Here is a 143,018-nt window from a genome sequence, read left to right on the forward strand (position 1 = left end):
GACCTCATCCTGTAAAAGTCTTTAAAACAAACCAACGTTCACATCAAACTTGACTAATCCAATAAAATGGAGCCAAGTGTTTCCAGAGACTTTCTCTGCAGCGTGTGGTTTCTGCACTCAAAAAAATCAACTAGGGGATGTGTTTGGTTAGCAAAAAAATAATATGTTTACATTACATGAATAAATCATGATTATATTCATTAAATGGTTCATTATTGTTCGTTGAACATGACTCAAAGAAAATTCTGATGAGTTAAATTCATTCATGGCAATCCAATGAGAATGAGGTCCATCAAACCAATGATTCTGATATCGTCAGCTATTGCGCATGCTCCACGCCCACCGGATGCGGAAAAGTCCGTTGAGACGTTAACGAGCGCGCGCGGAGTGAATCCTCAGGCAAACTTGACAGTGAGGTAAGTAATTCACATATCTTTTGATAAATGTATTTAGGTCAGTAGTTTGAGTGATAAATAATAGTGTGTGAAAAATATCTGAGTCGTTTTAGTGAGTTTTATTTTGTTGCTGTCGACTTTGAGTGAGGTGTGAATTAGAGTTTTCTTCCAACTTAGCCAGAGCTGCTAATTGTTGCAACAGTGCAAACACTAACGTGGCTGTTTTGTTAAGTTATATTTAGTTTCTGTCGAGTTTGAATGAGTTGTGTTTCGTGATTATCTGCGTGGTTAGAACTGTAGAGCCATAATGTTTTCACATATAACTCCCTGAATTAAGGGTTTCTTACTACTTAACCGGAGTTGGTGATTGGAAAGACTAACAGACGATTTTGGTGAGGTTGAAGTGTTTTAAGATACTCTGCTTAGTAAAATTGCTGTTTTTGTAAGTGGAGTTTGGTGGCTTTGAGGAGTGCAGTAGTGTACTGGGGGACAGCATCATGTATTTTTTTGTATTTCACATTTAACTCGGTCAATGAAGGGTTTAATTCAACTTATCACAGTCATTTTCTTTTTCTGTAATATCACCATTTCATTTTTGAATTCACAATTATTTAAGTGGAATATTGTTCGTACCATTGTTTTCTGCTCTCTGGTACTTTGCATTAAGGCTGACTAACAGTCATCATATTTCAATGTATGTAGATAAAATATACATAGTAAAAACTTTAAAATGTCTTTTCTTTTTATCAGTAATACATCACAAAATAAAGCCACATCCCCATGCTCTGAGAGGTCCGTGCACCTCCCTAACAATACATGGTACATACATTACATATACATTCATATTTTTGTGCTATTATTGTTTATCTGTTATCTCTCGCATTATACACAAGTTTAATCCACCTGACCCAATACATTAATGTTAAGCTTTATGTCCCAAAAATGTGTTATATAGTGATGACTAGTTGTTTCTCTCTTCACTAATAATGATATGATACAGTGATAAATAGCCAATAATTCCTGGAACGTCCATACATTTAATATCATGTAGGTTTAAAAGTACTGTATTTTAAAGGACTTTAAAGGCTAAAAAGCTACAAGTACGGGATTATGTATTTGTAGTAGGTTAAAGCTGCTAGAGTTTAAGTTAAAATCCTTTGAACAGTGCTTTAAAAAGTGTCTTCAATTTATTCGGGTGCTTTAAATATGGGGTTCTTTCCTACTTGCGTTCAAGATTAATTTCTAGTAGTTTAAAATTACAGTTTTTCTCGATTGTTTACACACAAAAACTGGTACTTGAAACACAATGACCACAACATGTAACTCGTGCACCAACCCCCTGAGCCAATTCTGCTAAACTACAAGCACAATTCCTGCTTTACACTCAAATTGCAATTCTAAAACACACTTTTTTCACAACACTACACACAATTCTCTGCATTTGGCACAATTTTCATGACGAAAATCTCTTGTTTTCACAAGGAACACACTACCATTCAAATTCTAAAGTTAAGTTGTCCTACTATGCACACTGACTCATCACATGGGTAAACACCTATCACACAGGTTTACAATTAGCAGTCAGAGCTTTAGCATAAAAAGGGCAACAGGTGAGCTCTGTTTTGGAGCAATGGATGACAACACTGGTTCGTAACTGGTTCATTGCCCACCCAAGTTTTTTAGTTGTTTATCTCTCTCCATATTCCCCATTCCTAAATCCTATTTTATAATTTTTTTTTCTGCCTGGAGACGGAAAGTGTTTGACCGAAATCCACAAACGCGTATACCCCTTCTCCAAGCTATGGAAGACGCATGTAGAGATACAGCAGTTGATGCTTTTCATGGCTGGATTCGCCATGCTAGGCGATATTTCCCCCGCTGCTTAGCCAGGGAAAACATTGCTTGTGATGTGGATGAGGTGCTGTGGCCAGACCGAAACAGAAGACAGGATGCAGCATAGTTTTTTGTTAGTTTTTTTTTTTTTTTTACAGTAACTGTATACAGTAAATTCTTCTGTTTTGTATGTAGACCACTGTACAGTATGTGGAACTTTGTGTTGGTTGGGATGTACACTGTGTACATTGTTTTTGTGGGAAAAATAAAATATATTTATTACCGTGTATTTGTGTGTTCTGAGTATAAAAACAATATTCTCAAATATTTTACATTACAACACACTTATGTAAATACTGTCTGTAGTAAGTGTAACACTGAACAAAAAAGGCCTAAGTCATTACAATGAATGGAGAAGTGTGTTTTACATTGAGCACGTCAGTGTTCAACTGGTTCTACGGAAGAGCATTGCATTCACTGAATAAAAAAAAATTAGACACCTTATCTCGTAATTACGAGATCCTGATCTCGTAATTACGAGAAAAGATCACAATCTCGTAATTACGAGATAAGATAAAGAAAAAGGAAACGTCTGTAAATCCTCTCTCAGTGGCAATGATGGCGCTATCGCAGCTAATCTGCTATAAGCCTACTTCCTCCTCGATTTGAGACACTGGGAAATATTAATGTTTCTTAAAAATGAGGAAGCTATTAATATTAGTATGTCAAGTACTGCGCAGCGGCGGAATGCCCAGTCTGACGTGCTGGATGTCGCTCTCTTCCTGCGGGAGCAGTTGAACCAACACGGGATACTTCATGGATACAAATTCAAACAATTTCCTTGAAGGATTAATAAAGTATTTTGATTCTGATTCTGATTTGAAATGCATCCAATCTGGTTTCGTAGTGACTCAGAGAACTGTATGGCACCTGTTAAAAATCAGAGACGCCCAAGAAGTAGCTAGCCTACAGCTAAGGCAACGGAACCGTCTAAAGCCCTATTCGCACGGGACTAGTTTTACCCGGGGACCTCCGGTAATTTGTAATAATACCGGAGGTCGTCTGTGATCTTAATCCCGTGCGAATCGACCATGTCCGTAATTTGTAAAGTAAAAATTATACCGCAAGCCCTGCGATGGACTGGCGACCTGTGTTAGGGAAAAAAACAGTCCATAAGCAGTTCTTTCGTTTTGTTGTTTTATTGCCTATTTCTTTACAAACTAAACTTGTGGGGAAACAAAAGAATCGTATCAATCTATGGAGCGCGCTTCGCGCGTTTCCATGGCTCAACACCCCCTCACCGGAGTGCGACTTCCATATAAGGAAAAATACGTCACACAACAGGTGAAGGTGACTCCCCTCATCATAGTTATCAATAGACTCAACAACCTGTCCAGGGTGTACCCCTGCCTCTTGCCAGATGACAGCTGGGATAGGCTCCAGCAGACCCCCGCGACCCTTAACAGGAATAACCGGCATTTCAAATCAGAATCAGAATCAAAATACTTTATTAATCCTTCAAGGAAATTGTTTGAATTTGTATCCATGAAGTATCCCGTGTTGGTTCAACTGCTCCCGCAGGAAGAGATCGACATCCAGCACGTCAGACTGGGCATTCTGCGCAGTGTTGACATACTAATATTAATAGCTTCCTCATTTTTAAGAAACATTAATATTTCCCAGTGTCTCAAATCGAGGAGGAAGTAGGCTAATAGCAGATTAGCTGCGATAGCGCCATCATTGCCACTGAGAGAGGATTCACAGACGTTTCCTTTTTCTTTATCGTGATCTCGAAATTACGAGATAAGGTGTCTAATTTTTTTTTATTCAGTGAATGCAATGCTCTTCCGTAGGTTCTCATAAATGTCTATTGATATGATTTGTTTGTGTGTGTCATTTGAAAACAAAATACCATTTTGAGAAGAAATAACATTGTTTTGAATGAGAAGTTTAATTTTGCAGGAGAATTGAGAGGTTTTGCCCATTGTGTGTGTGTTTTTGGATTTGTGTGTAGAGTTCTGAGAATATGAGGCATGCTTTCAGAAAATGTGTGTAAACAATCGAGAAAAACTGTAAGTCTTTGATCTTGGATTATGTTGGTTTATTATGGTTTCTTGGGGTACATTTTCTTGACCTATTTGTATTTGTGTTTGGGTTTAAGGTTTTTCACCTGCTTTTGGCCACGACAAAAATAAAAGAAAGAAATGAAAGACTTGATTCCTGGTCATTGAGTGAATTCCAGTCCCAAGTCTTCAGTTACAAGCTGCCCTTTCAAGTGGGGGAAACTGCGGGGTTGAACCTCACTAGAGTGAGGACCACTTGACACATATACTGTGTAAAGGCAATCGAACCTCCAAAAAACTTGCCAGTGAAGGATGTGGCAGTGAAGCTCTTTCCATACGCGTGGTGTAGTAGAGTTAAAAGCAAACAGGTCCTTGAGTACGTTTTAAAATGTTTATTTTACTTTGCAGGGTGCCTAACAAAGGCCAGGTAATTAGCTGTTACTCAAAATACTAAAGTGGCTGAAAATAAACAATAAATAACGCAAATAACTGTGCTCAAACAAAAACCACCTCACGGTTGAAAAACTGTGTGGCTTCCCTGGTGATTGCCAACACTCGACACCTGTGCCCCCAGTCACCCTGAAGTAACCTGTGATTTCCTGACTGAACCCCGCCTACACCTTGGTAGTCATAGCAACCTCACAAAAAACATTCAAATTGGCTACAACACTCCGGCCCCTAATTGTTACTGTATAAAAACATAACAATTCAAACAACATTCAATACTGTAGCTAAATAAGTGCATTGTCCGTAGCAGTTTCTCATACCGCAATGTTCATAGGTCATGTAGGTATCCAATAGGGTTGGGTAACCCCAATAATAGAAGTTGGGTTCAGTCTTTAGTCAGCTTCCAATAGAAGACAAATCTTGGTGATAGGTCGCTCCAGGACGTTGTACTTGGTCCGGACTTTAACAGAGCGCACAAGGCCCTGCCTGTCAGGAAAGGTCTGCAGTACCCTGCCCAACAGCCACGATCCTCGAGGGGCATTAAAGTCCGCTACAATGACGACGTCTCCTGCGACAAAGTTCCTCTTGTCCTGTGGCCACCGCTGTCTTTCCTGCAGCAGTGGTACATACTCCCTCAGCCATCTATGCCAGAAGAGATTGGCGAGGAATTGAACTTGTTTCCATCGTCGTTTGGAATAAGAGTCAGTTTTGTTGAAAAGGCCAGGTGGTAGTGAAGGTTTGCTTTTCAACAGGAGAATGTGATTTGGAGTCAGTGGTTCGAGATCATTTGGATCCTCTGAAGCTTTTGTAATGGGTCGGTCATTCAATATGGCCTCCACTTCGCACAGGAGTGTTTGTAACCCTTCATCATCCAGATGTTGCTGATGAAGAACAGAAGTCAATACTTTCCTGATCATGCGAATGACTCTCTCCCATACTCCTCCGTGATGTGATGCGGCTGGAGTGTTAAAGGTCCATGTCACTCCAGAATGAAGTAGAGCATTTTGGATTTTCTCATGGTTCAGTTCAGAGAGAGCTTCTCTTAGCTCACGTTCTGCTCCAATAAAGTTCGTTCCATTGTCAGATTTGATGTGGGATACTTGGCCTCGTCTTGAAATAAACCTCCGTATTGCATTTATGCATGAACTGGTGTCCAATGAATAGGCCATTTCCAGGTGAACTGCTCGACTGGCCATGCAGGTGAAAATAACTCCATAGCGTTTAATGAGGCTGCGGCCTCTTTTCACCTCGAATGGTCCAAAATAGTCAATGCCCACATTTGTGAATGGTGGGAGATCTGCTTGCAGTCTTTCTTTAGGCAAATCTGCCATTTTTTGTTCACCCAGCTTTCCTCTGTATCGTCGGCAGGCAACACAGGATGACAGGATGTTTCTGGCAGCAGCATTTGCTTTGGTGATCCAATATTGTCGACGAAGTATGGAAAGTAGGTGATTTCTTCCACAGTGTCCGTTCTGTTCGTGTATGTGGCGTAAGATGAGAGTGGAGATATGTTGGTCCTTTGCAAGAATGACAGGGTGTTTTGTGTCATCAGGCATCGCTCCTTTGCTGAGCCTACCACCCACTCTCAAGAGTCCTTCCTTCAGCACTGGATCAAGCTTGTAAATGTGACTGCTTTTCGTCACTCCAGCTGTTCCTTTTTTCAAAGCAGCAATTTCATCACTGAACTTGTCCATTTGACTGTACTGAATGATGACTCTTTCAGCCATGTTGAGATCTTCAGGACATAGTATGTGACCACTCAACGTGGCTCTGAATCTATTCATGTCCTCTTCCACCTTTTTCTTTTGTTGAGTTGGGTCTAGGCCGCTGCTGGGCAGAGAAGCTTGAATTTCTTTTCTCTTTAGACTCAGCAACTTCAACATCTTTCTTAGCTGAAGAAACCATGCCACAGAGGTCTTCAGCCTTTTCCAGGAGGAGAAGTAGGTTATCAGTTTGTTTACTGCATTTGGTTGGTCTGTGATGATGACAGCATTCACTGACACCTCTCCTTTGACCTCTGGGTCATCACTGCTGATGGAGGTTGAATCCAGCATATTAGGAGGCCACTCCTCTTCACTCTTGGACAGAAAGTCTGGGCCATGGATCCATCTGCTGCTAGTGAGAAGGTAGTCAACTTTCACCCCACGAGAGGCCTCGTCAGCTGGGTTCCGTTTTGTGTCAACATACCTCCACTGTGAGACACTTGTGGCTTCTCTTATAGCAGAGACCCTGTTGGCAACAAAGGTGTGGAAACGCTTTGTTTCGTTCTTGATGTACCTTAACACTGTTGTGCTGTCTGTCCAGAAGAGTGAGTTTTCCAGCTCTAGTTTTAACTCTGCTTTCAGGAGTCTGTCAACTCTCACCGCCAGCACAGCAGCTGTTAGTTCCATTCTTGGGATTGTGACATTCTTTAAAGGAGCAACTCGTGCTTTTCCTAGCACAAAAGCTAGATGGATTTTCTCATCCTCACTCTGCAGCCTCAAATAAGAAACTGTGCCATAGCCGTTCTCGCTGGCATCAGAGAAGTGGTGGAGTTGTGCACTTACGAGCTGTCCAAAGCCTTTGGGTTTAAAGCATCTTGGCACACTGAAAGTGCAGAGTCTTTTTAAGTCTTCTAGCCACCCCACCCACTGCAGCTGGTAGTTTGGGGGAATGTCCTCATCCCAACTGTAGCTCATCTTGCAAAGGTTTTGCAGCAGTGTTTTAACAGGTAAGGTAAAGGGTGCTAAAAATCCAATCGGGTCATAGACCGAGCTCACTACAGACAAAATGCCTCGTCTTGTGAATGGTCTTTCTTGGACTGACATCCTGAACCTGAAAGTGTCAGTTTCTGCACACCACTGCAGGCCCAGGGTTCTTTCGACAGGAAGGCTGTCTCTTTCGAAGTCCAGCTCTTTCACTTCTTTGGCTCTTTTCTCCACATCAATGGCTTCCAACACCGACCTGCTGTTGCTCATCCATTTAAGCAACTGGAATCCTCCTAATTGACACAGAGCAGTCAGGTCTGTTACCAAAGACATGGCTTCCTCCTCTGAAGACACAGACTTCAAGCAGTCATCCACATAAAAGTTGTGCATGATGGTATCAGTGACATGGACTGGGAAGTCTGCTCTGTGGTCTTCAGCTGTCTTCCTAAGGGCAAAACTGGCACAGCTGGGCGATGATATTGCACCAAACAGATGAACAGTCATCCTGTACTCAGTGAGTGGCTGTGTCAGGTCTCCTCCTGGCCACCATAAGAAGCGCAGAAAGTCCACATCCTGCTTTGCCACTCTGACCTGATGGTACATAGCTTTTATGTCAGCCATAACTGCAACAGAATTCATACGAAACCTTATGAGAACTCCGAGCAAGGAATTTGTCAAGTCAGGTCCCTGGAGTAACTTGGTGTTGAGTGACACGCCTTTGTAGCTTGCTGCACAGTCAAAAACGACTCTCAGGGTTCTCTTTTTAGGATGGTGCACCCCATGATGTGGGATGTACCACCTTTTTCCTTCTTTTCCTTCCAATTGATGCTTTGGCACACACTCTGCATAGCCATTGTTTATGACATCACTGAGGAAGTTTGAATATTCCTCCTTGAACGTAGGATTTCTCTCCAATTTCCTTTTCAGGCAGAGGGCCCTTTGCTCAGCAAGATGTCGGTTATTGGGCATGACAACATTGTCCTCTCTGAAAGGTAACTTCAAGCAGTAGTGTCCATCTTGTATTTCAGCTGATGTGTTGACAATGTTCATGAATTTCAGATCCTCTATAGACATCTCTGGCTTGTCCTCTGTTGATTTCTCAGTGAAGTCATGGTTGTACTGCTTCACCAGCAGTTCCTCTATGTGAGCAATGGAGATGCGGTTGGCTGTCATTGTGGGGCAGCTGCCCCCACTGTCATTGCCTCCTCTCAATGGTCCATTGACAACCCAGCCCAATAGTGTTTTAACAGCATAAGGTCCTTTTCCTCTGCTGTGTATCACTTCCCATGGCTCCATTACTTCTGGGGCGTTAGTTCCTATTAACAGCTCCACGTCTGCATCAATAACAGGGATTTCAACAGAGTTTAAGTATGGCCAAGCATGCAGGTCTTCCTGTCGTGGGATGTTATCACGTGTCACAGGCATCTTGAATTGGGTGTACACATCAGGCAGCTCAACATAGTTGTTGTCATTGAATGCGGCTACCTCAAGTCCTGAGATGACGTGACTGTTTACAAAGCTTTCTTTATTCATTGTTTTCATTAGGAATTTAGTGTTCCTTCCTGTCACTTTCAGCTTCCTCATTAGTTGCTCAGAGCAGAAAGTGGATGAGCTGCCGGGGTCTAGAAAAGCATAGGTTGTCAGAATAGTGCTGCCTTTCTTTGCTTTGACCTTTACAGGCACAATTGACAAAACGCAGTCCTGCGCTCCGGCCCCTATATGGCCACAAGTCTTGGAAGTGGTGGCTTCACTCACCCCTGTTGTTTCTTGCTGTGAGCCTTTTGATTTAATTTCTTTCCATTCTTTGTCATTAATGTGGAGGATACTAGGATGTTTCAGGTTACACACCTTGCAGGACAGCCGACTGTGACACTCTTTACTCATATGTCCTACAGATAAACATCCAAAACAAGCACCTTTCTTTTTTAGAAAGTCAATTTTGTCTCTGTGGTGCTTCTTCTCCATCTTAGGGCACACTTCCAGTTTGTGGCCCTCTTCACACAGCAGACAAGATGCCCTGGTAAGTTTGCCAGGTGAGTATTTATCTTTTTCATTTTCAGAATTAACAGGTGCAACAGATGTAGCGAAGCTGCTTCCCTTTTCCTTTGTGCGTCCCTGTGACAGTTTATTTCCAACCTTTAACTTGGAAAATGAGACAGCTGTATCTTGAATGTCTCCATACAGTGGATCAGAGGCAATAGACACTTGTCTCTCAATGAAATTGACCACATCACCGAAAACTGGTTGATGATGACGTCTCTCCTGATGCTCAAAAGCAACATTTCTCCATTTCTCCCTCAGTTTGTATGGCAACTTCATGATTATTGCACGGATATTTGAGGGCATATTCATCTCTGACATGTAACTTATATTCTCCATAGCATTACAGCATATGCGCAGGAATAATGAGAATGCTTGTAAAGCTTTGATATCCTCAGATTTCAGTGTTGCCCATCCAAGGGCTTTCTCCATGTACGCAGTGGCCATTTTTTGCTCATTGCCAAAGCGTTCCTGCAAAAGCATCCTTGCTCTTTGGTACCCCCTGTCAGGTGGCATGTGTTGACAGCTCTTGACCAGTTCTTGAGGTTGCCCTTTGGTGTACTGCTCCAGGTAGTATAAGCAATCAACAGCACTGTCAGCCTTAGCTTCAACTCCGTGTTCAAAAGCTCTGATAAAGGTGACATATTCGAGAGGGTTTCCATCAAAAGTTGGTATGTTTCTTGGGGGTAGTGAAAGTGACGACTGCTGTTGCACCAATAATGCTGTGATGTCGTTTTGCTTTTGCATGATGGTGAAAATATTACCTGGGCCATATTGATTGGATTGTTGTGCTGGTTGTGCAGTGGGGTATGAGTGATGAGACTGTTGTGACATGCTGCCTTGGCCCTCCTCATTCACTTGCTGCCATTGCTGTGGCCTATATGCAATGGGATATGACTGCACAGTTCTTTGGGGCATGCTTGGGTTAGGATTTGAAGCACAAAGTTTTGGTCTGGTTCCTTGTGAATTGATTTCCTTAGCCCTTGTTCCTGTTCTGTCCGACATAGTTGCTGTAGGTCTGAATTGGTTGTCTTGTTCCTTTAACTGCTGAGGCTGTGATGGCATTGCAAATCTGACAGGTCCTGTTGGTGGGTTGATGCCTCCTGCTGGTGGATGAGTGACATGACAACTTGATGTTTGTGGAACAAATGGCACAGCAGAGGGTTTGAGAGCAGACCTTTGTCTTGACACATATGAGTTCATTGCATTTGAGACTGTGCTTCCTATGTCAGACCCTCTGTTTCTGAGCACTGAAACCTTAGCTGTCTGAGCAGCAATCCGACTCTGTAGTTCAAGCAGTTCCTTTCTTTTCCTTATTCGTTCTTGTTGAGCCTTTGCTTGTTCCTCTTCAGCCTCTAGCTCATGTTTTTCCTTGAGAGCAGCCTCCATGGCTAGAAGTGCAGCTCTTTCGGCCTCAGCCTGAATCCGGGCAGAAGCTGTAGTGGACCTTGAAGCCCTTGAGCTCCCACGTGACACATTTGTTCTGCCACCAGTATTAGAAACACTGTCATTTGGGCCAATGTTATCCACATCCTCATTTCCATTTGTCATGTCATTTGAACCATTATTTTTCAGAACCTCATTTGCATCATTTGAAACATCAACACCGGTTTCATCATCATGCTCTTTTGTTTTGTCTTGCTCCTTGCTTGCAAGCATCCATTTTTCCATTTTGCTTATCACTCCATTCACTTTGTACATTTGATTTTTAAACCATTCATTTTGATTTAACATTTCATCCTCAGGCACCAATAATTTTATTGACTCTTGCAACTTTACAGTTTCCCCATACATTTTCCACATCACTTCATGTTTGATTTGCACATCAGAAACACTTTCATTTGAAATCATCATTTGTTCAATTTCCTTTGCCATTTTCAGTAGTTGCCTTACTCCAGAATTCCTCTCCTTTTGCATTAACAGTATTTTGGCTTCCATTGCTTTAAACGTGAGTTTAGACGGCCGTTTACCAGGCTCATTGTCCATTTCATTTAGCGTTTCAAGGAGGCTATATTGATGTGTGGGATTTCCCTGTATCCCGTTGCGTGAAGGCTACTCTCTTCTGCAACTTTCATTCGTTCACAATATAGTCCTACCGTGACCGTGACTTTGATGTTGCTTGGTCTGCGTCCCACTGCGGGCTGGGCCGTGACGTGACGAGGCAGTCAGGAGTCCAGGACCAGGTCTTGAACGATGCGTTGTCCTGTGTCCACATCGATCCTTGGAAGCGTAGTTTTTCAACTTGGTGTAAAGGCAATCGAACCTCCAAAAAACTTGCCAGTGAAGGATGTGGCAGTGAAGCTCTTTCCATACGCGTGGTGTAGTAGAGTTAAAAGCAAACAGGTCCTTGAGTACGTTTTAAAATGTTTATTTTACTTTGCAGGGTGCCTAACAAAGGCCAGGTAATTAGCTGTTACTCAAAATACTAAAGTGGCTGAAAATAAACAATAAATAACGCAAATAACTGTGCTCAAACAAAAACCACCTCACGGTTGAAAAACTGTGTGGCTTCCCTGGTGATTGCCAACACTCGACACCTGTGCCCCCAGTCACCCTGAAGTAACCTGTGATTTCCTGACTGAACCCCGCCTACACCTTGGTAGTCATAGCAACCTCACAAAAAACATTCAAATTGGCTACAACATACTGTTTGAACCTACGCTACCCACCGGAGCTCAAATGCACTTTTCAAGTCCTGCAAAAGTTTCTCATGAATTGGGATGGGGATAGGTTATCATCCAAGGCACAGTTCCTAAAGACCTAGCTCATGGGATGAATGAGCTGAAAACAGACTCATGGAAGCCAGGTATTTTTTTACATGTCAGTAATGCAGTTATTTTTTTTGTGTTTGACTTTGAAAGTTCTAAATTAGAAGTTGTTCAGAAGGACTATTAGTTTGAAATTGTTGGTTAAAGTCTTTTGTTGCATTTTTACAAATATGTCTTTAAGTTGAATTGTTGAATGTAGAATTTTAAAACTTGAAATGAAAAAAAAGTTGTGCACAAATCCAAAAAGATTGCTTTAGAGCTATTATTTTTTAGTTGTCAAAATATTCTACATTTGTTGAATGTTACAGTTTTTTCCAGTTGCTAACACACTAAAATGACATGGATAGCACAAATATTTAAACTGACACACAGGGACCAAAACCTCGTCTCAAATCTCCAAAACTTTACACACATTTTGCAATTCAAAATATCACTTTTTAAGTGTACTGAACGCGGTTCTCTGCATAAGACACAACAATCTGACATAAAGTCACATGTTTGCGATTTCAAAACACTGCCATTTAAAATGACGCACTACATGAACTCATTGGCCACTATATGTGCTACCTGGCCAAATAGGTGTTATGTAATTGTTAACACTTCAATCAGGAAGTAAGCAATAAAAGACCACAGGTGAGCATCTTTTTTTCTTTTACAACAACAATGGAAGACATTGCTGAGAGAGGAAGAGGGAGGGTGAGAATGTGACGTGGACGAGGTGTTGTGGCCAGACCCAGCTGTCCGGCAAGATGCTGTCTACTTATTTTGCTTTCCTCTTTATTTATTTATTTAATTTATTTTTTTCTGCAAATGTATTTTTTAGCTTACTGTTTTGTGAGCATATTTTAGTTCACTCCAATGTAAATATATCTGCTGTGCATATGTTTCACTGACTTGTTTGGTGAAAAATAAAAAAATAAATATTTCAATAGCATGTGTGTGTATCTGCAAATATTTCTGTGCATGTGAACAATCTGAAGAATTCTCTACATTTTGAACTATGTTAGTATTGTGGCAAAGCATACTAAAGATGAGAGTGCTTTTCATTATGCCCAACAGTGTGTAGTTGGGTCGACAAAAATCTGTAATACAAATGAAGTGTGTGCAAACTGGTGCAAAAGTTTGATTTTGGCTGCAGTGCTTCATTTTGCTAGCCTGATGAGCCAGACCCACATTACAGTTTTTCTCAATTGTTTACACACATTTTCTGAAAGCATGCCTCATATTCTCAGAACTCTACACACAAATCCAAAAACACACACACAATGGGCAAAACCTCTCAATTCTCCTGCAAAATTAAACTTCACATTCAAAACAATGTTATTTCTTCTCAAAATGGTATTTTGTTTTCAAATGACACACACAAACCATCATATCAATAGACATTCATGAGAACCAGTTGAACACTGACGTGCTCAATGTAAAACACACTTCTCCATTCATTGTAATGACTTAGGCCTTTTTTGTTCAGTGTTACACTTACTACAGACAGTATATACATAAGTGTGTTGTAATGTAAAATATTTGAGAATATTGTTTTTATTCTCAGAACACACAAATACACGGTAATAAATATATTTTATTTTTCCCACAAAAACAATGTACACAGTGTACATCCCAACCAACACAAAGTTCCACATATTGTACAGTGGTCTACATACAAAACAGAAGAATTTACTGTATACAGTTACTGTAAAAAAAAAAACAAAAAAAAAAACTATGCTGCATCCTGTCTTCTGTTTCGGTCTGGCCACAGCACCTCATCCACATCACAAGCAATGTTTTCCCTGGCTAAGCAGCGGGGGAAATATCGCCTAGCATGGCGAATCCAGCCATGAAAAGCATCAACTGCTGTATCTCTACATGCGTCTTCCATAGCTTGGAGAAGGGGTATACGCGTTTGTGGATTTCGGTCATACACTTTCCGTCTCCAGGCAGAAAAAAAAATTATAAAATAGGATTTAGGAATGGGGAATATGGAGAGAGATAAACAACCAAAAAACTTGGGTGGGCAATGAACCAGTTACGAACCAGTGTTGTCATCCATTGCTCCAAAACAGAGCTCACCTGTTGCCCTTTTTATGCTAAAGCTCTGACTGCTAATTGTAAACCTGTGTGATAGGTGTTTACCCATGTGATGAGTCAGTGTGCATAGTAGGACAACTTAACTTTAGAATTTGAATGGTAGTGTGTTCCTTGTGATTTTCGCCATGAAAATTGTGCCAAATGCAGAGAATTGTGTGTAGTGTTGTGAAAAAAGTGTGTTTTAGAATTGCAATTTGAGTGTAAAGCAGGAATTGTGCTTGTAGTTTAGCAGAATTGGTTCAGGGGGTTGGTGCACGAGTTACATGTTGTGGTCATTGTGTCTCAAGTACCAGTTTTTGTGTGTAAACAATCGAGAAAAACTGTAAATGTAGGGTCTGAGCACTCTCCATAGACAGGGCTCAACCGGAGGGGTGGGATAAACGTTTGTCTTTCAAACTCCCTCTCCACGCAATAGGATGGCGCTACAACCATTCAGAGCAACGAAGAAGGTGACGTAGAGCGACGGAAAAGAGAGTTCCTTTCTCAGAGAAAAGCCAGAGCCCGTCTACGGATTCCTATTATTATTATTCCTATTAGGCTTCCTATTAGACATTCTTTGGAAAAGCTTAACTTCAAGTCTTTCAGAGTGGCGGCCAAAGCCGATTTGAAAGAAAGTTGTTCTCAAGTCAACGGAGAGTAACTAGACTGCCCCTGGAAGCAAATGAAATTTGCTGCCGCTAGGCTATCATTTTGCAGGATATATGAGGTATTTTGCAGTTTGGGTGTGTGGTTTGGTGAATTGTGTTAGTATTTTAGTAAAACCAGCCTAGTTTGCAAAATTGTGTTTAAGCAATTGGAAAAAACTGTAAACCTTATTTGAGGCATGCTGCTAATGATAAATTCTAAATGTATCTGTTTTTTTACTCTGCTCATATCAGCTCAGCTTGATCTCATAGCTTTGACCCATCCTTCAGAAGAGTGTGGTTGCAGTATGGACTGTTGATTTGAATTTTTGGGTGGCATGAAGGAAGTTATTGAAGAGTGGGTTGGTGCTAGTAAGTTTAGCATGGGATGGTTAAAGGGGAGAAAGCTGGGCTGAACAGGAATGCTGGCAATTGTTTCAAGAATGTTCGAGCAAAATGAAAAGATGGTTCTGCAAGCTGTCCTTTATGTATGTTTTAGTAATTAAATTAATGCTTAAATTAGCAATGAAAACACCAGCTAAAACAAGATTGACTTGAGTATTACAAAGTTTACATTAGTTCATTCAACAAGATTAACATTGATATAACAGACAAAACATATAGTAGTTCATATAACAAGAATGACTTTTGTTGTACGAAAGTGTTAGGGTTAGAAAGATGAGTTAAAAGATGTAAACTTGTGTGAACTTAAATGAATTTATTAAGACTAACTTAGTACAGACATTTTAAGTTGATAAAAGCCAAATGAGTTGAATGGAAATGTTAACATTATGTTACACTTGCATAGATATGAGGTGTTGAAACAACACAGTCAAGATACATTGATTTAACATGGTTTATTTAGATGGAATATAGGTGGCAAGATAAAATTACGTTCATCCAATAACATATATGTTTCAGAATATTTACTGAAAAACTGTTAAAAAAGATACCAACACCATCAGAGCTGTTCTCCCAAATGGAGATTTCGGACTGTCCTTCTAACCACAGACGATGAACATCTTCAGAGTCTTTGTGGGTTTTGAGATGCAGCTCTTGTAAACACAATATATCAAAGTCCGGGTTCATGAGGAAGTCCACTGTCTTTTGTCTCAGCCTGCTAGATTGTAAAACTCTCACATTCCATGAGGCCATATTTAGGAGACACATAGTTGTTTAGAATTTAAAGCTTAATTAATGAGGACTAGGCTTGTCGTCCCTTCTCTTCTCTCTACTGTGGTCAGCCATTGAAGCTGAACACTTTCCTTTAATGAAGAACTGCGGAGAACCACGTGAGAGCTCCTCAGGGACAGATGGGGGGAGACTGGAGGAGGACAAGAGACTCACTACTTCACCACTGGGGGGAAGAGGAGAGCTGGTGGTGGAGCCTCAGCAAGGACTGTCGCTGTCGCTCTTGTACTGCTCTGATGCTTCACTGCCGCTGTTACTTTCTTGTCTCCGGTTGTTATCATCACCATCATCCTGGCAGATCTCCGCTGGTGTCTGCGCCACCTCAGCAGATTGATACTCCACTCCGCTGGGAGGAGCATCAGCTGAGGTCTGAGCAGAAGGATTCGCAGCATAATCCTCCACAACCTCTGTTCCTAGCTCCTTCACTTCCATCTCGTCTTTCATTCCCTGTTCCTCTTCTTTGTTGATCTGCTTCATTAACTGGTAGAAAGAAGAGATGAAGAGAGATTTCATTTCTGATGAATTCTGTTTAGTGTTTCTCTGAGATGTGATCAAGTCTGGTTCATGATGTTTCCTCTGAGTGGATTTGAATGTTTTCTTTCTGAAGTATTTGTTGAAGTGAATCAACATTTATTCATTTATTCTGATTTATATGAACTAAATAGTTTTTAGTGAATATTTTATTTGTAATAATACATAAAGCAGTCAGAGGTTAAAGAAGAAAATCCTCTGTGGGATACGTACGTCTGACCAGGATACTTAAACTCCTTCTCTTGGAGGTAGTGATGGGAAGTTTGTCTCTTTTCTGAGAGCCAGCTCTTTATTTAGTATCATTTATAACCTAATATTTTAGCCCAACACAGCAAATAATAACTAGACAATTCCCCTGCGGGAAATCGCGAGAGTGATGCAGTGGCCGCAGCAGTCTGCGATACCATGCTATATTGCTGTGATAGTACGATGCTACGATGCTATGATGATGCTACTATGCCAAGATGCTACTACAATGCTATGATGCTAAGATACTAATATGCTATGATACTAAGATGCTACAAAGCTAAGATACTATGTTGCTACGATGCTAAGATGCTACAATGCAATTATACTAAGATGCTATGATGCTTTAATGATCACCTGTTCATATAGTCATAATATAATCCTGGTGAAAATATTTGCGACTTACGTTGCAAATAATTTCATGTTTGACTACAAAAACTAATGGTCAGGTCAAGACAGGTATGAAAGTATTCGCGACTTACGTCGCGAATGTCTTTACTACCATGAGCAGCAGCTATAACAAAAAGCACAACTCAAATAGTCATTTAAGGCCTGGTTCCTTCTGACTGGATGGGTGTGAGTTTGATGTCATGCAGGGTACAACAAACCAAACAGGATGAGGAGGATGCAGTAGGCCTGGCTGAGAGAGAGAGACACTGAGAAGGGTCGTCCTTTACGCCCTTCTACAAACTGAAGGGCAGGTACAGGCAGCAGAGCCCTCCCAGCTCCACCTGAAAGCCAGCATCAAATAAGGAAGAGAGTGGGAGGGATCTCACTAGGATCCCCAGACAAAGAACGAGCAAATCATAACAATTGATCGTTAATCATAATAATTTTAACAATAAAACTCATTACTCCTACCTGAGCAATAGTTTAACAGTTTACGGCACAGTCTTACAGTTAGATAAACAATAATATTAAACTTAACACATCCAGGCTGTAACAAGGAATCAGCGATGAAGTGAAGACCTTCAAATTGTCCTGCGAGTCCAGCTCTTTGTCTCATGTTGGACGTCACTGCAGTCTGTCTGGATCAGCTGGAAGAAAAATATAGGCAGACAAATAGACATGTCAAATAATGTTATGTAACATACTTAATATAACTCTTATGAGTGTTCAACAGCTCATTATTTATTTAATTAAAAACATCATATTATATTAAATTATATATATATATATACTGTCATTAATGTTGTTGCAAGCCATAAATGTTTCCTACTTTATGTGGTGGAATAATATATTTTTCAGTTTGACACAGTTTCATTTAAAAATATCTTCCCTTTAAATTGTAAAACTTCAACATTATTACTGTGATAAGCACCCACTGCAACGCGGCGAATTAGCCGGCGGCTAACCCCACTAGCCTCCGCGTTAGCTCACGGCTAACTGCCGCGGCTAATTCGTGTTTAACTCCCGCGGGTCCGCGGTTAAATCCCGGTTAGCTAGCGGTTAGCTAGCGGTTAGCTCGAGGCTAACTCCGCGGTTGAGTCCGCGGCGTTAAGGTAGCGGCTAGCTAGCTCCGTTAGCTCCGCTAGCTTGCTAACATACATGCGCTATGCTGGAAGGCTAGTCGTCGGCTAAATCACTGGGCGGCTAGTCGTTAGCGTCTGTTAGCAGTTAAGCTATTCACTGACCTTATAAGATGAAGGAAACGGGTCAGGGATGTTGTGTCAGGAGTTTCAGCAAAGCAGCCAGATATAATTTGTGTTTAAAATAAAGGAAAAGGTCAAACATGACTGAGAAATTGTCAGTCAGTCAATGAGAAGAGCTATAGCTAAGAGGCCCAGCAGCTGTGTGAAAGCACCAAGGGAGACAGGGGTGGTTTGGGGGGTTTTAATGTTTTGGCAGATCATGTTTTCCACTGAGAGCTCTTTTCCCGCCTCTCGTCCCCTCCTGCTGCGTGTGTAAGCTGGTTGGGGTCTGGTTGTCATGGCTACCAGGGTCAACTGACGCTGAAGTCTCCTTCTCTCTCTCACCTCTGCCTGAGTCAGAGGGAAAGTGCAAACTAGGATTTGCCCTCCGAACAAATGCTCATAAATCAAAAACTACAAGTCCTATCGGGAAAACGAACACATCGTGAGCGTCAGCCGAGGGTTTTCTACAATTTAGTGTTGTTCCCACGCGCCTACTGCGAAAATTGTGGCCGTAGTCGTTTTAGAAAAAAAGTATGCGACGTGAAAAATCGTCGAAAAATCGCTCTCGCTTTCCACATACACACACATGGGGAAAAATTCGAAAACTGGTCGGCGCACTCCTCGCTCGGAGGAGCCTGCAGCCCAAACCGTACGTCTCACACAAATAAAACCCACACCATCTGAAAGCCAACAAAAATCCCTACGTTTTTACGTATTTTTTATCTCTGTACCTCAAAATCTGTGGCCACCACGTGAGATTGAACCTTTTTTTTTCAGAATATCACCGAAACTCTGAAGTTAGAGTGTCGGTCAGAGTGGGCCCATAGAGCCCCATTATAAACGCTGATTTTTAATTTTTTTCCCCAAATTTCACCAAAACGTAAACTGCAACCCTGACCAAACCGTAAAAGGTATCGAAACGCCGTTTTCAGGAAGAGAAAGATACACTTCCCGTGCCTCGTACAAACTTCCAAGCAAGTTTCTACTACAAAGCATGGCCGAGTAATCACTCGACAAAGCCAAGCTGTAAATTTTGGAATGTTGCCGCTTTTTTCGGGCTTCTCCATTCATTTCAATGGGAAATTTATCGCGTCGCGAAAAAATCTTGTTTGAAAGAACTGTATAGAAGCACACCGAGTCCGATCGAGACGCACGTTTTGATGTATTTTGTGTCTGTCTGCGACGAACGGTATTTGAGTTGAAAAGTTTCGAAAAATCGGGTGTGGAAAAAGTTTAATAATAAGAAGAAAAAACGTAGTGAAGAACAATAGTTTGCAGTGCTTCGCACTTTTTGTTTTGGATTTGTTTTAAATCCCGGTTAGCTAGCGGTTAGCTCGAGGCTAACTCCGCGGTTGAGTCCGCGGCGTTAAGGTAGCGGCTAGCTAGCTCCGTTAGCTCCGCTAGCTCGCTAACATACATGAGCTATGGTGGACGGCTAGTCGTTAGCGTCTGTTAGCAGTTTAGCTATTCACTGACCTAATAAGATGAAGGAAACGGGTCAGGGATGTTGTGTCAGGAGTTTCAGCAAAGCAGCCAGATATAATTTGTGTTTAAAATAAAGAAAAAAGGTCAAACATGACTGAGAAGTTGTCATTCAGTCAATGAGAAGAGCAATAGCTAAGAGGCCCAGCAGCTGTGTGAAAGCACCAAGGGAGACAGGGATGGTTTGGGGGGTTTTAATGTTTTGGCAGATCCTGTTTTCCACTGGGAGCTTAAATAGTGGCTAGCGCTGACGCGCTAGCTGCTCTGCTTTCTCTGTCTGTCATTTTACACACGCAGATTCAAATTAAGTGCTAAGAACTACTAAAATGGCTGCCTAATGTTAGCATTAGGTTAATGCATGTCTTTAATTTTTAGTGGCAAGAAATTAGTGGCTAGCTATTCGCTAACATGCTAATGGTGCCACTAATGCTACCACCAATTTCTACCACTAAAAATTAGCATTAGCCGCTAATGGTAACAATTAACATGACGCGCTAGCCACTAATTTTAACATTGGTTTAGTGTTAGCATGTCTTTTAAGCCACTAAAAATTAAATACATGCTAATTGCTAACATGCTAATTGCTAATATGCTATTTGCTAACATGCTAATGCTGCCACTAATGCTACCACCAATTTCTTGCCACTAAAAAGTAGCATTAGCCGCTAATGGTAACAATTAACATGACGCGCTAGCCACTAATTTTAACATTGGTTTAGTGTTAGCATGTCTTTTAAGCCACTAAAAATTAAATACATGCTAATTGCTAACATGCTAATTGCTAATATGCTATTCGCTAACATGCTAATGCTGCCACTAATGCTACCACCAATTTCTTGCCACTAAAAAGTAGCATTAGCCGCTAATGTTAGCAATTAACATGACGCGCTAGCCAATGACAGACAGACACCTGTCATTGTTCAACTTAGGTGCCAAAAGCCAAAATGGCTGCCCCACATACCAGTTACTTATGTCAGTTGGAAGTTTCCCGCCTCTTTCTGTGGAGACCCTCCTCTTCTGCTGCGTGTGAGCGTGTGTATGCCCGTTGGGGCCTTGTTGTCACGGTTACCAGTTTGAATTTCAGTTAGAAGATGGCTAGAGGGAGAGAAAATGCTGAAACAAACCTCCTCGAACAGGAAGGCCTTGTGGCCAAACCGTGTTTCCAATCATTGAACCGACTTCACTTTGGGCATCTTGAGTCTTTCCTGAACGTCTAGATATGCAGTTTGTGGGTAAAATGAAGAAATGTGAGCTATAAAGAGCGATTCAAAGAAAGGATTGCTTCTGCTTTGCTCCAGAAATTTAACATGGCAGTCTATGAAGCTGTGGATGGGTGTTGCTGGCGCATCTTTGCGTCTCACGCCAAAACTGTAAGACTTTACAGCTTTAGCAGACGAATTTGAGCGAGAAGACAAATTTTCCTACGTTTCTATGTATAAATTATGTCTGAGGTGTGAAATTTGTGGCCACGGGAGCAGTTTCTGTTTTATTTTTTGCCTATTTTCTTCTCTCCTCCTCACTCTACCTGCCACTCTAGCACCAACATTCCGCGCAATACACACCCATTATAAACCCTGAAATTTGAGTAAAAACCTACACAACTCTGAGGCTTCATAGTTTAAAAACGGTAAAAGTTGTCGATAAGTGAAGTGAATCGCTGAAGAGAAGGCAAGAGTACCTACGTTTTAAAATTTAAATGGAGTCTCTCGGTGAAAGTATGCCAGAGCAGTTCATTGTTGAAAATGTCTGTTGATTTTTTTTTTTTTTCGGGCTTCTCCATTCATTTCAATGGGAAATTTCTCGCGGTTTTTCGCGAATAAATTCGCGAAAAACTCGTCAATCCCTTATAAAAGTAATAGCACGGGATTCGGGATCAAAACACACGTTTTGATATATCATGTGTTGGGGTCCTCTCGCCGGTTCGGGCCGCATTAATCGGCGAAAAAGGGCGGAAAATGAATAAGTAAAAATAAAACTGCAAAGAAACACGCAGAAGATCAATAGTGGCCTCGTGCCTATGGCACGAGGCCACTCCTCCCATAGCTTGGGAGGAGTGGCCTCGTGTCATAGGCACTCGGCACTAATAAGAAAAAACGTAGTGAAGAACAATAGTTTTGCTAGCTTTGCTCCACTGAGAGAGGATTTACAGACGTTTCCTTTTTCTTTATCTTATCTCGTAATTACGAGATTGTGATCTTTTCTCGTAATTACGAGATCGTGATCTCGTAATTACGAGATCCTGATCTCGTAATTACGAGATAAGGTGTCTAATTTTTTTTTATTCAGTGAATGCAATGCTCTTCCGTAGAACCAGTTGAACACTGACGTGCTCAATGTAAAACACACTTCTCCATTCATTGTAATGACTTAGGCCTTTTTTGTTCAGTGTTACACTTACTACAGACAGTATATACATAAGTGTGTTGTAATGTAAAATATTTGAGAATATTGTTTTTATTCTCAGAACACACAAATACACGGTAATAAATATATTTTATTTTTCCCACAAAAACAATGTACACAGTGTACATCCCAACCAACACAAAGTTCCACATATTGTACAGTGGTCTACATACAAAACAGAAGAATTTACTGTATACAGTTACTGTAAAAAAAAAAAAAAAAAAAAAAACTATGCTGCATCCTGTCTTCTGTTTCGGTCTGGCCACAGCACCTCATCCACATCACAAGCAATGTTTTCCCTGGCTAAGCAGCGGGGGAAATATCGCCTAGCATGGCGAATCCAGCCATGAAAAGCATCAACTGCTGTATCTCTACATGCGTCTTCCATAGCTTGGAGAAGGGGTATACGCGTTTGTGGATTTCGGTCATACACTTTCCGTCTCCAGGCAGAAAAAAAAATTATAAAATAGGATTTAGGAATGGGGAATATGGAGAGAGATAAACAACCAAAAAACTTGGGTGGGCAATGAACCAGTTACGAACCAGTGTTGTCATCCATTGCTCCAAAACAGAGCTCACCTGTCACGAGGCCACTCCTCCCATAGCTTGCTATGGGAGGAGTGGCCTCGTGTCATAGGCACTCGGCACTAATAAGAAAAAACGTAGTGAAGAACAATAGTTTTGCTAGCTTTGCTATGAGGGTCAATAGTTTGCATTGCGTAGCACTGCATCACTAACTAGAAAATTCCCGCAGGAAATTTTGAGAGTGACTCGAGGGCTGCTGCCGGGGTTATTAAAAAAAGAAAAGGAAAAAGATGTTAGCATTACCAATACTAATGTTGGCATTACCATTTGCCACGCTAACGCGCGGCGCTGACGCACTAGATTAGCACAGTCACGCACACACACAATAGAAAACATTCAGCTCAGATGTACACACAGAGCAAGCAGAGTGACAGTCACCTCAAAAAATGTCTTGCTTTACCTCTCTGTTACTGCCTGTCTGTCTTTTACCCTCTCTCTGTCTCTTTCTTTGTTATTTACTTAAATAAACTGAAATTAACTGCCAAGGACTACAAAAATGGCTGCAGCTGTGGCCCTGGCCTGAGGCTGCCATGGTGACTCTGCTGGTTGCCATGACTACTCACAGACACAGGAGAGGAGAAGGAAGAAATTTTGATTTTTTGCCCTCTGACAGTCCTCGCATTTGAGCTCACTGAGGCAAAACCAAAGCTCACATCAGAAAAAAAAACAGACAGTGATTGGCAGGAGAAGTTCCCGAACACACTGATGTAATTTTGGTGTCTCTGGAGTAAATATTGTGGAAACTGTGGCGAGTATAAGAAGAGGGTGGATTCAGCTTTCCTCGAAAATCAGCTTCATATTTTGAATGGGAGTTTATTGGCAGTTGGAGCGGGACACTCCTCACTCTGGGGCACGCCATTCAAATTCAGAAAATGTCTCGTCTTAAGCTTGATTTAGGGTTCTGCGCCGATTTGTCTGCGAAGCTTCGGCGAACATGATCGCCGTCACTTGGCATTTATGCTTGTGCGTCGGTTTCTTTGCAGTGCGTGGTAATTTACAGCCACAACGCTAGGGGGCGCTGAGTCGCGAAATCTCCTGAATTCGTGCGTGGAGTGTTTCATTTCCGGTTCCGGCTTTTTTCTATGGTTGCGGCAGAGTGAACAGCACAGTGAACAATGGCGACTGAGCGAGAGAGGACACTTTTGGAGCTGGAGCTGATCGATATTGAAGAACAAATGCTTCTCGTGGAAATGCTTAAAACTAAACGAAAGAGAAGACGTGTGAGGAGGTGGTCTGTACGCCCTTTGAACGAGTCAAGGCAAAGGACAGGAGAATTTGCCACACTTGTTCGACCACTGAAGGACCTGGACGATGAGATGCACTTCAGGTATTTCAGGATGTCTACAAGTCGATTTGATGATCTTGTTCGTCGTCTGCAACCTCTCATCCACCATCAGACGACACACAGTATGCCTGTTGATGTAGCACAAAGACTTTCAGTGACGCTTCGAGTTTTAGCTTCAGGTTCAAGCCAACAGGCTGTAGCCGCAAGCTACAAGCTAGCTTCCAGCACTGTGTCGTCCATTGTGTCGGAGGTGTGCAAAGCGTTGTGGACAGTTCTGCAGCCAGAATTTCTGCCCTGCCCTTCAACAAACCAGTGGGAAAACATAGCAGGTGATTTCTGGAGACTCTGGAACTTCCCGAACTGTGTTGGGTGTGTAGATGGAAAACATGTAAACATCAAGGCACCGCCACGGGCAGGCAGCGACTACTTCAATTACAAGGGTGCTCACTCCATTGTTTTGATGGCACTGTGCGATGCCAGGTACCGCTTCACAATGGTGGACGTGGGAGCCTATGGACGTGAAAGCGATGGTGGCGTTTTTAAGGAAAGCAGATTTGGGTCGATGCTGCTTGACCACAAGCTGAATCTGCCCCCACCAGCTGGCCTTCCTGGGACCACGGTCACGATTCCACACGTCGTTGTTGGCGACGCTGCCTTCCCTCTACACTGCAACCTGATGCGCCCCTTCCCAGGTATTGTGCAGATACAGTTGTAGTATTTAATTAAAAATTAAATAGTCGTATTTAATTTGTACTAGATATTTAGTTAAACCGTGATTGAAGAGTAACAATTTTTAATATTGTTTTCTATGTAGGAGTGAATCTGACAAGAGACAAGCAGATCTACAATTACCGCCACTCCAGGGCCAGGCGGGTCATTGAGAACTCCTTTGGCATCCTAGCAGCACGCTGGCGGATTCTTGGAAGACCAATTGAGTTTCGGCCTGACAAAGTTGTGGATGTGGTGAAGGCTTGTGTGGTGCTGCACAACTACCTTGCCTACACAGATGAGGTGGCCAGCCCACAGTGCCGCTACATACCACCCAGTTTTGCAGACACGGAAAGTGCTGGGTCTTTCAGGCCTGGTGAGTGGCGAAGAGAAGTGACCGGGGACAACCTTTTGGACCCTATCCCTCCATCTCAGATGAGCAGAGCCCGATCCACCAGAGCTGCCATGGCTGTTAGAAATGACCTCAAGTCTTTCTTTCAGTCAGCACATGGTTCTGTGCCATGGCAGAATGACATTGTTTCTCGTGGCACACTTGAACAGTGATGCGATGTAAACTTGTAATGCACAAGTGACTTATTTTGCCAATAAACTTCTCATTCATTACATATCTTGTTTCTGACTACTGCATGTACATCTTTCATGTCATGCCATGCCATTTCTTTATGAAGCTCATAATTCAAACCAAGTTAATTGAGGGATTTATGGAGTCCTGAATGGATATATCAATTAATTGCAAAGATATTGAAGATTTAAAATCATGCAGGTCACTTGTGACGCATGTTGTGCATTAAAGGGGTAAGAGAAATGAAAATTCAACTGTTTCCAGACAAACTGAGTTTTTATTATTCAAAAAATAAGGTGCAGTAACTGGTTAACAATCTTAAGCGCAGCAACAATGTTAAATAAATATTAACTGTAATATACAATTTAAACTAGAATAGACAAGTAAAAAAATGGAACTATTTACAACAAGTACAACAGCAAACCAGCAAATCGGCAAAATGTTAATGTGCAATGGAAGGGAGTCAGTTTAGTGTTCACCGCTATTCCCTGTTTTCATACAGTTTTGTATAAATGTCATACATGAGATCAGCCCTCTTGCTCTCTGGCACCCTACGTAGCATGTCTGCCACCGTCTGCGCAAACCGAGAGCACTCATCACTGTCCTGCACCAGCCTCTGTTGAAGTTCCAGCCGACGTTCATCAAGACGTGCCAAGTGCTTGTTTATCGTGTCTCCCTGGTCCATGCACCTTCTTCTTTTCAGTCTGGCAGAAGGAGAAGGTGAGGTGGGAGACAGAAAGCTGTCCGACATGGATGAAGTCTGAGGCTGGGGGGAGGCAAATTCTTCTGGAGTGGGTGTCTCTGGCGAAGGTGACTCTGATGACTCTGACAGAGACTGCAATGTTGAATCGGTCTCTGAATTGAGGAATGTGGTATTTTCCTGTGGTTAAGAAAAGGCAGACATTGTTAAGAAACTACACTGGTATAGGTTATACAGAGATTCTTATCTAATCATGTACACTGTATTTCTAACTAAAACGCCAAAAAAAACAAGTATTGGTGTCATATATAGCAATAACGAACCTATTATTTTGTTTGCACAACCTGCAAGCACTGGGTGGCACGAGTGTTTACAGTCACTGCTAACGTTAGCTAGAACAAAGGCTGCAGATAAAGCTAACCAACCGTGTAGTAGCAGCCCTTCACCAAAGCTAGTACAGCTTCCATCCAGTCATTTTACATCGTATTTTATTTTATTTTAAACAAAGGAACATGCAAACTGCAAGCACTGTGCCACGAGTGTTTACAATCGGTTAGCTTGCTAGCGAGCTAGCTAGCTCACCTGCACAAGGCTCATGAAAAAGCACGAAGAGATATTTACCTCAGATCCAAAATTAGACTCTGTCTCACGATGTTTTACGTGCGGTTCCAGCCAGGACATGAAAATGTAGAAGGCTGGGACCTTCTTGCCACCTGGGTCCCCGCTCCTGGAAGCCATCTTCTTGCGGTGGCGGACGAACTTGTCCCGCAAGTTCTTCCACCTCTTCATGCAGTCCGCAGAGTCCGAACCGAGGTTCTGCGCAATCTCCCTCCAAGAATTACTTGACATCTGGCTGTCCTTGTAGTTCGAAGAAGATGAGTTGGACAGATGCTCATACTTCCTCACTTCTTCGATCAGTCTTTCTTCAGCTTGGTCCATCTTGAACTCGAAGTGCAGCTCCAAGAATTTTAAAAATGGCGCCCTTGTATACAGAACGAACCGGAAAAGCTGAGAACCGGAAATGACGTAAAGCGGACCAATCACAGCCCTTGAGGTCTGCGTCGCATGTCCCTGCTGTCGGCGTCGTTTCGACGCGTAGTCAGGATTTTTTGGAGGTGCGCGTCAAGTGACGCAGACTCTCTGCGAAGGGGGTTCGCGGCGACGCAGACTCTCTGCGTACCGACGCAGACGATTTTTCGCACGAGCATAAATCAAGCTTTAGGCGAGCACATTGTATGAATCAGGACAAGTTCCTCTACAAAAGTGGAAAAAATCTAATGTCTACGATGTAAGATGTGCCCAGGAGCAGCGTGGAAAGAGAAAAATTTCAGTGAATTTCAGACAGCCTCTACCACTCTAGCCTCTGAGGTCTCCCACTCTAGGCCGAACATTCCACGCAATACACACCCATTATAAACTCAGAAATTTCACATGATTGATCACGATGATTGACGAGTGACTGATCGAAAAGTATAAAAGATATCAAAAATCTGAGTAGAACTTTTATAGAGGACAAATTTACCTACATTTTAAAGTTTAAATGAAGTCTCTAGGTGAAATTTTGCGGGAGGAGTTAGCTTTTGAAAATGCCCCTCAAAAGTGTCAGTTTTTTCGTTTTTTCGCAGTTTCCCATTCATTTCAATGGGACGATTTTCGCAGTTTTTCGCGAATAAATTCGCGAAAAATTCGTGGATTCCTTATAAAAGTAATAGCACACCATTCCCGATAAAGGCGCACGTTTTGATGTAATTTTTGTCGGTGTCGCCCCAAAATTGCGGGACGAGTTAGAGACCGAAAAAAGGTACGGAAGATGAATAACTAGAAAATTCCCGCGGAAATTTTTGAAGTGCCGAGTGGGCTGTTGCCGGGGTTGTGTATTGAAAAAGCACACCTCAAATAGTAATTTTTAACATGTATATTTACACACATGAGCCACTAATTCTACCATTAGCCACAATTGTTAGCAATTAGCATGTCTTTACATGCAGTCAAGCATTAGCTGCTAATGTTAGCAATTAGCATGTCTTTACGACCATGAGCAGCTAGCACGCTGGCTGCTCTTGGTAGTAAAGCATTAGCCACTAATGTTAGCAATTAGCATGTCTTTACTAAGTAGCATGTCTTTACTACCATGAGCAGCAGCTATAACAAAAAGCACAACTCAAATAGTCATTTAAGGCCTGGTTCCTACTGACAGGATGGGTGTGAGTTTGATGTCATGCAGGGTACAACAAACCAAACAGGATGAGGAGGATGCAGTAGGTCTGGCTGAGAGACAGAGAGACACTGATAAGGGTCGTCCTTTATGCTTCGCCTTCTACAAACTGAAGGGCAGGTACAGGCAGCAGACCCCTCCCAGCTCCACCTGAAAGCCAGCATCAAATAAGGAAGAGAGCGGGACGGATCGTCACACCCCCACCTTTAAGAGGGCTGTCCTCACTAGGATCCCCAGACAAAGAACGAGCAAATCGTAATAATTGATCGTTAATCATAATAATTTTAACAATAAAACTCATTACTCCTGCCTGAGCAATAGTTGAACAGTTTACGGCACAGTCTTACAGTTAGAAAAACATCAATATTAAACTTAACACATCCAGGCTGTAACAAGGAATCAGCGATGAAGTGAAGACCTTCAAATTGTCCTGTGAGTCCAGCTCTTTGTCTCACGTTGGACATCACTGCAGTCTGTCTGGATCAGCTGGAGGAATACTATATGCAGACAAATAGACCTGTCAAATAATGTTATGTAACATACTTAATATAACTCTTATGAGTGTCCAACAGCTCATTATTTATTTAATTAAAAACATCATATATTAAATTACTCCAATTATATATATATACTGTCATTAATGTTGTTGCAAGCCATAAATGTTTCCTACTTTATGTGGTGGAATAATATATTTTTCAGTTTGACACAGTTTCATTTAAAAATATCTTCCCTTTAAATTGTAAAACTTCAACATTATTACTGTGATAAGCTCCCGCGAGCAACGCGGCGAATTAGCCGGCGGCTAACCCCACTAGCCTCCGCGTTAGCTCACGGCTAACTGCCGCGGCTAATTCGTGTTTAACTCCCGCGGGTCCGCGGTTAAATCCCGGTTAGCTAGCGGTTAGCTCGAGGCTAACTCCGCGGTTGAGTCCGCGGCGTTAAGGTAGCGGCTAGCTAGCTCCGTTAGCTCCGCTAGCTCGCTAACATACATGCGCTATGCTGGACGGCTAGTCGTTAGCGTCTGTTAGCAGTTTAGCTATTCACTGACCTAATAAGATGAAGGAAACGGGTCAGGGATGTTGTGTCAGGAGTTTCAGCAAAGCAGCCAGATATAATTTGTGTTTAAAACTAGACAATTCCCCTGCGGGAAATCGCGAGAGTGATGCAGTGGCCGCAGCAGTCTGCGATACCATGCTATATTGCTGTGATAGTACGATGCTACGATGCTACGATGATGCTACTATGCCAAGATGCTACAATGCTGAATGAATGAATTAATTTATTGATCATTGAGAGATACTCACGAGCACGAACGGGGGGACGAGCTTGAGAGCAGGGTCGGTGGGAAGGCTCCTCTCCGGCCGGGGGGGACGTCTAATGAAACATTAAGACCAAACACATACAGAACTCAGCAGTTAAGGAGAAAACAATAGATGTAACATTTCTAGAGCCATTTTCACGCAGACAGATGTCATTGTGGCACAGAAGCTTATCTACTGTGTAAATACCTCCAGGGGGGAAGGGGTGGACCTCAGCTCCTCCAGGTCGAGCCTCCTCCAGCGCTGCTTCACCGCCATGGAACGTCTGGACTTCCTAGGCATCCTGCTGACAAAAAATAGACAGAAAAAAAAAACAAGACAAAATACTTTTCAAAGCTTAACAGGCTATCAAACCTATCAAACTAACCTAAACCCTAACCTTTACCTAAACTCTAACTACCTAATGTAAAATAATCTAATCTAAGACAAATTAATGTAATATGTTATACTTAAATTAAATCTGTGTCGATGAAGGTGTGGTGAATGTATGTGTGTGGGTGAGGTGGCGATACTGCTCTGCGATGGTTGAGGGCGATGAATCAACGATGATCACTCTCAGCTGTCGAAGCACAGGAACCCTTTAATCCTATCAAAGACAATGCAAAAAAATTGAAATGTCTTTCAAATGTTATAAGTAAATGTAAGCAACAAGCTAATAACAAAGCAGACACATGTTAAACATCTGTAGTTGTCATAAAGTGTGTGTTTTCCTTATACTAAGATGCTATGATGCTAAGATACTACAATGCTAAGATGCTTTAATGATGCTACAATGCTATGATGCTAAGATGCTTTAATGATGCTACCATGATGCTACCATGCTATGATGCTTTAATGATCACCTGTTCATATAGTCATAATATAATCCATGTTTGACTACAAAAAGTAATGGTCACGTCAAGACAGGTATGAAAGTATTCACGACTTACGTCGCGAATGTCTTTACTAAGTAGCATGTCTTTACTACCATGAGCAGCAGCTATAACAAAAAGCACAACTCAAATAGTCATTTAAGGCCTGGTTCCTTCTGACTGGATGGGTGTGAGTTTGATGTCATGCAGGGTACAACAAACCAAACAGGATGAGGAGGATGCAGTAGGCCTGGCTGAGAGAGAGAGACACTGAGAAGGGTCGTCCTTTACGCCCTTCTACAAACTGAAGGGCAGGTACAGGCAGCAGACCCCTCCCAGCTCCACCTGAAAGCCAGCATCAAATAAGGAAGAGAGTGGGAGGGATCTCACTAGGATCCCCAGACAAAGAACGAGCAAATCGTAACAATTGATCGTTAATCATAATAATTTTAACAATAAAACTCATTACTCCTACCTGAGCAATAGTTTAACAGTTTACGGCACAGTCTTACAGTTAGAAAAACAATAATATTAAACTTAACACATCCAGGCTGTAACAAGGAATCAGCGATGAAGTGAAGACCTTCAAATTGTCCTGCGAGTCCAGCTCTTTGTCTCATGTTGGACGTCACTGCAGTCTGTCTGGATCAGCTGGAGGAAAACTATACGCAGACAAATAGACATGTCAAATAATGTTATGTAACATACTTAATATAACTCTTATGAGTGTTCAACAGCTCATTATTTATTTAATTAAAAACATATTATATTAAATTACTCCAATTATATATATACTGTCATTAATGTTGTTGCAAGCCATAAATGTTTCCTACTTTATGTGGTGGAATAATATATTTTTCAGTTTGACACAGTTTAATTTAAAAATATCTTCCCTTTAAATTGTAAAACTTCAACATTATTACTGTGATAAGCCCCCGGCTTGCAACGCAGCGAATTAGCCGGCGGCTAACCCCACTAGCCTCCGCGTTAGCTCACGGCTAACTGCCGCGGCTAATTCGTGTTTAACTCCCGCGGGTCCGCGGTTAAATCCCGGTTAGCTAGCGGTTAGCTAGCGGTTAGCTCGAGGCTAACTCCGCGATTGAGTCCGCGGCGGTTAGCTAGCGGCTAGCTAGCTCCGTTAGCTCCGCTAGCTTGCTAACATACATGAGCTATGCTGGAAGGCTAGTCGTCGGCTAAATCACTGGGCGGCTAGTAGTTAGCGTCTGTTACCAGTTGAGCTATTCACTGACCTAATAAGATGAAGGAAACGGGTCAGGGATGTTGTGTCAGGAGTTTCAGCAAAGCAGCCAGATATAATCTGTGTTTAAAATAAAGGAAAAGGCCCAGCAGCTGTGTGAAAGCACCAAGGGAGACAGGGGTGGTTTGGGGGGTTTTAATGTTTTGGCAGATCATGTTTTCCACTGAGAGCTCTTTTCCCGCCTCTCGTCCCCTCCTGCTGCGTGTGTAAGCTGGTTGGGGTCTGGTTGTCATGGCTACCAGGGTCAACTGACGCTGAAGTCTCCTTCTCTCTCTCACCTCTGCCTGAGTCAGAGGGAAAGTGCAAACTAGGATTTGCCCTCCGAACAAATGCTCATAAATCAAAAACTACAAGTCCTATCGGGAAAACGAACACATCGTGAGCGTCAGCCGAGGGTTTTCTACAATTTAGTGTTGTTCCCACGCGCCTACTGCGAAAATTGTGGCCGTAGTCGTTTTAGAAAAAAAGTATGCGACGTGAAAAATCGTCGAAAAATCGCTCTCGCTTTCCACATACACACACATGGGGAAAAATTCGAAAACTGGTCGGCGCACTCCTCGCTCGGAGGAGCCTGCAGCCCAAACCGTACGTCTCACACAAATAAAACCCACACCATCTGAAAGCCAACAAAAATCCCTACGTTTTTACGTATGTTTTATCTCTGTACCTCAAAATCTGTGGCCACCACGTGAGATTGAACCTTTTTTTTTCAGAATATCACCGAAACTCTGAAGTTAGAGTGTCGGTCAGAGTGGGCCCATAGAGCCCCATTATAAACGCTGATTTTTTATTTTTTTCCCCAAATTTCACCAAAACGTAAACTGCGACCCTGACCAAACCGTAAAAGGTATCGAAACGCCGTTTTCAGGAAGAGAAAGATACACTTCCCGTGCCTCGTACAAACTTCCAAGCAAGTTTCTACTACAAAGCATGGCCGAGTAATCACTCGACAAAGCCAAGCTGTAAATTTTGGAATGTTGCCGCTTTTTTCGGGCTTCTCCATTCATTTCAATGGGAAATTTATCGCGGTTTTTTCGCGACTACGTCGCGAAAAAATCTTGTTTGAAAGAACTGTATAGAAGCACACCGAGTCCGATCGAGACGCACGTTTTGATGTATTTTGTGTCTGTGTGCGACGAACGGTATTTGAGTTGAAAAGTTTCGAAAAATCGGGTGTGGAAAAAGTTTAATAATAAGAAGAAAAAACGTAGTGAAGAACAATAGTTTGCAGTGCTTCGCACTGCAAACTATTGACTCCCATAGCTTTGCTATGAGGGTCAATAGTTTGCATTGCGTAGCACTGCATCACTAATAAAGGAAAAGGTCAAACATGACTGAGAAGTTGTCATTCAGTCAATGAGAAGAGCTATAGCTAAGAGGCCCAGCAGATGTGTGACAGCACCAAGGGAGACAGGGATGGTTTGGGGGGTTTTAATGTTTTGGCAGATCCTGTTTTCCACTGGGAGCTTAAATAGTGGCTAGCGCTGACGCGCTAGATGCTCTGCTTTCTCTGTCTGTCATTTTACACACGCATGTTCAAATTAAGTGCTAAGAACTACTAAAATGGCTGCCTAATGTTAGCATTAGGTTAATGCATGTCTTTAATTTTTAGTGGCAAGAAATTAGTGGCTAGCTATTCGCTAACATGCTAATGGTGCCACTAATGCTACCACCAATTTCTACCACTAAAAATTAGCATTAGCCGCTAATGGTAGCAATTAACATGACCCGCTAGCCACTAATTTTAACATTGGTTTAGTGTTAGCATGTCTTTTAAGCCACTAAAAATTAAATACATGCTAATTGCTAACATGCTAATTGCTAATATGCTATTCGCTAACATGCTAATGCTGCCACTAATGCTACCACCAATTTCTTGCCACTAAAAAGTAGCATTAGCCGCTAATGTTAGCAATTAACATGACGCGCTAGCCACTAATTTTAACATTGGTTTAGTGTTAGCATGTCTTTTAAGCCACTAAAAATTAAATACATGCTAATTGCTAACATGCTAATTGCTAATATGCTATTCGCTAACATGCTAATGCTGCCACTAATGCTACCACCAATTTCTTGCCACTAAAAAGTAGCATTAGCCGCTAATGTTAGCAATTAACATGACGCGCTAGCCAATGACAGACAGACACCTGTCATTGTTCAACTTAGGTGCCAAAAGCCAAAATGGCTGCCCCACATACCAGTTACTTATGTCAGTTGGAAGTTTCCCGCCTCTTTCTGTGGAGACCCTCCTCTTCTGCTGCGTGTGAGCGTGTGTATGCCCGTTGGGGCCTTGTTGTCACGGTTACCAGTTTGAATTTCAGTTAGAAGATGGCTAGAGGGAGAGAAAATGCTGAAACAAACCTCCTCGAACAGGAAGGCCTTGTGGCCAAACCGTGTTTCCAATCATTGAACCGACTTCACTTTGGGCATCTTGAGTCTTTCCTGAACGTCTAGATATGCAGTTTGTGGGTAAAATGAAGAAATGTGAGCTATAAAGAGCGATTCAAAGAAAGGATTGCTTCTGCTTTGCTCCAGAAATTTAACATGGCAGTCTATGAAGCTGTGGATGGGTGTTGCTGGCGCATCTTTGCGTCTCACGCCAAAACTATAAGACTTTACAGCTTTAGCAGACGAATTTGAGCGAGAAGACAAATTTTCCTACGTTTCTATGTATAAATTATGTCTGAGGTGTGAAATTTGTGGCCACGGGAGCAGTTTCTGTTTTATTTTTTGCCTATTTTCTTCTCTCCTCCTCACTCTACCTGCCACTCTAGCACCAACATTCCGCGCAATACACACCCATTATAAACCCTGAAATTTGAGTAAAAACCTACACAACTCTGAGGCTTCATAGTTTAAAAACGGTAAAAGTTGTCGATAAGTGAAGTGAATCGCTGAAGAGAAGGCAAGAGTACCTACGTTTTAAAATTTAAATGGAGTCTCTCGGTGAAAGTATGCCAGAGCAGTTGTTTGTTGAAAATGTCTGTTGATTTTTTTTTTTTTTCGGGCTTCTCCATTCATTTCAATGGGAAATTTTCTGCGGTTTTTCGCGAATAAATTCGCGAAAAACTCGTCAATCCCTTATAAAAGTAATAGCACGGGATTCGGGATCAAAACACACGTTTTGATATATCATGTGTTGGGGTCCTCTCGCCGGTTCGGGCCGCATTAATCGGCGAAAAAGGGCGGAAAATGAATAAGTAAAAATAAAACTGCAAAGAAACACGCAGAAGATCAATAGTGGCCACTCCTCCCATAGCTTGCTATGGGAGGAGTTGCGTAGCACTGCATCACTAATAATAATAAAAAGAAAAAAAGGAATGAAGAACAATAGTTTGCAGTGCTTCGCACTGCAAACTATTGGCCCCCATAGCTTTGCTATGAGGGGGTCAATAGTTTGCATTGCGTAGCACTGCGCGAAAAACTCGTCAATCCCTTATAAAAGTAATAGCACGGGATTCGGGATCAAAACACACGTTTTGATATATCATGTGTTGGGGTCCCTATTGACCCCCTCATAGCTTTGCTATGAGGGGGTCAATAGTTTGCATTGCGTAGCACTGCATCACTAATAAGAAGAAAAACGTAGTGAAGAACAATAGTTTGCATTGCGTAGCACTGCATCACTAATTATCTCATTTTGTGCAGTTATTCTGTTAAAAAAGCATTATTATTTTTGTTTTCAATAAAACTGTAATTGTGCAAACAAATGAACAAAACACTGCAATCACATCCACACAAGCAAAAACAGAACCTAACTCAGTAAACAAACAGTAGAAATGTCCTTAGTGTATATTAGCACTGAGAACAATCAGATGCCTCAGCTTTGATGGGCTGATGGGAATTCTTCTCTCTGTGAGTCTTGTCACATATGGTTTATATGAGACAGAGTAATGTTGATGGTCATGGTAGTAAAGTGACAGTTACTCTTTACGGTAGCAGCTCAGATGTTTTGTGGGTGTAGTGAACCTCAGTGAAAGGTTGTGAACTCAACCCAGATAGTCTCCTCCCTTAGCTCCTCCTCCTGCCAGGTGCAGTATAAAAGGCTTCAGGTGGCTCAGTGGACTCTTGCTGGTCCCTGGTGGTGGTGGTCTGAGGGTGGCTCATCTGCTGTTCTATTTTCTTCTGTGCTGCTCTTCTTTCTTTTCTTCTGTTGTTTTTTTGTTAGGTTTGATTTTCTCTTTGGACCAGGTCTCTTCAGTTTGTTTAAAGTAGCCTTTTGGTTGATTCCTGGTCTTGAGTTGTATGTTTGAGATAATGTTTAATTATCAATTGTGTTGTGGGCTTTTGTTGTGGCTTTTTTGTTGTTTAACTTTTTTTTGCTTCTTTGTGTTTCAGGGAGTTTTTGTTCCTTTTTTTTAACTTTCAGTGCGGCCTGGGTGTCGTCAGGTGGGACCTTACTCACGTTGCATGCAAGTCTCCACTGGGGCACCTTTAATGCATGTTTTGTTGTGATTATTTTAGTGTTGTACCCCAGGCCACTGGGAAGTGACTGGTAGTCTGCCTCCCACTGAGGCCCCAGCCCACTGATTGTAGCTACTGGTAATAGTTATCAGAGTTATAGCCTTGTTGTAGCCAGCCTTTTAGATTAGTATTGTTGATAAAATCACTTTTGCCATGCCTTGTGTTATCTTTTCTCCACAGTTCCAGTTTTCTTGGGTTTATCCCTGATTTATTTAAATTCAATAAAGATTATTTACTTTGATCCACTATCTCTGCTTCCTCCGTCACAGACCTGCGTCCTTAGTCTTTGCATCACATTAGTTTAGTTTTCTGCTTTTTATATCCTGGGGTGCAAGTCCCCAGGTCTCCCTTTATCTAATGTTGCAAAAACTCCCCCAACGCCTCGCCACATGGGCGTTGGAGAAAACCCCTTGAAATGCTGAATGTTAAGAGCTGTGTGTTTGGAGCTGACAATAAAGCTGAGTTAAATCAGAGATAAGCCGTCCCTCCATCATTCTACAGTATCTGTCCTGTTCACCACTGTCTGCTGTCTAATAGTTATTCTGTTACACGCTACTACCAAGCTTAGGATTCTGGGTCACTTTGACAGCGTAGCTATGGCGACAGCTCAGAGCATACACAGATACTAATGATGTAGCCTGACATGTACCTGTCTACAAATGTAACTGGCGTCAGACCACAAGAGCTTAATTTGGATATTTCCATCAACACCAACAATCAATTGTGTATCTCCACCATAGAAGGAGATATACAGTTAGATTTAAATGTCTTCCTTTGCTCTTGTCTGTTTCTATTTCTCTATGTCAGACTTAAAACATGTTTGTCATTTGATCTGAAGGAGGTATTGATATGAAGAATCTACTTTGAATGATGTGTGTGAATAAAATACTTCTCTCTCCATGTCTATGAGCTTGTTCTTCACCTCATCTTTTGTCTCCTTCAGCTCTTTGTTTCTGGTCTCCAGCTCCTCCTGTTTCTGTTGTTTCTCCTCTTGAAGCTTTGTGTTATCACCAGTGAGTCTTCCCACCTGGGGAGAGAGAAGACAGAAAGAGGAGATGAGATAAACAACAGACCTCCTCCAGATCAGTATTCTTGAACTCTTTCACTTGGCACTAGTGATGGGAAGTTTGTCTCTTTTCTGAGAGCCAGCTCTTTTGCCATGACTCCCAAAGAAGAGCTGACTCTTGATTTAGTATCATTTATAGTCTAATATTTTAGACCAACACAGCAAATACACATGGTTTGTGTGTTGATAATCCTTTTTACATTTAGTGTTTTTATGAGAAGCCTAATAATTATCTCATTTTGTGCAGTTATTCTGTTACAAAAGCATTATTATTTTGTTTTCAATAAAACTGTAATTGTGCAAACAAATGAACAAAACACTGCAATCACATCCACACAAGCAAAAACAGAACCAAACTCAGTAAACAAACAGTAGAAATGTCCTTAGTGTATATTAGCATTAAGAACAATCAGATGCCTCAGCTTTGATGGGCTGATGGGAATTCTTTTCTCTGTGAGTCTTGTCACATATGGTTTATATGAGACAGAGTAATGTTGATGGTCACGGTAGTTTTATGACAGTTACCCTTTACGGTAGCAGATCAGATGTTTTGTGGGTGTAGTGAACCTCAGTGAAAGGTTGTGAACTCAACCCAGATAGTCTCCTCCCTTAGCTCCTCCTCCTGCCAGGTGCAGTATAAAGGCTTCAGGTGGCTCAGTGGACTCTTGCTGGTCCCTGGTGGTGGTGGTCTGAGGGTGGCTCATCTGCTGTTCTATTTTCTTCTGTGCTGCTCTTCTTTCTTTTCTTCTGTTGTTTTTTTGTTAGGTTTGATTTTCTCTTTGGACCAGGTCTCTTAAGTTTGTTTAAAGTAGCCTTTTGATTGATTCCTGGTCTTGAGTTGTATGTTTGAGATAATGTTTGATTATCAATTGGGTTGTGGGCTTTTGTTGTGGCTTTTTTGTTGTTTAACTTTTTTTTGCTTCTTTGTGTTTCAGGGAGTTTTTGTTCGTTTTTTTAAACTTTCAGTGCAGCCTGGGTTTCGTCAGGTGGGACCTTACTCCCGTTGCATGCAAGTCGGCACTGGGGCACCTTTAATGCATGTTTTGTTGTGATTCTTTTAGTGTTGTACCCCAGGCCACTGGGAAGTGACTGGTAGTCTGCCTCCCACTGAGGCCCCAGCCCACTGATTTTAGCTATTGGTAATAGTTATCAGAGTTATAGCCTTGTTGTAGCCAGCCTTTTAGATTAGTATTGTTGATAAAATCACTTTTGCCATGCCTTGTGTTATCTTTTCTCCACAGTTCCAGTTTTCTTGGGTTTATCCCTGATTCATTTAAATTCAATAAAGATTATTTACTTTTATCTACTATCTCTGCTTCCTCAGTCACAGACCTGCGTCCTTAGTCTTTGCATCACATTAGTTTAGTTTTCTCCTTTTTATATCCTGGGGTGCAAGTCCCCACGTCTCCCTTTATCTAACGTCGCAAAAACTCCCCCAAGTCCTCGCCACATGGTCGTTGGAGAAAACCCCTTGATATGCTGAATGTTAAGAGCTGTGTTCATCCAAACAGGCCCAGGTTTCACACTGAATGAGTACAGAGTTTCATTTTGTTTTAACATTTTCGGTTGGTGGTGTGCCTTGTGATTGTTTCGATAAATAAATGTACCTTGGCTCAAAAAAGGTTGAAAAACACTGCTCTATGGAAATCGACTCTTTTGCAAATGACATGTCATTACTTTGTGCAGAAACTTATACCATAAACATTTTTCTTCTATAGCCTAATGAAGTAAATTTTAATAGCACGACAAGCAAGTAGGTTTTAGAGTGTAGGAACTCTAATGTGGCCAGGGACACAATTTAACAACAATCAATTGTATATCTCCACCATAGAAGGAGATATACAGTTAGATTTAAATGTCTTCCTTTGCTCTTGTCTGTTTCTATTTCTCTATGTCAGACTTAAAAACATGTTTGTCATTTGATCTGAAGGAGGTATTGATATGAAGAATCTACTTTGAATGATGTGTGTGAATAAAATACTTCTCTGAAATCATGAAAATGATTTGATGATTCTCAGGTGAAAGAGACAAACCTCAGTCTTCAGTTTCTCCTTCAGAGTCTCCACTTCTTCCTCAGCTCTTTCTCTTTTCTCCTCCTCCTCTTTGAGCTTCTTCTCCCACTGAGAGTGAAGTCACATAAAGAGACATGATGAGAAACATTTACTTTTATTGAGGAACATGAGAAACTGATTTGGTTAAAAACTACTTCCTTATTATGGAATTAAAAGATCTGCATTAAAGATCAACCTCTGTTCCCAGCTCCTTCATGTCCTTCTCATGTTTCTTTCCCTGTTCCTCTTCTTTGGTGATCTGCTTCATTAACTGGTAGAAAGAAGAGATGAAGAGAGATTTCATTTCTGTTGAATTCTGTTTAGTGTTTCTCTGAGATGTGATCAAGTCTTGTTCATGATGTTTCCTCTGAGTGGATTTGAATGTTTTATTTCTGAAGTATTTATTGAAGTGAATCAACATTTATGTCATTTATTCTGATTTATATGAACTAAATACTTTTTGGTTCATATTTTATTTGTAATAATACACAAAGCAGTCAGAGGTTAAAGAAGAAAATCCTCTGTGGGATATGTAGGTCTGACCAGGATAACTGAACTCCTTCACTTGGAACTAGTGATGAGAAGTTTGTCTCTTTTCTGAGAGCCGGCTCTTTTATAGTCTAATATTTTAGCCCAACACAGCAAATACATGTGGTTTTGTGTTGATAAGCCCTTTTCCATTCAATGTTTTTATGACAAGCCTAATAATTATCTCATTTTGTGCAGTTATTCTGTTACAAAAGCATTATTATTTGTTATTTTTCAATGAAACTGTAATTGTGCTCTCCATGTCTGTGAGCTTGTTCTTCACCTCATCTTTTTTCTCCTCCAGCTCTTTGTTTCTGGTCTCCAGCTTCTCCTCAAGCTGTTGATTCTCCTCTTGAAGCTTCTTGTTATCACCAGTTAGTTTTTCCGCCTGAGAAGAGAGAAGACAGAAAGAGGAGATGAGATTAACAACAGACCTCCCCCAGACCAGGATACTTGAACTCCTTCACTTGGCACTAGTGATGGGAAGTTCGCCTCTTTTCTGAGAGCCAGCTCTTTTGCCATGACTCCCAAAGAAGAGCTGACTCCTTATTTAGTATCTTTTATAGCCTAATATTTTATCCCAACACAGCAAATACACATGGTTCATGTGTTGATAAGCCTTTTTGCATTCAATGTTTTTATGAGAAGCCTAATAATTATCTCATTTTGTGCAGTTATTCTGTTACAAAAGCATTATTATTTTTGTTTTTAATAAAACTGTAATTGTTCAAACAAATGAACAAAACACTGCAATCACATCCACACAAGTAAAAACAGAACCAAACTCAGTAGACAAACAGTAGAAATGTCCTTAGTGTAAATTGGCATTAAGAAAAATCAGATGCCTCAGCTTTGATGGGCTGATGGGAATTCTTTTCTCTGTGAGTCTTGTCACATATGGTTTATATGAGACAGAGTAATGTTGATGGTCACGGTAGTTTTATGACAGTTACCCTTTACGGTAGCAGATCAGATGTTTTGTGGGTGTAGTGAACCTCAGTGAAAGGTTGTGAACTCAACCCAGATAGTCTCCTCCCTTAGCTCCTCCTCCTGCCAGGTGCAGTATAAAAGGCTTCAGGCGTCTCAGTGGACTCTTGCTGGTCCCTGGTGGTGGTGGTCTGAGGGTGGCTCATCTGCTGTTCTATTTTCTTCTGTGCTGCTCTTCTTTCTTTTCTTCTGTTGTTTTTTTGTTAGGTTTGATTTTCTCTTTGGACCAGGTCTCTTCAGTTTGTTTAAAGTAGCCTTTTGGTTGATTCCTGGTCTTGAGTTGTATGTTTGAGATATTGTTTAATTATCAATTGTGTTGTGGGCTTTTGTTGTGGCTTTTTTGTTGTTTAACTTTTTTTTGCTTCTTTGTGTTTCAGGGAGTTTTTGTTCGTTTTTTTAAACTTTCAGTGCGGCCTGGGTGTCGTCAGGTGGGACCTTACTCACGTTGCATGCAAGTCTCCACTGGGGCACCTTTAATGCATGTTTTGTTGTGATTATTTTAGTGTTGTACCCCAGGCCACTGGGAAGTGACTGGTAGTCTGCCTCCCACTGAGGCCCCAGCCCACTGATTGTAGCTACTGGTAATAGTTATCAGAGTTATAGCCTTGTTGTAGCCAGCCTTTTAGATTAGTATTGTTGATAAAATCACTTTTGCCATGCCTTGTGTTATCTTTTCTCCACAGTTCCAGTTTTCTTGGGTTTATCCCTGATTCATTTAAATTCAATAAAAATTATTTACTTTTATCTACTATCTCTACTTCCTCAGTCACGGACCTGCGTCCTTAGTCTTTGCATCACATTAGTTTAGTTTTCTGCTTTTTATATCCTGGGGTGCAAGTCCCCAGGTCTCCCTTTATCTAATGTTGCAAAAACTCCCCCAGTGCCTCGCCACATGGGCGTTGGAGAAAACCCCTTGAAATGCTGAATGTTAAGAGCTGTGTGTTTGGAGCTGACAATAAAGCTGAGTTAAATCAGAGATAAGCCGTCCCTCCATCATTCTACAGTATCTGCCCTGTTCACCACTGTCTGCTGTCTAATAGTTATTCTGTTACACGCTACTACCAAGCTGAGGATTCTGGGTCACTTTGACAGCGTAGCTATGGAGACAGCTCAGAGCATACACAGACACTAATGACGTAGCCTGACATGTACCTCTACAGAAATGTAACCACGTGTCACGGTGTCAGACCACAAGAGCTATGATTGGTCCGCTTGGTAGTAGCGTATTTCCACTTTAGTATTTCCGGATGCTTCTCCATCTCTGCTATTTTCAAATCGATAGGTTTGGATCAATAAAGATGGAACACATGGAGAAAGGTTAACTGAGGAGGTTCAGAGATACAAACATTTGTACGACTCGTCTTGGTTGAAATTTCGGCAAAAGTTTCAGTCGCCATTGTTGAAAGTGAAGCAGGAAGTAGAAACAAAAATGAACCCAACTGGCAGAAAAGATACAGCGCTGACTAGTGTTTGGGTGGAGTTGTTACAGAGTGAGACAGACTGACAAGGCACAAGTAGAAATGGCTCACAGCTATGTAGGCTACATACAGTTAGATTTAAATGTCTTTCTTTGCTCTTGTCTGTTTCTATTTCTCTATGTCAGACTTAAAAACATGTTTGTCATTTGATCTGAAGGAGGTATTGATATGAAGAATCTACTTTGAATGATGTGTGTGAATAAAATACTTCTCTCTCCATGTCTATGAGCTTGTTCTTCACCTCATCTTTTATCTTCTCCAGCTCTTTGTTTCTGGTCTCCAGCTTCTTCTTCTTCTCCTTTAGTTCATTTATCTGAGTAAAAAGGAGGTGAAGTCCAGATTGTTAACAGTCAGACAGTAACTTGTTCAGAACATATTCTCTATTATCTACTGTGTGTATTTTAAATGCTGTTTCTTCCTGTAGTTCTATCATTTGACCTGTAGATGGAGCAGAGTTGTGTTTGTGTTTGTCAAACTCCACCAGTAGTTCATTAAGAACAGAGAACTCAGTCTCTCTGAGATTAGAGTCAAATATGTGAAGCTTTCTGTCACTGATCAAATCATTTCTTTGTCTGTTCATCCAGCAGGTGGTCTACATCATACCAGTCTATTCTAGTTAGGAGATAGGACAGAGTATTCTGGCTAGAACATAGTCAGACCTTCTGACCTTCTACCAAGCAGAGAGAAGATGTTGACCACCAACATCAACCTCCTTAGAACATGAAAATGATCTGAAGATTAAATTAAATAGAAACACATTGAAATGAGAACAAACATGTGGCTGGAAAAGAATCTGATAGAAACTACTAACCTCCTCCTCCATCTGTCTGTAGGAATCAAACCACTGAGAAGAATGAAGAGAGATCGGGAAAAATTATAAATGATGGACATGCAGATTGTATCATAGTTCTTATAATGTGATCTCTGAGAAACCTGGAAGACTTGGAAGCAGCAGCTTTGTTTTTCTCCAACTGGAAGAATTTATTAAAGTCAAATAAAGATTTTATCATCACTGATTCTATTTCTTCATGTCAGACGAAACAACACATTTGACATTTAATCTGAAGGACGTATTCATAGAAAAGATTTTAGACTTGTATATCTGGACTCTGGATGTTGTTGTTTCTGATGAGAATGATGTGTGTGAATAAAATACTTCTCTCTCCATGTCTATGAGCTTGTTCTTCACCTCATCTTTTATCTCCTTCAGCTCTTTGTTTCTGGTCTCCAGCTCCTCCTGCTTCTGTTGTTTCTCCTCTTGAAGCTTCCTGTTATCACCAGTTAGTTTTTCCACCTGAAAAGAGAGAAGACATAAAGAGGAGATGAGATTAACAACAGACCTCCTACATGAATGCTGTAGGTCTGACCAGGATACCTGAATTCCTTCCCTTGGCGCTAGTGATGGGAAGTTTGTCTCTTTTCTTTATTCAGTATCATTTATAGTCTAATATTTTAGCCCAACTTAGCAAATAGACATGGTTTGTGTGTTGATAAGCCCTTTTGCATTCAGTGTTTTTATGACAAGCCTAATAATTATCTCATTTTGTGCAGTTATTCTGTTACAAAAGCATTATTACTTTTGCTTTCAATAAAACTGTAATTTTGCAAACAAATGAACGAAACATTGTAGTCAAATCCACACAAGCAAAAACGGAACCAAACTCAGTAAACAAACAGTAGAAATGTCCTTAGTGTAAATTGGCAAACTTAAAAACATGTTTGTCATTTGATGTGAAGGAGGTATATGAAGAATCTACTTTGAATGATGTGTGTGAATAAAATACTTCTCTGAAATCATGAAAATGATTTGATGATTCTCAGGTGAAAGAGACAAACCTCAGTCTTCAGTTTCCTCTCCATAGTCTCCACTTCTTTCTCAGCTCTTTCTCTTTTCTTCTCCTCCTCTTTGAGCTTCTTCTTCCACTGAGATTGAAGTCACATAAAGAGACATGATGAGAAACATTTACTTTTATTGAGGAACATGAGAAACTGATTTGGTTAAAAACTACTTCCTTATGATGGAATTAAAAGATTTGCATCAAAGATCAACCTCTGTTTCCAGCTCCTTCATGTCCTTCTCATGTTTCTTTCCCTGTTTCTTTTCATTGCTGATCTGCTCCTTTAACTGGTAGAAAGAAAAGATGGAGAGAGATTTCATTTCTGATGAATTCTGTTTAGTGTTTCTCTGAGATGTGATCAAGTCTTGTTCATGATGTTTCCTCTGAGTGGATTTGAATGTTTTCTTTCTGAAGTATTTGTTGAAGTGAATCAACATTTATGTCATTTATTCTGATTTATATGAACTAAATAGTTGTTCGTTCATATTTTATTTGCAATAATACATAAAGCAGTCAGAGGTTAAAGAAGAGAATCCTCTGTGGGATATGTAGGTCTGACCAGGATACCTGAACTCCTTCACTTGGAACTAGTGATGGGAATTCGTCTCTTTTCTGAGAGCTGACTCTTTATTCAGTATCATTTATAACCTAATATTGTACACAGCAAAAACATATGGTTTGTGTGTTGATAAGCCCTTCAATTTTCAATGTTTTTCAATGTTTTTATGAGAAGCCTAATAATTATCTCATTATCTCTCTAATGTGGCCAGGGACACAATTTAATTTGGATATTTCCATCAACACCAACAATCAATTGTATATCTCCACCATAGAAGGAGATAAACAGTTAGATTTAAATGTCTTCCTTTGTTCTTGTCTGTTTCTATTTCTCTATGTCAGACTGAAAAACATGTTTGTCATTTGATCTGAAGGAGGTATTGATATGAAGAATCTACTTTGAATGATGTGTGTGAATAAAATACTTCTCTCTACATGTCTATGAGCTTGTTCTTCATCTCATCTTTTATCTCCTTCAGCTCTTTGTTTCTGGTCTCCAGCTTCTCCTGCTGATGATGATTGTCAACTTGAAGCTTCTTGTTATCACCAGTTAGTTTTTCCACCTGAGGAGAGAGAAGACAGAAAGAGGTGATGAAAATAACAACAGATCTCCTCCAGACCAGGATACTTGAACTCCTTCACTTGGCACTAGTGATGGGAAGTTCGTCTCTTGTCTGAGAGCCAGCTCTTTTCCCATGACTCCCAAAGAAGAGCCAGCTCTTTATTTAGAATCATTTATAGCCTAATATTTTAGCCCAACACAGCAAATACACATGGTTTGTGTGCTGATAAGCATTCAATGTTTTTATGAGAAGCCTATATATATATTAGCACTGAGAATAATAAGATGCCTCAGCTTTGACAGGCTGATGGGAATTCTTTTCTCTGTGAGTCTTGTCACATATGGTTTATAAGAGACAGAGTAATGTTGATGGTCATGGTAGTAAAGTGACAGTTACACTTTACGGTAGCAGATCAGATGTTTTGTGGGTGTAGTGAACCTCAGTGAAAGGTTGTGAACTCAACCCAGATAGTCTCCTCCCTTAGCTCCTCCTCCTGCCAGGTGCAGTATAAAAGGCTTCAGGTGGCTCAGTGGACTCTTGCTGGTCCCTGGTGGTGGTGGTCTGAGGGTGGCTCATCTGCTGTTCTATTTTCTTCTGTGCTGCTCTTCTTTCTTTTCTTCTGTTGTTTTTTTGTTAGGTTTGATTTTCTCTTTGGACCAGGTCTCTTAAGTTTGTTTAAAGTAGCCTTTTGGTTGATTCCTGGTCTTGAGTTGTATGTTTGAGATATTGTTTAATTATCAGTTTGGTTGTGGGCTTTTGTTGAGGCTTTTTTGTTGTTTAACCTTTTTTTGCTTCTTTGTGTTTCAGGGAGTTTTTGTTCTCTTTTGATTTTCAGTGCGGCCTGGGTGTCGTCAGGTGGGAGGCGAGGCACCGTGGCAAGGACCTCACTCCCGTTGCATGCAAGTCGGCTCTGGGGCACCTTTAATGCATGTTTGAGTGATTATTTTAGTGTTGTACCCCAGGCCACTGGGAAGGGGCACGTAACTGGTCGTCTGCCTCCCACTGAGGCCCCAGGCCACTGATTTTAGCTATTGCTAATAGTTATCAAAGTTTTAGCCTTGTTGTACCCGGCATTTTAGATTAATGTTTAAAAAAAATAATTTTTGCCATACTTATCTTTCATCCATCTTTTTAGGTTCATCCTTTTATTTTAAATTCAATAAACCAATTATTTACTTTATCTACTGTGTCTGCCTCCTCAATCACAAACCTGTGTCCTTATTCTTTATTATTATTTATTTATTATTAGTTTATTTATCAGGGACAATGCAGCGCACATTATTACATACATAGCTATCACAGTCAATGCCATAACAATGTCTGTAGATGTGTTACATAAAAGGTTTCTAGCCAGTTGGCTAATTTGCAACCCCAGTCCCTGGTCAGACCTTTCTATAAACATGTTGTAGTCTAAAAGTATTCTAAAAGTGTAGTATATGTGTACAAACACCTCTCTATGCACATAGAAACCAAAAAAACATCAAGGGTAATTTTAGTGTTCACATCCTAACCATACAACAGAATAACCACAACATACCAGTCACAACATACGCCAATACAATAACACAAAAAGCAAATCACATACGATACAGCCCCCAGATACCTAGCCGCCCGCAAACTCTCACCTATGCGAACAGCCAGGCATCAGCACAGACAGTACAGTAAAACATAGACAATAGAGTATGTATATGTGTGTGTGTGTGAGCGTGTGTGTGTGCATGCGTGCGCACATGTCTTAATGGTCACAACCCTGATTTACTTTCAGCCAGTGTTTTACCTTACTGTTAAATGTTTTCAGTTGTGTTTGTGTTTTTAGTTCTATCGGTAAGTCGTTCCAAAAACGGGTTCCTATTACTGAAAAACATGACTGGCCGAAAGAAGTTTTGCGCCCCTCTACTGTGCAGTTGCCACCCACTGCTCCCCTTGTGGCCACGCCCCTTGCCTTTGTTTTCATGACAAATGGACAGAGTACAGAGGGTGCCAGATTATTTGCGCATTTAAAAATTATTTTAAGAAAAGAAAACTTAATAAAATTGTCAAAACTTAATAACTTATATTTTTGCAAGATTAAACAGTGGTGTGATGTTACTGGTTTCTGGTCCATTATTTTAAGCGCCTGTTTGTATAATGATTTGACTGGATTGACGGTTGTCTGGGAGGCTTGTCCCCATACAGTAATACAGTATGATAAGTGAGAGAATATCATCGCATGAAAGAACAATAAAGCTGCTTTGACCGGGATGTGATGTCTTATTATTCTAAAGCAGTTCAGGTTTGTCCGAACTGTCTTACAGAGTTTCTTAACATGTTTTTTGAAATTAAGTTGTGAGTCTAAAATAATACCTAAAAATTTAAATTCATCCACTTCCTCTATAGCCTCTTGGCCTAATTTAACGGTACATTTGGCTTTACCTCTTATAGAGAAGCACATTGAGACAGTCTTTTTGATGTTAAACGTCAAGTGGTTATCTTTGAGCCATTGGGATACTCCCTCCATTTCCTTGGTCAGGACCTCTGCTGCTGCACCTGGTGTTCTAGCTGGTGCGTATATAACTGTATCGTCAGCATACATTTGACAGTTTGCTGACTGACAGCATGTTGGTAAGTCGTTGATATACAGACTAAACAGCAGAGGCCCCAGGATGGATCCCTGTGGGACACCCATTGACGATTGAAGTGGCATTGAGAGTTCTGTGTTTATTTTAACACGTTGCTCTCGTTTGGCCAGGTATGAGGCAAACCAACCGATAGCATGTTCAGAGAAGTTGAAGTTGGTAAGCTTGTTCAAGAGTATGCTGTGGTTCACTGTGTCAAAGGCCTTTTTGAGGTCTATAAACACGGCTCCCACAACATTACCCTTGTCCAGCTCACTCTTAATGTTCTCGGTTAGGTAGCAGTTGGCCATTTCTGTTGAATACCCTTGTCTGAAACCAAATTGTTTGGGGTTAATGAGACAATTGTTTTCAAGATGACTAGCTAGTTGTTCTGTTATGATTTTTTCTAAAATTTTTGAAAGGGCGGGTAATATTGAAATTGGCCTATAGTTGCCTGCTTGGTCCTTTGCACCAGCCTTAAAAATTGGAATAATAATGGCTTGCTTCCAGCTTTGTGGGAATTTGCCCACTCTGATGGAAAGATTTACCAGATGAGTTATAGGTTTAACCAGGGCCAAGCAGTGAGTTCTATTCAATTCAATTCAATTTTATTTATATAGCGTCAATAACAATACAAATCGTCTCAAGACGCTTTACAAAAACCCGGCCTGAAACCCCCAGAGCAAGCCTGAAGGCAACGGTGGCAAGGAAAAACTCCCTTTTAACAGGAAGAAACCTCGAGCAGAACCCAGCTCATATGGAGGGACCCATCTGCCTAAGGCCAGCCGGGTGCAGACAGAAGAAAAAAGTTCTCATAAAAGCAGTGTCCAACCCAAACACGTCCTTTGCTTTAGACTTATTTAACATATTAATAATTTTATGTACTTTTTCCTCACTAACCTCCTCAATTTGGAACAAGTTTAATGGCATAGACTTTGAGCTCTGCAGTGTTGCTTGTTCAAAAGTCTCAGCAAGCTCCTCCACTGACTGAATAAAGAAGTTGTTAAATTAATTTGCAATAGCTAGATTGTTAGTGCTAATAACTCCACTCACTTTCAATTCGGTTATTGTTTTTTGTTGACTTGGCTTAATTTTAGTAAGACTGTCGAGGTGCTTCCAGAGGGAGGCACTGTTTCCCTCAGATTCCCCAATCAGTTGCATATAATAAGCTGTTTTTGCTTTACGCAATTCTCTGACTACTGCATTTCTCAGTCCTTTAAAAATAAGAAGATCCGTATTAATTTTAGTGAGTAGTGATTTTTTCAATGCGTAGTCTCTTTTTTTTATTAGCTGGCGAATGCCATTACTCAACCATGGTAAGGATGCTTTTCGCTGCCTGCCCTTGAACGTTTTCATGTATTTCCCAATTAGGTTCGTGAGATTCTGTGTTAAGGAGATACAACAACTTTCTAGCTCGTTTGATTGTAGAACATTATCCCAGTCTAAATTGTTTAGGTCATTTTCAATTTGTGCCCGCTTGTTGTTGGGAATACCCTGGTTACCGGATTTACTTTCATTTGCAAATTTTGATAACCGTTGTTTAGTAAGTTTTCGGACAACCATGGTCATGTTATGATCTGATAGCCCTGTGAGTAAGTTATAAGTTCTCATGATTCGCTGGGGTCTGTTTGTAATAATTAGATCTATCAAAGTTTTAGTTGTTCTTGTAATCCTTGTTGGGCCTTTCACCATCTGCTGTAGACTGTATTTTGACAGCAGTGTCTTTAATTTCGTTCTGCGATTTTTCTCTAGCCAATTAATATTAAAATCACCCAGTAGAATCGATTCTGTGCGAGTATTTATATGTTTGAGAAGTTTATCTAGGTCATCATAAAATGAAACATCGTGCGATGGTGAGTTATACAGTGCTACAATATTAAAATTCATCTTCGGCGATAAAGCAACATTCAACGCCAGACATTCTAATGGTGTATTCAGTTCGATTTCGGGGTGTCTCTAACATAGAATAATACTCCCCCCCAGCCCTTGTCTGAAGTTCTATCTTGTCTGTAGCATGTATAGCCAGGGACGTCAATCATGCTGGTCGGGATGTTACTATGCAGCCAAGTTTCACTCAGTGCTAAAAAGTCTAAGTTAGAGTCCGTTAGAAGATGTTCGATCTGGTCACGTTTAGGAATATATATACTCCGAATATTCAAGTGTCCGCCCAATATACCCTTTGGTTTAGATGCAGGCTCCCATATTACTCTTGCATGATTTACAGTCTGAAAGAATCCAAATTCACGTTGTTTGCTTGCTGAATGAATCATACCGCCGACCCCACGCGGAGCACCCGCTGCCTCAACGAAGATGTCCCTCCCTCCAGGGCTCAGCCGCCACTCATGCAGTCCACCTGTCGCTGCATCTGCCGGGGGAAGGTAAGTAGTTGGGCCAGGGTTTAACTGCACATCCCCGGACAAAAGGATCAGGATCAGGAAAACGTTGAAATCATGCCGATTGCCACTTCTCCGATTGTTTTGTTTGCTCGGCGTGCCGCGACGCTGGTGATCTGATTGTTTGGTGATCGAGTAGATGGCAAAATATCCATGTCCAAAGAAGTATAGCCTCGGTGTTTCGTTTATATTTACCGCCTGGTCGTTGATGTCCTGGGATGGGCCAATTTGCTTGGGTTGGTTTTGTTTATCCACGTTTAGGCCTATATGCTGACCAAGTGGCAGCAGCAGGAGCCAACAGCAGAGCAGCAATGCGCAACCATTTCCCTCACCTTTAAAATTGATGTTTGATGATTGTCTTTGTTTTGTTCTAAAGCCAGTAAATATTTCATTAATAGCAAGGGCTATCATGCCAAATAATAGCAGAAAAAACGAGTAAAAGAGGATTTGAGTGGAGCCTGACAAACCACTCAGCTCCTCGGGAGCCATCTTGCTTTCCCTATCGCAGAAACTCCTTTGCATCACATTAGTTTAGTTTTCTGCTTTTTATATCCTTTATATCAAATCGATTGTTTTCGATCAATAAAGATGGAACACATGGAGGAAAGGTTAATTGAGGAGGTTCAGAGATACAAACATTTATACAGCTTGTCTTCCTCAAAATTTTCAGTCGCCATTGTTGAAAGTGAAGCAGGAAGTGACTAGTATTTGGGTGGAGTTGTTACAAAGCTTGAAGTCCAGATTGTTAACAGTCAGACAGTAACTTGTTCAGAACATATTCTCTATTATCTACTGTTGGGACCTGAACCTGGTGGTGAGCTATGGAAGCTCACCATGCATAACCAAGTTGACCACATGTCTTGGAAACAAAAGGGAAGCACCAGAACTCTAAGTCCCACAATCCTCCAGGTGTGAAAAACTGACCAAGCAGTTCACTGGCTGACAGTGGCATGTGACCTCTGAGGTCATCAGGTCATATAAAATGCGCTGTTTGGCCTTTGTTCTCTCTCTTACCCTCTTACTCTCTTACTCTCTTACCCTCTACAACTCCACACCTCCACGTGGAGACCCCCAGCTGCTCGGCTGCAGCTGGGTGCCAGGTAGTCTGCTAACAAAGAGCAACTACTGCTAGGCCTGTTCTCCTTACAGCAGCAAAGCGAGATCCTGCTGAGGAATCTACACCAGCTCTTTTAGCCAACAAACAGAAGGTTTGCAGGCTAAACTCCCAAACAACAGGAGCCACGGCTAGTTAGCACCGAGCTGCTAACAAGCCACTTTAAAGGACTCAAGGAGCAGCCGGTTTCCCTCCAACGTCTGCCATCAGGAACACACAGCAAGGATTACAACTTTCCCCAGTTTGGCTTTCCATCAGGAACTGCCAGCTAAAGGAGCAACACACCAGAAATGGACTTTCCAGCATCTGGTAGTATGACCTGGGCCTAGTCAAGTTAAGCTAAGCTAAACACAGAGTTAGAAATGTTGATTTGATGTGATATTTGTGTTTATCGAGTTGTTTATAGTATAGTGGTTTGGTGTTAGATTATGCAACACATAGACTCAGGGTCTCTTGCATGCTAACCACTCTTCCTCTAACCTGGCACCTCATAAAACCCTTATCACATTCCACATATCTACTGGCCAGCACATGGTCTGAGTGTCCCCACTCAGCAGCCATTGTTTCCTTTGTGTTCAAGACCTCAAGGCCCCAGCGGCCATCTTGACACAGCCACAACCAGCGGCCATCTTGGCACGCCCACAGCCGGCGGCCATCTTGACACACCCACAACCAGTGGCCATCTTGGCACACCTGCACACACATGCCCACACACCCACACACTAGGGTGACCAGATGTCCTGGTTTGTGCGGGACAGTCCTAGCCTGGCTGACGCGACTGCACATCTCAATGAGATGCTGGTCTGGAAACTACGTGTTTATTTTCTCGTATTTGAGGCGTGGTTTTACAAATGCCTAGAGCCGTTTATTGGGCGCTATGAATGTCTATCAAATGCGCCTGGTAATTCCCATGCTGCCTTGCGCGCGATTCATAGCCAAAGCCTGTTGGTAGCAGAGCAAACACATCCTTCTTGGCAATGAAGTCTTTCAACGCCAAACGTTGCTCTTTTTTTTAAATAAACTTGCGTTCTAAGCTACTTAAAACACTGTCTAAGGCTGCATCGAACCGTAACGTTAGGTCCGCTGCCATGTTGGATTAACACACTACAAGCTTCGGTGTCGCGCATAGACGTCGTCATCGTCTTGCTGCCCCCCCCCCCGTTCTGTGATTGGTTCCCTATCTCAGGCGAAAATATGGGCGATGGTTTCCAGACTGCTTTTGCAGCGAGAATGAAATCGCGCGCAAAGCAGTCTGGGAACACCCAGGCTAGGACAGTCCCGCATTTTCATTACTTTTCACACGTCCCGCAAATTGAGACGTTGTCCCGCATTGTTATTGACAGTCAGACTCCAGTTTTGAAATGCGTGTTTTATAATCTGGCATTTATCCAATAGCTGTTTGGAGAAAGCAGTGAGGGCTGTCATCAAGGGTCGGGGCGGGCTGTTTGATCATGTCAATCAAACTGGGACGCGGATGCAGGTTAAGGGCGCGCCCACCAACAACAAACAATGCAAATCAGATCAGAACGGCATGCAGCGCAAGACATGGAGGCAAGCACAACCCGTACGACTGAGAAGAGGAAATGCAGCTATAATAAAGACTGGGAAACTATCTATCCAATGCAAGGCGAGTCTGGTAAAGTTTGCTGTGAAGTTTGCTTGAGTCATTTTTCCGTTTCACACGGAGGTGAATACGACGTGAAACGACACAGACAATGCGAGACGTGTTGCTCACCTTGGGAACTTGGGAAAGTTGCATTTAATCAAGTTTTTATATATATTTATATTATAAAATACATTTGTTAAGTTTTTATTTGCAGGCTGTTATGTGCTACTGAATCAAACAGATGGCAAAGCATGGTAATGCCATAAGCAAAGGGGCAGATCAGAAATGTTTATTTTTTTCTGTTAGTTCTTTTAGACTACCTTGATGCACTGGTATCTCACATTGTCCCACATTGTCCCACACAAAAGTAGTCTTTGTCCCACGTCTGGCGAATTGGGATCTGGTCACCCTACCACACACACACACACCTGTAGTGAGTACACTGTAGTTAGATTGTATGTACTTTTATTCTTGTTAATAAATGTCTTTTAAACATACCTGTCTGTTTAATGTTGCGCAAGAGTGAATATTGCCAACCTCTACAATGTCAAGAACTCCAAATTCCTTCAACTTTAACTAGTTGTTAACGTGGTAATTTTGGTTATAGTTATTAAGTTAATTATTAATGCGAAATCCAAATTGACAATTTAGTATAATTTGAAACTGATTTGATTGATTGGCTATCTTTTCCCTTCTTAGAAGGGTGGTGCCCTGAGGTGGTTCAGTAATTCAGATCCAATTATTTAATAATAAATAATTATTTTTGATAATTATTAATTATTCATGATAGCCAAACCTCAATATTGAGTGCCTTAGTATCCAGGCCCAACGCTGTGTGTATTTCAAATGCTGTTTCTTCCTGTAGTTCTATCATTTGACCTGTAGATGGAGCAGAGTTGTGTTTGTGTTTGTCAAACTCCACCAGTAGTTCATTAAGAACAGAGAACTCAGTCTCTCTGAGATTAGAGTCAAATATGTGAAGCTTTCTGTCACTGATCAAATCATTTCTTTGTCTGTTCATCCAGCAGGTGGTCTACATCATACCAGTCTATTCTAGTTAGGAGATAGGACAGAGTATTCTGGCTAGAACATAGTCAGACCTTCTGACCTTCTACCAAGCAGAGAGAAGATGTTGACCACCAACATCAACCTCCTTAGAACATGAAAATGATCTGAAGATTAAATGAGATAGAAACACATTGAAATGAGAACAAACATGTGGCTGGAAAAGAATCTGATAGAAACTACTAACCTCCTCCTCCATCCGTCTGTAGGAACTAGACAACTGAGAAGAATGAAGAGAGATCAGGAAAGATTATAAATCATGGACATGCAGATTGTATCATAGTTCTTATAATGTGATCACTTACTCTGAGAAACCTGGAAGACTTGGAAGCAGCAGCATTGTTTTCCTGGAAGAATTTATTAAAGTCAAATAAAAAAGATTTCATCACTGATTCTATTTCTTCATGTCAGACTAAACAACACATTTGACATTTAATCTGAAGGACGTATTCATATATCAGCTGATGATTCTCCTTTAGTTCATTGACCTGAGAGGAGGAGATAACGTGTACTTGTATCATTTCACCAGTAGATGGAGCAAAGTCAGTTTTACTTCTCGTCTCTTACATCTTTAGTTTCTTCTAAAACCTTCATCTTCACTGTTTCCTCTGTCAGGAGCTTTTCTCCTCTTTCAGGTTCATCTCTGGATCTTTTCTTGGTTTCTGTGTAAAATCAAAGCAGCTGAATTCAACTATAAAAGACGTTTGCTGGTGTTTTAGATCATTAATGTGGTAACTCATCTGGAACTTACTGGTTGTATTTTGTCTCCACACAAAGAAGACACATGCTAAAATAACCATGATGCTAACAGCCAAGCTAACAGCCAAACCAGAGATGATGGGAACAGCAGAACTGGACGAGGACAAGAAGAAATCATCTGAAATGATAACACACAGAGTTACATGACATTTCTACACAATCACACACAAACTGTGTCAAACTAAAATAATCGCATGGTCCGTTTTCTAAGCGTGTTCTACCTGGAACATGTATGTGAGTCTCTCTGGTCTGGTTGATGCTGTTCTGTTGGACTCTACAGGTGAAGCTGTTGCTGTGTCTCTTGTCCACAGTCACTCTGCTGCTGACAGTATAGAGGTCATCAGGACCTCTGACTGTCTCTGGAGGTCCAGCAGAGAGCAGGTTTCCCTCAGCGTCCAGCCACAACACTTCAGGCTCTGGATACCAGCCTGCAGACTCACACTGTAACACCACTCCTCCTCTGTCTCTGTCCAATCCCTGATAAACTGATGACGGGCGAGGAAACAGGAGCTGAAGCTGAGCACAAGGAAGAAGAAAGGTGTTTTTTTTTAATCAGTGTGAAATCCTTTTCTGGAGGTATACAGAAACAAACAACCCTAAAGATGCTCATCATGTCTTCACTCACCAACGTGTAGCTGAACCAAAGTCTCCTTTTCCAGTGCTGGAATAAAACATCTGTACTGTCCCTCATCAGAGAGTTTCACTTTGGAGAGTTTCAGTGAAATGTTTCCTTTCTTCAGCTCATCAATGAACAGAGATGTTCTCCCCTCAAACAAATCGTGCTTTTGACCAACAAGTTCCTCTCGGGAGCGCCAAACATAAACAAATCTTGGGTCTAGATCTGGTCTCGTCCACTCCAACGTCAAGTCCATAGTGTCTTCAGCAGGCTGCAGGAGACATGGTAAAACCACGTCTTCACCAAGAGTTGCTACTATTGGCTGAGATGAACCAATCAGTTCAGACTGACCTGGAAATCAGAGAGAGTCTGTTTAAATTGTAAAGTGAGTTTATTTCTGCAGACTTGAAAACTGCCTGACAGAACCTGAACCACCTCTGACGTCAGTTTGTGAAAGTTTTCTCCACATTTTTAGTCCAGTTTACCTTTGCAGACGTGTGTTAGAAAAAGATGGAAAACCAACACAGTGAGAGGTGAGAGGTGAAAGGTAAGGTGTAGATCATCCATCTGGAAAAGAATCACGGAGCTCTGGAAGATAAGTGACAAGAAGATAACTGGGCAAAAAATACATTGATTCATTCTCGAACACCGTAAGTATAACAGCAAACCAAAATTTACAAAAAAATAAAACATACACACGGCATCACATCAGTGCTGAATAATCAAACACTTAAAATCCATCCAGTCATGGCTTCTCTTCACTTTCTTTCTCTCGTCTGTGTTCTGGTTTGTGGGATGGAGTTAAAAAGATCTGGCAGTGCCACCGTGGCAGTGTCACACAAGGAATATTATATATAATAAACCATAAAGGCATTCAGACAGGTTACACCAAGGATCAGCAGATGAGACCCTAACCCTGACCCACAACAAGTAATAATAGAGCCAGTTAATGCCAGATACCAGTGGAGAGGTGGACTAACAGAAATGCCTCATGTAAGAGTGCTATCTTGTAAAAGTCATCTCAAAACAGGTAAACTAGGGTTGAACAGGGAAGCAGAGAGGGCCAGTCAACACTTTATTCTCTTGGTTTCTACAAAGCAGAATAAAAAATATCAGTGGAGCCACACATAAACAAAAAGAATATCCTAACCCACGTAGAACAAGTGTTGGAACAAAACTCATCATTAATTGACAGCACAGTACGATCACTGACAGCAGCATTCCAGCACCAACCCCCTAAATATGAAGGCTTTACCAAAGAATATGTCAGTTATTAGTATCAGCTACCTTGTTGGCTCAACTAAACTTAGACTTTAGTCATAAACAAACCTGTGGAGACTTCCTGATTACTGCTTCAGTCACAGCCACTCTACAGATCGTTCCTTGGACTAATCCAAACATTGTTTTATACTTTCACTCTTATAAAATCCCTCAGCTCTCTGCTATGTCTCTGTCTCTGTTACATACCGATCAGGCAGCTGGTTCTGACTCCAGCAGAGGGGGGAGGTTGAGGGACATCTGGAGGACAGGACCCACAAGAGGACGATTGACAGAGGCGCAAATAGATAGACGGAAAACAACTGAATGAGATAAGAAGGAGGAAATGGAGGTGAATGATTCACATACCTGAAACAGGTTGGGTGAGTGCTCAGTGCCAGACGCTGATTGGCTGGACACCCACACCCAGCAAGTCAACCACTAACAGACAGAGTCTCATACTTTCACTTTCGTCTCTTTACAGTGAGTTTAGATGCTGCGTATGTGAACCCTGCTGTCAGGATAGTTTAAGACATTCACATTTGCAGCAAAGATGATGTTTTACATAATTACAAAGATTATCAGTCAGAGTTTATGTGTTTAAATGTGTGGGTACAAACACTCTTAATAACAGACTTCCTGCTCAAAGGACCAAACAATCAATGGTTGTATAATTTTAAACTGTGAATACTGAAATTCGGTTCATAGGTGGATATTTTCTTTCTCACTGACAGAAAGATATTAAATATAATATCTTATCCATGTGACCCTCCTGGCTGTGTTGGAGCCTTGTTCATGTTAGGTTGTGACTCCCTCTAACTCTGACTAACATAGAAGCAGATTCTCCAAAGACTGTAGGACAATTTTGTTACAACACATGAAAATGGACAAAATGTCAGAGTTCCTGTGGAGTGTAGAGTATGGACCCAAGAGAAATGTTTGTACCTCTTGGAGGATTACATACGGATAGTGACCAGAAGTTTCAGACATGTTGAGATGCTTTTTAGACATTTTTGCATGGCCCTGCAAAAGACCCATACAAAAAGAGTTTTACATTTGCGAGAAAAGCTTCATGAGTTTTCAAAAATCCATGAACACTGAACAACAATTCACTGAATTCAGTACAACACAGATGAAAAATGGACATTATATTTTCTAATGACTTTGTGTGATCACATTAGTGTTGGATCTGGTCAATTCACTGAGAAGAGTACTTTATTTTATTTATTTTATTTAACTCGATGGCAAATGCAGTAAAATGAAAACATTCTCACCAGAACTTACAGAATCTCAGAATGGTTTTTATGGCCACGTATGTTTGCACATGAGGAATTTATTATGGTGGCTGGGATAATGAACATGAGACTGAGTTCCATGAACTTTCCTGACCTTTTGAGCATCTTAAGTCAGAGTATATTCAGTAAACAAGAAAAAGACAACGCTACACTTCAGCTAGACTTAATCTCTTGCTGTTTATCTTTATTGTAATCTGTACTGAACACTTTACGTGACTCTGATGTACTGGATGACATTTGTTCCATCAAGCTGGCTTCTTGTTTCCAGTAAGATGTGCTGTATGGGTGTCAGTCATATTTGCATGTAAATACAAATTTATGCTCACATCATTGTGAAGTTTGTGGAGGATATGTATATGTAACTTTCACAAACTTTAACTTTTGGTCTCAGTCTTTATTAAATAACAATTTCCTTAACGATATGTGAGTTTCCAATCCACGATGAAAGACCAAAACATAAGTGGGCACCAAGGTCATGCCGTTCAACCATCCAATTTTTTGCAGTTGTCAGGTCTTAGAAGTGATCTGATCAAATTTAATGTAGACTGGACTCAGTTGTGTACGAGGAATGCTAATTCTCATGTCCATAGAGAGACACCAATTTTGTCTCGCACTAAGCATTTGATAACTTCTGATTGTTCTGGTCTTATGAGTGTGCTGGCAAAAAGATGAAGCAGCTCAAATAAGTTATGTAAGAAGAGATTTATTATAATACAATGATTGAAAATGGCAGCTTTTCATGTTCATGTGGAAACGTCCAAAATATTCTCATTCAAAAGGAGATTTTTATTTTTTTCATCAGCATCGAGTTGACAAGATTCAAACTAAACATCTGGATTTCTATCTCTCCATCAAGGAAAACAGTATATCACATTCTGTATGTTAGCAGTAAAGGTGTTCATTCAGCAGCTCAAACCACCAGATTTTCTTTCATACTCACAAACGCTCATGTAAAATTTCACAAATACAATGAAATGTAGTCTTTGTCTGGAGTGTGTGGATTCTGCAGGAGGAGCTGAGTCGTACTGTTTCTGATGTATAATGTTTTCTTGGTTACAGTAGACAGGAAGACAGGCCAGTCCCTGAAGCTGGTCCGGAGCTGGGAACTGATTATGCTCCAGCAAAGACCCAAATTGTTTGTGGAGGGCTTTATGTGAGCACTGTGGAGAAAATTTGTTCAAAACAATATGGCTCTATTAGTTGGAGGACTGTATTCCATGCAGTATTTTTATTTTTCTCTCTCTCAGTGGAAACACGTCGCACAATGAAATCCCAATGCAATGTTGCACCAGGCTTGTTCAATTGGGAACTATTTCACTGCACGATGACCTGGACTCTGTCTCCCCGCTTCCAGGACTTCAGGTCTTTCCATTTTAGTTCACCAGTGTCAGGATGATGTGGACCACAATAACAACACGAAGGCTTTATAGTGGGACTGTGTGGACTTTAATGAGTTCAGATTCACTTTGAGTGTTATCATGAAAGAGCTGAACTCTGACAGTGTTGCCAGGGAACTGATCTGAGGTATAAATTAATAAAGATTGTTGAGGCTGATCTTCAGGCCAGTGAAGTGAAGATCTCAGCTTGTCTGGAGACTGGGACACTGGACCAGTCAGTCTCAGATGTGGAGAACACAGTTTATTGAGTATTGTAGGTCTACAGCTTCTAAACATGAGTTGCCTCCAGAGAACAACTGGTTTTAGCTTGAAAATCCTTCTCCTTATATTCACCAGAAACTCTTTCCCCTGAGCTGAGCTTTCACATCAGCTCAGCTTTAACATTTTTAGCTTTGTGAACCATCTATGGTTAAAAATCTACTGTGGTCAGGCACTAACAGCCACCCTTCTCATCCATCCTCACTCCACACACCATTATGTTAAAACAGACACAACGAGATCCGTCAGTCTGATCTGACTGAGGGAGATTTATTCTGATGGAATTTGAGACATTTCATGAAAAACAACATTTATCAACAACAACACCAACAAAAATATTCTGTAAATAGAAAAGCTAGATCTTTATTTCTGCATCAACATCTGGTTTTAACTAAACATCAGAAAACAAGGACACTTGTTCCATAGAATCTAAAATACTGACCTCATCCTGTAAAAGTCTTTTAAACAAACCAACGTTCACATCAAACTTGACTAATCCAATAAAATGGAGCCAAGTGTTTCCAGAGACTTTCTCTGCAGTGTGTGGTTTCTGCAGGAAGATCTGAGTCGTGCTGTTTCTCATCTAGAATGTTTGCTGCTTGTTCTGCTTTGTCAGAGAATTCTAAAGATGTGTAGGTTCAGGTTTGATTTCCTCTGACTGGGAGGAGACGACATCCACAGATTAGTCCTTTCACATCAGTCAGCTTCATGTTCTATCAGTCAATCATTCAGAGTTTATTGGTGAAGCATCTCAGTCTTCAGTTTCCTCTCCAGAGTCTCCACTTCTTTCTCAGCTCTTTCTCTTTTCTCCTCCTCCTCTTTCAGCTTCTTCTTCCACTGAGAGTGAAGTCACATAAAGAGACATGATGAGAAACATTTACTTTTATTGAGGAACATGAGAAACTGATTTGGTTAAAAACTACTTCCTTATTATGGAATTAAAAGATTTGGATTAAAGATCAACCTCTGTTTCCAGTTCCTTCACTTTCTTCTCATGTTTCATTTCCTGTTCCTCTTCTTTGTTGATCTGCTTCATTAACTGGTAGAAAGAAGAGATGAAGAGAGATTTCATTTCTGATGAATTCTGTTTAGTGTTTCTCTGAGATGTGATCTAGTCTTGTTCATTATGTTTCCTCTGAGTGGATTTGAATGTTTTCTTTCTGAAGTATTTGTTGAAGTGAATCAACATTTATGTCATTTATTCTGATTGATATAAACTAAATAGTTGTTGGTTCATATTTTATTTGTAATAATACACAAAGCAGTCAGAGGTTAAAGAAGAAAATCCTCTGTGGGATATATAGGTCTGACCAGGATACTTGAACTCCTTCACTTGGAGCTAGTGATGGGAAGTTTGTCTCTTTTCTGAGAGCTGGCTCCTTTATAGCCTAATATTTTAGCCCAACATAGCAAATACCTATGGTTTGTGTGTTGATAAGCCCTTTTGCATTCAATGTTTTTATGAGAAGCCTAATAATTTTCTCATTTTGTGCAGTTATTCTGTTACAAAAGCATTATTATTTTTGTTTTCAATAAAACTGTAATTGTGCAAACAAATGAACAAAACACTGCAATCACATCCACACAAGCAAAAACAGAACCTAACTCAGTAAACAAACAGTAGAAATGTCCTTAGTGTATATTAGCACTGAGAAAAATCAGATGCCTCAGCTTTGATGGGCTGATGGGAATTCTTCTCTCTGTGAGTCTTGTCACATATGGTTTATATGAGACAGAGTAATGTTGATGGTCACAGTTACAAAACTCCCCCAACGCCTCGCCACATGGGCGTTGGAGAAAACCCCTTGATATGCTGAATGTTAAGAGCTGTGTGTTTGGAGCTGACAATAAAGCAGAGTTAAATCAGAGATAAGCCGTCCCTCCATCATTCTACAGTATCTGCCCTGTTCACCACTGTCTGCTGTCTAATAGTTATTCTGTTACACGCTACTACCAAGCTGAGGATTCTGGCTCACTTTGACAGCGTAGCTATGGCGACAGCTCAGAGCATACACAGACCCTAATGATGTAGCCTGACATGTACCTCTCCAGAAATGTAACTACGTGTCACGGCAACACATACAGCAAGAGCTCTGATTGGTCCGCTTGGTAGCAGCGTGTTTCCTCTTTAGTATTTCCGGCTGCTTCTCCATCTCTGCTATTTTCAATTCGATAGTTTTGGATCAATAAAGATGGAACACATGGAGAAAGGTTAACTGAGGAGGTTCAGAGATACAAACATTTGTACGACTCGTCTTGGTTTTTCGGCAAAAGTTTCAGTCGCCATTGTTGAAAGTGAAGCAGGAAGTAGAAACAAATATGAACCCGACTGGCTAAAAAGACACAGCGCCGACAAGTGTTTGGGTGGAGTTGTTACAGAGTGAGCCAGACTGACGAGGGCATAAGTATAAACGGCTCACACCTATGTAGGCTACATACGTAGGTTACAGCGTCTATGTCCCACAGTACCATAAATGAGTCTTGGCTGTTGCCGTAGCTACGGTGTCAAATTGATGCAGAAGCCTAAAGCACCTATGAGTGTTATGAAAGATGGCATTAAATATTATGTGATTTGATTTGTAACTCAGTCAGCCACAGCTTCTCTGTCCTCACATAATGGTATGATCCTGAGGCCTCTCATGTGATTGGCCACATGGTGTGACCATCAAAACAAAGTTCTGCAGTGATGAACAGCAAAAGGAAAAAAACATAGTGGGGAGCCAGCTCTGACTGGATGGGAATCGGCTCTTTTGATCATGACACATCACTACTTGGAGCAGAAACTTATACCTTAAACATTTTTCTTCTGTATCCTAATGAAGTAAATTTGTTTTTGTAACATCATTATCAATATTTAACAGCACCACAAGCTAGTAGGCTTTAGAGTGTAGGAGCTCTAATGTGGCCAGGGACACAAGTTAATTTGGATATTTCCATCAACACCAACAATCAATTGTATATCTCCACCACAGAAGGAGATATACAGTTAGATTTAAATGTCTTCATTTGCTCTTGTCTGTTTCTATTTCTCTATGTCAGACTAAAAAACATGTTTGTCATTTGATCTGAAGGAGGTATTGATATGAAGAATCTACTTTGAACGATGTGTGTGAATCTCTCTCCATGTCTATGAGCTTGTTCTTCACCTCATCTTTTGCCTCCTCCAGCTCTCTGTTTCTGGTGTCCAGCTCTTTCTTTGTGGTCTCCAGCTCTTTCTTTGTGGTCTCCAGCTCTCTTTTTCTTGTGTCCAGCTCTTTCTTTGTGGTCTCCAGCTCTTTGTTTCTGGTCTCCAGCTCTTTGTTTCTGGTCTCCAGGTCCTTCTGCTTCTGTTGTTTCTCCACTTGAAGCTTCCTGTTATCACCAGTTAGTTTTTTCACCTGAGGAGAGAGAAAACAGAAAGAGGAGATGAGATTAACAACAGACCTCCTCCAGACCAGGATACTTGAACTCCTTCACTTGGAGACAGTGATGGGAAGTTCGTCTCTTTTCTGAGAGCTGGCTCTTTTGCCATGACTCCCAAAGAAGAGCTGACTCTTTATTTAGTATCATTTATAGTCTAATATTTTAGCCCAACATAGCAAATACACATGGTTCATGTGTTGATAAGCCCTTTTTGCATTCAATGTTTTTATGAGAAGCCTAATAATTATCTCATTTTGTGCAGTTATTCTGTTACAAAAGCATTATTATTTTTGTTTTCAATAAAACTGTGATTGTGCAAACAAATGAACAAAACACTGCAATCACATCCACACAAGCAAAAACAGAACCTAACTCAGTAAACAAACAGTAGAAATGTCCTTAGTGTAAATTAGCACTGAGAAAAATCAGATGCCTCAGCTTTGATGGGCTGATGGGAATTCTTCTCTCTGTGAGTCTTGTCACATATGGTTTATATGAGACAGAGTAATGTTGATGGTCACAGTTACAAAACTCCCCCAACGCCTCTCCACATGGTCGTTGGAGAAAACCCCTTGATATGCTGAATGTTAAGAGCTGTGTGTTTGGAGCTGACAATAAAGCAGAGTTAAATCAGAGATAAGCCGTCCCTCCATCATTCTACAGTATCTGCCCTGTTCACCACTGTCTGCTGTCTAATAGTTATTCTGTTACACGCTACTACCAAGCTTAGGATTCTGGCTCACTTTGACAGCGTAGCTATGGCGACAGCTCAGAGCATACACAGACCCTAATGATGTAGCCTGACATGTACCTCTCCAGAAATGTAACTACGTGTCACGGCAACACATACAGCAAGAGCTCTGAATGGTCCGCTTGGTAGCAGCGTGTTTCCTCTTTAGTATTTCCGGCTGCTTCTCCATCTCTGCTATTTTCAATTCGATAGTTTTGGATCAATAAAGATGGAACACATGGAGAAAGGTTAACTGAGGAGGTTCAGAGATACAAACATTTGTACGACTCGTCTTGGTTTTTCGGCAAAAGTTTCAGTCGCCATTGTTGAAAGTGAAGCAGGAAGTAGAAACAAATATGAACCCGACTGGCTAAAAAGACACAGCGCCGACAAGTGTTTGGGTGGAGTTGTTACAGAGTGAGACAGACTGACGAGGGCATAAGTATAAATGGCTCACACCTATGTAGGCTACATACGTAGGTTACAGCGTCTATGTCCCACAGTACCATAAATGAGTCTTGGCTGTTGCCGTAGCTACGGTGTCAAATTGATGCAGAAGCCTAAAGCACCTATGAGTGTTATGAAAGATGGCATTAAATATTATGTGATTTGATTTGTAACTCAGTCAGCCACAGCTTCTCTGTCCTCACATAATGGTATGATCCTGAAGCCTCACATGTGATTGGCCACATGGTGTGCCCATCAAAACAAAGTTCTGCAGTGATGGACAGCAAAAGGAAAAAAACATAGTGGGGAGCCAGCTCTGACTGGATGGGAATCGGCTCTTTTGATCATGACATATTACTACTTGGAGCAGAAACTTATACCTTAAACATTTTTCTTCTGTATCCTAATGAAGTAAATTTATTTTTGTAACATCATTATCAATATTTAACAGCACCACAAGCTAGTAGGCTTTAGAGTGTAGGAGCTCTAATGTGGCCAGGGACACAAGTTAATTTGGATATTTCCATCAACACCAACAATCAATTGTATATCTCCACCACAGAAGGAGATATACAGTTAGATTTAAATGTCTTCCTTTGCTCTTGTCTGTTTCTATTTCTCTATGTCAGACTAAAAAACATGTTTGTCATTTGATCTGAAGGAGGTATTGATATGAAGAATCTACTTTGAACGATGTGTGTGAATCTCTCTCCATGTCTATGAGCTTGTTCTTCACCTCATCTTTTGCCTCCTCCAGCTCTTTGTTTCTGGTGTCCAGCTCTTTCTTTGTGGTCTCCAGCTCTTTGTTTCTGGTCTCCAGCTCTTTGTTTCTGGTCTCCAGGTCCTTCTGCTTCTGTTGATTCTCCTCTTGAAGCTTCCTGTTATCACCAGTTAGTTTTTTCACCTGAGGAGAGAGAAAACAGAAAGAGGAGATGAGATTAACAACAGACCTCCTCCAGACCAGGATAGTTGAACTCCTTCACTTGGAGACAGTGATGGGAAGTTCGTCTCTTTTCTGAGAGCTGGCTCTTTTGCCATGACTCCCAAAGAAGAGCTGACTCTTTATTTAGTATCATTTATAGTCTAATATTTTAGCCCAACATAGCAAATACACATGGTTCATGTGTTGATAAGCCCTTTTTGCATTCAATGTTTTTATGAGAAGCCTAATAATTATCTCATTTTGTGCAGTTACTCTGTTACAAAAGCATTATTATTTTTGTTTTCAATAAAACTGTAATTGTGAAATCAAATGAACAAAACACTGCAATCACATCCACACAAGCAAAAACAGAACCAAACTCAGTAAACAAACAGTAGAAATGTCCTTAGTGTATATTAGCACTGAGAAAAATCAGATGCCTCAGCTTTGATGGGCTGATGGGAATTCTTCTCTCTGTGAGTCTTGTCACATATGGTTTATATGAGACAGAGTAATGTTGATGGTCATGGTAGTAAAGTGACAGTAACTCTTTACGGCAGCAGATCAGATGTTTTGTGGGTGTAGTGAACCTCAGTGAAAGGTTGTGAACTCAACCCAGATAGTCTCCTCCCTTAGCTCCTCCTCCTGCCAGGTGCAGTATAAAAGGCTTCAGGCGGCTCAGTGGACTCTTGCTGGTCCCTGGTGGTGGTGGTCTGAGGGTGGCTCATCTGCTGTTCTATTTTCTTCTGTGCTGCTCTTCTTTCTTTTCTTCTGTTGTTTTTTTGTTAGGTTTGATTTTCTCTTTGGACCAGGTCTCTTAAGTTTGTTTAAAGTAGCCTTTTGGTTGATTCCTGATCTTGAGTTGTATGTTTGAGATAATATTTAATTATCAGTTGGGTTGTGGGCTTTTGTTGTGGCTTTTTTGTTGTTTAAGTTTTTTTTGCTTCTTTGTGTTTCAGGGAGTTTTTGTTCCTTTTTGTTAACTTTCAGTGCAGCCTGGGTTTCGTCAGGTGGGACCTGACTCCCGTTGCATGCAAGTCAGCACTGGGGCACCTTTAATGCATGTTTTGTTGTGATTATTTTAGTGTTGTACCCCAGGCCACTGGGAAGTGACTGGTAGTCTGCCTCCCACTGAGGCCCCAGCCCACTGATTTTAGCTATTGGTAATAGTTATCAGAGTTATAGCCTTGTTGTAGCCGGCCTTTTAGATTAGTATTGTTGATAAAATCACTTTTGCCATGCCTTGTGTTATCTTTTCTCCACAGTTCCAGTTTTCTTGGGTTTCATCCCTGATTTATTTAAATTCAATAAAAATGATTTACTTTTATCTACTATCTCTGCTTCCTCAGTCACGGACCTGCGTCCTTAGTCGTTGCATCACATTAGTTTAGTTTTCTGCTTTTTATATCCTGGGGTACAAGTCCCCAGGTCTCCCTTTATCTACCACTGCAAAAACTCCCCCAACGCCTCGCCACATGGTCGTTGGAGAAAACCCCTTGAAATGCTGAATGTTAAGAGCTGTGTGTTTGGAGCTGACAATAAAGTAGAGTTAAATCAGAGATAAGCCGTCCCTCCATCATTCTACAGTATCTGCCCTGTTCACCACTGTCTGCTGTCTAATAGTTATTCTGTTACACGCTACTACCAAGCTTAGGATTCTGGGTCACTTTGACAGCGTAGCTATGGCGACAGCTCAGAGCATACACAGACCCTAAAGACGTAGCCTGACATGCACCTCTACAGAAATGTAACTACGTGTCACGGCGACACATACAGCAAGAGCTGTGATTGGTCTACTTGGTAGTAGCGTATTTCCACGTTAGTATTTCCGGCTGCTTCTCCATCTCTGCTATTTTCAATTTGATAGTTTTGGATCAATAAAGATGGAACACATGGAGAAAGGTTAACTGAGGAGGTTCAGAGATACAAACGTAGGTTACAGCGTCTATGTCCCACAGTACCATAAATGAGTCTTGGCTGTTGCCGTAGCGACGGTGTCAAATTGATGCAGAAGCCTTAAGCACCTATGAGTGTTATGAAAGATGGCATTAAATATTATGTGATTTGATTTGTAACTCAGTCAGCCACAGCTTCTCTGTCCTCACATAATGGTATGATCCTGAGGCCTCTCATGTGATTGGCCACATGGTGTGACCATCAAAACAAAGTTCTGCAGTGATGAACGGCAAAAAAAAAAAAAGAATAGTGGAGAGCCAGCTCTGACTGGATGGGAATCGACGCATGACACATCATTACTTGGTGCAGAAATTTATACCATAAACATTTTTCTGCTGTATCCTAATGAAATAAATTCATTTTGTAACATCATTATCAATATTTAACAGCACCACAAGCTAGTAGGCTTTAGAGTGTAGGAGCTCTAATGTGGCCAGGAACACAATGTAACTGGATATTTCCATCAACACCAACAATCAGTTGTATATCTCCACCATAGAAGGAGATATACAGTTAGATTTAAATGTCTTCCTTTGCTCTTGTCTGTTTCTATTTCTCTATGTCAGACTAAAAAACATGTTTGTCATTTGATCTGAAGGAGGTATTGATATGAAGAATCTACTTTGAATGATGTGTGTGAATAAAATACTTCTCTCTCCACCTCTTCCGTCTTTTTCTTCAGTGCTTCTTTGGTTTTGTCCAGCTCTGTTTTGTTGGTCTCCAGCTCTTTGTTTCTGGTCTCCAGCTCCTCCTCCATCTTCTTCTTCTCCTCCTTTAGTTCATTTATCTGAGTAAAAAGGAGGTGAAGTCCAGATTGTTAACAGTCAGACAGTAACTTGTTCAGAACATATTCTCTGTTATCTACTGTGTGTATTTTAAATGCTGTTTCTTCCTGTAGTTCTATCATTTGACCTGTAGATGGAGCAGAGTTGTGTTTGTGTTTGTCAAACTCCACCAGTAGTTCATTAAGAACAGAGAACTCAGTCTCTCTGAGATTAGAGTCAAATATGTGAAGCTTTCTGTCACTGATCAAATCATTTCTTTACTTCTTTACAACATCAACCTCCTTAGAACATGAAAATGATCTGAAGATTAAATGAAATAGAAACACAATGAAATGAGAACAAACATGTGGCTGGAAAAGAATCTGATAGAAACTACTAACCTCCTTCTCCTTCTGTTTGTTGGAACTAGACGACTGAGAAGAATGAAGAGAGATCAGGAAAGATTATAAATGATGGACATGCAGATTGTATCATAGTTCTTATAATGTGATCACTGAGAAACCTGGAAGACTTGGAAGCAGCAGCTTTGTTTTTCTCCAACTGGAAGAATTTATTAAAGTCAAATAAAAAAGATTTTATCATCACTGATTCTATTTCTTCATGTCAGACTAAACAACACATTTGACATTTAATCTGAAGGACGTATTCATAGAAAAGATTTTAGACTTGTATATCTGGACTCTGGATTTTTCTCTGGATGTTGTTGTTTCTGATGAGAATGATGTGTGTGAATAAAATACTTCTCTCTCCATGTCTATGAGCTTGTTCTTCACCTCATCTTTTATCTCCTCCAGCTCTTTGTTTCTGGTCTCCAGCTCCTCCTGCAGCTGATGATTCTCCTCTTGAAGCTTCCTGTTATCACCAGTTAGTTTTTCCACCTGAGGGGAGAGAAGACAGAAAGAGGAGATGAGATTAACAGACCTCCTCCAGACCAGGATACTTGAACTCCTTCACTTGGCACTAGTGATGCTAAGATGGCGCGACGAGGGTCGCCACGGTGTTTTGGTGCGCTCTACTTTGTTTTGCTTTTTTGCTGGTTAATCCTGTTTTTTGTTGTGTGAGGAACACATACACAAGGGATGACCTGCTAAACATCAGAACTGCAACACCATCAGATTTATTCCCGGATTTTATCGCTCCATCTGGGGATATTTTGGACATATTGGTCAAAGGTGCGCTCACCTTTGCCAATGCAATACGCAGGCGACGACGCAGGAGAGGAAAGCGCGCTGGCGCACTGGTGCGCCTTCGTCAGCGCGGACATCGCACCCCGCTGCCGGGCATTTTCCTCTCTAATGTGCGCTCACTGTGCAACAAAATAGAAGAACTCCAGCTACGGATGAGGAAAAACAGAGATCTTTCTACATCTTCAGTCCTTTGTTTCACCGAGACCTGGCTGAGTGGATTAATACCGGACTCCGCGCTGCAGCTGGAAGGATTCCAACTCTTCAGAGCGGATCGCCGCACAGCTCTCTGGCAAGACGAAAGGTGGAGGTCTGTGTTTTTACATAAACTGTAGCTGGTGTACCGACGTGACAGTGATCCAGCAGTACTGTTCCCCGGACTTGGAATCACTTTTCATAAACTGCAAACCCTTTTACTCCCCCCGCGAGTTTTCTTCATTCATTCTGGTCGGTGTTTACATTCCGCCGGCAGCCAACGTCCATGACGCACAGCGCGCGCTGGCCGACCAGATTCTACACGTGGAGAAAACTCACCCGGACTCCTTACTTATTGTCCTCGGTGACTTTAACAAGGGAAATCTCTCCCACGATCTCCCTAAATATAAACAGTTTATCAGCTGTCCCACCAGGGAAGACAGAACTTTGGACCACTGCTACACCACAGTCAAAGATGCATTTCACGCTGTCCCCCACTGGGAGAATCGGACCATGTCATGATCCACCTGATTCCAGCGTATAGACAGAAACTTAAAATCTGTAAACCTGCTGTGAGGACATGTAAGATGTGGACCAGTGAAGCTGTGGACCGCTTAAGGGCATGTTTGGACTGTACTGACTGGGACACTTTCAAGGCGGCAACAAACAGTTTGGATGAGTACACAGAAGCAGTGACGTCATACATCAGCTTCTGTGAGGACTGCTGTATTCCAACACGCACCAGGGTGAGTTATAACAATGACAAACCCTGGTTCACAGCCAAACTCAGGCACCTCAGGTTGGAGAAGGAGAAGGCATTCAGGAGTGGAGACATAGAGAAATTCAAAGAGTCAAAGTACAAGTTTAGCAAAGCAGTGAGGGAAGCTAAACGACAGTACTCAGAAAAGCTGCAGAGCCAGTTTGCAGCCAACGACTCGAGCTCTGTCTGGAGGGGCTTCAAGAACATCACCAACTACAAGCCCAAACCCCCCCACTCTGTGAACGACTCACGCCTGGCCAACAACCTGAATGAATACTTGTGCCGCTTTGAAAGACAATGGGACAGTACCACGACCACCACCCCCCACGATGACACCTCTCCCACCAGCACTGGTATCTGTGAAACCTCACAGGCCCTCACACCAGTGCCCCCCTCCTCCCCGACAACAACAATGGCCAAGGCTCCTTCACAGCCGGTGGTCTCAGAGCCTCCCTCCTCCATCTCACCTCTCACCATCCTGGAGAAGGACGTGAAGAGGCTGTTTACGAGGCAGAACCCCCGCAAGGCTGCTGGACCAGACGCTGTGTCTACATCCACCTTGAAGCACTGTGCTGATCAACTGTCTTCAGTGTTCACGGATATCTTCAACATCTCACTGAAGTCATGTCACGTGCCAGCTTGCTTCAAGGCCTCCACCATCATCCCAGTTCCCAAAAAGCCAAGGACTACTGGACTCCATGACTACCGCCCTGTTGCCCTGACATCGGTTGTGATGAAGTCTTGTGCTTTCCCACCTTAAGGACTTAACAGACCCATTCCTGGACCCCCTGCAGTTCGCCTACAGATCAAACAGATCTGTGGATGACGCTGTCAACCTGTCCCTCCATCTCATCCTCCAGCACCTGGACTCCCCCCAGATCATATGCCAGGGTCCTGTTTGTGGATTTCAGCTCGGCCTTCAACACGGTCGTTCCATCTCTACTACAGGACAAACTCTCCCAGCTGACCGTGCCTGACTCCATCTGCAGGTGGATCACAGACTTCCTGTCTGACAGGAGGCAGCATGTGAGGCTGGGAAGACACATCTCAGACTCCCGTACCATCAGCACGGGTTCCCCTCAAGGCTGTGTCCTTTCTCCTCTGCTCTTCTCCCTGTATACCAGCAGCTGCACCTCCAGTCACGAGTCTGTCAAGCTCCTGAAGTTTGCGGATGACACCACCCTCACCGGCTACAGGAAGAACACAGCCCCACTCCTCCCCATCATCCTGTGTGACTCTACAGTCAACACTGTGGAGTCCCTCCGTTTCCTGGGCACCATCATCTCCCAGGACCTCAAATGGGAGCTGAACATCAGCGCCCTAATTAAAAAAGCACAGCAGAGGATGTACTTCCTGCGGCAGCTGAAGAAATTCAACCTGCCAAAGACAATGATGGTTCACTTCTACACTGCCATCATTGAGTCCATCCTCACCAACTCCATCACCACCTGGTATGCTGCAGCCTCTGCTAAGGACAAGAGCAGACTGCAGCGTGTCATTCGCTGTGCAGAGAAGGTGATTGGCTGCAATCTGAAGTCTCTCGACGAGCTGTACGCTTCCAGGACTCTGAAGCAGCTAAGATTGTGGCTGATCCCTCTCACCCTGGACACGGACTATTTAACAGACTCCCCTCTGGCAGACGGCTGCGATCCATCGAGTGTAGGACGACTCGCATGGCGAACAGTTTTTTTCCAACTGCAGTCCGTCTGCTGAACAATGCCAAGCCCCCCCCATGAACACATCAAACTCACTACCTCACTACCACAGTTCTGGTGGAATATATATATATATATATACTGTGTATATATTTTTGCATGTTTTTGTATTTGTGTATTTTTTGTATTTTTGTATTTTATATATAGTTTCTATATTTATTTTATTTTATTTTATTTTACTTTATGCGTACCAACACCAAGGCAAATTCCTTGTATGTACAAACATGCTTGGCAATAAAGTCTTTTCTGATTCTGATTCTGATTCTGATAAGCCCTTTTTGCCCATTTTGCATTCAGTGTTTTTTTTGCATTCAAGCCTAATAATTATCTCATTTTGTCCAGTTATTCTGTTACAAAAGCATTATTATTTTTGTTCTCATTCATTCATCTTCTGCAACCGCTTATTCCTGTTAATGGTCGTAGGGTCTGCTGGAGCCTATCCCAGCTGTCATCAGGCGAGAGGCGAGGTACACCCTGGACAGGTCTCCAGTCTATCATAGAGTAACACAGACAGACACTCACACCTACGGCCAATTTAGAATCACCAATGAACCTAACCAGCATGTCTCTGGACAGTGGGAAGAAGCTGGAGAACCTGGAGAGAACCCACGCAGACACAGGGAGAACATGCAAACTCCACACAGAAAGGAAACAGTTGGTCAAAGGATTGGAACCTGGGACCTTCTCGGTGTGAGGCATCAGTGCTAACCACCTTGCCACTGTGCCACCGTTTTTGTTCTCAATAAAACTGTAATTGTGCAAACAAATGAACAAAACACTGCAATCACATCCACACAAGCAAAAACAGAACCAAACTCAGTAAACAAACAGTAGAAATGTCCTTAGTGTATATTGGCATTAAGATGGCCGCAGCGTGAGGGAGCGCAACACAGGCGTGTCTGCTTTCTTAATGTAGCTCGACAAACTATCCTTCTAGTGCTACACATACCTCTGTCATATCGTAGTGGGTAAAGTCCTGCTTTCTCTTCTGCTTATTGTTGTTTGGCACACTGTTTGGATAACACTAAAACCGCAAACAATGGCAGCGGATCAACAAAGCTCGATCTCCCTACAAACTTTGTGGGACGGCATACAACAGATCAAGATTGAAATGTTCGCTCATCTCGATGCAAAGGTTGATCCAATCCAAACAAAACTGTGCAATATTCAGGTGTCTCTGGACACTCTTGGAGAACATGTTTCTTCACTGGAGCATCGTGTTGGAGCAAATGAGGACGACATTACAAATCTCAGCAAGCTGACCAAGGAGCTAACTAAGGACAATGCCTACCTGATGGACAAGATCCAGGACCTGGAGAACCGAAGCAGAGCCTCTAACCTTCGTTTTGTGGGGATTCCTGAATCCGCGGAGGCCCGTGATACTCTTGGATTCATGTCCAAGCTAATCCCACACCTGCTTGGCCCGGAAAACTTTCCCACTCCCCCGGTCATTGAGCGGGCGCACCGCACACCTACGCTCCGCCACAATGACAGAGCAGGTACAAGACCCATCCTGATCAAACTCCTCGATTTCCAGGATAAGGTGAAAATCCTTCGTCTTGCCAGAGTGAAGAAAGAGCTGGTGTTTCAAGGTAATCGAATACATATATATCCTGACTTCAGTGCTGAACTCGTGAAGAAACGCCGCTCTTTTGATCCCGTTAAACGGCGACTCCGTGAGTTAAATCTAAAATACTCTCTCCGGTATCCGTCCACTTTAAGTGTCATTGTAGATGGGAAACCACAGCTGTTTACCTGTCACCGAGCCGCTGAAGCTGCTTTCATGATTCCTTCAAACTCTCCTGTGATTCCTATGAATTCTTCCTCATAACTTTCCTCATAAGGAAAGGTACATCGAGCCACAAGTAACGTTGCAGCTTCTGCAGTCATTATTTAATGATCAGAACTCCTGCTTCGATTGTGTCAATGTGGCGTGACATTGATTTATTTGATTTTTGAACTTATTCACCTGTATCCATGGATCTTCCTCGCTGGCTTGTTTTTTTTTTTTTTTTTTTTTTTTTTTTTCATTCATTTTATTTCGGCTACCTGACGTAAACTGTGTTGATGTTTACACCTGGCTGTCATCCGGTAGTCGTAAAACAGAACTGTCGTAACGCCAGTTGTTTTCAGTTTCACCGACAGCGGACAGGCGCGGAGCTATTGTCACCATTTTTTTTTTCTCTCTCCTTACGTTTTGATGCAGAACAACCTGTTTGCAGACTATTCTTGGTCTTTGTCCCTCTCACGGAGATGCCTTGGCCTTGGATGGCTGGGGCTGCCGGGTCATCGTCAATGTTTTTTGTGTTCTTGTTTGTTTTGTGTCTCTGTGTTTTGTGTATCAGTTTTTTGTGCTATATTATCACAACCCTCTATATCTTTTTTTTTGATTATCTAATCTGCCTAGCCTTGAATAGTGCTGCTATTCATACAAACCTCAACGTTACTGAATAATATTAAAGGTTTAAAAATCATCCATCTGAATATCAGAAGTCTTGTGCCAAAAATTGATTTATTGCGTGCATGGGTAGTCCAACACAATCCTAATATTATTACTCTGTCTGAAACATGGCTCAATAGTAACATCTCTGACAACGAAATAAAACTCGAAAACTATGTACTATACAGAGCCGATAGAGGCTCCAGGGGAGGTGGTGTGGCTACTTATGTCTCCTCTAATTTAGTTGTAGAGCGAATTACACCTACAGTTACACCAATACATTTTGAATGCCTTTTTGTTAAAATCATATTTCATCAGAATAAATATATTACTGTTGGTAATGTGTATAGACCACCCTCTGCCCCTGTAGAGTCTTCCAAGTGTTTGATGTCTACCTTTGATTCTATCTCTTCTAAAAATGAAATGATTATTCTAGGTGATTTTAACAAAAACTGGCTAGACAAGTCTTCTGTTAAAGACAAAAATAACTTTGAAAATCTTAATTTAACACAACTCATTAAGGAACCCACTCGAATTACTCCTCACTCCCAGTCCCTGCTTGATTGGATACTTGTCACTCATCCTGAAAGATTTATTGAAGCTGGTATTTTGTCAGACTGTTTTAGTGATCACTCATTTATCTATTGTGTATGGAAAATTAAAATTCCAAAAACACCACCAAAATTAATCAAAATTAGACAACATAAGAAAATTAATATTGACTTATTTATTAATGATTTAATCGCAATTAATTGGGACAGGTATCAGCTAATACCAACTGCTCAGGATGCTTGGGACTTTCTATACTCTGAGTTCACACAAGTAGTAGACAAACATGCACCATGGAAAACCTCTAAGGTCAAGGGACGACATCTTCCCTGGATAAATGCTGATCTTTTAAGCCTTTTCAGACAGAGGGACAAGGCTTGGGCTAAATTCCGGCGGACAAGGGAAAATGCTGACTGGGAAACATACAGGAAACTAAGAAATATCTCCAAGACAATGACCCGCAACGCAAAATCTGATTATTATAAGGAATGTCTTTCCAATAATTTTAAAAATCCCAAGCAATTTTGGAACAGTATAAAAACCATAATAAATACTTCTGATAAAAGCCCTATTAATAAAATACGTGATGGTAATACGATAATTCATGATCCCTTTTTAATTGCTAAAGTGTTCAGTCAGCATTTTTCCACAGTCTGTTCTGACTTAATATCTGATTTTTCTTACAATTATTGTTCTAATAATATCTCTGTCTGTCATAGCACCTTCTCATTTACTAAAATCACACCTCAAGAAGTTCAGAATGCTATTAAACAACTTAGTCTGAGTAGTGGTGCTGGCCTTGATGGGATGGAATCAAGGTATATTAAATTGGCTTCCCATATCCTTATGTTTCCTCTTGCCGATTTGTTCAATCTGTCTTTTGCTACCTGTGAGATACCAACTATGTGGAAACATTCACGAATCACGCCAATACATAAAGGTGGTGATATCCTTGATCCAAACAATTATAGACCAATATCAATAATTTGTACTGTCGCAAAAGTATTTGAAAAATTAATTTTTAATCAAATATCCCACTATCTCAAAACAAATAATATCCTGTCACCTTTTCAGTCTGGGTTCAGACCTAACCACTCAACAACCACTGCACTGGTAAAATTGACTAATGATATATTTTCAGCATCTGACTTTGGTAATCTCGCAGGAGCTATTTTTATTGACTTGAAGAAGGCCTTCGATTTGGTTGACCATTATTTACTCTTAGACAAGCTTCATGCAATTGGTTTTTCACAAAGTGTACTTCTTTGGTTTAATTCCTATTTGCATAATAGAAAGCAATGTGTTGTTCTTCAAGGATCTAAGTCTGATTTATTTGTTCAACAGAGAGGTGTACCCCAAGGTTCGACACTTGGTCCTCTTCTTTTCTCTGTTTTCATCAATGATCTTCCTTTAATTTGTTCTAATACTTCAGCTCAGCTATATGCAGATGATACTGTCATCTATATCTCTAAATCAAATATTTTACAGATACAGAATGCCCTTCAATCAGACTTTGATGCTGTGCAAAACTGGCTGTCATCTAACAGATTGCTGCTTAATAAAACTAAAACTTACTCCATGGTCTTTGGTACAAAACATAACCTAAAAATGAAACCTAATAACTTAATCATAACATGTAATGATGGTATGAATCTGCATAGAGTTGAACAATTCAAATATCTAGGATTATGGCTTGACTCAGAACTTACTTTCAAACCTCATATAGACTATATTCTTCGTAAAATCAACTTTGGTATCAGTGTTTTATTTCGATCCAAGAACTGTTTTACGCTTAATGTTCGAAAGAAACTTGCCTCACAACTTATTTTACCTTTTTTTGATTATGCTGACGTAATATATCTAAATGCATCCAAAACCAATCTTCTACCCCTTAACACAGCATATAACAGTCTTTGTAGATTTGCTCTTGGTTGTTCTTTTTACACTCATCACTGTACCATGTATAATACACTCAAATGGCCCTCACTCAGTATAAGAAGACATAATCACTGGTTACACTTTATTTTTAAATGTATACATTGCAATTATCCTGCTTATTTAAAACAATTTTTGATTCCATATTCCACAACATATCAATTACGGCACTCATCCCAGTACTTTTTCCTTATTCCTACAGTGAACAAAACAATTGGTAAAAGAGCATTTATGTTTAAAGCGCCATCAGACTGGAATAATCTTCCGTTAAACATACGCTCATTGACTTCTTTTCATAGGTTCAAATTTTCCTTGTCTTCTTATTTTGAGTTAAATTGCACATGTTTCCGATGATGTTATATCAATATTATTTGTAACACACTGTAACTTTAATTCGCAACATTATGTTATTATTATACTTTTTATTTTACTAGGCTACTGCTATGGCCATTTGTGGCCATCGAGAGGTTGTGCTTATTCTTATTCTTTTACTTATTTTTTTTATGTTTGTGTTGATGTCCGTTGTCTTTGTCGTTATATGTCTGTAGATTGTTGATTGTGTTTTGTCTCTTTATTTTTTGGTTGTAATGTATTTTAGGACCCCCTCGAAAACGAGAGGATTCCTCTCAAGGGGTTTATCCTATTAAATAAAATTTCTGATGATTAAGAAAAATCAGATGCTTCAGCTTTGATGGGCTGATGGGAATTCTTCTCTCTGTGAGTCTTGTCACATATGGTTTATATGAGACAGAGTAATGTTGATGGTCATGGTAGTAAAGTGACAGTTACTCTTTACGGCAGCAGATCAGGGCCCGTATTCCTAAAGATTCTTAGCGCTAAGAGTTGCTCCTAGTGGCCAACTTCTAAGAAAATTCTTAGAATCGTGACGTTTCCCTCTCAAAGTTAGGAGTAGCTCCTAGTAAAGATAAAAGCTATTCCTAAAGAATCTTAGCTCTTAAGAGTACTCCTAAGGTGAGATCTGCTAAGAGCAGGGAGGAGGACTTTTAGGAGCCTTAGGAATTTCTTAAGCAGAGGAGAAAATGTCTGAAAGAAGAGGCAGGAGAGATATTCTCCAAGCACAGAATGACAATCAAGCTTGTTACAATCGCAATACAGTGGTCCCTCGTTTATCGCGGGAGTTACGTTCTAAAAATAACCCGCAATAGGCGAAATCCGCGAAGTAGTCAGTTTCATTTTTTACAATGATTATAAATGTTTTACGGTTGCAAAACCCCTCACTACACACTTTATACACTTTTCTCAATAACTTACAAACATACCGCACTTCAGTCACACTGCCAGCGATCAAAGATACTGTATATGTAAATTTGGCAAGCTGAACGCATTCTGTACTGTACAAGAGACACCGTACGAGGAGATTGATTGACAATGGTCTACAGTCCCTTAGCCAATCAGGATGCAAAAAACAATGCGCTGTAAAAAAAAAAAAAAAAAGAAAAGAAAATAAGCACGCAAAATTGCACTAAAAAAGTCCGCGAGGCCGCGAAAGGTGAACCGCGTTATAGCGAGGGACAACTGTATCATCGGAAATGAAAGCCATCACAACACTGAGGTATTTAGCAACAGGAAAAATTCAAAAATGCAACAATGCAGCAGTGATGACTTTGGGCCAAATCTACTCTAAACACTTTTATTCTCATTGACCAGTTGATCCAGAAGCAAACACTGTTCCTCTGTCCAGTTGGGTTTCCTACTTCATTTCTTCTCCATTGCTGTTCGGTTTGTGGAAGATTTGAACATCAACTAACACTGCTTCTTCTAGACCGGTTAGCAATCACAGAAATTGATGAAAGCTGAGACATTTTACCCTCGTTAATACCAAATGGGTGAAGTGCAAAATGTTACCAGCATGGTAAATGAATGAAAGCAAATAAATAGAACTATCAGCATGTGAATACTGTGGTGGTGGCCTGAGTTTAATCACACATTTTATAGGATACTTTTTAAAGTACGTACTATTTATTTATTTTTATGTAAAGTATTATTTATAATTATACAGTCTTCATAGAGATTAGATTCTGTTATTAAGTCTATTAATTTGACGTCTATTCTAGGCCAATTATCACCAAAAGCGTATTTTTATCTAGCTTTTAGGATCAACCAATCACACCTCTTGAAATGATGACTCACACCTAGCAACGGGGTCAACCACACCTCCTCACTAAGATAAGAGTTTCTGTCCATTCCTTGCTCAGAGTTCTCTGAGAATTTTCTGGAATCACTCCTAAGCTAAGACTCCTAGCTAGGAATTTTTAGGCTAAGATAGGAGCTCTCTTAGAGGATTCTTAGAATCTTTAGGAATACGGGCCCAGATGTTTTGTGGGTGTAGTGAACCTCAGTGAAAGGTTGTGAACTCAACCCAGATAGTCTCCTCCCTTAGCTCCTCCTCCTGCCAGGTGCAGTATAAAAGGCTTCAGGTGGCTCAGTGGACTCTTGCTGGTCCCTGGTGGTGGTGGTCTGAGGGTGGCTCATCTGCTGTTCTGTTTTCTTCCGTGCTGCTCTTCTTTCTTTTCTTCTGTTGTTTTTTTGTTAGGTTTGATTTTCTCTTTGGACCAGGTCTCTTAAGTTTGTTTAAAGTAGCCTTTTGGTTGATTCCTGGTCTTGAGTTGTATGTTTGAGATATTGTTTAATTATCAATTGCGTTGTGGGCTTTTGTTGTGGCTTTTTTGTTGTTTAACTTTTTTTTCCTTCTTTGTGTTTCAGGGAGTTTTTGTTTCTTTTTTTTAACTTTCAGTGCAGCCTGGGTGTCGTCAGGTTGGACCTCACTCCCGTTGCGTGCAAGTCGGCACTGGGGCACCTTTAATGCATGTTTTGTTGTGATTATTTTAGTGTTGTACCCCAGGCCACTGGGAAGTGACTGGTAGTCTGCCTCCCACTGAGGCCCCAGCCCACTGATTTCAGTTACTGGTAATAGTTATCAGAGTTATAGCCTTGTTGTAGCCGGCCTTTTAGATTAGTATTGTTGATAAAATCACTTTTGTCATGCCTTGTGTTAACTTTTCTCCACAGTTCCAGTTTTCTTCCCTGATTTATTAAAATTCAATAAAAATGATTTACTTTTATCTACTATCTCTGCTTCCTCAGTCACGGACCTGCGTCCTTAGTCGTTGCATCACATTAGTTTAGTTTTCTGCTTTTTATATCCTGGGGTACAAGTCCCCAGGTCTCCCTTTATCTAACGTTGCAAAAACTCCCCCAACGCCTCGCCACATGGGCGTTGGAGAAAACCCCTTGATATGCTGAATGTTAAGAGCTGTGTGTTTGGAGCTGACAATAAAGCAGAGTTAAATCAGAGATAAGCCGTCCCTCCATCATTCTACAGTATCTGCCCTGTTCACCACTGTCTGCTGTCTAATAGTTATTCTGTTACACGCTACTACCAAGCTGAGGATTCTGGGTCACTTTGACAGCGTAGCTACGGCGACAGCTCAGAGCATACACAGACACTAATGACGTAGCCTGACATGCACCTGTCCAGAAATGTAACTACGCGCCACGGCGTCAGACCACAAGAGCTGTGATTGGATATTTCCATCAACACCAACAATCAATTGTATATCTCCACCATAGAAGGAGACATACAGTTAGATTTAAATGTCTTCCTTTGCTCTTGTCTGTTTCTATTTCTCTATGTCAGACTTAAAAACATGTTGGTCATTTGATCTGAAGGAGGTATTGATGTGAAGAATCTACTTTGAATGATGTGTGTGAATAAAATACTTCTCTGAAATCATGAAAATGTTTTGATGATTCTCAGGTGAAAGAGACAAACCTCAGTCTTCAGTTTCCTCTCCAGAGTCTCCACTTCTTTCTCAGCTCTTTCTCTTTTCTTCTCCTCCTCTTTGAGCTTCTTCTCATTCTGAGAGTGAAGTCACATAAAGAGACATGATGAGAAACATTTACTTTTATTGAGGAACAAACTACTTCCTTATTATGGAATTAAAAGATTTGCATTAAAGATCAACCTCTGTTTCCACCTCCTTCATGTCCTTCTCATGTTTCTTTTCCTGTTCCTTTTCTTTCTTGATCTGCTTCATTAACTGGTAGAAAGAAGAGATGAAGAGAGATTTCATTTCTGATGAATTCTGTTTAGTGTTTCTCTGAGATGTGATCAAGTCTTGTTCATGATGTTTCCTCTGAGTGGATTTGAATGTTTTCTTTCTGAAGTATTTGTTGAAGTGAATCAACATTTATGTCATTTACTCTGATTTATATGAACTAAATACTTTTTGGTTCATATTTTCTTTGTAATAATACATAAAGCAGTCAGAGGTTAAAGAAGAAAATCCTCTGTGGGATACTTAGGTCTGACCAGGATACTTGAACTCCTTCACTTGGAACTAGTGATGGGAAGTTCAGCTCTTTTCTTTATTCACTATCATTTATAGCCTAATATCTTATCCCAGCACAGCAAATACACATGGTTTGTGTGTTGATAATGTTCAATGTTTTTCACTCTTTTTATGAGAAGCCTAATAATTATCTCATTATCTCATTTACAAACATATGTACGACTCGTTTTGGTTGAAATTTCAGCAAAAGTTTCAGTCGCCATTGTTGAAAGTGAAGCAGGAAGTAGAAACAAAAATGAACCCGACTGGCTAAAAAGACACAGCGCCGTCTAGTGTTTGGGTGGAGTTGTTACAGAATGAGACAGACTGACGAGGGCATAAGTATAAATGGCTCACACCTATGTGGGCTACATACGTAGGTTACAGCGTCTATGTCCCACAGTACCATAAATGAGTGTTGACTGTTGCCGTAGCTACGGTGTCAAATTGATGCAGAAGCCTAAAGCACCTATGAGTGTTATGAAAGATGGCATTAAATATTATGTGATTTGATTTGTAACTCAGTCAGCCACAGCTTCTCTGTCCTCACATCATGGTATGATCCTGAGGCCTCACATGTGATTGGCCACATGGTGTGCCCATCAAAACAAAGTTCTGCAGTGATGAACAGCAAAAAGAAAAAACATAGTGGGGAGCCAGCTCTGACTGGATGGGAATCGGCTCTTTCGATCATGACACATCATTACTTGGAGTAGAAACTTATACCATAAACATTTTTCTTTTTTTATCCCAATGAAGTAAATTTCTTTTTGTAGCATCATTATCAATATTTAACAGCACCACAAGCTAGTAGGCTTTAGAGTGTAGGAGCTCTAATGTGGCCAGGGACACAATTTAATTTGGATATTTCCATCAACACCAACAATCAGTTGTATATCTCCACCATAGAAGGAGATAAACAGTTAGATTTAAATGTCTTCCTTTGCTCTTGTCTGTTTCTATTTCTCCATGTCAGACTTAAAAACATGTTTGTCATTTGATCTGAAGGAGGTATTGATATGAAGAATCTACTTTGAATGATGTGTGAATAAAATACTTCTCTCTCCATGTCTATGAGCTTGTTCTTCACCTCATCATTTATCTCCTTCAGCTCTTTGTTTCTGGTCTCCAGCTCCTTCTCCAGCTTCTTCTTCTTCTCCTTTAGTTCATTTATCTGAGTAAAAAGGAGGTGAAGTCCAGATTGTTAACAGTCAGACAGTAACTTGTTCAGAACATATTCTCTATTATCTACTGTGTATATTTTAAATGCTGTTTCTTCCTGTAGTTCTATCATTTGACCTGTAGATGGAGCAGAGTTGTGTTTGTGTTTGTCAAACTCCACCAGTAGTTCATTAAGAACAGAGAACTCAGTCTCTCTGAGATTAGAGTCAAATATGTGAAGCTTTCTGTCACTGATCAAATCATTTCTTTGTCTGTTCATCCAGCAGGTGGTCTACATCATACCAGTCTATTCTAGTTAGGAGATAGGACAGAGTATTCTGGCTAGAACATAGTCAGACCTTCTGACCTTCTACCAAGCAGAGAGAAGATGTTGACCACCAACATCAACATCCTTAGAACATGAAAATGATCTGAAGATTAAATTAAATAGAAACACATTGAAATGAGAACAAACATGTGGCTGGAAAAGAATCTGATAGAAACTACTAACCTCCTCCTCCATCCGTCTGTAGCAACTAGATGGCTGAGAAGAATGAAGAGAGATCAGGAAAGATTATAAATGATGGACATGCAGATTGTATCATAGTTCTTATAATGTGATCACTGAGAAACCTGGAAGACTTGGAAGCAGCAGCTTTGTTTTTCTCCAACTGGAAGAATTTTTTAAAGTCAAATAAAAAGATTTTATCATCACTGATTCTATTTCTTCATGTCAGACTAAACAACACATTTGACATTTAATCTGAAGGATGTATTCATAGAAAAGATTCTAGACTTGTATATCTGGACTCTGGATTTTTCTCTGGTGATGAGAATGATGTGTGTGAATAAAATACTTCTCTCTCCATGTCTATGAGCTTGTTCTTCACCTCATCTTTTATCTCCTTCAGCTCTTTGTTTCTGGTCTCCAGCTCCTCCTGCAGCTGATGATTCTCCTCTTGAAGCTTCTTCTTATCACCAGTTAGTTTTTCCACCTGAAAAGAGAAAAGACATAAAGAGGAGATGAGATTAACAACAGACCTCCTACATGAATGCTGTAGGTCTGACCAGGATACCTGAATTCCTTCCCTTGGCGCTAGTGATGGGAAGTTTGTCTCTTTTCTTTATTCAGTATCATTTATAGTCTAATATTTTAGCCCAACTTAGCAAATAGACATGATTTGTGTGTTGATAAGCCCTTTTGCATTCAGTGTTTTTATGAGAAGCCTAATAATTATCTCATTTCGTGCAGTTATTCTGTTACATTAGCATTATTACTTTTGCTTTCAATAAAACTGTAATTTTGCAAACAAATGAACGAAACATTGTAATCAAATCCACACAAGCAAAAACAGAACCTAACTCAGTAAACAAACAGTAGAAATGTCCTTAGTGTAAATTGGTAGACTTAAAAACATGTTTGTCATTTGATCTGAAGGAGGTATTGATATGAAGAATCTTTGAATGATGTGTGTAAATAAAATACTTCTCTGAAATCATGAAAATGATTTGATGATTCTCAGGTGAAAGAGACAAACCTCAGTCTTCAGTTTCCTCTCCAGAGTCTCCACTTCTTTCTCAGCTCTCTCTCTTTTCTCCTCCTCCTCTTTGAGCTTCTTCTCCCACTGAGAGTGAAGTCACATAAAGAGACATGATGAGAAACATTTACTTTTATTGAGGAACATGAGAAACTGATTTGGTTAAAAACTACTTCCTTATTATGGAATTAAAAGATTTGCATTAAAGATCAACCTCTGTTCCCAGCTCCTTCATGTCCTTCTCATGTTTCATGTTCTGTTCCTCTTCTTTGTGGATCTGCTTCATTAACTGGTAGAAAGAAGAGATGAAGAGAGATTTCATTTCTGACGAATTCTGTTCAGTGTTTCTCTGAGATGTGATCAAGTCTTGTTCATGATGTTTCCTCTGAGTGGATTTGAATGTTTTCTTTCTGAAGTATTTGTTGAAGTGAATCAACATTTATGTCATTTATTCTGATCGATGTGAACTAAATAGTTGTTAGTCCATATTTTATTTGTAATAATACATAAAGCAGACAGAGGTTAAAGAAGAAAATCCTCTGTGGGATACGTAGGTCTGACCAGGATACTTGAACTCCTTCACTTGGAACTAGTGATGGGAATTCCTCTCTTTTCTGAGAGCTGACTCTTTATTCAGTATCATTTATAACCTAATATTGTAGCCCAACACAGCAAAAACATATGGTTTGTGTGTTGATAAGCCCTTCAATGTTCAATGTTTTTCAATGTTTTTATGAGAAGCCTAATAATTATCTCATTATCTCTCTAATGTGGCCAGGGACACAATTTAATTTGGATATTTCCATCAACACCAACAATCAGTTTTATATCTCCACAATAGAAGGAGATATACAGTTAGATTTCAGTGTCTTCCTTTGCTCTTGTCTGTTTCTATTTCTCTATGTCAGACTTAAAAACATGTTTGATCTGAAGGAGGTATTGATGTGAAGAATCTACTTTGAATGATGTGTGTGAATAAAATACTTCTCTCTCCATGTCTATGAGCTTGTTCTTCACCTCATCTTTTATCTCCTCCAGCTCTTTGTTTCTGGTCTCCAGATCCTCCTGCAGCTGATGATTCTCAACTTGAAGCTTCCTGTTATCACCAGTTATTTTTTTCACCTGAGGAGAGAGAAGACAGAAAGAGGAGATGAGATTAACAACAGACCTCCTCCAGACCAGGACACTTGAACTCCTTCACTTGGCACTAGTGATGGGAAGTTCGTCTCTTATCTGAGAGCCAGCTCTTTTCCCATGACTCCCAAAGAAGAGCTGACTCTTTATTCAGTATCATTTATAGCCTAACATTTTAGCCCAACACAGCAAATACATATGGTTTGTGTGTTGATAAGCCCTTTTACATTCAATGTTTTTATGAGAAGCCTAATAATTATCTCATTTTGTGCAGTTATTCTGTTACAAAAGCCTTATTATTTTTGTTTTCAATAAAACTGTTATTGTGCAAACAAATGAACAAAACACTGCAATCACATCCACACAAGCAAAAACAGAACCTAACTCAGTAAACAAACAGTAGAAATGTCCTTAGTGTAAATTAGCACTGAGAAAAATCAGATGCCTCAGCTTTGATGGGCTGATGGGAATTCTTTTCTCTGTGAGTCTTGTCACATATGGTTTATATGAGACAGAGTAATATTGATGGTCATGGTAGTAAAGTGACAGTAACTCTTTACGGTAGCAGATCAGATGTTTTGTGGGTGTAGTGAACCTCAGTGAAAGGTTGTGAACTCAACCCAGATAGTCTCCTCCCTTAGCTCCTCCTCCTGCCAGGTGCAGTATAAAAGGCTTCAGGTGGCTCAGTGGACTCTTGCTGGTCCCTGGTGGTGGTGGTCTGAGGGTGGCTCATCTGCTGTTCTATTTTCTTCTGTGCTGCTCTTCTTTCTTTTCTTCTGTTGTTTTTTCGTTAGGTTTGATTTTCTCTCTGGACCAGGTCTCTTCAGTTTGTTTAAAGTAGCCTTTTGGTTGATTCCTGGTCTTGAGTTGTATGTTTGAGATATTGTTTAATTATCAGTTGGGTTGTGGGCTTTTGTTGTGGCTTTTTTTGTTGTTTAACCTTTTTTTGCTTCTTTGTGTTTGAGGGAGTTTTTGTTCTCTTTTGATTTTCAGGGCGGCCTGGGTGTCGTCAGGTGGGAGGCTAGGCACCGTGGCAAGGACCTCACTCCCGTTGCATGCAAGTCGGCTCTGGGGCACCTTTAATGCATGTTTGAGTGATTATTTTAGTGTTGTACCCCAGGCCACTGGGAAGGGGCATGTAACTGGTAGTCTGCCTCCCACTGAGGCCCCAGTCCACTGATTTTAGCTATTGCTAAGAGTTATCAAAGTTTTAACCTTGTTGTACCCGGCATTTTAGATTAATAATGTTTAAAAAAAATAATTTTTGCCATACTTATCTTTCATCCATCTTTTTAGGTTCATCCTTTTATTTTAAATTCAGTAAACCAATTATTTACTTTATCTACTGTCTCTTCCTCCTCAGTCACAAACCTATGTCCTTATTCTTTGCATCACATTAGTTTAGTTTTCTGCTTTTTATATCCTTTATATCAAATCGATTGTTTTCGATCAATAAAGATGGAACACATGGAGGAAAGGTTAATTGAGGAAGTTCAGAGATACAAACAGTCGCCATTGTTGAAAGTGAAGCAGGAAGTAGAAACAAAAATTAACTTGATTGGCACAAAAGACACAGTGCTGACTAGTGTTTGGGTGGAGTTGTTACAAAGCTTGAAGTCCAGATTGTTAACAGTCACACAGTAACTTGTTCAGAACATATTCTCTATTATCTACTGTTGGGACCTGAACCTGGGGGTGAGCTATGGAAGCTCACCATGCATAACCAAGTTGACCACATGTCTTGGAAACAAAAGGGAAGCACCAGAACTCTAAGTCCCACAATCCTCCAGGTGTGAAAACTGACCAAGCAGTTCGCTGGCTGACAGTGGCATGTGACCTCTGAGGTCATCAGGTCATATAAAATGCACTGTTGGCCTTTGTTCTCTCTCTTACCCTCTTAAGCCCAAATTATGCTTCCGCGTTGACACAGCGCGAGGGGGCGTACGGACCTATTGCGGACCTATTACGTCCTTGCGGACCCCCGTGCGTCCTACGCAAGGGCCAGAGGTGCACCTCCCAAAAATCCTCGACGCGCGTCGAGGCGACACAACAGCATCGCAGCAGCAACGCAGCAGCAACACAGCGGCATTGGCTGTGATTGGTCCGCTAACTACATCCGCTGGAGACCGCTTTTCCGGTTTCCACTCATAAACATCATTGTCTCCTTTGTCGTGCCCTAAATTGCAATAGAAGTATTTCTTCCTCTGCTTGAATAATTTGGAGCTCCAACGCCAGTCTCTCTGTCTCGGTGTCCATCGTTCACTGTGACTACGACAAAAGCCGGAAGGTAAATAACTATACGAGGCGAGATACGTCACAGGAGTCTCGGTCGGTCGGTCACAAAAAATCATAGCGCCCTCTACCGGTGTGGCATGCATTTCGACACGTAAACCCCTCGCAGAACCATCACGGTCTCACGACTGCGTCCAAGCAACTGCGTGGCCATTGCGTGACCATTGCGTGATCACTACGCGGAAGCATAATCTAACCTTTACCCTCTACAACTCCACACCTCCACGTGGAGACCCCCAGCTGCTTGGCTGCAGCTGGGTGCCAGGTAGTCTGCTAACAAAGAGCAACTACGTAAAAGCCTGTTCTCCTTACAGCAGCGAAGCGAGATCCTGCTGAGGAATCTACACCAGGTCTTTTAGCCAACAAACAAAAGGTTTGCAGGCTAAACTCCCAAACAACAGGAGCCACGGCTAGTTAGCACCGAGCTGCTAACAGGCCACTTTAAAGGACTCAAGGAGCGGCCGGTTTCCCTCCAACGTCTGCCATCAGGAAAACACAGCAAGGACTACAACTTTTCCCAGTTTGGCTTTCCATCAGGAACTGCCAGCTAAAGGAGCAACACACCAAAAATGGACTTTCCACCATCTGGTAGTATGACCTGGGCATAGTCAAGCTAAGCTAAGCTAAACACAGAGTTAGAAATGTTGATTTGATGTGATATTTGTGTTTATTGAGTTGTTTATAGTATAGTGGTTTGGTATTAGATTATGCAACACACAGACTCAGGGTCTTGCATGCTAAACTAACCACTCTTCCTAACCTGGCACCTCAGAAAATCCTTATCACATTCCACATATCTACTAGCAGACACATGGTCTGAGTGTCCCCACTCAGCAGCCATTGTTTCCTTTGTGTTCAAGACCTCAAGGCCCCAGCGGCCATCTTGACACAGCCACAACCAGCGGCCATCTTGGCACGCCCACAGCCGGCGGCCATCTTGACACACCCACAACCAGTGGCCATCTTGGCACACCTGCACACACACACCCACACACCCACACACTAGGGTGACCAGATGTCCCGGTTTGTGCGGGACAGTCCCGCATTTTCATTACTTTTCACAAGTCCCGCAAATTGAGACATTGTCCCGCATTGTTATTGACAGTCAGACTCCAGTTTTGAAATTCGTGTTTTATAATCTGGCATTCATCCAATAGCTGTTTGGAGAAAGCAGTGAGGGCTGTCATCAAGGGTCGGGGCGGGCTGTTTGATCATGTCAATCAAACTGGGACGCGGATGCAGGTTAAGGGCGCGCCCACCAACAACAAACAATGCGAATCAGATCAGAACGGCATGCAGCGCGAGACATGGAGGGAAGCACAACCCGTACGACTGAGAAGAGGAAATGCAGCTATAATAAAGACTGGGAAACTATCTATCCAATGCAAGGCGAGTCTGGTAAAGTTTGCTGTGAAGTTTGCTTGAGTCATTTTTCCGTTTCACACGGAGGTGAATACGACGTGAAACGACACAGACAATGCGAGACGTGTTGCTCACCTTGGGAACTTGGGAAAGTTGCATTTAATCAAGTTTTTATATATATTTATATTATAAAATACATTTGTTAAGTTTTTATTTGCAGGCTGTTATGTGCTACTGAATCAAACAGATGGCAAAGCATAGTAATGCCATAAGCAAAGGGACAGATCAGAAATGTTTATTTTTTTCTGTTAGTTCTTTTAGACTACCTTGATGCGCTGGTATCTCACATTGTCCCACATTGTCCCACACAAAAGTAGTCTTTGTCCCTTGTCTGGCAAATTGGGATCTGGTCACCCTACCACACACACACACCTGTAGTGAGTACACTGTAGTTAGATTGTATGTACTTTTATTCTTGTTAATAAATGTCTTTTAAACATACCTGTCTGTTTAATGTTGCGCAAGAGTGAATATTGCCAACCTCTACAATGTCAAGAACTCCAAATTCCTTCAACTTTAACTAGTTGTTAACGTGGTAATTTTGGTTATAGTTATTAAGTTAATTATTAATCCGAAATCCAAATTGACAATTTAGTAAAATTTATGAGACTGATTTGATTGATTGGCTATCTTTTCCCTTCTTAGAAGGGTGGTGCCCCGAGGTGGTTCAGTAATTCAGATCCAATTATTTAATAATAAATAATTATTTTTGATAATTATTAATTATTCATGATAGCCAAACCTCAATATTGAGTGCCTTAGTATCCAGGCCCAACACTGTGTGTATTTCAAATGCTGTTTCTTCCTGTAGTTCTATCATTTGACCTGTAGATGGAGCAGAGTTGTGTTTGTGTTTGTCAAACTCCACCAGTAGTTCATTAAGAACAGAGAACTCAGTCTCTCTGAGATTAGAGTCAAATATGTGAAGCTTTCTGTCACTGATCAAATCATTTCTTTGTCTGTTCATCCAGCAGGTGGTCTACATCATACCAGTCTATTCTAGTTAGGAGATAGGACAGAGTATTCTGGCTAGAACATAGTCAGACCTTCTGACCTTCTACCAAGCAGAGAGAAGATGTTGACCACCAACATCAACCTCCTTAGAACATGAAAATGATCTGAAGATTAAATTAAATAGAAACACATTGAAATGAGAACAAACATGTGGCTGGAAAAGAATCTGATAGAAATTACTAACCTCCTCCTTCTTCTTCTTGGAACTAGACGGCTGAGAAGAATGAAGAGAGATCAGGAAAGATTATAAATGATGGACATGCAGATTGTATCATAGTTCTTATAATGTGATCACTCACCCTGAGAAACAAGGAAGACTTGGAAGCAGCAGCTTTGTTTTCCTGGAAGAATTTATTAAAGTCAAATAAAAAAAGGTTTTATCATCACTGATTCTATTTCTTCATGTCAGACTAAACAACACATTTGACATTTAATCTGAAGGACGTATTCATATATCATCAGCTGATGATTCTCCTTCTTTAGTTCATTGACCTGAGAGGAGGAGATAACATGTACTTGTATCATTTCACCAGTAGATGGAGCAAAGTCAGTTTTACTTCTTGTCTCGTACATCCTTAGTTTCTTCTAAAACCTTCTCCATCACTGTTACCTGTGTCATGAGCATGTTTACTCCTTCAGGTTCATCTCTGGATCTTTTCTTGGTTTCTGTGTAAAATCAAAGCAGCTGAATTCAACTATAAAGACGTTTGCTGGTGTTTTAGATCATTAATGTGGTAACTCATCTGGAACTTACTGGTTGTATTTTGTCTCCACACAAAGAAGACACCTGCTAAAATAACCATGATGCTAACAGCTAAGCTAACAGCCAAACCAGTGATGATGGGAACAGCAGAACTGGACGAGGACAAGAAGAAATCATCTGAAATGATAACACACAGAGTTACATGACATTTCTACACAATCACACCAAACTGTGTCAAACTAAAATAATCTCATGTTCCGTTTTCTAAGCGTGTTCTACCTAGAACATGTATGTGAGCCTCTCTGGTCTGGTTGATGTTGTTCTGTTGGACTCTACAGGTGAAGCTGTTGCTGTGTCTCTTGTCCACAGTCACTCTGCTGCTGACAGTATAGAGGTCATCAGGACCTCTGACTGTCTCTGGAGGTCCAGCAGAGAGCAGGTTTCCCTCAGCGTCCAGCCACAACACCTCAGGCTCTGGATACCAGCCTGCAGACTCACACTGTAACACCACTCCTCCTCTGTCTCTGTCCATCCCTGATAAACTGATGATGGGTGAGGAAACAGGAGCTGAAGCTGAGCACAAGGAAGAAGAAAGGTGTTTTTTTTTAATCAGTGTGAAATCCTTTTCTGGAGGTATACAGAAACAAACAACCCTAAAGATGCTCATCATGTCTTCACTCACCAACGTGTAGCTGAACCAAAGTCTCCTTTTCCAGTGCTGGAATAAAACATCTGTACTGTCCCTCATCAGAGACTTTCACTTTGGAGAGTTTCAGTGAAATGTTTCCTTTCTTCAGCTCATCAGTGAACAGAGATGTTCTCCCCTCAAACAAATCGTGCTTTTGACCAACAAGTTCCTCTCGGGAGCGCCAAACATAAACAAATCTTGGGTCTAGATCTGGTCTCGTCCACTCCAACGTCAAGTCCATAGTGTCTGCAGCAGGCTGCAGGAGACATGGTAAAACCACGTCTTCACCAAGAGTTGCTACTATTGGCTGAGATGAACCAATCAGTTCAGACTGACCTGGAAATCAGAGAGAGTCTGTTTAAATTGTAAAGTGAGTTTATTTCTGCAGACTTGAAAACTGCCTGACAGAACCTGAACCACCTCTGACGTCAGTTTGTGAAAGTTTTCTCCACATTTTTAGTCCAGTTTACCTTTGCAGACGTGTGTTAGAAAAAGATGGAAAACCAACACAGTGAGAGGTGAGAGGTGAAAGGTACGGTGTAGATCATCCATCTGGAAAAGAATCACGGAGCTCTGGAAGATAAGTGACAAGAAGATAACTGGGCAAAAAATACATTGATTCATTCTCGAACACCGTAAGTATAACAGCAAACCAAAATTTACAAAAAAATAAAACATACACACGGCATCACATCAGTGCTGAATAATCAAACACTTAAAATCCATCCAGTCATGGCTTCTCTTCACTTTCTTTCTCTCGTCTGTGTTCTGGTTTGTGGGATGGAGTTAAAAAGATCTGGCAGTGCCGCCGTGGCAGTGTCACACAAGGAATATTATATATAATAAACCATAAAGGCATTCAGACAGGTTACACCAAGGATCAGCAGATGAGACCCTAACCCTGACCCACAACAAGTAATAATAGAGCCAGTTAATGCCAGATACCAGTGGAGAGGTGGACTAACAGAAATGCCTCATGTAAGAGTGCTATCTTGTAAAAGTCATCTCAAAACAGGTAAACTAGGGTTGAACAGGGAAGCAGAGAGGGCCAGTCAACACTTTGTTCTCTTGGTTTCTACAAAGCAGAATAAAAAATATCAGTGGAGCCACACATAAACAAAAAGAATATCCTAACCCACCTAGAACAAGTGTTGGAACAAAACTCATCATTAATTGACAGCACAGTACGATCACTGACAGCAGCATTCCAGCACCAACCCTTAAATACGAAGGCTTTACCAAAGAATATGTCAGTTATTAGTATCAGCTATCTTGCTGGCTCAACTAAACTTAGACTTTAGTCATAAACAAACCTGTGAAGACTTCCTGATTACTGCTTCAGTCACAGCCACTCTACAGATCGTTCCTTGGACTAATCCAAACATTGTTTTATACTTTTACTTTTATAAAACCCCTCAGCTCTCTGCTATGTCTCTGTCTCTGTTACATACCGATCAGGCAGCTGGTTCTGACTCCAGCAGAGGGGGGAGGTTGAGGGACATCTGGAGGACAGGACCCACAAGAGGACGATTGACAGAGGCGCAAATAGATAGACGGAAAACAACTGAATGAGATAAGCAGGAAGAAATGGAGGTGAATGATTCACATACCTGAAACAGGTTGGGTGAGTGCTCAGTGTCAGACGCTGATTGGCTGGACACCCACACCCAGCAAGACAACCACTAACAGACAGAGTCTCATACTTTCACTTTTGTCTCTTTACAGTGAGTTTAGATGCTGCGTATGTGAACCCTGCTGTCAGGATAGTTTAAGACATTCACATTTGCAGCAAAGATGATGTTTTACATAATTACAAAGATTATAAGTCAGAGTTTATGTGTTTAAATGTGTGGGTACAAACACTCTTAATAACAGACTTCCTGCTCAAAGGACCAAACAATCAATGGTTGTATAATTTTAAACTGTGAATACTGAAATTCGGTTCATAGGTGGATATTTTCTTTCTCACTGACAGAAAGATATTAAATATAATATCTTATCCATGTGGCCCTCCTGGCTGTGTTGGACCCTTGTTCATGTTAGGTTGTGACTCCCTCTAACTCTGACTAACATAGAAGCAGATTCTCCAAAGACTGTAGGACAATTTTGTTACAACACATGAAAATGGACAAAATGTCAGAGTTCCTGTGGAGTGTAGAGTATGGACCCAAGAGAAATGTTTGTACCTCTTGGAGGATTACATACGGATAGTGAACAGAAGTTTCAGACATGTTGAGATGCTTTTTAGACATTTTTGCATGGCCCTGCAAAAGACCCATACAAAAAGAGTTTTACATTTGCGAGAAAAGCTTCATGAGTTTTCAAAAATCCATGAACACTGAACAACAATTCACTGAATTCAGCACGACACAGATGAAAAATGGACATTATATGTTCTAATGACTTTGTGTGATCACATTAGTGTTGGATCTGGTCAATTCACTGAGAGGAGTACTTTATTTTATTTATTTTATTTAACTCGATGGCAAATGCAGTAAAATGAAAACATTCTCACCAGAACTTACAGAATCTCAGAATGGTTTTTATGGCCACGTATGTTTGCACATGAGGAATTTATTATGGTGGCTGGGATAATGAACATGAGACTGAGTTCCATGAACTTTCCTGACCTTTTGAGCATCTTAAGTCAGAGTATATTCAGTAAACAAGAAAAAGACAACGCTACACTTCAGCTAGACTTAATCTCTTGCTGTTTCTCTTTATTGTAATCTGTACTGAACACTTTACGTGACTCTGATGTACTGGATGACATTTGTTCCATCTAACTGGCTTCTTGTTTCCAGTAAGATGTGCTGTATGGGTGTCAGTCATATTTGCATGTAAATACAAATTTATGCTCACATCATTGTGAAGTTTGTGGAGGATATGTATATGTAACTTTCACATACTTTAACTTTTGGTCTCAGTCTTTATTAAATAACAATTTCCTTAACGATATGTGAGTTTCCAATCCACGATGAAAGACCAAAACATAAGTGGGCACCAAGGTCATGCCGTTCAACCATCCAATTTTTTGCAGTTGTCAGGTCTTAGAAGTGATCTGATCAAATTTAATGTAGACTGGACTCAGTTGTGTACGAGGAATGCTAATTCTCATGTCCATAGAGAGACACCAATTTTGTCTCGCACTAAGCTTTTGATAACTTCTGATTGTTCTGGTCTTATGAGTGTGCTGGCAAAAGATGAAGCAGCTCAAATAAGTTATGTAAGAAGAGATTTATTATAATACAATGATTGAAAATGGCAGCTTTTCATGTTCATGTGGAAACGTCCAAAATATTCTCATTCAAAAGGAGATTTTTATTTTTTTCATCAGCATCGAGTTGACAAGATTCAAACTAAACATCTGGATTTCTATCTCTCCATCAAGGAAAACAGTATATCACATTCTGTATGTTAGCAGTAAAGGTGTTCATTCAGCAGCTCAAACCACCAGATTTTCTTTCATACTCACAAACGCTCATGTAAAATTTCACAAATACAATGAAATGTAGTCTTTGTCTGGAGTGTGTGGATTCTGCAGGAGGAGCTGAGTCGTACTGTTTCTGATGTATAATGTTTTCTTGGTTACAGTAGACAGGAAGACAGGCCAGTCCCTGAAGCTGGTCCGGAGCTGGGAACTGATTATGCTCCAGCAAAGACCCAAATTGTTTGTGGAGGGCTTTATGTGAGCACTGTGGAGTAAATTTGTTCAAAACAATATGGCTCTATTAGTTGGAGGACTGTATTCCATGCAGTATTTTTATTTTTCTCTCTATCAGTGGGAACACGTCGCACAATGAAATCCCAATGCAATGTTGCACCAGGCTTGTTCAATTGGGGTCTATTTCACTGCACGATGACCTGGACTCTGTCTCCCCGCTTCCAGGACTTCAGGTCTTTCCATTTTAGTTCACCAGTGTCAGGATGATGTGGACCACAATAACAACACGAAGGCTTTATAGTGGGACTGTGTGGACTTTAATGAGTTCAGATTCACTTTGAGTGTTATCATGAAAGAGCTGAACTCTGACAGTGTTGCCAGGGAACTGATCTGAGGTATAAATTAATAAAGATTGTTGAGGCTGATCTTCAGGCCAGTGAAGTGAAGATCTCAGCTTGTCTGGAGACTGGGACACTGGACCAGTCAGTCTCAGATGTGGAGAACACAGTTTATTGAGTATTGTAGGTCTACAGCTTCTAAACATGAGTTGCCTCCAGAGAACAACTGGTTTTAGCTTGAAAATCCTTCTCCTTATATTCACCAGAAACTCTTTCCCCTGAGCTGAGCTTTCACATCAGCTCAGCTTTAACATTTTTAGCTTTGTGAACCATCTATGGTTAAAAATCTACTGTGGTCAGGCACTAACAGCCACCCTTCTCATCCATCCTCACTCCACACACCAATATGTTAAAACAGACACAACGAGATCCGTCAGTCTGATCTGACTGAGGGAGATTTATTCTGATGGAATTTGAGACATTTCATGAAAAACAACATTTATCAACAACAACACCAACAAAAATATTCTGTAAATAGAAAAGCTAGATCTTTATTTCTGCATCAACATCTGGTTTTAACTAAACATCAGAAAACAAGGACACTTGTTCCATAGAATCTAAAATACTGACCTCATCCTGTAAAAGTCTTTTAAACAAACCAACGTTCACATCAAACTTGACTAATCCAATAAAATGGAGCCAAGTGTTTCCAGAGACTTTCTCTGCAGTGTGTGGTTTCTGCAGGAAGATCTGAGTCGTGCTGTTTCTCATCTAGAATGTTTGCTGCTGTTCTGCTTTGTCAGAGAATTCTAAAGATGTGTAGGTTCAGGTTTGATTTCCTCTGACTGGGAGGAGACGACATCCACAGATTAGTCCTTTCACATCAGTCAGCTTCATGTTCTATCAGTCAATCATTCAGAGTTTATTGGTGAAGCATCTCAGTCTTCAGTTTCCTCTCCAGAGTCTCCACTTCTTTCTCAGCTCTTTCTCTTTTCTCCTCCTCCTCTTTCAGCTTCTTCTTCCACTGAGAGTGAAGTCACATAAAGAGACATGATGAGAAACATTTACTTTTATTGAGGAACATGAGAAACTGATTTGGTTAAAAACTACTTCCTTATTATGGAATTAAAAGATTTGGATTAAAGATCAACCTCTGTTTCCACCTCCTTCATGTCCTTCTCATGTTTCATTTCCTGTTCCTCTTCTTTCTTGATCTGCTTCATTAACTGGTAGAAAGAAGAGATGAAGAGAGATTTCATTTCTGATGAATTCTGTTTCGTGTTTCTCTGAGATGTGATCAAGTCTTGTTCATGATGTTTCCTCTGAGTGGATTTGAATGTTTTCTTTCTGAAGTATTTGTTGAAGTGAATCAACATTTATGTCATTTATTCTGATTGATATGAACTAAATAGTTGTTGGTTCATATTTTATTTGTAATAATACATAAAGCAGTCAGAGTTTAAAGAAGAAAATCCTCTGTGGGATATATAGGTCTGACCAGGATACCTGAACTCCTTCACTTGGAGCTAGTGATGGCAAGTTTGTCTCTTTTCTGAGAGCTGGCTCCTTTATAGCCTAATATTTTAGCCCAACATAGCAAATACCTATGGTTTGTGTGTTGATAAGCCCTTTTGCATTCAATGTTTTTATGAGAAGCCTAATAATTTTCTCATTTTGTGCAGTTATTCTGTTACAAAAGCATTATTATTTTTGTTTTCAATAAAACTGTAATTGTGCAAACAAATGAACAAAACACTGCAATCACATCCACACAAGCAAAAACAGAACCTAACTCAGTAAACAAACAGTAGAAATGTCCTTAGTGTATATTAGCACTGAGAACAATCAGATGCCTCAGCTTTGATGGGCTGATGGGAATTCTTTTCTCTGTGAGTCTTGTCACATATGGTTTATATGAGACAGAGTAATGTTGATGGTCACAGTTACAAAACTCCCCCAACGCCTCGCCACATGGTCGTTGGAGAAAACCCCTTGAAATGCTGAATGTTAAGAGCTGTGTGTTTGGAGCTGACAATAAAGCAGAGTTAAATCAGAGATAAGCCGTCCCTCCATCATTCTACAGTATCTGCCCTGTTCACCACTGTCTGCTGTCTAATAGTTATTCTGTTACACGCTACTACCAAGCTGAGGATTCTGGGTCACTTTGACAGCGTAGCTATGGCGACAGCTCAGAGCATACACAGACACTAATGATGTAGCCTGACATGTACCTCTCCAGAAATGTAACTACGTGTCACGGCAACACATACAGCAAGAGCTCTGATTGGTCCGCTTGGTAGCAGCGTGTTTCCTCTTTAGTATTTCCGGCTGCTTCTCCATCTCTGCTATTTTCAATTCGATAGTTTTGGATCAATAAAGATGGAACACATGGAGAAAGGTTAACTGAGGAGGTTCAGAGATACAAACATTTGTACGACTCGTCTTGGTTTTTCGGCAAAAGTTTCAGTCTCCATTGTTGAAAGTGAAGCAGGAAGTAGAAACAAATATGAACCCGACTGGCTAAAAAGACACAGCGCCGACAAGTGTTTGGGTGGAGTTGTTACAGAGTGAGACAGACTGACGAGGGCATAAGTATAAATGGCTCACACCTATGTAGGCTACATACGTAGGTTACAGCGTCTATGTCCCACAGTACCATAAATGAGTCTTGGCTGTTGCCGTAGCTACGGTGTCAAATTGATGCAGAAGCCTAAAGCACCTATGAGTGTTATGAAAGATGGCATTAAATATTATGTGATTTGATTTGTAACTCAGTCAGCCACAGCTTCTCTGTCCTCACATAATGGTATGATCCTGAAGCCTCACATGTGATTGGCCACATGGTGTGCCCATCAAAACAAAGTTCTGCAGTGATGGACAGCAAAAAGAAAAAAACATAGTGGGGAGCCAGCTCTGACTGGATGGAGATCGACTCTTTTGATCATGACACATCACTACTTGGAGCAGAAACTTATACCTTAAACATTTTTCTTCTGTATCCTAATGAAGTAAATTTATTTTTGTAACATCATTATCAATATTTAACAGCACCACAAGCTAGTAGGCTTTAGAGTGTAGGAGCTCTAATGTGGCCAGGAGCACAAGTTAATTTGGATATTTCCATCAACACCAACAATCAATTGTATATCTCCACCACAGAAGGAGATATACAGTTAGATTTAAATGTCTTCCTTTGCTCTTGTCTGTTTCTATTTCTCTATGTCAGACTAAAAAACATGTTTGTCATTTGATCTGAAGGAGGTATTGATATGAAGAATCTACTTTGAACGATGTGTGTGAATCTCTCTCCATGTCTATGAGCTTGTTCTTCACCTCATCTTTTGCCTCCTCCAGCTCTCTGTTTCTGGTGTCCAGCTCTTTCTTTGTGGTCTCCAGCTCTTTGTTTCTGGTCTCCAGCTCTTTCTTTGTGGTCTCCAGCTCTTTGTTTCTGGTCTCCAGCTCTTTCTTTGTGGTCTCCAGCTCTTTGTTTCTGGTCTCCAGCTCTTTCTTTGTGGTCTCCAGCTCTTTGTTTCTGGTCTCCAGCTCTTTGTTTCTGGTCTCCAGGTCCTTCTGCTTCTGTTGTTTCTCCACTTGAAGCTTCCTGTTATCACCAGTTATTTTTTTCACCTGAGGAGAGAGAAAACAGAAAGAGGAGATGAGATTAACAACAGACCTCCTCCAGACCAGGATACTTGAACTCCTTCACTTGGAGACAGTGATGGGAAGTTCGTCTCTTTTCTGAGAGCTGGCTCTTTTGCCATGACTCCCAAAGAAGAGCTGACTCTTTATTTAGTATCATTTATAGTCTAATATTTTAGCCCAACATAGCAAATACACATGGTTCATGTGTTGATAAGCCCTTTTTGCATTCAATGTTTTTATGAGAAGCCTAATAATTATCTCATTTTGTGCAGTTATTCTGTTACAAAAGCATTATTATTTTTGTTTTCAATAAAACTGTAATTGTGCAAACAAATGAACAAATCACTGCAATCACATCCACACAAGCAAAAACAGAACCTAACTCAGTAAACAAACAGTAGAAATGTCCTTAGTGTATATTAGCACTGAGAAAAATCAGATGCCTCAGCTTTGATGGGCTGATGGGAATTCTTCTCTCTGTGAGTCTTGTCACATATGGTTTATATGAGACAGAGTAATGTTGATGGTCACAGTTACAAAACTCCCCCAACGCCTCGCCACATGGTCGTTGGAGAAAACCCCTTGATATGCTGAATGTTAAGAGCTGTGTGTTTGGAGCTGACAATAAAGCAGAGTTAAATCAGAGATAAGCCGTCCCTCCATCATTCTACAGTATCTGCCCTGTTCACCACTGTCTGCTGTCTAATAGTTATTCTGTTACACGCTACTACCAAGCTGAGGATTCTGGGTCACTTTGACAGCGTAGCTATGGCGACAGCTCAGAGCATACACAGACACTAATGATGTAGCCTGACATGTACCTCTCCAGAAATGTAACTACGTGTCACGGCAACACATACAGCAAGAGCTCTGATTGGTCCGCTTGGTAGCAGCGTGTTTCCTCTTTAGTATTTCCGGCTGCTTCTCCATCTCTGCTATTTTCAATTCGATAGTTTTGGATCAATAAAGATGGAACACATGGAGAAAGGTTAACTGAGGAGGTTCAGAGATACAAACATTTGTACGACTCGTCTTGGTTTTTCGGCAAAAGTTTCAGTCGCCATTGTTGAAAGTGAAGCAGGAAGTAGAAACAAATATGAACCCGACTGGCTAAAAAGACACAGCGCCGACAAGTGTTTGGGTGGAGTTGTTACAGAGTGAGACAGACTGACGAGGGCATAAGTATAAATGGCTCACACCTATGTAGGCTACATACGTAGGTTACAGCGTCTATGTCCCACAGTACCATAAATGAGTCTTGGCTGTTGCCGTAGCTACGGTGTCAAATTGATGCAGAAGCCTAAAGCACCTATGAGTGTTATGAAAGATGGCATTAAATATTATGTGATTTGATTTGTAACTCAGTCAGCCACAGCTTCTCTGTCCTCACATAATGGTATGATCCTGAGGCCTCACATGTGATTGGCCACATGGTGTGCCCATCAAAACAAAGTTCTGCAGTGATGAACAGCAAAAAGAAAAAAACATAGTGGGGAGCCAGCTCTGACTGGATGGGAATCGGCTCTTTTGATCATGACACATCACTACTTGGAGCAGAAACTTATACCTTAAACATTTTTCTTCTGTATCCTAATGAAGTAAATTTATTTTTGTAACATCATTATCAATATTTAACAGCACCACAAGCTAGTAGGCTTTAGAGTGTAGGAGCTCTAATGTGGCCAGGGACACAAGTTAATTTGGATATTTCCATCAACACCAACAATCAATTGTATATCTCCACCACAGAAGGAGATATACAGTTAGATTTAAATGTCTTCCTTTGCTCTTGTCTGTTTCTATTTCTCTATGTCAGACTAAAAAACATGTTTGTCATTTGATCTGAAGGAGGAATTGATATGAAGAATCTACTTTGAACGATGTGTGTGAATCTCTCTCCATGTCTATGAGCTTGTTCTTCACCTCATCTTTTGCCTCCTCCAGCTCTCTGTTTCTGGTGTCCAGCTCTTTCTTTGTGGTCTCCAGCTCTTTCTTTGTGGTCTCCAGCTCTCTTTTTCTTGTGTCCAGCTCTTTCTTTGTGGTCTCCAGCTCTTTGTTTCTGGTCTCCAGCTCTTTGTTTCTGGTCTCCAGGTCCTTCTGCTTCTGTTGTTTCTCCACTTGAAGCTTCCTGTTATCACCAGTTAGTTTTTTCACCTGAGGAGAGAGAAAACAGAAAGAGGAGATGAGATTAACAACAGACCTCCTCCAGACCAGGATACTTGAACTCCTTCACTTGGAGACAGTGATGGGAAGTTCGTCTCTTTTCTGAGAGCTGGCTCTTTTGCCATGACTCCCAAAGAAGAGCTGACTCTTTATTTAGTATCATTTATAGTCTAATATTTTAGCCCAACATAGCAAATACACATGGTTCATGTGTTGATAAGCCCTTTTTGCATTCAATGTTTTTATGAGAAGCCTAATAATTATCTCATTTTGTGCAGTTATTCTGTTACAAAAGCATTATTATTTTTGTTTTCAATAAAACTGTGATTGTGCAAACAAATGAACAAAACACTGCAATCACATCCACACAAGCAAAAACAGAACCTAACTCAGTAAACAAACAGTAGAAATGTCCTTAGTGTAAATTAGCACTGAGAAAAATCAGATGCCTCAGCTTTGATGGGCTGATGGGAATTCTTCTCTCTGTGAGTCTTGTCACATATGGTTTATATGAGACAGAGTAATGTTGATGGTCACAGTTACAAAACTCCCCCAACGCCTCTCCACATGGTCGTTGGAGAAAACCCCTTGATATGCTGAATGTTAAGAGCTGTGTGTTTGGAGCTGACAATAAAGCAGAGTTAAATCAGAGATAAGCCGTCCCTCCATCATTCTACAGTATCTGCCCTGTTCACCACTGTCTGCTGTCTAATAGTTATTCTGTTACACGCTACTACCAAGCTTAGGATTCTGGCTCACTTTGACAGCGTAGCTATGGCGACAGCTCAGAGCATACACAGACCCTAATGATGTAGCCTGACATGTACCTCTCCAGAAATGTAACTACGTGTCACGGCAACACATACAGCAAGAGCTCTGAATGGTCCGCTTGGTAGCAGCGTGTTTCCTCTTTAGTATTTCCGGCTGCTTCTCCATCTCTGCTATTTTCAATTCGATAGTTTTGGATCAATAAAGATGGAACACATGGAGAAAGGTTAACTGAGGAGGTTCAGAGATACAAACATTTGTACGACTCGTCTTGGTTTTTCGGCAAAAGTTTCAGTCGCCATTGTTGAAAGTGAAGCAGGAAGTAGAAACAAATATGAACCCGACTGGCTAAAAAGACACAGCGCCGACAAGTGTTTGGGTGGAGTTGTTACAGAGTGAGACAGACTGACGAGGGCATAAGTATAAATGGCTCACACCTATGTAGGCTACATACGTAGGTTACAGCGTCTATGTCCCACAGTACCATAAATGAGTCTTGGCTGTTGCCGTAGCTACGGTGTCAAATTGATGCAGAAGCCTAAAGCACCTATGAGTGTTATGAAAGATGGCATTAAATATTATGTGATTTGATTTGTAACTCAGTCAGCCACAGCTTCTCTGTCCTCACATAATGGTATGATCCTGAAGCCTCACATGTGATTGGCCACATGGTGTGCCCATCAAAACAAAGTTCTGCAGTGATGGACAGCAAAAGGAAAAAAACATAGTGGGGAGCCAGCTCTGACTGGATGGGAATCGGCTCTTTTGATCATGACATATTACTACTTGGAGCAGAAACTTATACCTTAAACATTTTTCTTCTGTATCCTAATGAAGTAAATTTATTTTTGTAACATCATTATCAATATTTAACAGCACCACAAGCTAGTAGGCTTTAGAGTGTAGGAGCTCTAATGTGGCCAGGGACACAAGTTAATTTGGATATTTCCATCAACACCAACAATCAATTGTATATCTCCACCACAGAAGGAGATATACAGTTAGATTTAAATGTCTTCCTTTGCTCTTGTCTGTTTCTATTTCTCTATGTCAGACTAAAAAACATGTTTGTCATTTGATCTGAAGGAGGTATTGATATGAAGAATCTACTTTGAACGATGTGTGTGAATCTCTCTCCATGTCTATGAGCTTGTTCTTCACCTCATCTTTTGCCTCCTCCAGCTCTTTGTTTCTGGTGTCCAGCTCTTTCTTTGTGGTCTCCAGCTCTTTGTTTCTGGTCTCCAGCTCTTTGTTTCTGGTCTCCAGGTCCTTCTGCTTCTGTTGATTCTCCTCTTGAAGCTTCCTGTTATCACCAGTTAGTTTTTTCACCTGAGGAGAGAGAAAACAGAAAGAGGAGATGAGATTAACAACAGACCTCCTCCAGACCAGGATAGTTGAACTCCTTCACTTGGAGACAGTGATGGGAAGTTCGTCTCTTTTCTGAGAGCTGGCTCTTTTGCCATGACTCCCAAAGAAGAGCTGACTCTTTATTTAGTATCATTTATAGTCTAATATTTTAGCCCAACATAGCAAATACACATGGTTCATGTGTTGATAAGCCCTTTTTGCATTCAATGTTTTTATGAGAAGCCTAATAATTATCTCATTTTGTGCAGTTACTCTGTTACAAAAGCATTATTATTTTTGTTTTCAATAAAACTGTAATTGTGAAATCAAATGAACAAAACACTGCAATCACATCCACACAAGCAAAAACAGAACCAAACTCAGTAAACAAACAGTAGAAATGTCCTTAGTGTATATTAGCACTGAGAAAAATCAGATGCCTCAGCTTTGATGGGCTGATGGGAATTCTTCTCTCTGTGAGTCTTGTCACATATGGTTTATATGAGAGAGAGTAATGTTGATGGTCATGGTAGTAAAGCGACAGTTACTCTTTACGGTAGGAGATCAGATGTTTTGTGGGTGTAGTGAACCTCAGTGAAAGGTTGTGAACTCAACCCAGATAGTCTCCTCCCTTAGCTCCTCCTCCTGCCAGGTGCAGTATAAAGGCTTCAGGTGGCTCAGTGGACTCTTGCTGGTCCCTGGTGGTGGTGGTCTGAGGGTGGCTCATCTGCTGTTCTATTTTCTTCTGTGCTGCTCTTCTTTCTTTTCTTCTGTTGTTTTTTTGTTAGGTTTGATTTTCTCTTTGGACCAGGTCTCTTAAGTTTGTTTAAAGTAGCCTTTTGGTTGATTCCTGGTCTTGAGTTGTATGTTTGAGATAATATTTAATTATCAGTTGGGTTGTGGGCTTTTGTTGTGGCTTTTTTGTTGTTTAAGTTTTTTTTGCTTCTTTGTGTTTCAGGGAGTTTTTGTTCCTTTTTGTTAACTTTCAGTGCAGCCTGGGTGTCGTCAGGTGGGACCTTACTCCCGTTGCATGGAAGTCAGCACTGGGGCACCTTTAATGCATGTTTTGTTGTGATTATTTTAGTGTTTTACCCCAGCCCACTAGGAAGTGACTGGTAGTCTGCCTCCCACTGAGGCCCCAGCCCACTGACTTTAGCTACTGGTAATAGTTATCAGAGTTATAGCCTTGTTGTAGCCATCCTTTTAGATTAGTATTGTTGATAAAATCACTTTTGCCATGCCTTGTGTTATCTTTTCTCCACGGTTCCAGTTTTCTTGGGTTTCATCCCTGATTTATTTAAATTCAATAAAAATGATTTACTTTTATCTACTATCTCTGCTTCCTCAGTCACGGACCTGCGTCCTTAGTCGTTGCATCACATTAGTTTAGTTTTCTGCTTTTTATATCCTGGGGTGCAAGTCCCCAGGTCTCCCTTTATCTAACGTTGCAAAAACTCCCCCAACGCCTCGCCACATGGTCGTTGGAGAAAACCCCTTGATATGCTGAATGTTAAGAGCTGTGTGTTTGGAGCTGACAATAAAGCAGAGTTAAATCAGAGATAAGCCGTCCCTCCATCATTCTACAGTATCTGCCCTGTTCACCACTGTCTGCTGTCTAATAGTTATTCTGTTACACGCTTCTACCAAGCTTAGGATTCTGGGTCACTTTGACAGCGTAGCTATGGCGACAGCTCAGAGCATACACAGACCCTAATGATGTAGCCTGACATGTACCTCTCCAGAAATGTAACTACGTGTCACGGCGACACATACAGCAAGAGCTGTGATTGGTCTTCTTGGTAGTAGCGTATTTCCATGTTAGTATTTCCGGCTGCTTCTCCATCTCTGCTATTTTCAATTTGATAGTTTTGGATCAATAAAGATGGAACACATGGAGAAAGGTTAACTGAGGAGGTTCAGAGATACAAACGTAGGTTACAGCGTCTATGTCCCACAGTACCATAAATGAGTCTTGGCTGTTGCCGTAGCGACGGTGTCAAACTGATGCAGAAGCCTAAAGCACCTATGAGTGTTATGAAAGATGGCATTAAATATTATGTGATTTGATTTGTAACTCAGTCAGCCACAGCTTCTCTGTCCTCACATAATGGTATGATCCTGAGGCCTCTCATGTGATTGGCCACATGGTGTGTCCATCAAAACAAAGTTCTGCAGTGATGAACAGCAAAAAGAAATAAAACATAGTGGAGAGCCAGCTCTGATTGGATGGGAATCGACGCATGACACATCATTACTTGGTGCAGAAACTTATACCATAAACATTTTTCTTCTGTATCCTAATGAAGTAAATTTCTTTTTGTAACATCATTATCAATATTTAACAGCACCACAAGCTAGTAGGCTTTAGAGTGTAGGAGCTCTAATGTGGCCAGGAGCACAATGTAACTTGGATATTTCCATCAACACCAACAATCAGTTGTATATCTCCACCACAGAAGGAGATATACAGTTAGATTTAAATGTCTTCATTTGCTCTTGTCTGTTTCTATTTCTCTATGTCAGACTAAAAAACATGTTTGTCATTTGATCTGAAGGAGGTATTGATATGAAGAATCTACTATGAATGATGTGTGTGAATAAAATACTTCTCTCTCCACCTCTTCCGTCTTTTTCTTCAGTGCTTCTTTGGTTTTGTCCAGCTCTGTTTTGTTGGTCTCCAGCTCTTTGTTTCTGGTCTCCAGCTCCTCCTCCATCTTCTTCTTCTCCTCCTTTAGTTCATTTATCTGAGTAAAAAGGAGGTGAAGTCCAGATTGTTAACAGTCAGACAGTAACTTGTTCAGAACATATTCTCTATTATCTACTGTGTATTTTAAATGCTGTTTCTTCCTGTAGTTCTATCATTTGACCTGTAGATGGAGCAGAGTTGTGTTTGTGTTTGTCAAACTCCACCAGTAGTTCATTAAGAACAGAGAACTCAGTCTCTCTGAGATTAGAGTCAAATATGTGAAGCTTTCTGTCACTGATCAAATCATTTCTTTACTTCTTTACAACATCAACCTCCTTAGAACATGAAAATGATCTGAAGATTAAATGAAATAGAAACACAATGAAATGAGAACAAACATGTGGCTGGAAAAGAATCTGATAGAAACTACTAACCTCCTTCTCCTTCTGTTTGTTGGAACTAGACGACTGAGAAGAATGAAGAGAGATCAGGAAAGATTATAAATGATGGACATGCAGATTGTATCATAGTTCTTATAATGTGATCACTGAGAAACCTGGAAGACTTGGAAGCAGCAGCTTTGTTTTTCTCCAACTGGAAGAATTTATTAAAGTCAAATAAAAAAGATTTTATCATCACTGATTCTATTTCTTCATGTCAGACTAAACAACACATTTGACATTTAATCTGAAGGACGTATTCATAGAAAAGATTTTAGACTTGTACATCTGGACTCTGGATTTTTCTCTGGATGTTGTTGTTTCTGATGAGAATGATGTGTGTGAATAAAATACTTCTCTCTCCATGTCTATGAGCTTGTTCTTCACCTCATCTTTTATCTCCTCCAGCTCTTTGTTTCTGGTCTCCAGCTCCTCCTGCTGATGATGATTCTCCTCTTGAAGCTTCTTGTTATCACCAGTTAGTTTTTTCACCTGAGAAGAGAGAAGACAGAAAGAGGAGAAGAGATTAACAACAGACCTCCTCCAGACCAGAATACTTGAACTCCTTCACTTGGCACTAGTGATGCTAAGATGGCGCGACGAGGGTCGCCACGGTGTTTTGGTGCGCTCTACTTTGTTTTGCTTTTTTGCTGGTTAATCCTGTTTTTTGTTGTGTGAGGAACACATACACAAGGGATGACCTGCTAAACATCAGAACTGCAACACCATCAGATTTATTCCCGGATTTTATTGCTCCATCTGGGGATATTTTGGACATATTGGTCAAAGGTGCGCTCACCTTTGCCAATGCAATACGCAGGCGACGACGCAGGAGAGGAAAGCGCGCTGGCGCACTAGTGCGCCTTCGTCAGCGCGGACATCGCACCCCGCTGCCGGGCATTTTCCTCTCTAATGTGCGCTCACTGTGCAACAAAATAGAAGAACTCCAGCTACGGATGAGGAAAAACAGAGATCTTTCTACATCTTCAGTCCTTTGTTTCACCGAGACCTGGCTGAGTGGATTAATACCGGACTCCGCGCTGCAGCTGGAAGGATTCCAACTCTTCAGAGCGGATCGCCACACAGAGCTCTCTGGCAAGACGAAAGGTGGAGGTCTGTGTTTTTACATAAACTGTAGCTGGTGTACCGACGTGACAGTGATCCAGCAGTACTGTTCCCCGGACTTGGAATCACTTTTCATAAACTGCAAACCCTTTTACTCCCCCCGCGAGTTTTCTTCATTCATTCTGGTCGGTGTTTACATTCCGCCGGCAGCCAACGTCCATGACGCACAGCGCGCGCTGGCCGACCAGATTCTACACGTGGAGAAAACCAACCCGGACTCCTTACTTATTGTCCTCGGTGACTTTAACAAGGGAAATCTCTCCCACGATCTCCCTAAATATAAACAGTTTATCAGCTGTCCCACCAGGGAAGACAGAACTTTGGACCACTGCTACACCACAGTCAAAGATGCATTTCACGCTGTCCCCCACTGGGAGAATCGGACCATGTCATGATCCACCTGATTCCAGCGTATAGACAGAAACTTAAACTCTGTAAACCTGCTGTGAGGACATGTAAGATGTGGACCAGTGAAGCTGTGGACCGCTTAAGGGCATGTTTGGACTGTACTGACTGGGACACTTTCAAGGCGGCAACAAACAGTTTGGATGAGTACACAGAAGCAGTGACGTCATACATCAGCTTCTGTGAGGACTGCTGTATTCCAACACGCACCAGGGTGAGTTATAACAATGACAAACCCTGGTTCACAGCCAAACTCAGGCACCTCAGGTTGGAGAAGGAGAAGGCATTCAGGAGTGGAGACATAGAGAAATTCAAAGAGTCAAAGTACAAGTTTAGCAAAGCAGTGAGGGAAGCTAAACGACAGTACTCAGAAAAGCTGCAGAGCCAGTTTGCAGCCAACGACTCGAGCTCTGTCTGGAGGGGCTTCAAGAACATCACCAACTACAAGCCCAAACCCCCCCACTCTGTGAACGACTCACGCCTGGCCAACAACCTGAATGAATACTTGTGCCGCTTTGAAAGACAATGGGACAGTACCACGACCACCACCCCCCACGATGACACCTCTCCCACCAGCACTGGTATCTGTGAAACCTCACAGGCCCTCACACCAGTGCCCCCCTCCTCCCCGACAACAACAATGGCCAAGGCTTCTTCACAGCCGGTGGTCTCAGAGCCTCCCCCCTCCATCTCACCTCTCACCATCCTGGAGAAGGACGTGAAGAGGCTGTTTGCGAGGCAGAACCCCCGCAAGGCTGCTGGACCAGACGCTGTGTCTCCATCCACCTTGAAGCACTGTGCTGATCAGCTGTCTTCAGTGTTCACGGATATATTCAACATCTCACTGAAGTCATGTCACATGCCAGCTTGCTTCAAGGCCTCCACCATCATCCCAGTCCCCAAAAAGCCAAGGACTACTGGACTCCATGACTACCGCCCTGTTGCCCTGACATCGGTTGTGATGAAGTCTTGTGCTTTCCCACCTTAAGGACTTAACAGACCCATTCCTGGACCCCCTGCAGTTCGCCTACAGATCAAACAGATCTGTGGATGACGCTGTCAACCTGTCCCTCCATCTCATCCTCCAGCACCTGGACTCCCCCCAGATCATATGCCAGGGTCCTGTTTGTGGATTTCAGCTCGGCCTCCAACACGGTCGTTCCATCTCTACTACAGGACAAACTCTCCCAGCTGACCGTGCCTGACTCCATCTGCAGGTGGATTACAGACTTCCTGTCTGACAGGAGGCAGCATGTGAGGCTGGGAAAACACATCTCAGACTCCCGTACCATCAGCACGGGTTCCCCTCAAGGCTGTGTCCTTTCTCCTCTGCTCTTCTCCCTGTATACCAGCAGCTGCACCTCCAGTCACGAGTCTGTCAAGCTCCTGAAGTTTGCGGATGACACCCCCCTCACCGGCTACAGGAAGAACACAGCCCCACTCCTCCCCATCATCCTGTGTGACTCTACAGTCAACGCTGTGGACTCCTTCCGTTTCCTGGGCACCACCATCTCCCAGGACCTCAAATGGGAGCTGAACATTAGCGCCCTAATTAAAAAAGCACAGCAGAGGATGTACTTCCTGCGGCAGCTGAAGAAATTCAACCTGCCAAAGACAATGATGGTTCACTTCTACACTGCCATCATTGAGTCCATCCTCACCAACTCCATCACCACCTGGTATGCTGCAGCCTCTGCTAAGGACAAGAGCAGACTGCAGCGTGTCATTCGCTGTGCAGAGAAGGTGATTGGCTGCAGTCTGAAGTCTCTCGACGAGCTGTACGCTTCCAGGACTCTGAAGCAGCTAAGATTGTGGCTGATCCCTCTCACCCTGGACACGGACTATTTAACAGACTCCCCTCTGGCAGACGGCTGCGATCCATCGAGTGTAGGACGACTCGCATGGCGAACAGTTTTTTTCCAACTGCAGTCCGTCTGCTGAACAACGCCAAGCCCCCCCCATGAACACATCAAACTCACTACCTCACTACCACAGTTCTGGTGGAATATATATATATATATATATACTGTGTATATATTTTTGCATTTTTTTGTATTTGTGTATTTTTTGTATTTTTGTATTTTATATATAGTTTCTATATTTATTTTATTTTATTTTACTTTATGCGTACCAACACCAAGGCAAATTCCTTGTATGTACAAACATGCTTGGCAATAAAGTCTTTTCTGATTCTGATTCTGATTCTGATAAGCCCTTTTTGCCCATTTTGCATTCAGTGTTTTTTTTGCATTCAAGCCTAATAATTATCTCATTTTGTCCAGTTATTCTGTTACAAAAGCATTATTATTTTTGTTCTCATTCATTCATCTTCTGCAACCGCTTATTCCTGTTAATGGTCGTAGGGTCTGCTGGAGCCTATCCCAGCTGTCATCAGGCGAGAGGCGAGGTACACCCTGGACAGGTCTCCAGTCTATCATAGAGTAACACAGACAGACACTCACACCTACGGCCAATTTAGAATCACCAATGAACCTAACCAGCATGTCTCTGGACAGTGGGAAGAAGCTGGAGAACCTGGAGAGAACCCACGCAGACACAGGGAGAACATGCAAACTCCACACAGAAAGGAAACAGTTGGTCAAAGGATTGGAACCTGGGACCTTCTCGGTGTGAGGCATCAGTGCTAACCACCTTGCCACTGTGCCACGTTTTTGTTCTCAATAAAACTGTAATTGTGCAAACAAATGAACAAAACACTGCAATCACATCCACACAAGCAAAAACAGAACGAAACTCAGTAAACAAACAGTAGAAATGTCCTTAGTGTAAATTGGCATTAAGAAAAATCAGATGCTTCAGCTTTGATGGGCTGATGGGAATTCTTCTCTCTGTGAGTCTTGTCACATATGGTTTATATGAGACAGAGTAATGTTGATGGTCATGGTAGTAAAGCGACAGTTACTCTTTACGGTAGCAGATCAGATGTTTTGTTGGTGTAGTGAACCTCAGTGAAAGGTTGTGAACTCAACCCAGATAGTCTCCTCCCTTAGCTCCTCCTCCTGCCAGGTGCAGTATAAAAGGCTTCAGGTGTCTCAGTGGACTCTTGCTGGTCCCTGGTGGTGGTGGTCTGAGGGTGGCTCATCTGCTGTTCTATTTTCTTCTGTGCTGCTCTTCTTTCTTTTCTTCTGTTGTTTCTTTGTTAGGTTTGATTTTCTCTTTGGACCAGGTCTCTTAAGTTTGTTTAAAGTAGCCTTTTGGTTGATTCCTGGTCTTGAGTTGTATGTTTGAGATATTGTTTAATTATCAATTGGGTTGTGGGCTTTTGTTGTGGCTTTTTTGTTGTTTAACTTTTTTTTTGCTTCTTTGTGTTTCAGGGAGGTTTTGTTCCTTTTTTTTCAACTTTCAGTGCAGCCTGGGTGTCGTCAGGTGGGACCTTACTCCCGTTGCATGCAAGTCGGCACTGGGGCACCTTTAATGCATGTTTTGTTGTGATTCTTTTAGTGTTGTACCCCAGGCCACTGGGAAGTGACTGGTAGTCTGCCTCCCACTGAGGCCCCAGCCCACTGACTTTAGCTACTGGTAATAGTTATCAGAGTTATAGCCTTGTTGTAGCCAGCCTATTAGATTAGTATTGTTGATAAAATCTCTTTTGCCATGCCTTGTGTTATCTTTACTCCACAGTTCCAGTTTTCTTGGGTTTATCCCTGATTTATTTAAATTCAATAAAATTATTTACTTTTATCTACTATCTCTGCTTCCTCAGTCACAGACCTGCGTCCTTAGTCTTTGCATCACGTTAGTTTAGTTTTCTGCTTTTTATATCCTGGGGTGCAAGTCCCCAGGTCTCCCTTTATGTAACGTTGTAAAAACTCCCCCAGTGCCTCGCCACATGGGCGTTGGAGAAAACCCCTTGATATGCTGAATGTTAAGAGCTGTGTGTTTGGAGCTGACAATAAAGCAGAGTTAAATCAGAGATAAGCCGTCCCTCCATCATTCTACAGTATCTGCCCTGTTCACCACTGTCTGCTGTCTAATAGTTATTCTGTTACACGCTACTACCAAGCTTAGGATTCTGGCTCACTTTGACAGCGTAGCTATGGCGACAGCTCAGAGCATACACAGACACTGATGACGTAGCCTGACATGCACCTCTCCAGAAATGTAACGACGCACCACGGCGTCAGACCACAAGAGCTTAATTTGGATATTTCCATCAACACCAACAATCAATTGTATATCTCCACCATAGAAGGAGATAAACAGTTAGATTTAAATGTCTTCCTTTGTTCTTGTCTGTTTCTATTTCTACATGTCAGACTTAAAAACATGTTTGTCATTTGATCTGAAGGAGGTATTGATATGAAGAATCTACTTTGAATGATGTGTGTGAATAAAATACTTCTCTCTCCATGTCTATGAGCTTGTTCTTCACCTCATCTTTTATCTCCTTCAGCTCTTTGTTTCTGGTCTCCAGCTCCTCCTCCATCTTCTTCTTCTTCTCCTTTAATTCATTTATCTGAGTAAAAAGGAGGTGAAGTCCAGATTGTTAACAGTCAGACAGTAACTTGTTCAGAACATATTCTCTATTATCTACTGTGTGTATTTTAAATGCTGTTTCTTCCTGTAGTTCTATCATTTGACCTGTAGATGGAGCAGAGTTGTGTTTGTGTTTGTCAAACACATTGGAATGAGAACAAACATGTGGCTGGAAAATAATCTGATAGAAACTACTAACCTCCTCCTCTATCCGTCTGTTGGAACTAAACAGCTGAGGAGAATGAAGAGAGATGAGGAAAGATTATAAATGATGGACATGCAGATTGTACCATAGTTCTTATAATGTGATCACTTACTCTGAGAAACCTGGAAGACTTGGAAGGAGCAGCTTTGTTTTCCTCCAACTGGAAGAATTTATTAAAGTCAAATAAAAAAGATTTTATCATCACTGATTCTATTTATTCATGTCAGATTAAACAACACATTTGACATTTAATCTGAAGGACATATTCATATATCATCAGCTGATGATTCTCCTTTAGTTCATTGACCTGAGAGGAGGAGATAACGTGTACTTGTATCATTTCACCAGTAGATGGAGCAAAGTCAGTTTTACTTCTTGTCTCTTACATCTTCAGTTTCTTCTAAAACCTTCATCTTCACTGTTTCCTCTGTCAGGAGATTTTCTCCTCCTTCAGGTTCATCTCTGGATCTTTTCTTGGTTTCTGTGTAAAATCAAAGCAGCTGAATTCAACTATAAAAGACGTTTGCTGGTGTTTTAGATCATTAATGTGATAACTCATCTGGAACTTACTGGTTGTATTTTGTCTCCACACAAAGAAGACACATGCTAAAATAACCATGATGCTAACAGCTAAGCTAACAGCCAAACCAGTGATGATGGGAACAGCAGAACTGGACGAGGACAAGAAGAAATCATCTGAAATGATAACACACAGAGTTACATGACATTTCTACACAATCACACACAAACTGTGTCAAACTAAAATAATCTCATGGTCCGTTTTCTAAGCGTGTTCTACCTGGAACATGTATGTGAGCCTCTCTGGTCTGGTTGATGTTGTTCTGTTGGACTCTACAGGTGAAGCTGTTGCTGTGTCTCTTGTCCACAGTCACTCTGCTGCTGACAGTATAGAGGTCATCAGGACCTCTGACTGTCTCTGGAGGTCCAGCAGAGAGCAGGTTTCCCTCAGCGTCCAGCCACAACACCTCAGGCTCTGGATACCAGCCTCCAGACTCACACTGTAACACCACTCCTCCTCTGTCTCTGTCCATCCCTGATAAACTGATGACGGGTGAGGAAACAGGAGCTGAAGCTGAGCACAAGGAAGAAGAAATGTGGTATTTAGGTATTTTAATCAATCTGAAATCCTTTTTTGGAGACATAAATAAACAATAAAACAAGCCTAAGGATGCACATCGTGTCTTCACTCACCAAAACGTAGCTGAACAACAGTCTCCTTTTCCAGTGCTGGAATAAAACATCTATATTTTCCCTTGTCAGAGAGTTTCACTTTGGAGAGTTTCAGTGAAATGTTTCCTTTCGTCAGCTCATCAATGAACAGAGATGTTCTCCCCTTAAACGATGCATGCTTTTTATCCACTAGTTCTTCATGAGAACGTCTCACGTGGACAAATCTTGGGTCCAGATCTGGTCTCGTCCACTCCACCGTCAAGTCAGTGGTGTCTTTGGCAGGCTGCAGGTGACATGGTAAAACCACATCTTCACCAACAGTTGCTACTATTGGCTGAGACGAACCAATCAGTTCAGACTGACCTGGAAATCAGAGAGAGTCTGTTTAAAGTGTGAAGTTAGTTTGTCTCTGTAGACTTGATCATGACAAAACTATCAGACAGAGTCTGAAGCACCTCTGACGTCAGTTTGTGAAAGTTTTCATTTTTAGTCCAGTTTACCTTTGCAGACGTGTGTTAGGAAAAGATGGAAAACCAACACAGTGAGAGATGAGAGGTGAAAGGTACGGTGCAGTTCATCCATCTGGAAAAGAATCACTGAGCTCTGAAAGATAAGTGACAAGAAGATAAGTATAACAGCAAACCAAAATTTACAAAATCATCCACTCATGGCTGCTCTTCACTTTCTTTCTCTCGTCTGTGATAAAACCTGTTTGGTGAGCTCTAATTTGTGGGATAGAGTTAAAAAAATCTGACAGTGCCACCGTGGCAGTGTCACACAAGGAATATTTTATATAATAAACCATAAAGGCATTCAGGCAGGTTACACCAAGGATCAGGAGATGAGACCTTAATCCTGACCCACAACAAATAATAAAAGAGCCAGATGTATTTTAGGTTTACCAGTGGAGAGGTGGACGAACAGAAATGTCTCATGTAAGAGTGCTCTCATGTAAAAGTCATCTCAAAACAGGAAAACTACGGTTGTATAAGGAAGCAGAGAGGTCCAACCAACATTTTATTCTCTCAGTTTCTACAAAGCAGAATAAAAAAGTATCAGTGGAGCCACACAAAAACGAAAAGAATATCCTAACCCACGTAGAACAAAAGTTTGAATGAAACCCCTCATTAATTGACAGGATTCCAGCTGCAACCCCCTCAAATATGAAGGCTTTACCAAAGAATATGTCAGTTATTAGTATCACCTACCCTGCTGGCGCGCCTAAACTTAGACTTTAGTCACCAGTGAAGACTTCCTGATTACTGCTTTAGTAACAGCCACTCTACAGATCGTTCCTTGGACTAATCCAAACATTGTTTTATACTTTCACTCTTATGAAATCCCTCAGCTCACTGCTATGTCTCTGTCTCTGTTACATACCGATCAGGCAGCTGGTCCTGACTCCGGTACTCTGATACAGGGGCGAGGTTGAGGGACGTTCAGAGAAGAGGACCCGCAAGAGGACGATCGACAGAGGCGCAAATAGATAGATGGAAAACAACTGAGAGAGATAAGCAGGAGGAAATGGAGGTGAATGATTCATAGACCTGAAACAGGTTGGGTGAGTGCTCATTGTCAGACTCTGATTGGCTGGACACCCACACCCAGCAAGTCAAACATTAACAGACAGAGTCTCATACTTTCACTTTCGTCTCTTTACAGTGAGTTTAGATGCTGCGTATGTGAACCCTGCTGTCAGGGTTCAAACTGTTCAACCACTCTCTTGGGGGGAAGGAGGACAAAAAGGAAGGGACTACAGGATGGGGGGGGGGGGGGGGGGGGGGCATTCAGTTTCCCTTCCTTCTGAATAATTTGAATAATGTGCAATCACAATATTTATTAATCTTTTGGGGGTGTTGGCATTTGGGGGTTATTCATTTGTTTTCATTCAGTTCTTGTACATGTATGTCTGACAGTGCTGTGTGCGATGGAGATGTCAATTTCAGACATGTTGAGGTGCTTTTTAGACATTTTTGCATGGCCCTGCAAAAGACCCATCCAAAAAGTGTTTTACATTTGTGAGCAAAGCTTCATGAGTTTTCAAGAATCTGTGAACACTGAACAACAATTCACTGAATTCAGCATGACACAGACGTAAAATGGACATTATATGTTCTTATGGCTTTGTGTGATCACATTAGTGGTGGATCTGGTCAGTTCACTAAGAGGAGTACCTTAAGATATAACACGTGTAATTCCCTTTACCTTTCCCTGAATATGGCCACATAAATCTGATCAGGCCTGGACTCTTGTCAAACATGTAAAGTTTCAGCAGCATTAGACAATGTGTATGTGATTTACATCAACTTCCTGTTTTTATGGTGAACACTAAAGTTAGAGGTGGTGTAACGTCTAAACCATGTGACAGAGACTCAATAATGTCTTTTAATACGTTTTTATCAATAACAACTGCAACGAGTACTGCAAAAATGTGATGTACATGGGTTTGTTACTCAAGGAGGAGTTCATTAAAGAACAATGTCAGAAAATGGCTTAAAACAGGCAAGTGTTTAAAGATGTCTAACTCCATGTTGGTTGTACTGTTACTGAACTGTGGTGAGTGAAAATCTTACAAAGTATACAAATCTGCACTTTTGCCAATCAAAGCAAAGTGGCTGACTTCCTGATGGTCTTTTGGTATCTTAGCATAACACACGTGCGTATGGAATTTCATGACCATAAGTAAAATGTAGCTCAGGGGCCTTATTTTATTTTATTTATTTTATTTAACTCGATGACAAATGCAGTAAAATGAAAACATTTTCACCAGAACTTACAGAATCTCAGAAACAGTCATTATGGGGAATATGAGGAATTTGTTGTGGTGGTTGGGACAATGAACATGAGACTGAGTTCCATGAACTCTCCTGACCTTTTGAGCATCTTAAGTCAGAGTATATTCAGTAAACAAGAAAGAGACAACGCTACACTTCACCTGGACTTAATCTCTTGCTATTTATCTTGTATCTTCTATGTCGTGTATGTAATTTGCATTGAACACATTATGTGACTCTGATGTACTGGATGAGATTTGTTACATCTAACTGACTTCCTGTTTCCAGTAAGATGTGCTGTATGGGTGTCAGTCATATTTACATGTAAATACAAATTTATGCTCGAATTATTATTAAGTTTGTGGAGGATATGTATGTGTCATTGAATTGTATGTTTTCTGGACACTCTGAACTCTCACATACTTTCACTGCTGAATTTATGTAAAATAGAATGTTTGCTCCTGTTTATTTTGTGCTAACAGCCAGTCTCATGATCTGAGGATTTATACGTATCCACTCTATTGCACACCAGATGAACTTCTCTCTTCTCTGCAAGAATAAAACGACACAGGCAACTTTTGGTCTCAATCTTTATTAAATAACAGTTTCCATAACCAATGCACTGGCTTTTGTAAACTTTTTTGGAGCTGTCAGGTCTTAGAAGTGATCTGATCAAATTTAATGTAGACTGGACTCAGTTGTGTACGAGGAATGCTAATTCTCATGTCCATGGTGAGACACCAGATTGTGTCTCGCACTAAGCTTTTGATAACTTCTGACCGTTCAGGTCTTATGAGTGTGCTGACAAAAGATGAAGCAGCTCAAATAATTTATGTAGGAGGAGATTTATTATAATACAATGATTGAAAATGGCAGCTTTCCAAGTTCATGTGGAAACGTCCAAAATATTCTTATCATACAAAAGTTGATTTTTATTTTTTTCATCAGCATCTAGTTGACAAGATTAAAACTACACATCTGGATTTTCATCTCTTTATTAAGGAAAACAGTATACCTTATTCTGTATGTTAGATAAAACACTGAAGAAGGTAAATGTGACATATTTGCGGAAAAGTTATGTCCCTTCAGAATCTCAATCCACCAGATTTTCTTTCATACTCACAAACATTCATGCAAAATTTCACAAATATAATGAAATGTAGTCTTTATCTGGAGTGTGTGGATTCTGCAGAAGGAGCTGAGTCATGCTGTTTCTGATGTATAATGTTTTCTTGGTTACAGTAGCCAGGAAGACAGGCCAGTCCCTGAAGCTGGTCTAGAGTCTTTCCATTGGGAACTGATTATGCTCCAACAAAGATCCAAATTGTTTGCTGAGTGCTTTATGTGAGCACTCTGAAGTTGAATTTGTTTAAAACAATATGGCTCTGATTGGTTGGAGGACTGTATTCCTTACAGATGTTCTTTTATTTTTCAGTTGAAACACGTCCCACAATGAAATCCCAATGCCATGTTGCACCAGGCTTGAGTTACTGTACTTTATTGAAGGAGTTCAGCTGGGAACTATTTCACTGCAGAGTGACCTGTACTCTCTCTCCAGACTTCCAGGGCTTCAGGTCCTTCCATTTTAGTTCACCAGTGTCAGGATGATGTGGACCACAGCCTTTACACCATACCTGTAAATGTAATAAACCCAAAGGTCACAGAGTCACAGTCAGAAAATAATAAATAGAAAAACTGAAGGAAAAGTAAGAAAATGGAAAATAGAACAACATCAATGAAACATCTAGAAAGACTCACAGTAACAGACTTTCCAGTCTTGAGTTCCATTGATTGATCAAATGTGTATGTGATGGGTTCACTAATGATCTGTACTTTTAACTGACGTCCTCCCAGTGGTTTGTCCTGCAGGACGGAAATGAAAGACAAGAAGAAGAATGAGACACAGAGACAGGAACAAATGAATGTTGGTGTCTATTAAATCTGCTCTGTCTAGTAACTAGAGAAAAGTTATTTTAATTTTATGTGAAAACAGTCCTGGTTTATACATTTCTACAGTCTTCATCCACACATACACAACATCACCTGATCAGACATGTTTCTGAGACGGACATATTTTCCATGTTGATCAACGTCCACAGTGATGTCTCCTGACGTCTCCTGACTGTCTGAGCTGCTGCTGTTCTGCTTTGTCAGAGAATGATGAAGATGTGTTAGTTCAGGTTTGATTTCCTCTGACTGGGAGGAGACGACATCCACAGATTAGTCCTTTCACATCAGTCAGCTTCATGTTCTATCAGTCAATCATTCAGACTTTATTAGTGAAGCACTTTTTTTTCAAGAAACTGAATGTAACACATGATAAAATGATTCATAGCAGAGAAGGAAATCTAAAAAGGTAGGTACAATAAAATGACCAATGAGAGGTTTATAAACCAATAAAAGGATGCTAAAATTAAGTCACCTTTTTTACTTACAAACTGGAGTAATAAGTACTCCAGCTTCCTCCCACCATCCAAAGACATGCTTGTTAGGTTCATTGGTTATTCTAAATTGGCCGTAGGTGTGGGTGTGAGTGGTTATAAACTAAAACAGAACCAAAGTGGATCTGGATGGCATGTCCTCAGCTTCCAATACTACTGTATGGAAACTTGGAGTTATATTTGACCAGTATATTTTCTTTAAATTGGACATTAAAACAGGTGACTGGGACCTCAACAACATAGTTAAAATCAGGAACATCTTCCCTCAAAGTGATACTGTGAAACTAGTACATGGATCTGTAATTCATTGTGGTCAGGTTTGACAAATCATTCTACAAAAGTCAGATTCAAAATGTTCCAGAGAGAGCATTGACATATCCCTCCAGTTTTAGCTTCTCTTCATTGGTTCCCTGTAAAATTCATTAATTTATTCATCTTCTATACCCGCTTAGTCCTGTTAAGGGTCGCGGGGGTCTGCTGGAGCCCAGCTGTTATCGGGTGAGAGGCGGGGTACACCCTGGACAGGTCACCAGTCCATCGCAGGGCTAACACAGAGACAGACAACCATTCACACTCACTCCCTGTCAAATCTGGAATAGAATTTAAAATCCTCTTCCTAACATAGAAGCTCCTTAAAGGCCTAGCTCCATAATATCTTAAAGAACTCTTTGTACCATAACATCCCAGATCACTCCCATCTTAAGGTACAGGCCTATTTGAGGTTCCTAGAATATCAAAAAGTAGAATGGGACTAATGGTTCTAATTTAATCCAAACCATGATCTGCTCCTGAACCAAACAAATTTACTGTTGACTAAACTGACCCAATAAATGCAATGATTAATTTTTAAAATAAGCATACCGTAAATCCTCTAATACAGGCCCGGGCCTTTATTTTACTCAAGCGCATCACGGTCCAGGCCTTTATTGGAAGGAGGCCAGAATTAGAGGCAGGCCTCAGTTTCTATTTGAGCAAAACGAACTACCAGTAGAATGAATAAAAACAAGATTTTGTGTCTATTTGAACCTATAAAATACTAGGTTCATTTATTGAAAACGTACAGTTACCATAACATGGTATGCATAACATTAACAATAAATGATCGGCGAGCCACCTTCGCCCCGAGCACTTCCAGGCCAACCCAGAGCCGGTCGCGGCGCACCGCCACGGAGGAAATGCGCCCGGCGGGGGCCGGCCGACGCCGGGGAGAGGTCCCGCACACCGTGCCGCCGAAACCCTGACCCTCCGAGATTGGTTCTAATAATAGCCCCGGCCACTATTAGAGACCGGCCTTTATTTACCTCCGCTGACAGCGAGACCGGCCAATGTTGGAGACCCGGCCGGTAATGGAATACAGGCCAATATTACGGTACAGGATTTACGGTATATTAAAAAAATAGTTGAAATGACCTTGATGTTCAGTTTCTCCTTCAGTGTCTCCTCTTCTTTTTCAGCTGTTTTTCTCTTTGTCTTCTCCTGTTCAAGCTTCTCCTCCAACTGAGAATGAAACAAGATAAAGAGACACATTTATTGAGGGACCTAATCGTATTTGGTCTTTGGTTGAAAAATTATTTCAAACTGACTGATTTATGATTTCAAAAGTTTAGAATACAAAGATGAACCTCTGTGATCTTCTTCATCAGCTCTTCTATGTCCTTCTTACATTTTTCCTCAAAATCCTTTTCACATTTGAGCTGCTTCTCTATCTGGAAGAAAGAAGAGATGAAGAGAGATTTGAGTAAATATCACAGTCTACATGAATTCAGCTTCGTGTTCATGATGTTTCCTGAGTGAATTTGAAAGTTGGATGTGAATTTCCTCGTCCACTTTATCTTCTCTTTAACTTCCATTTGTGTTTGTACCTCACTCTTTATGTCTCTGAGCTTGTTCATCATTACATCTTTTACTATCTTCATCGCTTTGTTCTCCTCCTGCAGCAGCCACATGTCCTCTTTAAGGTTCTTGTTCTCAGCCATTAGTTCATCTGCCTGAGAGGAGAAGAAAACACACAGTTTTATCGCAGTCGTGGTTGTATTTTTATTTATTTATTTATTTATTTCGATACAGGCAGTAAAACTTTAATAAAAGAGAATTTGGTTTCTCTCAGATGTTGTTTTTTTTATGTTAGGACTGCAATAACAAGATGTTGGTCACATTGACTTGTGTGGAATTCATCTAAGCATCTCAGTGTTTATTGAAGAAAGACCCTGAGAGGCGCTTGTTAATAACATCCTCCTGTAGAGGGTTCAAAACTGACCAAAACTAAAAAAAAGAAGTTATCGCATGCTTTTGAGAAAGGAACTCAACAGAGTCTCAAGAGCAGATGCTAATGGAAATGCTAATGGCAAATAAAAACCAGAAAGATTTCTATTAACATTCTGCTCTGTGTGGAAGCATCTGTTAGCAGCAGTTAGCATCATCTTTATCAATGATATCCTGTTAAAATATGTTTAAAAATGTGTAAGTTCAAGTTCAGTTGTTCAGATGAAGTTCAGAGTTGTTGATGGATTAATCCTAAGAAAAAGTAATAGTTTGTTGCAGCCCTAGTTTATTTTTCTATCTATTCAGACAGCAGGGTATTCTGGGTGTCAGTGTCATGGTTCTGGGTTTTTTGATTCCTGTGTTCATGTTCATGATTTTCGTTCATGTTTCATGTTTTCCAGTTTCCTGTTTTATTCTGTTAACTTCTTGGTTTCCTGTCTCGTGTCCCTTCCTGTATCTTCCCGCCTTTGTAATTGTCTGGCCCGCCCTGATTGTTTTCACCTGTGTCTCCTCTGCTCTTGTGTGTATGTGTGTGTGTGTGTGTGTGTGTGTGTATAGTCCTGCTTTTCCCTTTGTCCTCTGTTGTGTCAAACTGTTTTCCCATGTCTTGTCTTGGCAGGTCTTATTATAGAGTTTCTGTTTCCATGCCAAGTTATGTCAAGTTTTAGTCTGATCATGTTCAGGTGTTCTTCTTGTTTGAAGTTTAGTTTTTTGGGACTATCTATGGAATGAATTTACTATCATAATGCAAGAGCATTTTAAATTGATTCGAGGGCAGGATTTATCGATTTCATTCTCAGATTTTGTGATATTATCTCTCAAAACTCTGCTCTGCGCTCTCAAATTTGCTCTGCGCGTGCTCAAACTGTGTCCACACACTCGGTTACGATGCTGCTCGCGCAGATTTCCTGCGCTCACTCTCCAGCTCTCTCTCTTGCTCTCACGGAACATGTGCGCTCACGAAACTCTGCTCTGCTCGCGGATCTTTGGTGTATCAACGCTGTCAACCAATAGAAGGCCGGCTGGTAGTGACCAATCAGATGATCCCTGTTTGTATACGGTGCGTTGGCATTAATAAACATGATGTTTGGATTATCTAAATATATTTCGTATGGTGTCCATGCATGTTTAATACCAGGTATATGATCAAATAAACTGTTTACAGTTTTCATCAAAATGAATTTAAAAATAACTTGCCTGAGCACTTTGGCTTTGCCGCCGATCCATTTCGCCCGTCCCGCTAGCTTCATGGTGACATTGTTTTCTGCACCAGCACACCGCAAAGAGCAGTGTTCGATGCGGCTATTATTATACAATATAGCCATTTTAATGAGAAGCTCGGACGCTCTTGTATGTGTTGAATGATATTTTATTCGAACAGTGGTCCAACAAATAAAAGAAATCACATTTATTACTGCCCCGGGGGTAGGGAGTGGATAAAACCTGTTGAAAGAGTGCCCGCCCGTATGCGACGCTCTTTGAAAAACAGCCAACGCACCGTATACAAACAGGGATCATCTGATTGGTCACTACCAGCCGGCCTTCTATTGGTTGACAGCGTTGATACGCCAAAGATCCGCGAGCAGAGCAGAGTTTCGTGAGCGCACATGTTCCGTGAGAGCAAGAGAGAGAGCTGGAGAGTGAGCGCAGGAAATCTGCGCGAGCAGCATCGTAACCGAGTGTGTGGACACAGTTTGAGCACGCGCAGAGCAAATTTGAGAGCGCAGAGCAAATTTGAGAGCGAGAGCAGAGTTTTGAGAGATAATATCACAAAATCTGAGAATGAAATCGATAAATCCTGCCCTCGAATCAATTTAAAATGCTCTTGCATTATGATAGTAAATTCATTCCATACTATCCAGCAGTTTGGCAATGCTTTGTGTGTCTTTTCTTTTTTTTTTTTTTTTTTAATTAAATACCTTTTTTTGCCAACTCCTGCCTCATTGTCCTGCATTTGGGTCCTAACCCCTTACCTCGCTACCCTTCTTGACAGTAAGTCTTATTGTCTTGCACAGACAGACCTTTCTATCCATAGTGATGTGTCATTATTGGAGAATGGTCTGTGTGATGGGCATGTCAGCATCATGTGAGAACGTCCCTGTTGGACAGAAAATGTTGTCAACATATGTGAGTGTTTACATGTCTCTTTGTCTGCTCCAGTTTTACAGCCTTGGTCTCCAGTTCCTTTTTCAGTTCTTCACTGTTCTCCCTCCACTTCAAGTCAACTTCCTGTTGGTCGATCTCCTCCTAACAAACAGAAGGAAGATGTTGACCATCAAAATCAACCTCCTTATAACACGCAAGTGAAGTGACGATCAAGTAAAATAGAAACAAATGTGTGGCTTGAAAAGGCAAACCAAGTAAATATATATAAAAAAAACGACAAACTAAAGAAAAATTCTGTGTAAAGGAAGAAATTGTCAAAAACTTAAAGAGCAACAAGGAAGCAGTGATGGGAATAACGGCGTTGAAATAAATGGCGTTACTAACGGCGTTGTTTTTTTCAGTAACGGGTTACTATTTCCAGCGTTACAATGTCGTGACTGACAATTAAATGTGGTTCGTTATAAAGTGTGAAGTGAAGCAACTAATAGAGCTCCGGTAGCTGACATCACATTGGCTTTGCTAATTACTAAGGACAAGCAATGGTAAAATCATTTTTATAGGATTCCCAAAGATCCTGTGGATTACTGCAATAAAATGTGCAAGAAGCAGGCACAAGAAAACGGAGTGGTGGGATCCCTCAAGAAACAGATTTGTCTTGGGTAGCGATCACTTGTTTTCCAAGTGTAATGTCTTGTTTATTCAGTATGTTTTTAACACCATGTCCAACAGGTTTCTTTTCATAAAGGTAAGTTAGGTTATGTTTATAACGTGGATTACAAAGGGGTGTTGCTTATTCAGCACTAAAACTACTCACAATGAGAAAGAGATTCAGGATTAAACAGTTACTTGTTACTGTAGTTGCGTTACTGTCATGAACCTCCTCAGTTTTCTTGCCAATAAGGCGGTGTCAACAAAAAAGTAATGTGACGCCTGGAGCTCTACTGAAGACATCCGACTTGGCTTACCAGACACAGGCAAGAGCTGCAAAAAATCCAATTCTTAGACATATTTAAAAAGGTAATAGTAATTCAGTTATGAAGTAACTAGTAACTATAACTAATTACTTTTTAAAAGTAACATGCCCAACACTGTAAGGAAGTGACATCGAATAAGCACAACGTGCACATCCAGGAAGTCTAAATAAACAACCTGACACCAGACCGGGGAGAGACAGGGCGATATATACAGTTCAGCTCAAAAATGTTTGCACCCTTCAGAATTTTTTACATTTCTGCAGAAGGTCAACTAAACAAATGAAACTGAAAAATATAATACTTGCATTGAAAATGAATCATTTGTACATATCAGTGAGTTATAAAAGTTGGTGCCTCCTTGTTTCCAGTATCTGCTGTGACCTCCTTGTAACTAAATGTTTCTGGTAACTGCTGATCAGTGGTCTACAGCAGCTTGGAGGAATTTTAGCCCATTCCTCAGAACAGAACCACTTCAGTTCTGAGATGTTGCTGGGTTTCCTCACATCAACTGCTTGCTTCAGGTCCTTCCACAACATTTCTATTGGATTAAGGTCAGGACTTTGACTTGGCCGTTCCTAAACCTTCATCTTGTTCTTCTTTAACCGTTCTTTTGTAGAACCACTTGTGTTCTTGGTTCTCGTTGTCTCGCTGCATGACCCAGTTTCTCTTCACATTCAGCTCATGGACAGACGTCATCACATGAGCCGTTTTGAGTAATTTTTCCCCAGAAATGCAGAAAGAGGGGTGCGAATTATTTTAAGCGCCACTTTAATACTGTATCCACATGGAAGTAACGTGGAAATAAGACACAGGTGAAACTAATGATGGCGGAGCAAACAAATGAAGTTAAATAACTGAGGTTCAGGAACAGGACCACGCCTCAAACACCCAATTACCCGCACCTGCCTATATAGGTGCATCTAACCTCTCCTCGCCCGTTTGACTCAGTTCTCAAACGAGCGTTCGAGAGCACAGACACGAATTAAAAAACTAGATTACCTTCACCATGGACCGCGAGTTGGTCCTCGACAAATCCGACAGCGAATCGTTTGACATCCCGTCGATCATCCTCGATTCTCCTATTCCGTCTGCTTCAATCCATTCGCCTCCAGCTAGCCACCTCTCCCGACTACGCTCTGTTGTCCAAGGTCCTCAAAACCTCGTACATTATCCTCCATCCAGCGATTATAACCTTCATCTTACATCTCTTCCACCACGTCCAGACAGAGGCCGCAGTATTCAGCACTGCTCACCTGAGCCACGTCCACCCATAAACCGCCATAGCGAGCCGGCGTAACGGCCGCCCCACTCCTCCACTCCTGACTGCCATCGCAGACTGGACAGTCACTTGCCCCCAGCACACCTTGAAAAAGAAGGGCATTCCATTCCACCTCAGCGATAATAAGGCAAAACTTTTTCAAACTGCTCCAAAACTCCATCTTCTTTACCAGGCAAACAACATGCTTCAACTTAGGTCTTCCAGCTGGACCCCAACACGTCATCATGTCTGTGCATGCTGACGTCATCATGCAGCCCGCAGCATCAGGTCGGGTTCTAGTTCCACCAGCCATATCCAGCCAGAACCAGGTCCTATCAGTTCCACCTCCACCCCACTTGTTGAACTTGTTCTCTTCCTTTGTCTCATCCCTTACCCATACATCCCATCATCCCAGCATTCTTTTCTCTTCCCTTCCTTCAGCCATTTCCAACACAGCGCCTTCGGCTTCAATAGCTCCCTCATCCACTTCAGATACCTCCACCTCGGTAACTGCTAGCCACAGGGACCCTTCTCTTGAATCAAATCTATTTCCTACAGACTTATCCCTCTCATCCTCCCTCCCCATCCTTAACCCAACCTCCCTGCCCCAACGACCATCTACATTTCTTTTGCCTCCCATTTCTCCCGCAGCAGCACCTTCCTCTCTTCCATCAATCAGTCCGCTGGTTACCAACTTCATCTTTGCAACTGCTATTCCAGCCACTCGCCCAATGTCCACACAATGTCATTCACCAATGAGATTGATTGATCGAGAGAAATTACACCTATTGAATTCGCTCTAGGTTTTTCCCTTTTTAGAGACGTTATATGCTCGTCATTCCCAGACTGCAGAGAAGAACTTCACGATTATATATCCATAATTCTAGACCTTGCATTAAGTTTCAGAGACACTGGCTTTTACTATTACCATGTCCCTTTTGCTTCCCAGGCTGCAAGCACACTACAGCAATTCAATCTGGGCACATACTGGGGCACCCTGGACTCTGAGCTATACTGTAGAATGTTTGCTTCTCACCCTGCCATCTCTTGCCCCCTTTGTGGAGCTCCGTCCCACCCAGCCATAGCATACGTCATCATCGCACCTCTCACTTCTCCCGACACCAAACATCCAGCCCCAATCCATATTTTCTTACCCCTCTCCAGCCGCTCCACCTCCTCACGTCAACCTATCCTCTTCTTACCCTTCCAGAGCAAAAAAACTCCACCTTTCAACCATGGCTCTATTCCCCAGGTTGTAGACAGAAGAGGAAGACCCTACTCGATCAGGGCAGCAGGACGGTCTGTAATAGCTTCAATGACCTAGGTTGCAGATTCTCCAGTTGCCGATTCCTACATACTTGCTCCTTCTGCAGTGGTGGTCATTCCCGGCCCAGTTGTCCCCATTACCCCACCAAACAGGACTTATGACTAAACCAGTTCCTCAAAACACCCATTAAATTATTGACGCCTTCAGCTCAGCCCTTTGAAACCATCCAAACCGCTCCTTCATTAATTCGCCTAGCCGATCACGGGGCCTAGTTGACCAAGGCCAATATCGCCAGCGCCTTTAAAGTCTTGCCTTTACAACTTGACTTCTGGAGCAGTAGCACGTAAAGGGCCCCTGCCCCTTTCAGAAGCCCTCTGCTGGATCCTCATTAACCACAAGCTCCCTTTCGTGGTACATTTGTTGGATGACTTACCATCACAGCCTCATTCTCACCCCCATCCCACGGTCTCACCACACTCAGGTCTGCTTTCACCAATCTTGGCATTCCCCTTTCCAAAGAGAAAACAGACGGACCCCACAACTCCCTAGAGTTCTTTGGCATCACTCTGAACTGTATTTCATTCCAAGCATCTTTGCTACCAGAAAAGCTTTACCATATTTCTTTGCTAATTTCCATTTCCTTCTAGCCCCCAGCAGTTCTAAATGGCAGCTTCTCTCCCTTCTCAGCCATCTCGATCACGCCATCCACATCATTACCCAAGGTCGACCTTTCCTTTCGCACCTCCTGTCACTGGCTTTGACCGCTCCTTCCCTCCTTCATTCCATCAACCTCAAACCAACCTGCAAAATGGAACTTAAAATATGGCATCATTTTGTTCTTGGAACAGTATTTCTTTCTTTTATGACGACTTCATCTCCCAGCCCGATGACATCCAGCTTTACACAGATGCAACGCCCTCTGTCAGATTTGGAGGATACTCACTTCTCAGTGGCCATCTGAAAATTTCTCACTGTCCCATTCCTCTACTCTGTACAAGTTATACCCCATTGTCATCGCACCCCTTTTTTGGGGGCATGATTGGTCAAAAAGGTTTTTTCCATCCACTCCAACAATATAGCCACCACCAACATCATAAATAAAGGCCATTCCAAATCCCTCCTATCAATTCAGGTGTAGGCCACTCCGGCCACTCATTCCGCATCGAAGCCGCATCCACCACTTCTAGTCAAGGTATTTCTGACTACCTCATCAAAATACTTGGACGATGGACATCACAAGCCTACCGTGGCTACATCCGTACCCACCCTAATGACATCAGAACAGCCCAACTCCAACTTGCCTCAGCATACTCTTTTGGGGAACCAGGTAGTTGACGTTTCCAGAGATATGCCGCCACCGTGAATCTCTGTCCTGAGTTCCTACATCCAGACTTCCAAGGATTGCCATCCATTCTCTTTCCCTTCCCCTCCACCCTTCCATCCCTTTTCGACGACCCCTCCATCCCTTCATCCCTTTCCCCCTCAACCCGTCTCATCCCATCCCCTTCACCCCTCTGTTCCATCTAACATGAATCAGATGTTAGATCAGACATTAGCTAACAGGCAAGTGTATCAAACAAATAAACCCAGAAAATCCAGGAAAACCAAACCAGATTTTGATCAAAGTCAATATATTGACACAAACCTCCTGCTTCACTGACTCAACTTCCTTCTTCTGCTGCTTGCTGGAATTTAGTGGCAACTGAGAAGGATGAGGAGAGAGATCAGAAAGATTACAAATGATGGACATGCAGATTATATTAATGTAGATGTGACCACTTACCCAAGAAAGCAATGGATTCCTGGAAGCAGCAGCTTTGTTTTCCAGCTGGAAAAAAAAAGAGATATTTAAAAGCACTGGAATTTAATTTGTTTCCTGGCCTGTGTCTGTTTCTATTTCTCAATGTCAAACTTAAATCTGAAGGATGATATTTGCATTTTCTTTGAATATTGTTGGTTCTGATGCAACAGATGTGTGTGTTTTCATAAAATACTTGTCTCTCCATGTCTATCAGCCTGTTCCTGTCACCCGGTTGCATTAACTGAATATTTTCTGTCATTGACCGTAAAAAATGTGAAGGAAAAATCTGAAGGCCATTTGTCATTTTGACAGAATGTAATTCACACCCCTGACCATTTGGTAGAGAAAGACCTTATTAATTTGCTCTTGTCTCTAATCGCTGTTTGCATTCCAAATATCGCAGATATTGGTGCACGATTTCCTGGCCTTTATAACCCTGTCAGTCAAAATGACAGACAATGAAAAAGTCTAGCGCAACCTCTGCTCTCACCTCGTCATTTATCTTCTGCAGCTGCTGCTTCTCTTGTTCAAGCTTCTTGTTATCACCCATCAGTTTATCCACCTGAGGAGAAATGTGATGTTTAACAGTAAGACACAAATTTCTGCAGAAAATAATACACAGAATATATAAACACAATACATAACATAGAATACATAAAATAGTGATTTAATAACATAGAAATTAGGGTATGTGAGTTTACTTCTTCAGTCTTGTTCTCCAGTTGAAGTCTCATCTCTTTAGTCTTGTTCTCCAGTTGAAGTCTCATCTCTTCAGTCTTGTTCCTCAGTTCTTCTTTGGTTTTCTGCAGCTCTTCTTCAATCTTCTCATTTTTCTCTGTAAGCTATCAGACAGACAGATGGATGATGATCAGTCAGCAGGTTTACTGATGTTCAAACTGATCAACCTAGACCTAATGTTTTACTTCTTGTTGCTTACATCTTTCATTTTCTTCTTCCTTCCTCCAAAAACCATCACCTTTATTGTTTCCTCTGTCAGGAGCTTTTCTCCTCTTTCAGGTTCATCTCTGGATCTTTTCTTGGTTTCTGTGTAAAATCAAAGCAGCTGAATTCAACTATTAAAGACATTTGCTGGTGTTTTAGATCATTAATGTGGTAACTTATCTGGAACTTACTGGTTGTATTTTGTCTCCACACAAAGAAGACACCAGCTAAAATAACCATGATGCTAACAGCCAAGCTAACAGCCAAACCAGTGATGATGGGAACAGCAGAACTGGACGAGGACAAGAAGAAATCATCTGAAATGATAACACACAGAGTTACATGACATTTCTACACAATCACACACAAACTGTGTCAAACTAAAATAATCTCATGGTCCGTTTTCTAAGCGTGTTCTACCTGTAACATGTATGTGAGCCTCTCTGGTCTGGTTGATGTTGTTCTGTTGGACTCTACAGGTGAAGCTGTTGCTGTGTCTCTTGTCCACAGTCACTCTGCTGCTGACAGTATAGAGGTCATCAGGACCTCTGACTGTCTCTGGAGGTCCAGCAGAGAGCAGGTTTCCCTCAGCATCCAGCCACAACACCTCAGGCTCTGGATACCAGCCTGCAGACTCACACTGTAACACCACTCCTCCTCTGTCTCTGTCCATATCTGATAAACTGATGACGGGTGAGGAAACAGGAGCTGAAGCTGAGCACAAGGAAGAAGAAATGTGGTTTTAGGTATTTTAATCAATCTGAAATATGTTGATAGATACATAAATTATGCTGACCCACATCATATCTTTACTCACCAACACGTAACTGAACAAAAGTCTCCTTTTCCAGTGCTGGAATAAAACATCTGTACTGTCCCTCATCAGAGAGTTTCACTTTGGAGAGTTTCAGTGAAATGTTTCCTTTCGTCAGCTCATCAATGAACAGAGATGTTCTGCCCTCAAACAGTTTGTGCTTTTTACCAACAAGTTCCTGTTGGGAGCGCCAAACATAAACAAATCTCGGGTCTAGATCGGGTCTCGTCCACTCCAACGTCAAGTCAGTGGCGTCTTTGGCCTCCTGCAGGTGACATGGTAGAACCACGTCTTCACTAAGAGTTGCTACTATTGGCTGAAATGAACCAATCACTTCAGACTGACCTGGAAATCAGAGACAGTCTGTTTTAGGGTTTTTCATGTTCTCCATTAAGTGTTCTGTTCCGAGGAATGGGCTAAAATTCCTCCAAGACCAGATCAGCAGTTGCCGGAAATGTTTCGTGGATGCCGTATCATTGCTGCAGAAGGAGGTCACAGCAGATACTGAAAACAAGGGTTCCCTTACTTCTACAACTCACAGAAACATAATATGGGCTCATACAAGTTTAATATTTCTGTTTCATCAATTTGTTTGGGTTCTCCATGGCTACTTCAGGAGTTGTTTTTATGCAGAAATTAAGAAAATTTTTAATGGAGCAAAAACTGAATTGACCATACAAACTTATAAAAGAGTGTGCATGCTTCTGAAATTCTGTTATTCAGCATTTTTTCCTTTTTATCTTTTTTCTTTAAAAGTTTCCCCTTCATTTCCAGTACAGCACAGGTCAGCCCATTATAACGACCATGACCTTCTTTAACCCTTTATCAACATTTTATTTTGGTCTAACTTACCTCCATAGACTTGTGCAAGGAGAAGATGGAAAACCAACAAAGTGACAGAGCTGAGATGAAAGCTTGAGTACATGTCATCCATCTGGGAAAGCATCAAGAAGCTCTGAAAGTTAAGTGGCATGAAAATCAAAATATTTCTGTGCAGTCAACCATAAAACAAGCTGAAACAAGGGCAAATGGACATGTTGGGTTTCTTGTAGAAGTTTCATTGGAGTAGCTCAAGTTCTAAAAGACTGGCCAAACAAACACATGACTGAACACAAGAGAGACAACTTTTAGGTCAGGACTGAACTGTCAACCACCACCTGAAAGACAAAGGACACTCCTTAGAGGACAACGATGTCCACATTTGAGCCAGAGGAGACACATTGTACTCTTTTACAAACGATTCATCAATTCATCAAATTCACCAACATCTGTCCATAATTTGTTTTCAAGACTGGAGACTTTGGACGTTAATTGGTACTTAGAGTACAATTTACTTGTGAAGGATGACAGAATCTAAACAGATTCCTCCAATTACACGTGAGTATCTGGTTGTTACTCTGGTTATTAAATCATAAAGGCTGTCAGTAATCTTCCTATTGAAAATCCAACTCCTCGTCAGTCTTTTACAAATGAAGAAGCTACTTGGATGAAACATCTTTTAGATAGACCATGACCTAGATCTCTGACAGCCGTCACATACATGTCCTTTCAAGTGTGGACAGTGTTGTCCTCTAAAGCGCGTCTGTTGTCCTTCACGTGTAGGTGGACGTCACCTTTATGCAAAACTTCAGCCAAAACATGCACACAAGCTGGTTTATTAAAACAATTTTTACATTGTTTCGTTGTTAATGTAGGCTGGTCAGCCATAACATTATGACCATCTTGTGACAACTCAGTGTTCTGCTGGGAAACTTCTGGACCTGGCATTCATTGGTGTGGATGTTACTTAGACATGTAGCACCCACCTAGACCAGACCAGGCACCCCCACCCCATAGCAATGACACTCCTTGATGTCAGCAGCCATCCCCAGCAGGATGCAGCCTGACACAGACACACACAAAAACACTTTAGGAACAACTAAAAAAAATGAAAAACAACACAAGGTGTTGACCTGGCCTCCAAATTCACTAGATCCCAAACTGATCAAGTATCTGTGGGATGATCCACAGAGGCCCCTCCCCTCAAAGACCCCCACTAACAACATTCTGTTACCAGACACCACAGGACACCCTCAGAAGTCCCATGTCCATCCTCTGGTGAGTCATAATGTTAAACCTGATCGCCGTAGCTGACAGCATGATTGCAGTATTGCATCTGTGTTTTAGATATCATGTTATACTTTTATTTTTTTAAGGTTAAAACTCAAACCTCGCCACATAATCAACTTAGAAAAGGATTTGAAGCTGCCACGTTTGAATATTTCAGTGCCCTTTAGAATCACACAACGTCACAAAGTCCAGTATCTCTAATACTTCACTATAATGACAGGTTTTTCAGCGACAGTGAGCAGTTTGGCGCTAAAACCACCGCACGTCCCGTTGAACTGCTGCACAGCTCAGAGCACAAACACAACTTTTATATATGAAAAAACTACATTCTCTAAATGAAGAAAAATAGTTCCTGAATGTATTTTAAGAATGTCAGAGACAGAGATTACATACCTGTTCGTTGCTGCAGTCTGCTCACCGTGTGATCAGTTTGTAAATCACTGACAGATTTGTCAGGTGACCTCATTTGATCTTTACCTCATGACTGATCTGGTGATTCATTCACCCCTACAGTTTACCAAACTTTATAAAACATTGCTCTTTCAGTCAAAGTCTCATTCAAATCAAGCATGCATGTAACATAATGACTAACAAAGTGTCAAATGTGGCAGTTAAATATCTATACTGTGGTCTCTGTAGTGGATACTTGTTGCTGAGTTTTAAGTTGATCTTTGGATCAGCTTCTACGTGGAGGTCATAAATCATTGCCCTGCAGTCAAAGCTGTACAAGAAGCGGCAACTGAAGCAGGTCTGCTGTTTTACTGCAGGGGGCAGGATAGAACCTTTGAACTTCAAAGCAGCTGTCAGCTACACCGATCAGCCATAACATTATGACATTATGGCCATTATAAAGGGTACTGAAATATTAAAACACAGCAGCTTCAAATCACTTTATAAGTTGATTATATGATGACGTTTGCGTCTTAACCTTAAACAAATAAAAGTATAGCATGATTTCTAAAAGGCAGATGCAGTACTGCAATCATGCTGTCAGCTACACTGATCAGCCTTAACATTATGACCACCTTCCTAATACTGTGAAGGTCTCCCTTGTGGTGACTCATCAGAGAATGAACATGGGCCTTCTGAGGGTGTCCTGTAGTGTCTGGTAACACAATGTTGTTAGTGGGGGGGCCTTTGCGGGGAGGGGCCTCTGTGGATCATCCCACAAATACTTGATCAGTTTGGGATCTAGTGAATTTGGAGGCCAGGTCAACACCTTGTGCTGTTCTTCATGTTTTTTTTAGTTGTTCCTCAAGTGTTTTTGTGTGTGTGTCTATGTCAGGCTGCATCCTGTTGTGGATGGCTGCTGCCATCAAGGAGTGTCATTGCTATGGGGTGGGGGTGGCTGGTCTGGTCTAGGTGGGTGCCACATGAATGAATGCTAGGTCCAAATGTTTCTCAGCAGAACACTGAACTGTCACAAGATGGTCAATGTTATTCACTTCTCCTGTCAGTGGTCATAATGTTGTGGCTGATTGGTGTACGTCACATTGGAAAATCCCCACTAAACATTTTCTTTAGAACTGAAGCTACTTGAATGAAACGTCTCCCAGAAACCCTACAAGTGCAGTTGCTTTAGTTTCAACTTTATGTTTTTTTCTTCACTGTTGTCGCAATAAAGACAAAAAGAAGCAGAAGATGAATCATAACCTTTAATCATTTTTTTTTAATGCTGCACTCAAAGTTGTGGTTGATATATAAGAATAAAAATGTAACTTTAAATGAAGTGCTGTCATTTCTTTAACAAGTAATCTGGTATTGTTCTGCTATTCTCATAGCACGTAGACATCGGCCACAGCATCGGTGGTTGTTCATTTCTATCGTAGCCTGTACCGCCCTTCACACGTCTGAAGATGCTGCTGCAGCTTTTTAAATACACCCTCTGTGGTCAGACTAGAAGCAGCCACCAGTCTGAAGCCACGCCAACACATTTGCTTGGTTACCTGGTTTACTTCTGTCTCTGTTTTCCATCTCTACAACTCCAGAATCTTTATTCATGGTATTTTTAAAAAAGACAAAAAACACTGTTCAGCCACAGATTATTATTATTATTTTTTTTTACTACCAGTACTACCAGTATATAACGACAGTTCAAGTCTAAATGAATGGATGGATTTGGTTTGTCCTGAAACTGGATGATTAACAGACAACAATGTAAACAACAGATAAAAAGACATTTGACTGATTATAGACACATCACATAAAGATCAGGGAAGACCTGTGTATGTACCATTAAATGAAAATGTTATTAAAGTAATTTTCGTCCAACTCATTCCCTATCCATTGAATGGTGGTTCTCATTAGGTGGACGCTGATTTGTTTATTGATTACTTAAACTTTGTCCTTTGTCTTTATTTCCTTAATTGTCAGTATCGATCTTCTCTCCTCCTTCCTGGAGCTCCTTCCTGTTCAGACCCTGCATTAAGAAGTTTCCAGTTTTCAGTTCTAATCTGAGCTTTGCCTCTACTGTAACCACCGTCGGGGAAAAGATCTAAGAATTTCTATTTGCAGATGACGTCCTGGTTTATATTTCTGTTAATTTAACTGGCGCAACCTCCGCTCTGTCACTGTTATGCAGTCATTTTTAGTGGTTACTGATATTTTTCTACTAATTTCGTAAATTTCAACCAACAAGGGGGTAATTAAAATCCTTGGTAATGTTTTTATTGAGTAAGAGAGACTTTCCAGCTTGCTCAGGCATAACATTATGACCACCTTCCTAATATTGTGTAGATCTCAATTAAACTAAAGCAGGTCTGATATTTTACTGCAGGGGGCAGGATAGAACCTTTAAACTTAATAATAATAATAATAATAATACATTTGATTTATAAGTGCCTTTCAAGACTCCCAAGGACACTGTACAAAAACAAAAGGACACAAAACTAGGCAGAAAAAAATAAAAATAAAAAATGGAACAGTGCAGTCATGTTGGATAAGCTTTCTGGAACAGGTGGGTATTGAGTCTGGATTTAAAGAGAGGGAAGGAGTCAATGTTTCGGATGTCCGGTGGGAGTGAGTTCCAGAGTTGGGGAGCAGAGCAACTGAAGGTTCTGCTCCCCATGGTACTGAGGCGGGCCAAGGGCACAGAGAGGTGGATAGAGGAGGAGGATCTGAGGGAGCGGGAATATAAGGGATTGACAATATGGAGTAGATCCGAGAGATAAGGAGGGGTGAGGTTATGAATGGCCTTGAAGGTGTGGAGAAGAATCTTGAAGTCAATGCGGAATTTGACTGGGAGCCAGTGGAGATGCTGAAGCATGGGGGTAATGTGGTGAAACGAAGGGGTTTTGGTGATGATGCGAGCGGCTGAATTTTGGACCATTTGAAGCTTATGGAGGGATTTGCGGGGGAGGCCGAAAAGGAGAGAGTTGCAGTAATCAAGGTGGGAGGTGACAAGGCTGTGAACAAGGATGGAAGTGGTATGGGGGCTGAGAGAGGGGCGGAGACGATTTATATTGCCTAGGTGGAAATATGCAGACCGGGTAACGTTATTGATGTGAGATTGAAATGATAGTGAGCTGTCGAGGATGACACCCAGACTCTTAACCTGGGGGGAGGGGGAAACTAAGCAACTCTCGACTGTGAGGGAAAAATTGTCAGCTTTGGAAAGTGTGGGTTTGGTTCCCATGAGGAGGAGTTCTGTTTTATCACTGTTTAGTGTTAGGAAGTTTGAGGTGAACCAGGATTTTATTTCAGATAAACAAGTGATGAGGGAGGAGGGAGGGAGGGTGGACGTTGGTTTGGTGGATAGGTAGAGCTGAGTGTCATCCGCGAAGCAGTGGAAGTGAATATTGAATTTGCAGAAGATATTACCAAGGGGGAGGAGGTAGGTGTTGAAGAGGAGGGGCCCCAGGACAGAGCCCTGGGGCACACCTGAAGTAACTGGAGAAGCCTGGGATCTGAAGGACTTGAGTTGAATGAACTGGGTACGGGCTGAGAGATATGAGTGAAACCAGTCTAGAGGGGTGCGAGAGATGCCAATGGAGGATAATCTGTTGAGGAGGATAGAGTGAGAGATGGTGTCAAAGGCTGCAGTCAGGTCAAGGAGGATGAGAATGGTGAGTAAACCAGAATCAGCTGCCATGAGGAGGTCATTTGTGATCTTTAGGAGAGCAGTTTCTGTGCTGTGGCGGGGCCGGAAACTAGACTGGAATTGTTCATACAGGTGGTTGTGAGATAGGTGGGAGTGGAGTTGAGTAGCAACAGTTTTTTCAAGGATTTTGGAAATGAAAGGTAAGTTGGAGAACCAGGTTTTTTTCAATATAGGGGTGACAGCAGCAACTTCAAACCAGCTGTCAGCTACACCGATGAGCCATAACATTATAACATTATGACATTATGACCATTATAAAGGGCACTAAAATATTCAAACACAGCAGCTTCAACTCACTTTCTAAGTTGATTATGTGACAACGTTTGAGTTTTAACCTTAAACAAATAAAAATATGGCATGATTTCTAAAACGCAGATGCAGTACTGCAATCATGCTGTCAGCTACACCAATCAGGCTTAACATTATGACCACCTTCCTAATATTGTGCAGGTATCCCTTGTGGTTACTCATCAGAGAATGGACATGGGCCTTCTGAGGGCGTCCTGTGGTGTCTGGTAACACAATGTTGTAAGTTGGGGGGGCCTTTGAGGGGAGGGGCCTCTGTGGATCATCCCACAGATACTTGATCAGTTTGGGATCTAGTGAATTTGGAGGCCAGGTCAACACCTTGTGCTGTTCTTCATGTTTTTTTTTGTTTTTTTTAGTTGTTCCTAAAGTGTTTTTGTGTGTGTGTGTCTGTATCAGGCTGCATCCTGCTGGGGATGGCTGCTGCCATCAAGGAGTGTCATTGCTATGGGGTCGGGGTTTCTGGTCTGGTCTAGGTGGGTGCTACATGTCTAAGTAACATCCACACCAATGAATGCCAGGTCCAAAAGTTTCCCAGCAGAACACTGAAATGTCACAAGATGCTCAGTGATATTAACTTCTAATGTCATGGATGTGGTCATAATGTTGTGGCTGATCGCTGTACGTAAGCAGGCGAAAATGGTCAGCTACTGTGCGAATGTGTTGTGCAATGTGTCAAACATAGCTCTGTGTTCAACTTATGAAGCAACGTACACAGGAAGAGGAAGTTCTCACCTACACCATTTTTAGGCTGTGCTTCTGACTGGGTCTTAGATCAGTGTGCAGGAAGACAAGATGGAGGTCACAGCTATCTGCATAACATCGCGTGAGTATCGAGTGTTACGCTTCCACAATCTCCTCTTTTTAGGTTTCATTTTTTTCTGATATATGAATGCGTCTGAGATGCTTTGTTCTTTATTTGTCTTCCCAGTTTTGTTTGAGGTGTTCCTGCTGGGTGCGCACATTCAGGACGCTCAGCAACATGGTGAGTGTCAAATAACTAATCCTGAAGAGAGTCTGCTTCTTTTTTTTGCATAATACATTAATTAGTTTGGTCAGAATTACACCAGTTTAAAGATTGCCCATGCACAGAGACAAAGTGAGCAATGCAGCAGACGTTTGATTCTGAATCCTTTTCTTGACACTGTTTCTCTCGTCCTGGTGCAGATTTCCACATCTTTACCAACAAACAGCAGTTCTTCCAATACGACTCTATCTCTTTTCACTGCAATGGTCTCAGTGACCCGACTCAGCTGAAAGGAGTTAGGAATAATATAAGACCAATTAAGGACTGTAATGAGACAACCTGCAGAGTTAAGGACGTCTATGACTACGAAAGTGGAGAATACTGGTGCGAGACTGAAACAGAGAAGAGCAGCACAGTCAACATCACCATCACTAGTAGGTTTGAACCAATACCTCCTTTAAATCCAGAACAACCAATGGTGTTCATTTTGAGCTATGCTCCAGACTTGGCTTACTACAGTCAACGTGTGTGTGTTGTTTGGTAAAACTTTGGTAAAAACTGTTCAGATCATTTTCTCATAGAATGTAGGCTATAGTTTTTAGCTCTTACCATTTTAGACAACAATCCAATGTCAGAAGGAGAATTTGCTTTTAAAGTCAACTCTTCTACAAATGTACTTCTACGCAAAAGTATTTATAGATATACAGAGTGTTACATTAGTATCTTATAAAGCTCATAAACACCAATCAGCCACAACACTGAAACCACTCACAGGTGAAGTCAATGGATCATCTGGTTAAAATGCTGTATTTTGATGGGAAACGTTGACCAAGCAGTTCCTCAAATGTACATTAGAGACTTTTGGTTCTTCTTTGACTATTCTTTAGTAGAACGACCTGTTTGCTTGAGGTCGTTGCCTTAATGCATGAACCCATTTAAGACTGAGCTCACAGACAGATGTCTTGATGTTTTCGAGATTTTATTGGCTTCCCTTCGTCTACTTCCTGGTCTTGTGTCATAATCTGCTGATGTTATGAGTGATTTTTACCCTCAAGTCAAATCATCAAATCAAATTTTATTTGTATGGCACTTTTCATACTAAAAGCAATACAAAGTGCCTCACAGAGGCTAAAATCAGCAAAGACAAAACACAGGCTAAAAACACTAAGGACAGAACCCAATCCTCCCACCCCCGAAAAACACAAAGATACACAGAGACACACACCCACCCACACACACATACACACCCCCCCCACCCCCCTCCAAATTCCAAAGAGCGCAAAAACCTTTAAACTGCACTGTAAAACATGTGGTACGTTTAATATTTGATTGTCTGTTGCACGTATGTCACTCAGATGGTTCAGTGATTCTGGAGAGTCCTGCTGTTCCTGTATCGGAGGGAAACAATGTGACTCTGCGCTGCAAGAACAAGACCGACTCCCAAAACCTCACCAGTCAATTCTATAAAGACGGCTTGCTCTTGAAGGGAGGTGCTTCAACGACGATGACCATTCAAAATGTTTCCAAATCTAACGAAGGCCTCTACAAGTGCAGCATCTCTGGTGGTGGAATGTCACCAGAAAGCTGGCTGATTGTGAAAGGTGAGGCATAATGCTGCTTCAGAGTTACACACAGAAAACGTTTGGCTTCATATAACAATTTGTCCAGGGTTCTACACTTCTTCTGACAACTCCAAAGTTGAAGTAAACTCGACCGTTGACCGTCTGCCCTCAGAAGCCCCCCCATTGATGTGGACTGCTGTCACAATGTTAATCGGCATCCTGAGTCTGCTGGCGATCCTAGCGCTTTATGTCGGATTTCTTTTGGCGAAACACAAAGGTACAGGAAGACTTCTCACTGTGACCTTAACATTTTGTTGATGGCTTAACTGATAGTTCATTGTTGATGTCATTGTTGATCTACTATTCAAATCCAAGTATTGGGGATCGAAACCGACCGCTGACTCAGGTGGATAAATGTCCCTAAAAGTTTACAGTTACACTGTTCTAACTGCATATTGGATCATTTTCAGTTTTTGTCCCGCTTACACAATTAGACCTGAATGGTGGGAAAATAGACTTGAGGTTTAAAAACAACTCAATTGTCCTTTAATGCACCACTTTTAAGTATGTGCAATTTTAGTTTTTAGCTAATGATGTATATGGCTGGTAGATTTGTGTCTGATTTGAAGTTGTTTCCAGGTGCTCCTCGTGCTCCAGATATTCCAGAACCTGGAGATGACGCTGATAATGAAAACTGCATGGTCTACGCGGCCGTCGTCACTAAACAACGAAACAGTAAAGGTTTGTGTTTTGACTGTCGTCTTGATGAGAAGAACACTCTAGACAGGAATGAATGAGTTGACACGTCTGAGGTATTTATAACAGGTTTAAATGTGGTTGCCGAAGTGGTTCAGTCAGTATATGTGCGAATCGTTTTCTCATGGTCTGACTGCGCAGTCCCTATATTGAGTTGTGTTTGAGACGCTGCAGGAGCCTGATGAAGTGAAAGCAGAAAACCACAGACTGAAGAAGGGCTGTTACCTCGTACAGTCTGCTGATAGAAATAGTTAGAATTAGTTTCTCCTTTCAGAATTCTCACATCAAGGTCAGTAATCTAAACTCATGTAGAGGTGTTATAGATCACTGAACTGCTGAGCTCAACAAACACCACAGATTTTTGCTAGAGAAGATAACACAAATGTCACCAAGCTGAGTTTATTCCTCTTGTTTCAGACTGTAATGCAGAATCTGCATTACCCGGCTCCACAGCGGCAGAAGACAATGAACAATGTTCAGCCGAGGAGGAAGTGGTCTATTCTGCTGTTCGCACGGTAAGACTGGTCAAAACTGGTCATAATGCTGCCTTTTTTTTCTGTCACCAGCACATGAGGCAAATGTTTAGTGCTTGGCAACTCGGCAATGGTTGTCATATTCGCTATTGTTTTATTGATTGATGTTTTTAAATTAAATTACAATTAAAACTGTTATTTCCTGCAGATTGACTACTAAGATAATCAGTTAAGAATAAGAATAAGAATAAGAAAAACCTTTATTAGTCCCGCAATGGGGAAATTGCAGTTCACAACAGCTTACAAAAAATGCAGAATAAAAAATAACAAGAGTAGCTATAAAAGATAAATAATGAAATAGAATCGGATAGAAATATTGCACAGATTGAATTGTAATATTGCACGGGTTGAATTGTAAAATATTGCATAGACTGGTGTCAAGCTGTTGTTTGGAGTTTTTACACTTGTGGCGTAATAATATTGCACATATGATGTAGTAATATACTGATAACTGACTTTCTGTGACAAAATTCCTGTATCTGCTTTGGAGTCGAAGCCCAAAGTGTAGCTAAATATCACGGCATTGATTAACAGACTAGTGTTTTACCAAATCCTTCCCATCCTGCCCAGGGACTACAGGTGTAAATTAGCTATTGAGCTAACCCTGGTATAGAAGCTATTCTATGCATGGTCCCTGTCAAACAAAACCAATAAACTAAACTAAACTAAATGACAGAACTATGCAGAAGACAACAGTGTACAAGTATAGATGTTCAGATCTGCCAACTGAGCTTTAGGAATCCATTTTTCGTGTAAAGATGTCAATTATTTAAACAAATGCAATGTTATATTTGTTTTTCTGTGTGTTCCAAATATAGTTTAGCATGTGACTTCGGAAATGCGTTGTTTCCAAACTCAAAACTCCCCAAGGCCATTACTTTTGCCTGTGCTTTTCACACTATTCCACTGCCTTCTTCACTGAATGAGATTTTCTGCATTTACATGACACATTAACAACTGGATGCCCACGCAGGGAAGTTGAGGTTTAAAGTCAGAGAACCTTAAGATGTTCCTTTATGTGTTCTGTCTTACAGGGAAAAAAGAAACCAGAGACCAATCAGGAAACAGAGACACCAGAATGAAGACTGGTTGTGAAGGTCATCCAGGTCGTGGTATTCCCAAAAAATGAGCTGAAACAAGGACATCTGGACACATCTGGACATGCTGACTCAACCACTCTGTAGGGTTTCTTGAAGATGTTACATCCAAGTCTTCGGTTTTAAAAGTCTGGTGGGCAGTTGGGTTTAAACAGGAACATTTGTGAGTGGTGTCCATCAGTATCTCACTTGACAAGTGTCTGATAATGACCTGTTGACCAGATACTCACCTGTAGTTGGAGGAAAATAGTTTTGATCTTGTTTTGGGCCTCTAGGGATATAGGTTCAGACTGTCTTCAGAGAACCAGAGAAGACAGGTGAGGTGAAAGAGAAGTAAAGGAAGCCATCTATACCATTCAGCCACAACATTATGACTTCCTAATATCGTGTAGGTCTCCTTTTTGGTGACTAATCAGAGAATGGACATGGGCCTTCTGAGGGTGTCCTGTGGTGTCTGGCAACACAATGTTGTTAGTGGGGGGACTTTGAGGGGAGGGGCCTCTGTGGATCATCCCACAGATACTTGATCAGTTTGGGATCTAGTGAATTTGGAGGCCAGGTCAACACCTTGTGCTGTTCTTCATGCTTTTTTTTTTAGTTGTTCCTAAAGCGTTTTTGTGTGTGTTCCTGTGTCAGGCTACATCCTGCTGGGGTTGGCTGCTGCCATCAAGGAGTGTCATTGCTATGGGGTGGGGGTGCCTGGTCTGGTCTAGGTGGGTACTACATGTCTAAGTAACATCCAGGTCCAAAAATTACCCAGCAGAACACTGAATTGTCACAAGATGGTCAAAGTTATTTACTTCTCCTGTCAGTGGTCATAATGTTGTGGCTGATTGGTGTATGTCTCATTGGAGAACCCCCCTCAAAATATTTTCTTTAGAACTGAAGCTACTTGGATGAAACGTCTCCCAGAAACCCTACAAGTGCAGTTGCTTTAGTTTCAACTTTATTTTTTTTTCTTCACTGTTGTCGCAATAAAGACAAAAAGAAGCAGAAGATGAATCATAACCTTTAATCATTTTTTTTTAAGCTGCACTCAAAGTTGTGGTTGATATATAAGAATAAAAATGTAACTTTAAATGAAGTGCTGTCATTTCTTTAACAAGTAATCTGGTATTGTTCTGCTATTCTCATAGCACGTAGACATCGCCCACAGCATCGGTGGTTGTTCATTTCTATCGTAGCCTGTACCGTCGTTCACACGTCTGAAGATGCTGCTGCAGCTTTTTAAATACACCCTCTGTGGTCAGACTAGAAGCAGCCACCAGTCTGAAGCCACGCTGACACGTTTGCTTGTTAAATGGTTTACTTCTGTCTCTGTTTTCCATCTCTACAA

At 41.2% G+C, this 143,018-nt stretch overlaps 7 protein-coding genes and 3 long non-coding RNA genes across 14 annotated transcripts in view; 1 reads left to right on the forward strand and 9 right to left on the reverse strand.

Moving 5' to 3' along the window:
• The first annotated feature begins 23,347 nt into the window (after nucleotides 1–23,347).
• LOC311490530 (putative nuclease HARBI1) lies at nucleotides 23,348–25,630 on the forward strand. Its single transcript, XM_084548065.1, has 2 exons — nucleotides 23,348–24,990; nucleotides 25,113–25,630. Exons 1-2 carry the CDS (start codon nucleotides 24,129–24,131, stop codon nucleotides 25,568–25,570), a joined length of 1,320 nt encoding a protein of 439 aa, XP_084404191.1. The 5' UTR covers nucleotides 23,348–24,128; the 3' UTR covers nucleotides 25,571–25,630.
• A 36-nt stretch (nucleotides 25,631–25,666) lies between these two features.
• Nucleotides 25,667–28,167, reverse strand: LOC311490539 (uncharacterized protein). The gene is made up of 2 exons (XM_084548079.1): nucleotides 26,911–28,167; nucleotides 25,667–26,469 (listed from the first exon to the last, which is right to left on the reverse strand). The coding sequence occupies exons 1-2, from the start codon at nucleotides 27,226–27,228 to the stop codon at nucleotides 26,071–26,073; spliced, it is 717 nt and encodes a 238-aa protein (XP_084404205.1). The 5' UTR covers nucleotides 27,229–28,167; the 3' UTR covers nucleotides 25,667–26,070.
• A 2,120-nt stretch (nucleotides 28,168–30,287) lies between these two features.
• LOC311485468 (uncharacterized protein) lies at nucleotides 30,288–54,893 on the reverse strand. Of its 3 annotated transcripts, XM_084540889.1 has the most exons (16): nucleotides 54,805–54,893; nucleotides 54,543–54,584; nucleotides 54,425–54,457; nucleotides 45,338–45,465; nucleotides 44,557–44,631; nucleotides 44,343–44,429; nucleotides 43,696–43,800; nucleotides 43,318–43,350; nucleotides 42,748–42,819; nucleotides 40,325–40,429; nucleotides 39,710–39,784; nucleotides 39,496–39,582; nucleotides 37,319–37,423; nucleotides 31,258–31,336; nucleotides 30,897–31,019; nucleotides 30,288–30,409 (listed from the first exon to the last, which is right to left on the reverse strand). In XM_084540889.1, exons 5-14 carry the CDS (start codon nucleotides 44,575–44,577, stop codon nucleotides 31,322–31,324), a joined length of 705 nt encoding a protein of 234 aa, XP_084397015.1. In that variant the 5' UTR covers nucleotides 44,578–44,631; nucleotides 45,338–45,465; nucleotides 54,425–54,457; nucleotides 54,543–54,584; nucleotides 54,805–54,893; the 3' UTR covers nucleotides 30,288–30,409; nucleotides 30,897–31,019; nucleotides 31,258–31,321. The 3 variants fall into 3 exon arrangements, with proteins under 3 accessions (XP_084397015.1, XP_084397013.1, XP_084397014.1); XM_084540887.1 differs by having other exon boundaries at nucleotides 30,897–31,336; XM_084540888.1 differs by lacking the exons at nucleotides 54,425–54,457; nucleotides 54,543–54,584; nucleotides 54,805–54,893 and adding an exon at nucleotides 53,493–53,602 and having other exon boundaries at nucleotides 30,897–31,336.
• A 482-nt stretch (nucleotides 54,894–55,375) lies between these two features.
• LOC311494471 lies at nucleotides 55,376–56,201 on the reverse strand. The gene is made up of 3 exons (XR_014699284.1): nucleotides 56,098–56,201; nucleotides 55,622–55,963; nucleotides 55,376–55,512 (listed from the first exon to the last, which is right to left on the reverse strand). It is a non-coding gene; the product is annotated as an uncharacterized lncRNA (long non-coding RNA).
• A 2,535-nt stretch (nucleotides 56,202–58,736) lies between these two features.
• On the reverse strand, nucleotides 58,737–82,892 carry LOC311491058 (uncharacterized protein). Of its 2 annotated transcripts, none has more exons than XM_084548908.1 (11): nucleotides 82,864–82,892; nucleotides 82,282–82,365; nucleotides 80,826–80,900; nucleotides 80,633–80,719; nucleotides 68,835–68,939; nucleotides 68,442–68,474; nucleotides 67,938–68,063; nucleotides 65,135–65,302; nucleotides 62,966–63,196; nucleotides 60,784–60,858; nucleotides 58,737–60,656 (listed from the first exon to the last, which is right to left on the reverse strand). In XM_084548908.1, exons 1-11 carry the CDS (start codon nucleotides 82,873–82,875, stop codon nucleotides 60,555–60,557), a joined length of 1,098 nt encoding a protein of 365 aa, XP_084405034.1. In that variant the 5' UTR covers nucleotides 82,876–82,892; the 3' UTR covers nucleotides 58,737–60,554. The 2 variants fall into 2 exon arrangements, with proteins under 2 accessions (XP_084405034.1, XP_084405033.1); XM_084548907.1 differs by having other exon boundaries at nucleotides 67,926–68,063.
• A 236-nt stretch (nucleotides 82,893–83,128) lies between these two features.
• On the reverse strand, nucleotides 83,129–90,513 carry LOC311492316 (uncharacterized protein; the record flags this gene model as incomplete). Its single annotated transcript, XM_084550566.1, has 8 exons — nucleotides 90,507–90,513; nucleotides 90,363–90,418; nucleotides 90,052–90,093; nucleotides 89,937–89,966; nucleotides 84,908–85,012; nucleotides 84,105–84,179; nucleotides 83,891–83,977; nucleotides 83,129–83,347 (listed from the first exon to the last, which is right to left on the reverse strand). Exons 2-8 carry the CDS (start codon nucleotides 90,375–90,377, stop codon nucleotides 83,129–83,131), a joined length of 573 nt encoding a protein of 190 aa, XP_084406692.1. The 5' UTR covers nucleotides 90,378–90,418; nucleotides 90,507–90,513.
• Nucleotides 90,514–91,101: 588 nt separating this feature from the next.
• Nucleotides 91,102–92,690, reverse strand: LOC311498610. The gene is made up of 3 exons (XR_014699416.1): nucleotides 92,595–92,690; nucleotides 91,614–91,716; nucleotides 91,102–91,479 (listed from the first exon to the last, which is right to left on the reverse strand). It is a non-coding gene; the product is annotated as an uncharacterized lncRNA (long non-coding RNA).
• Nucleotides 92,691–94,883: 2,193 nt separating this feature from the next.
• LOC311494377 (uncharacterized protein) lies at nucleotides 94,884–112,873 on the reverse strand. Of its 2 annotated transcripts, none has more exons than XM_084553401.1 (12): nucleotides 112,810–112,873; nucleotides 112,536–112,583; nucleotides 112,418–112,450; nucleotides 112,115–112,198; nucleotides 106,579–106,683; nucleotides 106,186–106,218; nucleotides 105,684–105,809; nucleotides 102,880–103,047; nucleotides 100,711–100,941; nucleotides 98,479–98,772; nucleotides 96,297–96,371; nucleotides 94,884–96,169 (listed from the first exon to the last, which is right to left on the reverse strand). In XM_084553401.1, exons 1-12 carry the CDS (start codon nucleotides 112,834–112,836, stop codon nucleotides 96,068–96,070), a joined length of 1,326 nt encoding a protein of 441 aa, XP_084409527.1. In that variant the 5' UTR covers nucleotides 112,837–112,873; the 3' UTR covers nucleotides 94,884–96,067. The 2 variants fall into 2 exon arrangements, with proteins under 2 accessions (XP_084409527.1, XP_084409526.1); XM_084553400.1 differs by having other exon boundaries at nucleotides 105,672–105,809.
• Nucleotides 112,874–113,304: 431 nt separating this feature from the next.
• Nucleotides 113,305–114,932, reverse strand: LOC311499979. The gene is made up of 4 exons (XR_014699473.1): nucleotides 114,823–114,932; nucleotides 114,115–114,217; nucleotides 113,636–113,977; nucleotides 113,305–113,516 (listed from the first exon to the last, which is right to left on the reverse strand). It is a non-coding gene; the product is annotated as an uncharacterized lncRNA (long non-coding RNA).
• A 27,722-nt stretch (nucleotides 114,933–142,654) lies between these two features.
• The window catches only part of LOC311485439 (uncharacterized protein), a 10,581-nt gene continuing 10,217 nt past the window's right edge, over nucleotides 142,655–143,018 (reverse strand). The window contains exon 6 of the mRNA XM_084540842.1: nucleotides 142,655–143,018. This exon is cut by the window's right edge and continues 2,759 nt beyond it. The gene's annotated coding sequence lies outside the window, so the exon portion shown is untranslated.

Source organism: Chelon labrosus (assembly GCF_963514085.1).
Source record: "Chelon labrosus genome assembly, chromosome: 1".
Taxonomy (NCBI): Eukaryota; Metazoa; Chordata; class Actinopteri; order Mugiliformes; family Mugilidae; genus Chelon; species Chelon labrosus.

Bases quoted from the DNA above. Each gene is read 5' to 3' on its own strand.
- LOC311490530 (XM_084548065.1), top strand. From the start codon at position 24,129: ATGGCGACTGAGCGAGAGAGGACACTTTTGGAGCTGGAGCTGATCGAT. The intron at 24,991-25,112 runs GTATTGTGCAGA...TTTTCTATGTAG, and splicing joins CCTGATGCGCCCCTTCCCAG to GAGTGAATCTGACAAGAGAC.
- LOC311490539 (XM_084548079.1), bottom strand. From the start codon at position 27,228: ATGGACCAAGCTGAAGAAAGACTGATCGAAGAAGTGAGGAAGTATGAG. The intron at 26,470-26,910 runs GTAAATATCTCT...TCTTAACCACAG, and splicing joins AGTCTAATTTTGGATCTGAG to GAAAATACCACATTCCTCAA.
- LOC311485468 (XM_084540889.1), bottom strand. From the start codon at position 44,577: ATGAAGGAGCTGGAAACAGAG. The intron at 44,430-44,556 runs GTTGATCTTTGA...CTTCAATCTCAG, and splicing joins TGAAGGAGCTGGAAACAGAG to TGGAAGAAGAAGCTCAAAGA. The intron at 37,424-39,495 runs GTTTGTCTCTTT...CTCTCTCCCCAG, and splicing joins AGGAGAAACTGAAGACTGAG to GTGGGAAGACTCACTGGTGA.
- LOC311491058 (XM_084548907.1), bottom strand. The intron at 80,720-80,825 runs GTTGATCTTTAA...CTTCACTCTCAG, and splicing joins TGAAGGAGGTGGAAACAGAG to AATGAGAAGAAGCTCAAAGA. The intron at 60,859-62,965 runs GTGAAGAACAAG...TCTTTCTACCAG, and splicing joins TGGAGGAGGCAAAAGATGAG to TTAATGAAGCAGATCAACAA.
- LOC311494377 (XM_084553400.1), bottom strand. From the start codon at position 112,836: ATGAAGGTTTTAGAAGAAACTGAAGAT. The intron at 105,810-106,185 runs GTTAGTAGTTTC...CTTTTTACTCAG, and splicing joins ACAAACAGAAGGAGAAGGAG to ATAAATGAACTAAAGGAGGA. The intron at 103,048-105,671 runs GTATTTTATTCA...CTCTCTCCTCAG, and splicing joins CGGAAGAGGTGGAGAGAGAA to GTGAAAAAACTAACTGGTGA.